Here is a 131,574-nt window from a genome sequence, read left to right on the forward strand (position 1 = left end):
GACTAATCATCCCAGGAGAATCATTTATGGCGTATTATCTCCCTCCGTTTCAAAATAAAAGATAATTTTTATTTCATTAGGATAAGAGTTTAACCAACAATTACTCTATTATGATGTAATTTTTGTGACAACTAAATTTGTTAAATTGGTGTTAAAAAATACTTAATTATGGTTATGCTTTTCTATCACATTAGTGAAACAAAATATGTCTTGTATTTTCAAATGGAGGGACATTATCCGAACAGATGATACTAAATGATAGTAGCAATTAACACCATGAAAGCATGCATGACAAATGATGAACTAATTAACCAGGACAATTAATTGTTTAAGCCATCTATCAAGCTAGCTATCTCCATCGTCTGAACAAACGCAGACGACACAGACGCAGGTAGAGGATTGCAGAAAAGCAAAGCCTAATGACAATCAAAATCAGGCGCTTTCCTAGCTTGTTTAGTGCTTATCTTGCTAGCTTTTGTCTCTGATAGCAGCTGGTTACTCTAATTTGCTTCGCTTTTCTGGGTGTTTTGCTCTCCGATGCTTTGCTTCGCTTTGCTTTTCTCCTCGTCAAGTCAGTGATGAACCCCGATGGCGAAATGGGCTACATGTGTTTTCACATTCGATGCATATGCATCCATCGCGGGCGTGTAGATTTTAGATTGGGTTATTTGCGGTGCCGAGTTTCCAATTTAAATGGTTGAAAAGGGGAAGTAGCTGGCATGAGGAAAAAAACATTCCATCGTTTTCTTCTTCTTTTTTTACCGTGAAAGTTTAGGTTTCTTGTATCGTGATTTGCAATTTACCACTTGAGTAAGTCTGTAAAAAAAAAAGAAGAGACTTGGGATTGCATTTCTGGGCATGCATGAATCCTGGGAAGCTGCCTGAATTCAGAGTGCGTTGTTCCAAATGGGAAGTTTCACTCCAAAGCTACTACTACTGAAGATAACTGAAATCTGAAGACAGAGAAAAGTACATGCACTGTAAAAAGGTAGCCATACTCATTGGATCGTTCTGCCAAGATCAGTACTGCATCACATCGATCAAACTATATCTATATGCAACTGATCTAAATCTGAATTTGTTAATTAACTAGAGTAGGGAGGTAGTATATATACAGTCCCTTGCATCTTCTGCAACCCATTCTTTAATCAACTCAAAAAAAGACAGGATGAAGTGAACAGCCGTGCGCATTATCTCAGTGATTAGAGTTAAAACGGTTAATTGCAACCATAACCATCCTCGTGTACACGTGGTGCTGAAAAATAATCGGACAACCTACTGTCCATGCAAAGCTTTTGAGAGAAATGTGATTCAACGACGTATCACCAGCAGCCTAAACCTCCAAATCGCAGTGTATATATTACAATTTCGTCATAGAAAATGAATTAAAGTTTCAAATTGCAGTACTGTTAACTTGTGTTACCAGCCTCGCTTTTGTGCTTTGTTTGTTGAAGGAAACATCGCACATTAGTCACATTCTACTTTTTACAAAGAGAGGACGAGGAAAAAAGAGCGAAGAGACGGTAGGGCTAAAGTGGTATTAATCCGGCGCTCCGAATTTCAAATGTGCCATCAGTGCACAAGTGGACTTTAAACTCGCTCTGCTCATAATCCTGTCGTGAAATACACTTCTAAAACCACTTACCAGAATATTTAAAACAACTTGATCTTAAAGACTTGAACTAATTTGAAACACGACAGCTTCTGCCAAATCGTTGCAAAAAGAAAAAGAAGAACATATTTGTGAAGAATTTGAGCTATTCGATCCCGTTCTTTTCTTACTCTCTCCGTCTCTAAATATTTGACGCCGTTGACTTTTTTAAACATATTTAACTGTTCGCCTTATTAAAAAAATTTAAGTAATTATTAATTCTTTTCCTATCATTTGATTCATTGTTAAATATACTTTTATGTATACGTATAGTTTTACATATTTCACAAAAGTTTTTAATAAGATAAATGATCAAACATGTTTAAAAAAATCAACGGCGTTAAATATTTAGGGACGGAGGGAGTAACTAATATACATATTTTATCTCGATTTTCATTGGCACATTTTCAAACTGCTAAATGATCCGTTTCATTAAAAAACTATATAAGTTTATTTTAAAATATCAAACAAATCTTTTTAAAATTATAATAATTAATCAATTCATTATGCACTAATGATTACCGCGTTAGTTGGTTGGAGATAGTAACTAATCCCTCGTACACTCAAAATAAAGCAGCTCATTAGCATACAATTAATTAAGTATTAGTCATATTTTTAAAAAAAATGAATTAATATGAAGAATTTTTTTAAGAGAAAAATACACTATTTAATAGTTTGGTAGGCGTGCCTATAAATAACGCAAGAGAGTAACAAGGCATGGTTTAGTTCCCAATTTTTTCTTCAAACTTTCACCTTTTACATTGCATCAAAATTTTCCTACACACACAACGTTCCAATTTCAATCAAACTTCTAATTTTAACGTAAGTTAAACACTCCCCAAGTTAAGAAAGGGGATGTTTAGCCCCTTTAGCCCCTCCCTCCCACACACCCCCAACCCCAAAGCCAACAAACGATCTCAGCCTTAATTTTGCCACAGCTCTGGTAAAAGCTTTGTTGGCGTTGCTGCGGACCGAAGCAGCCGGGTTGGCCACGTCACCGTGCCACGTGGCCGACGGCATTGCGCGCGCGGCAGCATAAAAGGCGACGCCGCGACGCGACGGCCCCAGCGAGTTGCCCCCACCCACCATGCCCTCCTCCTCCTCGCCGCCCCCGCCGCCGCCGCCGGCGACCACCGCAACTTCACGCCGGCGCCGCCGCCGGCGGCTCCTCCCGTCGTCGGCAGGCGGCGGAGGCTCCTCCTCCTCCTTCTCCTCCACCAATTCGTCGTCGTCGTCGCCATTCGTCTCCTTCCTCCCGCCGCCCACGTCGCCGTCGCCGTTCCACCGCTTCCTCCCCTCCCCGCTCCGCGCCTCCTCCGTCCCATTCTCGTGGGAGCACCGCCCCGGCATCCCCAAGACGCCGGCGAGGTCATCCCGCTCCTCCTCCAAGCAGCCGCCGCCCGGCGTCGTCGGCGGCGGGAAGCACTACCCCTCCGCGCCGCCGCTCCCGCTCCCGCCCTCGCTCCTCTCCAGGGCGGCCTCCGACCCCTACGCCTCCGCCGTCGTCCCCGCCGAGTACGCCGCCTCCGGCGCAATGCCGCCGCATCCGCCGCCGGGCTACTACTACCCCGCCGGGGCGAAGGCCGCCCGCCGTCTCCGGCTCCGGCGCCGCCGGCCGCGGCTCGCCGACGCCCTCGCCGAGTGGCTCTCCGTGCTCAGCCTCTACCGCTCCTGCAAGCGCGTCGCCGCCTGCTTCGCCGCCAAGGCCAAGCCGCCGCCGCCGCCGCCGGCGCCATGAGAGCTCGCGCGCGTGCCATCTCTCTCTACTACTCGTGTACGTTTTACTATTATTAGTTTATATGATTATTATTGTGGGTTTGGATCTGTGTTTTGGTGTAATTAATCAATTCGTGTGATTAACTAAGATGGGAGTATCATACATGAGCAACATGATTCTTAGTTTGATTAATTAGTGTGCTTAATAATTAATTGGTTAATAATCTCCAATAAATCGGCACCATTAGTTATAGTCAAATGTTTGTTGTTGTTGTTGCCGGTGAGGTAAGTTGGTGTGTGATAGCTTCAGTGAGGTTGGGCTTAGGTTTGAACTTGTGGTTGAGTTTCTCTGGGTGACCATTGCTGATCAAATTATCTTTAGCTAAAGTTTCTCTAAAGTTTCTCTGGGTGGTCATTGTTGATCAACTGTGTAAGCATGAAATTAATTTAAACTATCTTTAGGCTGAGTGTCGAAAAGGGGTTAGGATTGACTTTTTTTTTAAAAAAAAACAAGACAACTCATTAGCACACGAAATTAAATTAAGTATTAGCTATTGTAAACTTGGATTTATTTGTTTTTACAAAAACTTCAATATATATTTTTTTAAAAAATATATAATATTTAATAGTTTGAAAAGTGTGCTCATGAAAAATGATGATGTATCTTACCCTAATTTCTTCTTAGAACTTAACCTAGGTATAGCTAATGTTACATACAGACATGGCAGGCTGCCGAAATGAGCGTGCTTATAGTGTTTTTATACACATGGCAACATATGAGTAGAAGTATAGAACATACCTCAATGTATACTTGCACCACCCAAGTTCGAGTTATACATATCAAACTTGGTTTAAAATTTCTCTTAATAAATTGGAGCATATGACAATGTTTTTTTTCTTTTAAAAAAAAACTTGACTGGCGGGAATGACCGTTCCTCGGCTTTTCATTAAGAAGAATAAGTCTCAACCAATCTGTCCGAGAAAGATCGCGAACTCTGCCCCCCGACCCCTATACGGACTGGTTCTTTGATACCACTGTCCACTGCATGAGGATCTGTTCTCCATTGATTAATTCTTAATAAGTATTTATATAGGGTTAGCAAGTGATTTTTTTTAACCAAGTCTGAACTACTTGAGCACTGCAATCGCTAAGCTACAATCCCTTTCGTATATGCCAAATTCTTCGTAATAAAAGCGCACGATACCATGTTTATTGGCTATAACCAAAATTATATGGATGGATGATTGCTACATTGGGATCTACTAAAGACATGGTGCTCTATATTAAAATTGCTACATTATATATATATATATATATATATATATATATATATATATATATATATATCGCTGCTACATTGGGATCTAAAGATAGGGTGTTCTATATATATTAAAACTGTTCCTTTTATATAAATTGCAATGTGTCCTTTTCGACAAGATTGTGCGAGATTATCAGAGAAGCACCGCACTGTCAACTCGCACGGATTCTTAATTCCTGCCATTTCTTTTGCTATTTGCGAGTTGTGACCTTACTTGTTATAGCAACCTTGGGGATTTTTTTTTTGTCGGGGCTGTCATAAATCATTAACCAACAGTCGATGTTACTGCACACCAACTGGTTGATTATATTACGACATGCTGACCATATAATTCTTGTAGTAGGTTTCAGTCTCCAAAATACTATCACAAAAAATGTTTCAGTTTAAATTTGAACTAATGAGTATTCTTAAGACACCGGAGTGTCTGCCAAGTAAAGATGTTAGCCTTCATTCCTTTTTTGAAAAAAGAAGTTGCTCACTAGCTAGTGATGCAACAATTATTCACAGGCCATGATCCTGTTAATTAAGGATTTTTTTTAAAAAAAATTGATAGTGGTCAGCTCAAGCTCTTTTTCCTCCTGAGTCCTGACCATGCAAGCTAGCTAACCCCATGCTAAAGTCCACAATAATACATAGTCCATGGATTCCTCATGCATATATATAAAGTTAATTATAAACAAGGCATCCTAATTGTCCATTAATTGTAGATTCTTATTATCCATCTAGCAATAATTAAACTACTACATCAAGCAGCATCTTCATCCTGTAGAAAGAGTACACATTACTTTGCAGCCAAAGGGGAACCATAATACGAGTGAAAGAAGAGATTCTTTAATTAATTCCTTCATGCTAGCTACTGGAATACTAGCTAATAGCTGTTTGGTTCACTCCCTCGCTTTGTCAAACTTTACCACACTTTCTAGAATACTTGTTTGTTTCACTTCCAAAGTTGTGGCATGCCAAAGTTTTTCAATTCAAAGATCCACATGTCATACACCCATCTTTTAGCTAAAAGTTGCCTAAGGTATGGCCATCAATTTATAAGCCACAAATTTAGCTAGGTTTGGCAATGTTTAGGAGTGAACCAAACAACCGTGTGTGTGCAATATGCCACCGAACCCCATCAGCGATTGTTTCCTTGCCGAAAAGCGTGGAGCCTTTTCCTCTCGCTGGGTCTTGGCATGGCAGATAGATTGGCAATGGTGGTGTTTGTATGGTAGTACATGCTTCCTCCGTTTTTTAATAGATGATACTGTTGATTTTTAAAACATATATTTGATCATTTGTCTTATTTAAAATAATTTGTAGGAACAAATGTATAAGATATAAATCATGTTTAAAGTACTTTTAAGTGATAAAATAATTCATGACAAAATAAATTAGAATTAGAATAAGACGGCTGGTTAAACATGTGATAAAAAGTTAACATCGTTATCTATTAAAAATTGGAGGTACTATATGTATTATATGTATATGCATGTGGTGTGCATGACATGAGCCGTAAGGCAAGGCGACATTTCTGATGACAATCAAAGCTTTGCTTGCGTCTTGCGTCGTGTTGTGTTGAATTGTTTGCTGCTTCGTTCCAGATGAAAAACAAGCGGCAATGAGCAGAAGAATACAGCGATACGATCGAGTTCGTTCTTGGTTGCTAACTGGCAGGGGCGGAAAAACAGCTAGCTGGAAGGTCGTGGCTTGGAACGGCTCAAACTGGTGGTCATATAATGAGTCGAACGGGGCCATGTTTGGATTTTTTAGCTCATGAGCTTATGAGCAGTTCATCACGAGCTGCTTGTTATTTTACTCCCTTCATCCCTAAAATATTTGACGTCGTTGGTTTTTTAAAATATGTTTGACCGTTCGTCTCATTAAAAATTAAAATTTTAAGTAATTATTAATTCTCTTTTTTATCATTTGATTCATGGGTAAATATACTTTTATGTACACGGTCAATCATATTTTAAAAAACCAACGGAGAGGGAGTACACTAGTAAAAATAATCATTAATTGTGTATATATATGCTTTATTAACTAGTACGTAGTATTTTAATTGCATCCAAACCATTTGTATTTACTTTTTTTTTTACCGCAGTCAGTAAAGGTTTCATCGGTCGTTTTGCCATTCAATCCTATATATACTTATATAAGTTTATCCCCGCTAAATGTAGTTAATAATATTTCTCTCTTCTCTCATTAAACCACATCAACTCAATTATTTCTATCTTTTAGATGATAGATCTATGGTCTAAATTGTCTATTCTTTCTTCTCTCATTAAAAACATACAATCTCAATTATTTTTTAGGCTTAAAATTGTATCAAATTGTTTTAGTTTTGATAATCAAATTACATTTTATTTTTACATATTAAGCAATTTAATTTTCCGCAGCAACACGGCGGGGTATTCATCTAGTTTCATTGATGAGAAAGGCTTGAGGGCGATCTTCTGGCTAGCCAGTTCTAAAAAAAAGTTGTCTCACCCCTCTCTTAATAAATTTCGATATGGGCCCTTCCTCTCATATCCAATGCCTGATTTCCCAACCACTAACCACACAAGCGCAACGTCTATCTCCTGATGTAATTCACACCTACGTATGTGACACCATTCCATTTACCTCCGGTTGCTGAACCTAACCGGAGGCAAAAAAAATATACTCTCTCCATTTCAGGTTATAATATGTTTTTATTTTTGGTTAAAGTCAAACTACTTCAAGTTTGACTAAGTTTATAGACAAATATAGTAATATTTACATTACCAAATTAGTTTTAGTAAATTAGTAATTGAATCTATATTTATTAATAAATTTATCTTGAGTCGAAAATATTATTATTATTTCTATAAACTTGGTCAAACTTTAAGCATTGACTTTGACCAAAGTTAAAACATCTTATAACCTGAAATGGAGAGAGTATTAGGTTGTATCACATTTTTTCTTATATTAGTTTATTTTAGTATGGAAGGAGTACGCGAGATAGAGACCAACATAGTACACGTAGAGATCGGCACCACTTGTCCACTTCACTCCTCACCACCATGGTGGCATGGCGAATTATTGCGCCCCCATGAGCCCATGCGGCAGCCTTCCCCTTCCTCCTGCAGCTATACCTTGAGGTGCACCTGCATATGGATTGATCCACAGCTGTAGTAGCTGGAGAGTGGACTCCAGCCAGAGGATGGCACAAGGACAATGCGATCGTCCATGTTATCTTTCTTCTTTTCTGAACCTCTCTGATCATCTCCCTGTTTCTTCCTGAATCTTTGCTCCCTCTCCCTCATGGACCATGCATGGATTGATCCATCATCCATGACCCACACAGGGCGAGGAGAGGCTAGCAGATCTTTGCAAGGGTCCCCCCTCCAACAATCTCATGAACTTGGGTACATGCAAGCCCACATTGTACATGTAGTGCAGCACATGGAGTGAATGTACCTGCACAGAACAGTGCAGACAAACAGAAATGAAACTGTGCATTCCATTCCAAGACAAGAAGGGTTGAAATTCACAAGCAGGAGGGTTTTTGGTCACTATCTATATGTGCCTGCAGAGTCTGTTGATATATGCAGTAGTACTACTAGTCTTCAGGCATTGCACAGCTGGAGTACTATATAACATGTCCATCCATGATTGTCTCATGGTAGTACAGTACCTGACAGCTGCAATTCTTGGGCTATCTATCCATCTATTTTTCTTTCTTTCTCCTACAATATACAATGGCGATTAATTAATTAATTGATCATGTATCAATCACACCCTAATTAAGCATCCATCACCGATCTTGGTTTCTCATCATCTGGCCATCTCCATTTCTTTCTTGATTTTTTTTCTCTTATTTTTTCTCACGGTTTTCCGGCGTCGCTGCGTTTGAGCAGTGGACAGTTTGAGCAAAATTTGCGGCGGAGAAGAAGATGGTGGCTGTGACGTCACGGTCACTGCCGCTTCTGTGCATCCGCCAGCGCCTTGATGCCGTCGATGTCGAAGTCGACGGCGGGCGACACCACAGCGGAGGAGGGCCTCCTGCTCAGCGGGAAGAGCTTCCCGCCGCCGCCGCCGCCGCCGCCGCTCCGCGCCGGAGCATCGTTGCTGCTCTTGCTCAGCCTGTCGTTCTTGCTCAGCTGCGCCGCGGCCGCCACCGCCGACGAGCTGTCGCCGCCGGCGCCGCGAGCCGACGACAGCTCCTGGCTCCTGCTGTGACCGGGAGCGCGACGCCGGCGGCCCGCGTACACGTCCTGGAGCATCGCGCGGTCCTCCCTGGTGAGGCCACCGCCGGTGCCGCCGCTCGGCCTCGCCACCGCCGGCGGTGGCGGCGAGGACGACGACGTCGTCGTCGGCACCTGGTGCGGCGGCGTGAGGGGAGGGGAGCGCACCGGCGACCTGCTCGGCGACCTGGACCTGCCACCGTTGCTTGGGCGGCTGTAGCTGATGTGGTGGTGAAGCCACAGGACGAGGTCCAGGATGCACGCCTCCGTCTTGGCCTTGTCCGCATGGTAGAATGTCTCGATCTTGATCACGTCTGGCTGCCCAGCCGCCCTCCGCATCGCATCGTTCCTGTGTAAAAAAATTAGTTTGGAATTAAACATGATGAGAATTTCTTGCGTTCAGTAAGCTGGATGTACTGTACACACGCAATGCGGCTAGATAATGATATGGAATATATTATGTATAAAAGATAATATAACAATACAGCAATGCAACTCGTACGTACATGCTTCCAGATGAAAATGTGGTAATATTCCTGTGGAACAACTCTAACTGATTTGATGTATATTCAAGCATTCGACCAATCTACAGTTTTATACTCCCTTCAACCCTAAATATTTGACGCCGTTCACTTTTTTAAACATGTTTAACCCTTTTTTTTCAAAAACTTTTATGAAATATGTAAAACTATATATATAAATAAAAGTATATTTAACAATAAATCAAATGATAGGAAAAGAATTAATAATTACTTAAATTTTTTAAAATAAGACGAACGATCAAACATGTTTAAAAAAATCAACGGCATTAAATATTTAGGGACAGAGGGAGTAATTTATAGTTTGAACTTTGAACTTGTTAAAATCAACAGCGCGAAGTGTTTTTCTTGTTCAATAATTTTTGGTCCTGTTTTCTCATGTTTTGATAACACAATAATTGGACTGATTAATTGATGGAGTGCACGGATGAGCAATGATGAGCATCTAACCCTGTGTTCGCCCACTCGCCGACCCATCCGAATCCATGGTGAGCTCTGATGTAGCATACAAGCAATGATGAACAGAACGTCAGTATCTGGAGTAGAATCAAAGGCTGGCTGGATCTTTTCAGTGCTATACCTGGCTGTATTGTTGGCAATAGGGATAATCCATTGCAAGGTTCTCTCCATTGAAGATCTGATTTCAGTGATCGGAACCTACCACAGCAAGACACAAATTTAGGATGTGAATCACTAATGCAATTTATCGAGCGATTCTTTTATTAAGCATCAAAATACCTCTTGTGGTTGTGGGCAATTATGTAGTTTTTTCCGAAGAGCAGACTTAATAGTTGGGGGCAGTCCTTGATAGAGCGCATCTCTTGTGCTTTGTGGTGGAACGGTGCTTCGGGAAACCTTCGGTTAGCCAAAATCAAGTCAGTAAACAGATTCAGTAATTCAGTCAATGTTCAACAAATAATTGTACTTGATGTCAATTCAGTAGAAGTATAATTTGCATTATTTTCTTTACTAGAATCATAAGATCTCTAACCCTACAAATATATTTTTCAGCAAAAATTTGTGAGTTGTGACTGTAACATTTACAGAGGTTGACTGCCTGAACACAAAAGCAGCAGTTCTGAAAGAAACCATTGCAGTTTAAGAATCCCAATAACTTAAGTGGCTTTTCAAATTCTATCATTCTATCTTTGTCATGCCATTGTCCTGTATGGCCATAACTTGGGGGAATACAGACCATACTTTCGAGCGGATAATATCATAGTATGGAAAAATATCACCAGCTATTAAATCCTATGGGAAAACATTGACAGTTCACCTGATAAGCTTAAGATCATCTAAATTTTGTGTATTGACATGAACAGAAAAATATATAAATAACCTGAAGAAAAACTTACAATGTTGTCAATCTGTGAAATGATATTGGCATAGTGCAGCGAGAGGCCAGCTGATCCTAACGTCTGACGGCTCTCTGAAGGTTGATTCAATTGTAAAGCTCCATCTACAGAAAAAAGGGAGACCAAAAGCATGGAGAAGTCCAAAGTAATCAGTTGGTAACCATACTGAATTAGTGACTTGATGATTGAAAATTCTGAGCAACTAGGCATACCATAGGTCCCAAAAGATTCTTGAATCTCTACATGTAAAAAGTGGACAATATCCACAAGTTTATCCATGACCTACAAACAGAATGAAGATTACATGGTTCAGATTAACCATTAAACCCAGATGACAGGGTTATCTTTCTGTCATTATACAAACATTTCATCTCATGCAAATTTCAGTACAAACGCTTACGTCTTCGAGCATCTTATTCCAAAGGGACTTTTTCTTCAAGCTTTTCACATGCCTCCTTTGGCTCTTCAATTCTTGCCTTATAATCTGAACAGTGTCCCCTGCTCATTAATTGTACTCAAACAATCATTCTCAAAGGGAACGACTAATGGCTTCCTAATTCAATCTATAAGGGTGTGAGGTATTGATGATGATAGGTGTACCTCTTTCAAAAGCAACTGATTTTTTCTCTTCCTCCAATTTACGGCGATAATCTTGCTCAAATCTATCTAATGCATGCAACTCATGGTACAGATCCTATGAACAATATAAAAATGAAACAGAAACTGTATTAGGAAAAGCTAGCATGGAGCAGATGGACATGGGGTGAAATATGCATAGCAAACAGATTAATGATTGACGCAAACATGATATAGTAGCATAATAAATAACACTTGGAATCGATTCTCATTTCAGTATAACCACTAAATACATACTGCCTCCAAAATCAAAGCGTGACATTTCCTTTTCCTTTTCAAACTCAACTGTAGCAACTTTGATCACTGAATTCTACTATCATATATCCAGAAAAATATGTGTGTTATACCATAAATATTTCACTCGTATCATTTTCATTGAAACCATATATTCCAGAGAATGTTCTGTCAAAATTATCGTGGTTGCACACATTCTATGATCGCATTATTTCGTGACTAGGGGAGTATTTAAGGGTGTAATGTACTCACAGCCGTGTGCCGAACCAGTGTCAACAATTGCTGCATCTCTGCTTCTGCTATTTCTTTCAAGTTTGGTTGAGGCGTAATTTCTGATTCTAGCCTGGAAGCAAACAAGCACAAGATCAAAACCGAGTTCATCATACTCTGATATCAATCATCAGGACATGTAATCAGTGTGAAGCTGTGAACCTACTTGGAAAAATAGCGATCGAGGTTGTGCCACTGAGTATCCTTGCAACGATTGCCAAATCTGATCACCTCTCGCGAAAATAGCGCCAGCTCTTGCCTGCAAAGATGACCAGAATGTGAAGATCTCATTTACAGATCATGGAAGTTAGAACTAGAGCAACAAGATCACTCTCATCCATCACAAACCTCTTGTCGGCTGCAGCAATTCTCATCAACTCACTCATATCGCTAGAAACCAAACGCTTTACGCCCTCCGATCGGAGGACGGTCCCCTTCAAGTATCTGACGCTTTCTTTGGACAGAGACTGCATCAGGCTCATGCCCTTCACTATTGTGTTGGCAACCTCAAACGCAAGAATCTTTTGTGGGCTCCCCTTCATCTTCGCGCCGGCCACAAACCCACCTACAGGGCTCAAATTCGTCATGCTGCTGCTCAGTGTGTCCAAAACCTCCACTGCTTTCCCAATCCCAGATGTGCTGGCTCTACCAAACACCGAGCCTTTGTCTGAAGCCTGCAAAGAGTGCACCATTACACGGTGGAAACCGGTCAGCAGCCAGCAGGTCAGGAGAGCTTATTCAGAAATGCAAAGCTCATGCCTGAATATGCACAATCTGATACACATACACAGAAAAAAAATAAAAATAAAAGGCAACTAGATCATTATCTCATTGTTTATGCTACAAATTGCAGTGTAAGAAATGCCTAAATTACGTCAACAAAGTAAGACGGAGTCCACATCTTGCAGTCTCTCAACTTTGAAGCAAAAATGTTCATGATCGATGTTAACCATCTATTAATCCAAATGGCAATGCTAATCCTGTTGCTTGAAGAAATGGAGGGGGGAAAAGAATCGGGAGACTTGCCTTGCCGGAGGTGCTTGTCCTGGACTTGCCGGCCTTGAGCTTCTCCGACGAGGAGCGCACCAGCTGCGGCTCCTTGGAGACCGACCGGCGAGCCTTGCCGCCGCCGCCGCCGGTGGACAGCCGGGGGGCCTTCTCGGGGGAGAGGCGGCGCGGCGGATCAGGCTCCGGCGCCACCTCCACCGGCGCCGTCTTGTGCTTCCCCTGCACCTTGCCGGCGACGGCCGGGAACGCCTTGAGCTCCTGCTCCACCACGAGCCCCATCGCCCGGAACGACAGCTCCGCCGGCGACCTGTCCCCCGGGATTCCCGCCGAGCACACGCCGCCCATCTCGGCCCCCAACACCCAATGCGCCGCCGCCGCCGCCGACGAGCTCACAACCCAAACACCTCCACCACCGGAATCCACCGCCGGCGATCGACAACCAAACGAGCAAAACAGAATCCGCGCCAATCCCACCACCGCAATCCACTGCCACTGGACGCCGCAAAGATCGCGAACACCACCAAGAACGCTAAGTCTCCCGCGTTGCCGACGACGACGACGACCACCACCACCACCACCAAGAACGCAAAAATCCAACTAAACCAAGCGAAAAGAAATAGAGGAGAGACGAGGCGAGGCACCAAACAAGGGAAGAAGAGGAAGGAAGGCGCGGATCGCGTGCGAAGTCGTCGCCGCCGCCCGCCGCCCGCCCGGTTTTAGTCAACAAAGCCGGGCGTCCGAGACCAGATTTTTCTCGCCCCGCGGCTGCGCCACCGCCAACCCCCCCCCCCCCCGACAGCGAGAGAGCGCGCGCCGCCGGTGTGGCCGGACGGCGAGGTTTCTCCGGTGTGATTTGATCGGAGTCGGAGGAGGAGGAGGAGGAGGAGTGCTCGCGATCGTCGCTAGGCGAGGCGAGCTTTGGGTGGGCGACTTTTTGTGGGTTTTTTGTTTCTAAAAAAAGGGGGGGCGAAATGGTGCAAAGTCCACGGTCGGGGGTGGATTAAAAAAAATGTACGGGCTGTCAGCCCACCGCAGCGATGGAGCCAATGACTTTTGGTTGGGTTTGACTTTGGGCGCTTTGTCGACTACCCCCACCCCCACCACACCACCACTTCACTTCAGGGAGGGCCCCTCTCCCCTCTCATCCTCATATGCTCCTCATCAATATCACACTTTGGCTTGGTCACAATCAAATTTTTTTAATCACAAAAGAATATAGATAAATCTTGGTCATAGTCAAAATGGGTTTGAAATTTCGAATTTGTAGTATTTTTACGGTGTTTGAATTCGTAGTTTTTTTTTTGCCTTTGTTGTGACTATTTTTTTCCTAGCATGTAAGAAAACAGACAATGGCAATACGGTCTTCCTTGCAATGGGCCTTTGTGGAAAGGGAAAAAAAAAGCCAAAGTGTGGATAGAACGGTGCAGGGTACGATGACGCAAAGATATAACGCGTGGTGTTGAATACATGTGTAAGGTTTTCTTCATTTAGACGTCTTCAGTTTTTGTTGCGTGGCTAGCATCTACGTAGGTTTATATCAGCTATTTATTTTTATTCATTTATCACTCGTTCGTCACACCATAGCTGAACCGCTTATCTCTTCTTTCTAATATTTTATTATACTTTAGATATCATCATACTATGGACACTTATGTTTAGAGATGACAATGGGTCGGTCGAGTTTGGGCGGAGCAAGAACATGCTTGACCCGAGACCCGAAAACTCCTTGTCCGCCCATGTGCAATACTCTTCACTCGGTGGGAAAAAAACCATATCCATGCTCGTCGGGTACTAGGTACCCACTGGTACCATGAGTTTTTAACCAACATGACGGAACCTATCTATTAATAGGTATAGACTATCATAATTAAACATCTATTGTTAACTAGCAAGTATAAAAACCACAAGCAATCTATGTACAAGTTATAGTCATTCGCAAAGTATTAAGTATATATCAAAATTAATAATTCTACCACTACAAATTATAGTAGCCTAGGACTATGTGCAGTTGCCACCACTTCACTTGGTCACAGTCATTTTTTTAAGATAATGTGTGCTCACAGTCAAAACTGGTTTGAATTTTTGAATATGAAGCCTTTTTATGGTGTTTGGATTCGGTAGGTTTTTGCTTTTGTCATGATAGATTTTGGTGTAGCATCGTTCGCACGTAAGAAAAGGTTCCGAATGGGATGGTGTGAAAACAAACAATGGCAATAGGATCTTCCTTGCAATCTGCCTTGTAGGAAGGGAAAGAAAGGCAAGTGTGGGTGGAACGGTGCAGGGTGTGATGACACAAAGAAAATGTGGGTGGAACGGCGCAAGGTGTGAGATGACACGGGGATATCACGTGTAATATTGAATATAAGTATAAGGTTTCCTTCATTCGTACGTCTTCAATTTTGTTATGTGGCCAGCATCTACGTGTGTTTATATTAGCTATTTGTTTTTATTCATTCATCATTCTTTTCTCACACCATAGTTGAACCGCTTGTCACTTCCTTTTAATATTTTATTTTACTTTTAGAGGTTGTCATATCATGTATATTTATGTTAGATTTAGATCTACTACATCTTTTTTTTCACTCCTCCGTCACACTAAGATTGGATCACTTGCATCTTTTTCCCCATATATTATTTATTTATAGGAGTCGTCAAATCTTCAGGCACTTATATGTCCTCATATCATATGTTTTTTCATTCATTTATTGTTCTTTCATCACATCATGGTAAAAGAACCTACCTCTTCTTTCTTATATATCTTAAATTCTTAATCTTATAGGTTGTCGGACCATAACACATCAATGTCAATCAAAACAATGGCATCCCTGTCCATTTTTGAACCAACAGTGGATAATTGATGATGATGATAGTTCGAGGTACCACAACCGGGGTTTGAAACGACTACCATAAGTAGTATCATTGCCTATTCCTCACATGAATCGCTGGTGATACTGATTTTCAAAAAAAAAAAGAATGTAATCAATGCAAAAAAAAATGTGATACAATTTGCATTGGTTCATAGTAAATTGTGTTCATAGAATCATTCATACACACTGATAAACAATCCAACTAGAATCACACACTTACATTCGTACATATTTATCCAACAATAACAAATAAATTCATTGTGATAAATAAATGTTTTCCTACAAAGGCAAAAAAAAAAAATAGAGGGGGAAAGAGACGTGTACGCAGAACGGTGTGGGATGAGATGACGCGAAGATAAAATGTGTGATATTAAATATGAGTGTAAGATTTTCTTTATGAAAGTGCATCTAGGCCCCTAATGATTTGATGATTGATTACAATGCGATTAGAGAGGACTAACAATTTTATTCAAGCAAATGTGAAGGTTGTTATGTCCTCAACGTGTTGTAATACAATGCATATCACATGAATGCGACATAGCGATGCAACGCGGCAATGATCAAATGGTATATTGTATCTTTTTACTCGCATTGTGTCGTAGGAAAACCGTACTATTAAGGGGGATGATGCATAGACATATAAGGAGTGATGCATGTGCTCAAAATCAATTTTTCTTCGAAGCATTTCTCTTTTGCAGCGTTTGGAAATTTTCGGAAGTACCGAAAAGAATTTTTGGAAGTTCCGAAAATACACAGAACCGTGTTTGAGCGTTCTGGAAATTTTCGGAAGTTCCGAAAATACACAGAACCGTTTGAGAGCTCTCTGGAAATTTTCGGAAGTTCCGAAAATACAGAGAAGCGTTCTGGAAATTTTCGGAAGTTCCGAAAATCCCTTTTATTGCACTCCAACGGGCAGATTTGTGCTGTGGGTATAAATACCCACCTCCCCTCACTTGTGAGGCCTGCTGGTTTCATTCCAATTATTTGTGCCCTTGGCTTGGTCTCTCTCTCTCTAGTTCATTTGAGCCTTGCTTCCTCGATTCATCTCTCCAACCGTGTTTGATTTGGATTTGGTGTGTGTGTGTGAGAGTGTGGATTCGAGTTTGTGTGGGTGCTTCTTGTGGTCTTTGTGAAGATTTGTGAGCACTTGCATCATCTCCGGGAGTTCTTTGCATCATCTTTTACTCTTGGAGGTTGAGGACTCCTAGACGGCTAGGTGTCACTCCCGAGCCACCGATCTACTTGTGGTTGGCCGGGAGAAGTTTGTGAAGGTCGGATCTCGCCTCCGCAAGGGAAGAGATACCTCTTAGTGGAAGGAGGAGTGCTTAGTGCAACCTCTTGAGGAAAGGGTTAGCTAAGACCCGGCTCTTAGTGAGCTCCTCAACGGAGAGTAGAATCCCCTCAAGGATTTGAACTCCGGGAACAAGTTTGCGAGCTTCACCTTGGTGATATCTCTTCATCCCTCTCCTCTAACTTTGCTTGCTTATGCCGCTATTGGTCTAGTTGCTGTATGTGCCTTTGATTACATGTGGTAGACCTCTAGATCTAGATACTTCTTTTTGTGTGCGCTGCTCTGTGCATTTTCGGAAGTTCCGAAAATCCTTTCGGAAGTTCCGAAAATTCCCAGCCTAGTTCCGAAAATTACTGCTTCCGCTTTACTTAAGTTTTTAAATTAGCCTATTCACCCCCCCTCTAGGCCTAATTGACCTTTTCAATTGGTATCAGAGCCTAATCTCATAATTAGGCTTAACCGCTTGGAGAGATCATGTCGGGCCAAGCGGGGGATAGGATCGATGGTGATAAGGGAGCTAAGATCCCTTATAACTATCCCCCTACATCTACATCTTATGTGAGTACCTATAGCGGCAAAGCTCCATATTTCAATGGTTCGGACTATGCCGCTTGGAAGCATAAGATGAAGATGCATTTGAAGTCTATTAACCCATCTATTTGGAGAATAGTCGAAAAAGGCTATGTTTTGCAGAATCCCGAAGATCCCACCAAGGAGGACAACGAGAACGAGCACAAGAACGCTCAAGCCGCTAATGCAATACTTAGCGCCTTGAGTGGAAGTGAGTTCAACCGTGTGGATGGCATTGAGAGTGCCAAAGTGATTTGGGACACACTTCAGAACTTGCATGAAGGCACGGATAGTGTTCGTGAGTCCAAGGTGGAGATCCTCAAGGGGCAATTTGAGAGATTTGTGATGTTGGATGGTGAGAGCCCAAGCGACATGTATGACCAGTTGAGCAAGATCGTCAATGAAATCAAGGGACTTGGCTCCAAGGACATGACCGATGAGGTTGTGGTCAAAAAGATGGTTCGAGCAATCACTCCAAGGAACTCTACCTTGGTGACCATCATTCATGAGCGTCCGGACTACAAGACTCTCATACCTCATGATTTGCTCGGACGCATCCTTACCCATGACATGCTCGTGCAAGAGTCCAAGGATATCATCCAATACATCAACCAAAGCTCAACCGCAAGCATCAAGAAGGAAGACTTGGCTTTGAAGGCAAAGGAAGAAGAAGAAGAAGAGAACCGCAAGAGCAAGAGCAAGGCGGAGATCGATGATGAAGAGATGGCTCTCTTCGTCAAGAAGTTCGGCAAGTTCACGAGGCGAAGCGGCTTCTTCAAGGGAGGTTCTTCCAAGCACTACTCCAACAAGTCAAGTAGAAGACACTCCGCAAGAGTGTGCTATGTGTGCAAAGAGCCCGGGCACTTCATTGCGGATTGCCCCCACCTCAAGGATGGTTCCCACATCAAGGAAGATAAGAAGAAGGGTGAGAAGAAGGATGAGAAGAAGGAGAGGCACCAGCATAGCAAGCGGGAACATTATGGCCAAGCTCACCTTGGGATGATCTTCAGCTCCAACTCCAAGTCAAGCTCAAGTGATGAAGAAGGAGCCGCCACGTTCGCTGTCAAGCCTTCATCACCACCAAGACTCTTCGACAACTCAAGTGATGAGGATGCTCCCATTTGCCTCATGGCAAAGGAGCCTAAGGTACCTTCTCCTCTCAAGTCATTTAATGTTGATCTTGTTAGTGATGAGGAGGATGAGGTTGAGGATGAGGTTATGGATGACGAATTATTTAAATCCATAACTAAGGAATCCCTACCACACTTGAGTGAGTTGCTTGGGAGAATTGAGGACCAATATGCAACACTTGAGAGGCAAGAGGCTTTCCTCATTCGTGAGAAAGAGCGGTCTCATGAACTCAAGAGTGAGCTTGCTAAGGAGAGAGAGAAAAATGAGGCATTGGTACAGCTTTACAAGCAAACTAAAGAGTCTCATGCTAATCTTGAGGTGGCGAACGCTCAACTTCAAGAGAGAGTGGATGGCTTGGACAAAGCATACCTCTCTCTTGAAGAGAAGTTCGAAACCTTAAAGAATAGTGTCTCTCTCCCTAGCGAGCCATCTTGTTCCAAAATTGTCCCAAGCAATGAACCATGTATGAGATGCAAAGATATTAATATTGAAGCTTGTGCTACTAACTCTATTTCTTTGAGTGCTTTGCAAAAGCAAAATGAGAAGCTTATGGGACTCCTTCACAATGGCCTACTTAAGTGCCATATGGGTAGTAAGGCCCTAAAGGAGTACCTAGGCTATCAAAGGGACAACTTTAACCATGAGGGTCTTGGGTATGTTCCTCCACCAAAAGGAAAGGTGGACAAGAGTGTGATGATCAAGAGGCCCCAAGGTCTTAGCAATTTTGTTAAGGCCAAAAGTATCCTTACTAATGATTATGCTTCACATTGTTCTTTTGATGCATCTTATGTTCTTAGGAAGAATGCTAGTGGTCATGTTGTTGCTAAGTATGTAGGCCCAAGGGGCAAGAATATTTCTATCAAGAGAGTACTTTGGGTGCCTAAGGCACTTGTTACTAACATGAGAGGACCCAAGCAAGTATGGGTACCTAAAACTAGAAATTGATCTCTTGTAGGAATTGATGCGAACTCGCTAGGGTTTGTGGCCCGATCTTTCGATGAGAGGTAAGGGATAACTCGATTGGATGAAGACGACGTTCATGGCCTGATTACAACTGTCCAAAGACGCTGTGCCTTAGCAACCGGTACACCGTCTCCAATGGTCGCCGCGAACTTGTGGTGCGCGTCAACCCGGCCACAAGGGCACTCGTCCTGCAAGCTATCGAAGAACAAGCAAGAACAAGTAGAACAAGCACTGAAATTGCTAGATAAAGATGAAAGTTTCACTATCAAAACACAATATGGTGGGGTTCCGATTACAGGCAGACGGACGGTTTAGCCAACACGCGCGCTGCGAGCCGGTAGCAAGTAGCTATCTCTATCATCAAAACCCTAGTGTTCTTGGCGGTGACTAGAGGTATAAGAAGAGGGGAAGAACGACCATAGGGTCGTGCTCCAACCCTAGGACGCTTCCCTAATGGGCCCAACTTGGATACACAGCCCATTGGGCCAAAAGAGGTGACGCAGCACCATGGATAGAAAACAGTCGGGAGTAAAATGACAATTGCGGCCGCTCCAGAACAGATATGGACATGTGGCTGGATCCATTTGAAAGTAGACTTGATAAGCTTTCCATGAAGTACTTGCACGCCCAAATCGGAGTTCGCATGAAGTCGTGGCGGCCTAAAAAAGAAGTTGGCGCTGCCCTGCAGTCCGAATCCACCCCGCGCGAATTCTCTCCCCTTTGGATCCTCTCCATCGTTCCTGAGTAAAACACGAGTGCACGCGTCTCCGGGGTATAAAGAAGAGGAATATGAACTCAAGAAAGAACTCACCTGATAATTTAGTTGACGTGCACGAGCGCGGGTAATAGGACCATCATGCTGTACTTGGGGGGACGTGGATGTATCGATGGTGTTGATGTCCTCATCAGGAATATGTCTCCGGTGGAAGAAGTTGGGTGATTGATAGTGGATGCACCAATCACATGACCGGAGAAGAATCAATGTTTTCAACTCTTGATCCAAATGGTACTTCACAAGATAACATAGTCTTCGGGGACGATGGAAAGGGAAAGGTTATGGGATTGGGTAAGATTGCAATCTCTAATAATCTTTCCATTGCCAACGTTCTCTTGGTAAAATCTCTAAACTACAATCTTTTGTCCGTTTCTCAATTATGTTCTATGGGTTACAATTGTTTTTTTACCGATGTTGATGTGACTGTTTATAGAAGGAATGATTCCTCGGTAGTCTTTAAGGATGTTCTCAAGGGAAAGCTTTACCTTGTGGATTTTTCTTCAAGTAAAGCCAAACATGAGACATGCTTAGTGGCTAAGTCCAACACGGGGTGGCTTTGGCATCGGAGGCTAGCCCATGTTGGTATGAGGAATCTTCATAAGCTTCTAAAGCACGATCACATCCTTGGACTAACAAATGTTCAATTTGAGAAAGATAGGGTGTGTAGCGCGTGTCAAGCCGGCAAACAAATTGGAGCACATCACCCCGTCAAGAATGTGATGACCACTACAAGACCATTAGAGCTTCTCCACATGGACCTCTTCGGGCCAATTGCTTATCTAAGCATTGGAGGTAACAAATATGGTCTTGTTATTGTTGATGACTTTTCATGCTTCACGTGGGTGTTCTTTTTGCATGACAAGAGTGAGACACAAGCCATCTTCAAGAAGTTTGCAAGAAGAGCACAAAACGAGTTCGACCTCAAGATCAAGAACATTCAAAGCGACAACGGCAAGGAGTTCAAGAACACGTGCATCGAGAGTTTCCTTGATGAAGAAGGCATCAAGCACGAGTTCTCGGCTCCATATTCACCTCAACAAAATGGAGTAGCCGAGAGGAAGAATAGGACTCTCATTGAGATGGCGAGGACCATGTTGGATGAGTACAAGACATCGGACCGTTTTTGGGCCGAAGCCATCAACACCGCATGCCACGCCATCAACCGCCTTTATCTTCACCGCCTTCTTAAGAAGACTCCCTATGAGCTTCTTACTGGTAACAAACCAAATGTCTCTTACTTTCGTGTTTTCGGTAGTAAGTGTTACATTCTTAATAAAAAGGCTAGATCCTCTAAGTTCGCTCCTAAAGTAGATGAGGGATTCTTGCTTGGGTATGGGTCAAATGAATGCGCATACCGCGTTTTCAACAAAACCTCCAGTATTGTTGAGATCGCGCGTGATGTGACATTTGACGAAACTAATGGCTCTCAAGTAGAGCAAGTTGACTCACATGTGTTAGGTGAAGAGGAGGATCCGAGCGAAGCAATCAAAATATTGGCTCTTGGGGACGTACGTCCTAGGGAGCCATAACAAGGAGCCTCTTCCTCAACACAAGTGGAGCCACCTACATCAACCCAAGCCGACGATCCCTCTACCTCAAGCTTGAATCAAGGTGAAGAAGACGAGCAAGTGCCACCCTTACCGATCAACTTAGCTCGCCCAAGAATCCACCAAAGTATCCAAAGAGATCATCCCACCGACAACATCTTAGGAGACATCAACAAGGGAGTATCCACTCGTTCTCGTATTGCAAATTTTTGTGAGCATTACTCGTTTGTGTCTTCTCTTGAACCTCTAAGGGTGGAAGAAGCTCTTAATGATCCGGATTGGGTAATGGCGATGCAATTGGAGTTGAACAATTTCACCCGGAATAAAGTGTGGACTTTGGTGGAGCGACCTCGGCAAAATGTTATTGGCACAAAGTGGATCTTCCGCAACAAGCAAGACGAGGCCGGGGTCGTAATTAAGGAACAAGGCAAGATTAGTGGCGCAAGGGTTCACCCAAATCGAAGGGTTAGATTTGGTGAAACTTTTGCGCCGGTAGCTAGACTTGAGTCAATTCGCATATTGCTTGCTTTTGCTACTAACCTCAATTTTAAGCTATATCAAATGGATGTCAAAAGCGCCTTTCTCAATGGGCCTATCAACGAGTTGGTATACGTGGAGCAACCACCGGGCTTCGAGGATCCAAAATATCCCAACCACGTGTACAAGCTCCATAAGGCACTCTACGGGCTTAAGCAAGCCCCTAGAGCTTGGTATGAGTGTCTTCGCAATTTTCTTGTGAAAAACGGCTTTGAGATCGGGAAAGCCGATTCAACTCTTTTTACTAAAAGGCATAATAATGATATTTTTGTGTGCCAAATATATGTCGATGACATTATATTTGGTTCTACTAACAAGTCTTTTAGTGAAGAGTTTAGTAGAATGATGACCAAGAGTTTTGAGATGTCCATGATGGGTGAATTGAAGTTCTTCCTCGGCCTTCAAATCAAGCAACTCAAGGAAGAAACTTTCATTTGCCAAACAAAGTATTTGAAGGACATGCTCAAGAAGTTTGGAATGGAGAATGCGAAGCCAATCCACACTCCCATGCCATCAAATGGCCACCTCGACCTCAACGAGCAAGGTAAAGACGTCGACCAAAAGGTATACCGTTCCATCATTGGCTCACTTCTTTATCTTTGTGCATCTAGGCCCGATATTATGCTTAGTGTGTGCATGTGTGCAAGATTTCAAGCCGCTCCGAAGGAGTGTCACTTTGTGGCCGTGAAGAGAATTTTTAGATACTTAGTGCACACTCCTAACCTTGTTCTTTGGTATCCTAAGGGAGCGAGGTTTGATCTCATTGGCTACACTGATGCGGATTATGCCGGGTACAAAGTGGATAGGAAAAGCACATCGGGTACTTGCCAATTCTTAGGTAGGTCCCTTGTTTCGTGGTCTTCCAAGAAGCAAAACTCCGTCGCCTTATCTACCACCGAAGCGGAATATGTTTCGGCGGGGAGTTGTTGTGCTCAACTTCTTTGGATGAAGCAAACCTTGAGAGACTCTGGCCTAAATGTGTCCAAAATCCCACTCCTATGTGACAATGAAAGCGCCATTAAGATAGCCAATAACCCCGTCCAACATTCTCGAACCAAACACATAGATATTCGCCATCATTTCTTGAGAGACCATTCCACGAGAGGCGACATAGATATCCAACATGTGAGAACCGACAAACAATTGGCGGATATCTTCACCAAGCCTCTAGATGAAGCTAGGTTTTGTGAGTTGAGAAGTGAACTAAATATCTTGGATTCTCGAAACGTGGCTTGATCTTTTGCATGCATTTGTTTTTGGTTTCTAGTATAAGTTACTTTACTCCTTGTGATAAAATGAACATTCAATTCATGGATGGACACTAGTCACATTTTTGTGGATATTTTGAATCTATGTGTATGGGGATCTCATTTTTCAATGAATGTTGGTCCTAACACAATTTGCAATAGATTCGCACATTCCCTCTTTCGAGGGTGAATCATCTTGTCTCATGGTAATTCACTCTCATTTGATCTTTGGATCATTCATTTGTCTTGTGGCTATTGTTTTGTGTGGTTGATTGCGTGCTAGCCATAAGCTCAAATGGGGCCTAAATGTTCGACCATTCTTTTCACTCCATCTCCTATCAAAGGTTTGCAAATTGCTTTCATCAAAATTCCCGGTGCAAATTCCTTTGAAAAATGCATTTCAAAAAGTTTGCAAAATTGTTTTTCATCAAAATTCCGGCGCGAATCCTTTCAAAAAGGGGTTTTTGTTAGCTTTCCAGGTTTTTTTCGGAATTATTCCGAAAATTATCAGATAATTCCGAAAATTTCCAGAACCGTCGAAATGTTTCTGTAAATTTTCGGATCTATCCAAAAATTTTCAGAACTTCCGAAAATTCTCGGAGGGATACTTATACCCCCGACCGTGAACCTCTTTTCTCTCTCTCCTCTTTCTTCTCCATGGTTTCCTCCTCTCCTCCCTCCCCTCTCCGGTGACCCACTCCTCCCCGGTGATTCCTCGGCGATTCCCCGGCACTCCCCTCCACCCCAATCTTGTGGGAGCAAGGTAGGGGGTCTTCTTGGTGGCTACATTGTTGTTCTTCACCGAGTTCTTCGCGTTCTTCGTGTTCTTGAGGTATCCATCTTAAAATCGAATCCCTCGATTCCTCGAGTTTAATCTTGCGATTTCCTTCAGTGGAGTTGTTCCCCTAGTGCCCTAGACACTGTAGATTCAACTTCACAAGTTTTTGTTGGTGGAATTGTGCGGGATCTAAGTCGTAGGGCTCGGGCTGAAATTTTTGGAAGTTCTGAAAATTTTCGGAATTATTTTCGGAAGTTCCGAAAATTCTTGGCCGAGCCCTCCAACCTTGGTTTCGCATGATTCTTGCCTCCAATGACTTGTACATCTTCTCTTTGGCTTCCTTATACTCATTGTTATTCTTGTCTTGATTGAAGGATGCCTCCTCGCAAGCAAACTTCTCGCAAGTCCAAGCGCTCTAGGGATCGGTCTCCCACTCCTTCCCCATCCTCTCTGGAGGACTCGGACCGTGATTGGTCCGGGGGAGGAGAAGAGGAGACCGGCCCTCAGGTGGCCAATGTTCCCCGGGGCTTCTCTCTCCCACCTCGGCGCTCCACTCATGGGGATCAAGGGTCCTCGCGGCAGCCTCGTGCTTCCTCTGGCGAGGGCTCTTCTTGCCAAGCTCACACCACTACGCCTCCTCCGGCGGGGCTCATCGGCCCCCTCATGCTTCATGCTCCCTCGCGCAATCCTCGTCGAGCTGTTCGTGACTGGCGCCAAAAGTCTGACATTGTGGCTGTGGAGCGGAATCAGGATCCTCGCTCAATGCCGCGCACCACCTCTGATGACAGGTTCTGGACCTCTTTCCAGCAAGACTTTTATGAAACTGTCATTTTGCCTTGTTCCAATCCTACAATGCCCATGCAATGGATCGATTGGGAGGCTTTGGCGACCCTGGATGATCCTGACCTCAATGCCGTCATTGGCGCTTGTGAGGAGATGGGGGTTCGCAATTTCATGACCCTTCCGCAGGCTTGGTGCAAGGAGATCATTGCTCAATTCTATGCCACAGTCTATTTTAATGGTGACCGTGACATTCATTGGATGACTCAGGGCTCGTGGTATTCTATCTCTTATGCCCAGCTTGCAAATCTGTGGGGTTTTGATGAGAACTGGATGCGGTACATGACCCACTTGCATGACATTGTGATTCCTCACAATCATGACTTGCGCCCTCTGTATCCTTCTGGCGGCAAGTTGGGGACTACTGAAGGGCTCAAGCCTTATCATATCTATCTCAACCGCATCCTTAGGCGGACCTTGACTCCAAAGGATGGTGATGCTAGCAACATCAACCATTTCTCCCGCTCCATGCTCCTCAGGTTCAATCCCCCCTGCCGTCCCTTTCATGTCTTTCTATTTGTTTGGCAGGAAATCCGCATGGCTTCTCTTCAGTATAAGAGAGGGCTTCCCTATGCTCCTCATATAATGCGGATGATTGAACATGTCACTCATCTTCAATTTGTGTGCGAGGAGCCACATACCGCTCTTTCCTTGCGCTTGCCCAAGCGCGGGTCTGTGCCTCAGGACATCTCCTCCACATCCTCTCAGCCGCCTTCTGCTCCTGAGCGTCCTTCCTCTGTGGCTCGTCGTGAGCCGTCTCCGTTATTCCGCATTTTGCGGACTCTTTTTGGCCTTTGCTCCGCGGAGGCTAAAAAGAACCGCCGATTGCGGAATTCGGCGAAGAAAACGGCTCGTGACATCAAGTACCTCAAGGCGCGGTATCATGAGGACCACCACATTGATATCCCTTCTTCCCCTCCGGGTTTCGAGGCCGAGCCCGATGAGCCAGAGGAGGAAGAGCTAGAGGATCCATTTGCTGGGGTGCCTCCTGACTTTGATTTTTTTGGTTATGGCCATGGATATGGCTATCCCCCTCCGCCTCCTCCAGAGGATCCTCCTCAGACGCCCCTTGCTTGAGTCTTTCCTCTCTTTTTTGGTGTCTTGATGCCAAAGGGGGAGACTATCTATCATCTCTATCCTTTATGTTGGTTGAACATTAGTGGCTTGTTTATTTGTATGAGACATGTGTGTTTCTTAAGTTAGTTTAATGCTTTGTAAGACATTATTGTTTAATTATGGATGATGGGATGTAATGGATATTATTGTGTCTTATGTTTAATGTGATGCCATGTCTCATTTATTCTATATTGTGGTTGTGATGAGATGATGATGTATTTGTTGCAATGGTCTATTCTCTTTATGTGTGATGGTGTTGAGATGAAATGATTATTTTGTTTGAGATGCGATTGTGATATGATGAAATGATCCTTCATGCATATTATTGTGATGATACTTGTCGTTTTGTGAGCTTCAATGTGGATGCAAAGATTTAGGGGGAGCTCTCCACTTGCTTTTATGCACACTCTTAGGGGGGAGCTTTCACTAAACCTTTGCACCAAAATCATCTATTATTATCATTCTCTCTTGTGATCTAATCGAATTGTCATCAATCACCAAAAAGGGGGAGATTGAAAGTGCATCTAGGCCCCTAATGGTTTTGATGTTTGATTACAATGCGATTAGAGAAGACTAACATTTTTATTCAAGCAAATGTGAAGGTTGTTATGTCCTCAACGTGTTGTAATACAATGCATATCCCATGAATGCGACAAAGCGATGCAATGCGGCAATGATCAAATGGTATATTGTATCTTTTTCCTTGCATTGTGTCGTAGGAAAGCCGTACTATTAAGGGGGATGATGCATAGACATATAAGGAGTGATGCATGTGCTCAAAATCAATTTTTCTTCGAAGTATTTCTCTTTTGGAGCGTTCTGGAAATTTTCGGAAGTTCCGAAAATACACAGAACTGTTTGAGAGCTCTCTGGAAATTTTCGGAAGTCCCGAAAATACAAAGAAGTGTTCTAGAAATTTTTGGAAGTTCCGAAAATGTTTTTCGGAAGTTCCAAAAATTGCGTTGACTTCGACTATTTCTTAGATCTGGAATTTTCGGAAGTTCCTAAAATTGTTTCGGAAGTTCCGAAAATCTCTTTTATTGCATTCCAACGGGCAGATTTGTGATGTGGGTATAAATACCCACCTCCCCTCACTTGTGAGGCCTACTGGTTCCATTCCAATTATTTGTGCCCTTGGCTTGGTCTCTCTCTCTAGTTCATTTGAGCCTTGCTTCCTCGATTCGTCTCTCCACCCGTGTTTGATTTGGATTTGGTGTGTGTGAGAGAGTGTGGATTCGAGTTTGTGTGGGTGCTTCTTGTGGTCTTTGTGAAGATTTGTGAGCACTTGCATCATCTCCGGGAGTTCTTTGCATCATCTTTTACTCTTGGAGGTTGAGGACTCCTAGACGGCTAGGTGTCACTCCCGAGCCACCGATCTACTTGTGGTTGGCCGGGAGAAGTTTGTGAAGGTCGAATCTCGCCTCCGCAAGGGAAGAGATACCTCTTAGTGGAAGGATGAGTGCTTAGTGCAACCTTTTGAGGAAAGGGTTAGGTAAGACCCGGCTCTTAGTGAGCTCCTCAACGGAGAGTAGAATCCCCTCAAGGATTTGAACTCCAGAAACAAGTTTGCAAGCTTCACCATGGTGATATCTCTTCATCCCTCTCCTCTAACTTTGCTTGCTTTTGTCGCTATTGGTCTAGTTGCTGTATGTGCCTTTGATTACATGTGGTAGACTTCTAGATCTAGATACTTCTTTTTGTGTGCGCTGCTCTGTGCATTTTCGGAAGTTCCGAAAATTACTGCTTCTGCTTTACTTAAGTTTTTAAATTAGCCTATTCACCCCTCCCCCCTCTAGGCCTAATTGACCTTTTCACTTTATCCAGATATCTTTAGTTTTGTTTTGTAGCTAGCATATACGTGGGTTTATATCAGCTATTTCTTTTTTTATTTATCACTCTTGTGTCACACATCAATTTCTTTTCTTTCATTTATCACTCCTTTGTCACATCATAATAGAACCACCTATTTCTTCTTTTTTGTTTTCTATCTTGCTCTTAGAGATCGTCGGACCATAGCATACTTATGTTATATTTAAATATACCACATAGTTTTCATCCATCTAGTACTCATCCATTGCACCATGATTTGATCACTTCCATCATCTCTCCATGTTCTATTTATTCTCAAAGGTCATTAGTTGTTCGAGCTATTTATTCATATAATCTATTTCTTTCTATTTATTTATCACTTCTTCACCGCACCATAGTTGAACCACTTTTCTTTTCTTTTCAATATTTTATCTTATTATTACATATCATCGAGCCATACCAAACGTGTGTTAGATTTAGATTAGTATATCTTTTCATATTCATCACTCCTCCATGATTTGACCACTTGCATCCTCATTCCATATTTTATCCATTTTTAGATATTGTCAAACCTTCAGGCAATTACATGGCCTTATATCATCTATCCCTTTTGATTCATTTGTCACTCATTCATCATACTAGAGTTGAATCTCCTATATCTTCTTTTTAATATGTTATCTTATTCTTTCAGGTCATCAGATCATATCACACTTACATTAGATTTAGATCTACTATATCTTTTCGTTCAGTTATCACTCCTTCGTCACATTATGATATGATTTGAATACTTTTCTCTTATTCCATGTTTTATTTATTCTTAGAGGCCATCAAACCTTTGAGCACTTACATGAGCTTATTTCTTATATTTTTCTCTTATTCATTATCGCTCCCTCATCATACCATAGTTTGGTTATTTGGTTTTATCGTTCTATGTTCTATACTATTCTTAGAGGTCGTTAAATATCATGACATTTATGTCTGGGTGGTCAGACCGAGTAGCCCGACGGTCAGACTGGTAGACTTCGAGGGAGAGTCGGTTTCGGGTTATTTTCGTGGAATTTCTAGATTGCTTCATGTTTATGACTTTCAGATGGTTCCTATTCGTATATGATACTATTGTGTGCTAATGTGAGTCAAGTTGGTGCGAACTTGTACTCGAATATGGAGGAGTATAACGGATGATAGATCAGGACTAGGCTTGGGAGAAGTTGAGGTCCAGACGGTCAAAGATATCATGTGGGATGCTCGGACTAGAGAACAATGCATATGGAGGTTAAGGTTTCCATATGGCATACACATGGTGTTGTGCGTGTATGGGAAAATGAGTCAAATTTGATTGGAGTCCAAGTTTAGGAATATTGGAGTGTGGAGTTCTATGGGGATGTTGTTTCCCTGTTTTGGTATGTTTCCTATGTGATTAGAAGTCTTAGTTCTAGTTGGATTCGTGGCTAGAGACAACCACATTATGGGTATAAATAGAAGATGGCTTGAGGCTAGGAGAGATCATCTTTTGGAGAGAAAAATTAGGGTTTGCTTCGATGTTTCGATCCTAGTTTGTGAGTTAAGAGAGGAGTGATTTAGATGCACTTTGTAAACACATATTGATGCAATAAAGTTAATCTACTTTCAAGAGTTTCGTTGATACATTTTTTTTCTGGATTCCGACAATCAGACCGACATTTAACGAGCGGTTTAAACAGCGGGACCGACATTTAACAAGCGGTCTAACCAGCGGGTAGTCCAATAGGTGTCAAGGAGGTAGTCAGACTAGTGACGTGCAAAAGTGTAACAGCCCTCCCTCCAGAACAGCATAGCCATCCCATTCGACGGACGAGCCCACTTACACATACCACCCCACTTACACTTTCATCCTTATTTCGTGTAAAAGGTAAACCCAGGAGTGGCATGGTTGGAGGGAAGAGGATTTATAAGTTGGTTCCAACCTTGCTAACTAAACAAGCACACATCTCTCATGGGCAACACAGGCCAAATCCTAATTGGATCAGGATGTCACATACCCCCCCACCCCCTGCCACATAGGCCAAATCTTAATTGGGCCAGGATATCACATATACCCCCTTCAAAGGACCCGATGTCCCCATTGGCCCAACTTATCCAGGGACGGGCCCACTATAATTCATGGGTATTCAAATGAATACCCAAGATTTTTGAACAAAAGTTACATATATAAAATATATATTCCATATATGTATATATAGGAAAAAAGAAAAATACCTATACCCATTCAAAACTTAAAAGAGCCCAAACTGAACCCTCCCACCACCCACCATTTCAGGCCCATTGACCCAATAGCAAATAAAAGCCCACATTTCTAACCCTATCTCTTCTCCTCACCTCCCCTTCCCATCCCAACCGGCCAACCCTCCCCACCCTAGCCGCCGGTCGCCAGGCGCCCCGCCCAGGCCGACGTGCACGCGCCGGTGCCCGGCACCATCACCGTGCCAGCCCAGCCGCCTGCGTGCCTCGCGCACTCCCGTGCCACCGCCTGCCCTCCTCCCGACCTCCGGCCTGCAGCGGTGATAAAATAGGAATTGTCTCAATCTTTGATATTGTTGTTTGTAGGTTGATATTGTTGTTTGTAGGTTTGAAACATGAAGAGAAAAAGGGTCCCATCGTTAATTTAAAGAGTTTTGTATGCTCTATAAAATTTGATATGATTTTTTCTCTCTTCCATATCCATTTTCCATTTATGATAATTTTTTTCTATCTCTTAGCACATGTTTGTACGTCCAGTGTCAGCGCCATATGCCATGTCATGTGCCTCACACACGAGCCCATTTACACATACCACCCCACTTACACTTTCGTCCTCGCTCCATATAAAAGGTTTAACCCGGGAGTGGCATGGTCGGAGGGAAGAGGCTTTATAAGTTGGTTCCAACCTTGCTAATCTACCAAGGTGGTACTAAACATGCACATAGCTCTCATGGGCCACACATACCAAATCCTAATTGGGCTAGGATGTTACAGGAAGGTCAGACCGATGGGAAAGATGCGGTTAGATCGGTGTGCATACGTCGGTTTGACCGGCTACGTCTAGGACTTTATCTAGTTAGATAATAAATTTTTATTTCTGCTAAAAGTTTTGGTTTTTTTATGTTCCTACCATTCACTACTCTCTGATATGCTTGTTTTTTTATATTCAAGCGTATAACTCGGTGCTAAGCTCGAGGTTCAGTTTTGACTATAGTTTTAACACGGTTTAATTATAAAATAAATTTTGTGAGAGGATCAGAACGTCAGATTTTCAGTACTTCCCTCTGCTCCGCATTCCGTCTCGGCTCAACTGCTCTCGAGGCCAAGCAAAAGCCCCCGTCGCTCTTGACTCTCTCTCTCTCTCTCTCGCGACAAGCAGCATGTCCCCACACGCGCACAACAACCGCAACCGCAAGCCACCTTGCTCTGCTTGCTACTCTCGTTGTTGGCGCGGCGCGGCCCGGGCTTGGGGGGGATGGATGGGGATGTGGCTGGGGTGGGAGTGGGAGCAGCCATAGATTTCCTCCTCCTCCTCCTCCCTTAGCCGCCACCACCACCTCCCTCCACCACCATGCCGTCACCATCCCAGCCGTCCTCCTCCTCCTCCTCCCCCAAGCTTCTCAACCCTAGCTGCAACGCAAACCCTCCACTCCTCCTCTCCCCTTAGCCCCCCCTAACGCCGCCGCAAATTAACCGACGTCGACGATGATGCAGACTGCCGGGCGCCGCCGCCACCGATGGGTCAAGGAGTGGTTCGTTCCTCTTTCCTCCTCGAATTCTAATCCCTTCTTCTAATGGGAGAGAGCTTCTTGTTGGTTTGATTCGGATTCGGATCTGATCTCTCGTCCGCGCCACGCGCTTATACATGTTGTTAGGGTTCCGCAGGATCTGGTCGTCGCCGGTGGCCCATGCGCGCTCTACAAATGGGTGCGAGGTACGCCCCGCCCTCTTCAATTTTTTGCTTTGCCTCCCCGCCCTGTTACTACTTTGCTATGTGCGGTTTATCGTCCGTATGCTCGCGCGTGATGTTATCATGCGCGATGGGATCCCTTGCAGTTGCCGGCTGCTTGAATTCCATGGGAGGTTGGTTTATCAGAGAGGACCTGTTTAGGCATTTTTTTTTCTGAATTGGCCCCTCCCCTGGCTAGCTTTACCGCAGGGGAGCTATGCGATTTGCTTGGCCTGTGACTTTGTGACAGCTTTGACGGTAATTAGTAGCGTTCTAAACAGCTAATTTGTGCAACGCTCTTGGAAGTACGATTTCTTAAAAAAAAAAAAAGAAGCTCTTGGAAGTACAATTTCTTTTTTAAAAAAAGCTTTCTACATCAGCATTGTTTAGATAAGTTTTTCTAAGCTTTTTGCTAGCTTTATACTCTCTCCATCTACTTTTGATAGGCATATTTCCAAATCTGAAAATTTTATTTTTCATAAGCATATTTCAATCCAACAACCTATCCTCTTAATGACTTTCTCAGATTTAATGCGTGACTCTCCATTCTTCCACACAAGGTTGGCTACATGGGCATCGAGAAATGTAAATATTAATGAATCGCTTGTTTACGAGGAATAACTAGTAGCATGCTTAAATGGATGATAAGTAGAATTACTTATCCTTGGTCTGTGTGCCAAGATGAAATATGACCATAAAAAATAGATGGAGTGAGTAATATTTAATCCATCCATATGAGCAATTTTCCTCTGTCTGTCTATGATCTATCCAATCACCCAGTTAAAACGCACCCTTAGTTCGCTTTCGGTTTTCATGCTGTCCGTTCATTACTGTATGGCATAAGCATTGCAGTCCAAGTACCTGGGACTGTGAGGCACAGGTGTAGTCCTTTTGACTTTTGGAATAGTGAGATTTACTATGTTTTTTTTATCATTTCCAAATTTCAGACCCTATAAACCAATTTGTTCTAGTAAATAAATAACTTGATCTGAGATAAATGTAGCGAACAATTGAAATTTTGTCAAACGTTTTTTTAGCGAGTTACAAGTATATCTTTTGACCAATATCCCATGCCTTTGCAGTCTGCACTACATCTGAGCTTCACTTCGACATATTTATGAGCAGTGTAGAGTTCTCATTCGGCATGTCCAACCAATAAGGATACTAAACTAGTTGAATTCATTTGTTGGGCTTGGGCATGCCTTTTGTTCTGTGAACTACCCTTTCAGCTGTTAATATTTTCACCTTATTTCTTTACAGAGGATAGGTTGTCAGCTCTCAAATCCAGGGACAAGGAACAAGAAGCAGAACTGGCAAAACCTGAACCAACCACCGAGGTTCTCTTCCTGTGCAGCTATGAGGGCTGCGGGAAAACTTTTGTTGATGCAGGGGCTCTTAGGAAACATGCTCATGTTCACGGGGAGAGGCAGTATGTGTGTCACTATGCCGGTTGCGACAAGGTACTGCCTGTAATCTTTCTTGCCTGCGTTGGCCTTTCTGGATCACTATGGCATTGCTGCTTCTGGGTTGTTCGCTAATGTTATTTTCTTTTTGAATCTGACTTTGCAGAAATTTTTAGACAGCTCTAAGCTGAAGAGGCATTTTCTTATTCATACAGGAGAGAAGAACTTTGTCTGCCCTCATGAAGGCTGTGGAAAGGTAATTAATATGATCTCTCCATTGTAAACTTTGTCATTCATTTCTATTCCTTGACTGCATTTTCCGTACGATGCATAAATTTCAAATACATGTTAAATAGTCCATATGGAGTGGCATATCAACACTTATTCCCTTTCTCTAATAGTATTGAGTTTTTTTGGGCCATGCTTGGATATGGTCAAACATTCTAATTATGGAATAACCCCCCCCCCCCCCCTTTGGCATTATCGGTAATTGTTGCTGTTAATTTGTTAGGTTTTGGTATGTTTCTTGTTAACATATTTGGTCCTGGTTATTGCAGGCTTTCTCATTGGATTTTAATTTAAAGGCACACATGAAAACACATTCTGCGGATAACTATCATGTGTGCAAGTACCCAGAATGTGCTCGAAGGTTTACACAGGAATCAAAATTAAGGGCTCATATCAAGCAACAGCATGAAAAGGTAAGATCTAATTATACCTCCAGATTTGTGCTTAGGAAGGAACCAGTTCTGACCACTTACTTTCATAACACTGATATAGGGTGGTCTCCAGAATCCAGGTGGGTCTGCAACAAACCGCAGTGGTCTAGCAGACCACTCCCATAATAGTCACACACCGAAACCGTCAGCAGCTCCACCCGCTCCCTCAGCTGATCGCCCATACGTCTGTCCTTATGATGGCTGTGCCAAGGCATACATTCATGAGTACAAACTTAACCTCCATCTGAAGAAAGAGCACCCTAATCACTACCAGGATGCCGGTGCTCAAGCCGCCTCTTCGAAGATGTCGAAGCGAAGAAGCAAGCCCGCCCTGACGGCCAAGATGCCACTGCCCAAGGTCCCTAAGCGCAGGGGTTACACAGAGCCATACCAACCTCCTGTTAGTGTTGTCGAAGAGCACCAGTGGCCGAGGAATGTGCTGTACGAGGACGATAGCGAGGAGACTGAGGAAGAGGGAGATAATGTTGGGGACGGGGCGAGGTACAGAGCTGCTAGCAGCGACGACGATGAGGAGACTGAGGACGAAGAATGAGCTGCTCAGATCAGTCGTTTTTTCATCCAGTGCTTGTGCATATGATTTACAAAATCTTAGCTTTTGGGTTATAGTTTTGCATACATGTACAATATTCAAAATAAGGCTGGGTAGTTGGTCAGAATTGAGAATTACCCCCCTTCCTTCTGAATTATGCAGGTTGGTGATGTTGGGCTGCTCCCATTAATCAAATTCAAAAGGACAATCACAGAATACAATCATTGTTTGCAACCTTTTATGCTTTCACCTGCTTTTTTCAAGAGGTATTGGACCAAACTAACAATGCTTCGATGTGCTTACCAATGTTGAAGAATCACAGCTTTCTTCCACCTGACACGGCCGTGGTAATTCAACCTTTGCCGTACATACGTGCAATGCAATGCCGTTCGGACACGGTGGTTTCGGCCCACAGCTATTATTTATGTCTGTTTGTGCTGGCTTTGAGCCCACTATTTTAAATTGAGGATTGGACCCATTGAATCCAGTAGAAACTATACTTTCTATATAGTTCATACAATTATTATAAGCTAAAACTCAACATACAAGTATGTCAACTCATCATTATTAGCTATTACTTCCTCCGTTTCATAATGTAAGTAGCATTTCCCACATCCACATATGAATGTGGGAAATGCTAGAATGACTTACATTGTGAAACGGAAGAAGTACTTTCTCCGTCTAAAAATATAGCAACTTGGTATAGGATTTGACTCAACTTAAGACAATGAATCTTTATGGGTCAAATCTCATCCTAGATTACAAAATTTTAGAACGGATGTAGTAGCATCTTAAATTTTGTACAAGCATGACACGTTATCTCGCAACGTCATTTTCATAATGTTTCAATTTTCAATATCGTACAATATTTCACGTATACCCATCATAAATTCCAAAGGAAAGCAGGTGTATCACCTAATTTTAACATAAGGTTCAGCCTAACGAAAAGTTTTCTTCTGTTTCTCTTCTTGAGTTTATGTGTTTCTCAAATTTCTTTTTTTTTTCTGCAGTCTAATCAGGCACTAGTTATTTCTGTATTATTTACAATCCTTTGTTTTTTTTTTCTATTCCTTCATTTTCTTTCTCAAACTTGCATTTGAAAGCGGTTATCGGTCCGGGGCGGAGACACATAATTAGGGATTGAACATCAGGCTTGTTTCCTTTAATCCCTTGTAAATCCTTTAAAAAATCATGAAAAGTTTTGAGGATTCAACAAATTGCATTGGTTGAGGTCTTTATTGATTGATTCAGTCCTAGTATTTTTTGTAAATTCCTAGCTCCCGTCAATGTATCGGTCCAGTGCTTAATTATGCTTCTAACCTGTCGGCAGTGTGCCCGATTCGGTGCAAGTTCTTTGCCTTTGCTTATGTTGACTCCTACCGCGTCGTAAGGTCACTTTGATTCGTGCCAACTGCCAAAGTGTTGACCACGATGTACTAGAGAATAGTACTACTACAGTGGTATTTTATTGTACACAACCGAAGCTGGGGGCTGCAGCGTGCAGTCAAGTTGGGGAAATTCTTTTTGTTCGATTATCACATCGGATATACAGATATACATTTAAAGTATTAAACGTAGGCTAATAATAAAATAAATTACAGATTCCACTAGAAAACTGTGAGACGAATTTATTAAGTCTAATTAATCCGTCGTTAGTAAATATTTACTGTAGCACCACATTGTCAAATCATGGCGTAATTAGCTTAAAAGATTCGTCTCGTAATTTACACGCAATATGTGTAATTGTTTTTTTCCTACATTTAACACTCCATGCATATATCCAAACATTCGATGTGACAGCGTGAAAATTTTTGTTTGGGAACTAAACAGGGCCTGAGCCATTGATCAGCGCCGACCAGGAGGGTTCCCGAGTTCCGACGACTCGCATTAGGCCTTGTTTAGTGGGAAAAATTTTAGGTTTGGTTGTCACATCGGATTATACGTAGACACATTTAAAGTATTAAACGTAGTCTAATAACAAAACAAATTACATATTCTGCCAGAAAACTGCGAGACAAATATATTAAGCCTAATTAATCTATCATTAGCAAATGTTTACTGTAGCATCATATTATCAAATCATGGTTCAATTAGGCTTAAAAGATTTGTCTCGCAATTTACACGCAAATATGTGTAATTGATTTTTTTCTATGCGTTCAAATATTTGATGTGACAACGTAAAATTTTTGTTTTATGAACTATACAGGGCCTGGCATGATGATGATCGCGTCGTTAAGCTCACCGATCCCAAGATAGCGACGAAGACAAGGCGAAGGTTCCAACAGCGCGTTGGTTGGAAACGGTAATAAAGAAACCCACGTCGTTCCTGCAAAACCCTCACACTCTCCTTCCTTTTTCTTTAGGACTACTCATGGTCGGGGATGAATTGAGGAGTGATAGCGTATTATGACCAATGCAGTTAAAATAACAACTACAACTTTAGCAGTGATAGCATATTATAACCGTTGGATCGATGCAGCCAACAGCTTGGATCTGCTCTGCCACCCCCCGCATAGTATACGCTACAGTAGAAAATTGCTACAGTGATTCGTGAACAGTATTTTCTGATGATCTGAGCCGCTGTTTTTGATCCATCGGCTACCTTGCAACTGCTAAAGTTGCAGTGATAGTAACAACTGCACTGGATCTCAATCCATCGGGATGCCATGGTAGTTTTTTTTTCTTTATAAACACATAACATAGACAACGCACAACACGACACACTTATTTATATGAACATACACACGCACATCCAGATATATCCAGATTCATTATATTAAGAGGGGACACATTCTAAGTTGGCTTTTTTTTTACTGGATGGAGTACGTTCATCCTAATTCATAACTTAGTTGAAGGTCCCGTTTGGTAGGACTCCAAACTCCTACTCCAATAGAATCTAGCTCCTGTTGGAGGTTGGAGACCTATTGAAAAATGTTTGGCTAGCTTTTAGCTCTAGATCTAAAAAAAATTAAAAAAAAAATAGAATCCCCGCCAACGGCCGTGCGCTACTAGCGCGTCGTCCCCACTCGCGCCAGCTGCTCGCACCGCTCGCCTGCCCCCGTCAGAGCATCGCCGTTGGCTTGCCGTCTGTGTTCGCCCATGGGAGGTGAAGTTTCAAGAGGGATAGAGAGGGGTGAGGAGGTGAGTTTCGGGTAGTTCTGTGGCGTTTGTGTGTAAATATGCTAAAAAAATAAAGGCAGTGGGTCTTTTGGGTTGGAATGGAGCTATGGAGCAACAAAAACCCAGCTAAACCTCGTAGTCCATATTTAAGGAGTAGCTCTACTAACTTCACTCCCAAAAACATAGGATCTAAACCGTTTGGCACAACTCCAGCTTAAAGCTGGAGTTAAGAGCTAGAGTTGTGCCAAACATGCCGAAAATGTGCTCCCTCTCTCTCCTCTCATTAACCCATATCACTCAACTGTTTTGTCCTTATATGTTTATTTACGGTCCAAATTATCCACTTATTTTCTTCTTTTATTAAGTCATATCACCTCAATTATTTTTAGCTCTTAGATGATTAATCTATGATCCAAACTATCTCCCTCCTTTTCTTCTCTCATAAAACTACATCAACTTACTTTTACATTTGAATCATTATTTTATATACTATTTAAATTTAAATTATTATAAACCACATAAACTTACGCAAGATTATATTACCTAGCTATCTTACACAATATTTTTACTCGGTGTTATCATATTAAACTTTTGCAGCAACGCGCGAGGTTCACCTAGTTATACTTGTAGCAAAATCATCTTGATTAATGATCTATTGAGTAGTGTTTTATAGTTAAATGGAAAGAAATGCGAGAGGATGGTTTTATACTATTATGACATAAGAAGGCTTAATCCATCCTTTGGTGAAGAGAACAATATGAAAGACATATTATTCTCTTCAATACCAAACAGAAGTACATGACACACAATTGACTTTTTTTTTCTCAAACTATGATAAGCAATATTTATCAATCACTTAGGAGAATACCATTGGATCCACCGTCAAAAGTACTTTGGGCAATGCCCAGTATGTATATTCAATCGCTATTGGCCGACTATAATATAATCAACCACAACGAAAAAGGTTTTTATCCTCGCAAAAAAACGGTTTTATTTGATTATATTTATATTTGTGTTATTACCGCTATAATAAAATCAGTGAACAATTCACTACAAGAAGAATGATGAAGTACATGCTCTTTCTTTGCAAGTGCACTGTGCACATAAATAGCTAGGTGCCCAATAATCCTCCTATGGTCATGAATAATGTTGGTACCATTAAGATGACAAAAAAAAACATGGATCGGCCGTTATATATTGAGCAAAATGGCCAGAATGGAAAAGGACCTTTTATATATTGTCTTGCGTGATGAAATGGCACGAAGTATCGACAAGTATTCTATTAATATAATAATGAAGAACAAATCTTAAAAATCTAAAAGTGACATTTTTAACAAAAAGTGAAATACCATGTAGGGACACTGGAAAAAGAAAACTATACAAGTAGATACGAACAATCAACTGTACAATGAAAAAAGTTGAAAAATACTCTAGTACTATAACATCGAGTTTGATGAAAACACAAAATATCCACAATTCAAGAAATATTCAAAGGATAAAGTAAAAGGAAAAAAAGGAAAAATGCTATTTATCTGTAGTATAAGTTTACTACATGTAACCTTTGTCACACTATATCACATAGGCAGCTATTTAATTACCAATAGAAAATATACTATTCTATATTTTGTTAATCCATTTACATAAATACTACACGTCTAATGTTCTACTTAAATACCTACCACACTTGCACAAAACTTCTTATATAACTTATCAATATTCATTAATTACCCTGTCTCAAAATGTAGCTACCTAATATAGGATGTGACATTATCTACACTACTAGAAAACTGATCTTTACTCGGTCGCCCCAAAACCACAATAGTCCCGGTTACAAAAAGAACCGGGACTACAGATCCTCTGTAGTCCTGGTTTAAAATCCCATAGCCATTCTACGATCTTTAGTCCCAGTAACACCAACCGGGACTAAAGATGGTCCCGGTTCATCCCCTGTCAGTCCCTTGTCAGAGGGGCGGGGATCTTTAGTCCCGGTTGGTGTCACAAACCGGGACTAAAGATCATCACTTTAGTCCCGGTTGGGATCTTCTAGATCTTTACTCCAAATCACGCGTAGTATATAATCCATATTCCCTATCCTCTCACCAACAACCGGCCTCTTCTCTCCTCAGATGCATCTCCCTTTCCTCTTCCTCCTCCCATCCCGGCCTTCTCCCTCTCCTCCCTTCCCATCCGACTCCTCCCTTCCCATCCGATCTCTCCTCAGATCCATCTCCCTCTCCTCCTCCTCCCCTTCCTCCTCCCATCCCGGCCCTCTCCTCCCCCTCCTCCCCTTCTTCCTCCCATCCCGGCAAGGGCCGCCTCCTCCCTTCCCGTGCCCAGCAGGACCGCACGCGGCAGGCAGCCGGCGGGGCCGCACGCAGCAGGCGCCGCGCAAGGCCGAGTAGCGAGCGGCGGCAGGCGGCGCTACCAGCATCCATTATTTCTTTTCTATTTTTTTACAATTTGTGATTCACTGAGATGTATAATTTTGTAATTTGTTGTATGGATCTGAGATGTATAATATGTGATGTATTTGATTTGTGTGTAATTTTTTTTAAGATTTGTGATGTATTTGATTTGTGTGTACAAGTAACTTAAGATTTGTGATGTGAATGTTTTGGGATGTTATTTTGATTTGAGGTTTGATTTGGATATGCATCCCACTCGATTTGGGAGGAAATATAGGGATTAAACTCTGGCTAAAAAACAATGAAAAAAAAGAAAAGGAGACCTAATGGAACTACCGCTACCCTCTCTTTAGTCCTGTTTAGTCCCGGTTGGTAACACCAACCGGGATTAAAGATCCATCTTTAGTCCCGGTTATTTCAACCGGGACTAAAAGATGGGCCTAAAGATGGGCATCTTTAGTCCCGAATTGCTAGTCCTGGTTGGAAAACCGGGACTAAAGGGGGTTGCCAACCGGGAGTATAAATGGTTTCTCCACCAGTGCTACCACTACGAAGCTGTCCAGATTTGTCGTACTACCTCCTGTCCAGATTCGTATGACTAGATAATATCACATCCTGTACTAGGTAGTTACATTTTGGGACGGAGAAAGTAATATGTTTACTAATCGACTCCTCCGCAAGACATTGCACGTTTTATAAGGCTAAGTTCTTTCTCATAGGTTTCCAACTCCATTCTCTCATTTTCCGCGCGCACGCTTTTCAAACTACTAAACAGTGCGTTTTTGCAAAAAAAATTCTATATGAAAGTTACTTAAAAAAATCAAATTAATCTATTTTTTTAAAAAAAATACTAATACTTAATTAACCACGCGCTAATAGACCCCTCGTGCATAGGACATGTGTTCCTAACCGAAACTAGAGAACACAGCCTTAGGCCCTGTTTGGGGGAGCTTGTCCCAGCTGCAGCATTTTACAAAAGCTACTTCTGCTAGAAACTGCCCCAAATAGTCCATAGCTTCTGAGAATATATAGTTACAGATTCTGAAAAATGAACTAAGAAGCCAGAAGCTAGAGAAGCTGGGTTTCAGAGCTTTTCCAGATTCTTAGAAGCTGGCTGTCAAACAACTGCTTCTCAAAATCTAATCTCCACAGACAAACAGGCCCTTACCCTCAACCGGCGAGAGGTGCCTCTCCTCAAAACCTCCTCAACCTCGTCACCCATCTCGCTCCTCCATGCAGGAAGTCAGCAACACCAGTTGATGACACCAACACACAAGACATTTAATAATTTAATATTTTTTCCATTGTCCAATTTATTTTAATTAAAACTTATAGGATTGATATTCTATCTGTAAAAAAAAGAAAAACCTAAAACACGCTGTGACCAGGATGTAACCTCTCTTAATGTAACGAATTTGAATAAGTCATATCCCCTTTTAGATTATTTTTTTATGGAGGAAATACGTGAGACCATCTGAGTGAATGAAAGTGGGTTAAAATGTAAAACAATCAAAGCCCGTTTCAAGCAGTGTTAAATTATTAATAAATGTAAAAAAAAGAGAGACAAACAAAACGAACAGCCCGGGAGAGGATAAAAAAACAAAAAGAAAGAAAAAAAATACTAGTACTAGTAGTAGTAGTACTCTCGTAATAATAACACAATAGGAGGAGGAGCAGAGAGGAGAGAGCCACTGCACCGCGCGTCCGCCCGCGCTCCCTCCCTCTCCTCTCCTCGCACTCGCCGTCCCTCCCAATGGCCTCCGCTGCCGCCCACGCGGCCACCGCCACCGCCGCCGCCGTCCTCCTCGTCGTCTTCCTCGCCCCCCTCGCCGCCGCCTCCGACTCCGACCACAAGGTAAAAAACCAACCAGCTCCTCCTCCCACTTCATCGCCTCGCTGGGAACAACAGACGGGGGGGCGCGCGCTTCGGCGTCGGAACACTCGATCGCCACCCACCCGGCGGCGACGGGGTCTGTTCGGGCCGCCGTGGCGGGGACGTGTGCGCCGTGGTTCCGCTAGATCCGTGCTCGCCCTGGTGGGAGGGTCAGATCTGCGTGGCGCGGGCTCCGGCGGGGCGGGATCTCCGGGTAGCCAGTCCCTCCCTCGTGCTGGATCGGGGTCTCGTCGCGTGGTCTCTGCTAGAGATCTCGCCGCGCGAGTGTGGTGAGAAATGGAGGGGGTGCAATGCGAGAGTTCGTCTCTATCGGCATCCATGGTCCTTCTGAAAGTTTGACTCGTTTGATCTGTAACGTCTAGTGCAGTTAGTCTGACTGTAATGTTTGGTCTTGCGGTAATTAACTCAGGATTTAGGTGATATTTTGGCCTACTGTGTATTTTGGAGGAAGAATGTGTTTGTCTGGTGCTTTGGAACATTTACGATGTGTCGTGTTCTTCGCTTTGTGTAGTACCAATCGGAGGAGAAGGTTATGCTCTGGGTGAACAAGGTTGGCCCGTACAACAACCCACAGGAAACTTACAACTACTACAGCCTTCCGTTTTGCCATCCGTCCAATAACCCCGTGCATAAATGGGGAGGGCTTGGGGAGGTTCTCGGTGGAAATGAGCTGATTGACAGCCAGATCGACATAAAGTTTGGAAGTGAGCAATCACTTTTGTTGTGCATTGTTCTTTTTATGCTGCTTCAGTTTTGAACATTGAAACGGGAAGGTAAAATGCAGTGTTTAAGACTGATCATGGTTTGTCTCAGGGGATGTTGACAAGGGTACCATTTGTTCAATTGAACTTGATCCTGACAAGGCCAAACAGTTATCTGATGCGATTGAGAGTTCATATTGGTTTGAATTCTTCATTGGTAAGCTGTTCTGGTTTCCTTCTTGACTCCGCTGGTGTGTTTACTTGCCATTTTTCAGTACGCATAAACATTTTTACGCACTGTGACTTATTGATTTACTTATTATCCTTTTCTGCGCACTTCTGGGAAATTCTATGCCACTATCAAAGATGATTTGCCTCTATGGGGTATGTATCCTCTTTTATCATTACTATTTTCTCTCAAAGATCTTATATATAGTCTAATAACTTATAACTTAACAGGTTTTGTTGGAGAGGCAGACAGAAATAGCGATAACAAATATTTCCTTTTCACTCACAAGAACATCGTCATCAGATACAATGGCAATCAGGTTTGGGTTTCATGAACTTGCATTTATTCCTTCGCAGGACCTTCAAGAAACTGAGTATTACTACTGTTACATTCCTGTAGATTATTCATGTTAATCTTACTCAAGAAAGTCCAAAGCTTATTGATGCGGGTAAGGCATTGGATATGACATATTCTGTCAAGTGGGAACCAACCAATGTAACATTTGCTCACCGCTTTGATGTATACCTTGACTACCCTTTCTTTGAACACCAGGTAAGAACTCAGTTTCTGCAATTAAAGCCTGGTTCTGCACCTTGGTTCTTATGTATTTTGTTGCCAATTTTCCACATAAAAAATTATGCCTTGATTCTCAATTTCCCATGTATATCTTGCAGCATTTCCTCTGACCACAGATAATCCATTTTTATGGCAGATCCATTGGTTCTCAATCTTCAATTCTTTCATGATGGTTATCTTTCTCACTGGGCTAGTGTCAATGATTTTGATGCGCACTCTAAGAAATGACTATGCAAAGTATGCCCGCGACGATGATGATCTTGAAACTCTGGTGATTGACTATCTATATTCAAATAATGTACAAATTCTGCTATGCACTTCATACATCCTCTTGCTGACATTTTTATTCAATATCAGGAAAGAGATGTCAGTGAAGAATCTGGATGGAAGCTTGTCCATGGGGATGTTTTCCGGCCTCCTCGCAGTTTGGCTCTTCTTTCAGCCCTTGTTGGTATTGGCACACAGTTGTCTGCTCTTATTCTGCTAGTGATTTTGTTGGCAATCATCGGAATGCTGTATATTGGGTATGCACATCATTTATGATTTACCTCAAATCACTACAATTAACACCGATTTCTATAAAGGCAGCTTCTACTAAATGCCTTAGGCCCCTAAGTTTTCTCCATCCTGTCACTTGTTACTTTTGTCAAGCCAAACAGCATACACCACCTCCAGTTTAAAATACACAATTTGTTAACGTAGACAGGACTGCATTGGTTTTTGCAGTAAGGTTTTCCAGATTCTAGGTGTGCCTGAATGTGTGGTTATAACTACAATCACATTATGACATGTGAGGAATTGTCAAATCATAATTACCGCCTTCACATGAAACCCAGCCCCCTTTTCTAATTTTCGGCCTGTCAATGAACTGCTTAAAAGGTTCTTTGGAGTGCACATTTATCTTTATTTTTGATATTTTGCTTTTATTTCACAAGTAGCTGAACTACTTTATGAAGCATTTAAGTCTAATCGTACTTTCTGATTCTATGCAAAAGCGCATCTCTCACACCTTATATTCTTATTGTAGGCGAGGAGCTATTGTCACAACATTCATTGTTTGTTATGCCCTTACTTCATTCATCTCCGGATATGTCAGTGGTGCACTTTATTCACGGCATGGGGGTATGAACTCAGTTTACTTTACATCTTGAACAGGCACACACCTATTTTACTATAAGATGCTCACCTCATTTAAATCCTTGGTTTGCTGAGCAGGGAAAAACTGGATCAAGGCAATGATTATGACAGCATCACTATTTCCGTTTATGTGCTTTGGAATTGGCCTAGTGCTTAACACAATCGCTATATTCTATCGATCATTAGCTGCCATACCATTTGGTACTATGGTGGTTGTGTTCATCCTGTGGGCCTTCATATCTTTCCCTCTTGCTCTTTTGGGAACTGTTGTTGGTAGAAACTGGAGTGGTGCCCCAAATAATCCATGCAGAGTAAAGACTATTCCTCGCCCTATCCCTGAGAAGAAATGGTACCTCACGCCTTCTGTCATTGCCCTCATGGGAGGACTGCTTCCTTTTGGTAGCATCTTCATTGAGATGTACTTTGTCTTCACATCATTTTGGAACTACAAGGTAAAACAGGCAACACTAATTTTCCCATACAGGCTTCATTACTAAGGAGCCCTGAGAGTTGAGACTTATGCATCCTTCCTGATCATCTATTGACAGGTGTACTATGTATATGGGTTCATGTTGCTAGTCTTTTTGATCCTCATAATTGTCACCATCTGTGTAACAATCGTTGGTACATATTTCCTGCTGAATGCGGAGAACTACCACTGGCAGTGGACTTCATTCTTCTCTGCTGCTTCTACTGCCGTCTATGTTTACCTCTACTCCGTATATTATTACCATGTGAAGACCAAGATGTCAGGATTCTTTCAGACAAGTTTCTACTTCGGCTACACTCTTATGTTCTGCCTAGGTTTAGGAACACTCTGCGGTAAGCTCTTCTACACCGGTAGCATGCTTAAACCCAAGAATTTGATGGTTTCAACTGATACCGGTTCGAATTTTGGTCCAGGTGCTGTCGGGTATCTTGGATCGACACTGTTTGTGAGAAGGATCTACAGGAACATAAAGTGTGACTAAACATTGACCCCGGTTTAGACAGATGGGGCGAAAAACTTTGTATGTGTGGCTTGTTCCGTGAAGTGATCAGCCATGTTTTGGTGGCCAAGAAGCCAGGGCAGTTTATGGAGTACAAACGTTCTTCGGCGACATTGCTGGGATGCCATGGTTTTTGTTTTCTTGTCCCTTTTGTTCTCTTTGATCCCCCTCTCGGTGCCACAATTTTCATGTTCAACTAGCCATATATAGCTGCGATCATAGTTTAGATGTTAGTATATACCAGAGTTGTTATTCTTGAGCCTCATATCTGTGTTGCTTCACTTAAAGCTGTAAGATCCATGACATTTGTTGACGTTTAATGATGAAAACATCTCCGAAAGACATCATTTTCAGATTTTATGCTTGTGTTTTCCTGCACGCAGAGCTACAGAAAAAAGAAGCTTAGCAGATACACATCTATTATCATTGAAAAATAGCACAACATCTGAACATAAAATCTATTAGTACATACTAGACCATTGTGTAACAAAATTTCCTGATAAAAAGAGGGGAATATTTCATATGCTACTGTGATTTGCACAACTCAAGTATCTTGCAAAATATGGGATAAGTTGGAAAACCAGTGCCTGATTTCATACTAGTAGTAAAATAAACCTGGAGTTCATTATACTGATACCCCTTTTACCATGTGCCCAACTCCCGTGATAAATCTGGAATGCAAAAGATTCTACACCAAATTCGTACAGTAGTACTAGTAATCGTTTATTTTTCGTACAAAATCATGGTGAAATAAATCGAATTCAAGGACAAACGTCAGCTGAAGGATTCAAATTCGTTTGCGAGTCTCTTCGTTTTTACGTGGCGCGCCAAGGCTCAAACTTCTTTGCACCTCTGTTCTGAACGCAAGGTGTCCGCCATGGCGCCCGCGCTCCCCCGCCGCCTCCTCCCCTGGCTCCGGACCCCACCTTCCTCCTCCTCCGCCGCCGCCTTCTCGTCGGCGCCCTCCCGAGGCTGCCCGCTCCACGCCGCGCTCGCCCGCCGCGGCGCCCCGGCGGCCGCCTCCCTCGCCCTGTACGCCCGCATCCGCGAGGAGGCATCGCCGCCCACCCCGTTCACCTTCTCCCTCCTCCTCGCCGCCCTCGCGTCGTCTTCGTCGTCTTCCCCGTCCCCTTCTCCGTCCGCAGGCTGCGCGCGCCTCGCCGCCGCGTGCCTCGCCCACGCGCAGGCGTTCAAGTGCGGCGCGCTCGCGCACCCCGTCGTCACCAACTCCCTCCTCAAGCTCTACTGCTCGCTGGGCCTCCTCGACCGCGCGCGCAGGGTGCTCTACTCCGGTGGTGCCGCGCTGGACGTCGTCTCGTGGAACACGATGGTGTCCGGGTACGGCAAGGGCGGGGACCTGGGCGCTGCGCGGGAGGTGTTCGCCGGAATGCCCGAGCGGAACCTGGTTTCCTGGAGTGCCATGGTGGACGCGTGCGTGCGTGCCGGGGAGTTTGGGGAGGCTTTATGGGTGTTCGATCGGATGATGCGGGAGGAATTCAGGCCAGATGTGGTGGTGCTGGTGAGCGTGCTCAAGGCATGCGCGCATCTCGGCGCCGTTGAAAGGGGGCGTTGGGTTCATAGGTATCTGGAGACAGGGAGTTTTGGAGGTAGGCGTGGAAATCTCATGCTTGAGACAGCTCTTGTGGACATGTACTGCAAATGTGGGTGCATGGAGGATGCCTGGCAAGTTTTCGATGGAGTTCATCGTCGCGATGTGGTGTTGTGGAATGCGATGATCGGTGGGCTTGCGATGAATGGCTATGGTGAGCGTGCTCTCGAGTTATTCCGAAGGATGCTTCAGAAGGGTTTCATGCCAAATGAGTCGACGTTTATTGCTGTTTTATGTGCATGCACCCATACAGGGCGTGTGGATGAAGGGAAAAGGGTTTTCAAGTCCATGCAGGATTATGGCATTAAGCCACAAAGGGAGCACTATGGATGCTTAGCTGATCTCCTTGGCCGTGCAGGGAATGTAGAAGAAGCTGAAGCTCTGTTACTGGATATGCCAATGGAGCCACATGCTTCTCAATGGGGTGCACTCATGTCATCATGTCAAATGCACAATGACAACAATGTGGGTGAGCGTGTGGGTAAGCGGCTTATTGAGCTAGAGCCATATGATGGTGGCCGTTATGTTGTTCTATTCAACCTATATGCTGTCAATGGTCGATGGGAAGAAGCGAGGACCATTCGGCAGATGATGGAGGATAGGGGAGCCAAGAAAGAAACAGGTTTGAGCTTCATAGAGTGGAATGGTTTGGTCCATGAATTTATTTCCGGGGATACAAGACATCCTCTCACAAGGAAAATCTATGCACTATTGGAAGATATAGAGAGGAGATTGCAACTAATTGGCTATGTTAAGGATACAAGCCAGGTGATTATGGACATGGATGATGAGGAAGATAAGGGCATCGCCCTATGCTACCACAGCGAGAGGCTGGCATTAGCATTTGGTATCTTAAACATTCCCCAGGGCGTTCCTATTCGTATTGTCAAGAACCTTCGAGTGTGCCGTGATTGCCATGTGCATTCCAAGCTTGTGTCCAAGCTCTACGAGCGGGAGATCATTGTGCGTGACCGTCATCGTTTCCATGTGTTTCGTGATGGAGTATGCTCATGCAATGACTATTGGTGAAAAAGATTTTACATTATTGAGTATGATTGGAATCATGGACATCGTCAAAGGATGGCCAAAATACTGGCCAAGGTATTTATGGTCGATATATCAGTAACCAAGGTGAGTATGGAGGATACACTGAAACCATAATAGACTTCCTTTGCAGTTTGCACAGACTGTTCTTCAATACCACCTTTGCCACGATATAGTGCTTATTTTCTGTGAAATGATGAATACTGCAATTGATTTTATCTTTTAGTTTGCTTCAAATTGTTATTCCCTGTCTTATGAAGATTGTAAGCATATTAATCCTCTTTTAAAATGGTGGATGGAACTATGATGAACTTTCGTGCAGGTGGTGGTAACTAATGAACTCTCAGGTCTATCAATATTTATGTGTTTTGTTTTTAATTGCTAAACCATCTGAATTGATTTATTGTTAATTGTGAAATCCTCAAAACAAAATGGCTACTTTCCATTAGCACCATTACTGAATTTTACAAATTTGATGCAGTTCGTTATTGAGTCTCAACTGTTACTAGAATTCCTCTACTCACTCTATCTTGTTATTAGGTTTGCCAACGCCTCTTGGGTGGATCTGTTTGAAACTGTAAGAGAACAAGATCAGTAGATCACTGTACTTTCTGGAGTATCAGGATAATCAGTGTAGGCGGAGGCCGTTTCTTGCAGAGCTGATTAGTTTCTTTTCAAGCTTGTTTGCCTGAACTCCAAGGGATAGAAACGAGTGGATACGGTCGCCATCTTGGACGGATCACTGATTGCTTGCTGACGGTTGACATTTTCCATCGGTGATCACTATTCTCATCTTCTTAATCTGTCAATCAAGTTCAAATTCCCAAGCCACACCTCGTTTCTTCTTCAGGTAGGTGGATTGACTGGTTGTTGTTTTTTTTTTTTTTCAGACGATGGAACTCGCGCGCTTTCGGTGTCAGGGCAATGGCGGGAAGGCAGACGATGGAATCCAAGAGATGGAGGAGGAGCTTCCAGAACCCCTCGCTTCCACACTGAAGCTCTCCCCTTTGCTTTGCTTTCCTCACTCCATATGTGATTCCTTCCTTTTCCACCTCCACCCAAAAAATTCCCACCCACTCCACCTCTTCATCACACCTACTCTCTCTTTCTTTCTAATGGATTACTCGGGCGGCGGGCCGGCGCCGGCGCCGGCGACGGGGAGAGCGCGGGTGCGGGGGCGGTGGTGCTACTGCCGCTGCTTCCGGCGGTGGGGCCGCTGCTTCTGCTGCTGCTACTGCTGCAACTCCTTCCCCCCCACCCAGGACGACCTCCGTGGCCCCGCCACCGCCGCCACCTGAGCCCCACGCCCTACAGAGATTTCGCCCCCAACACTTCCTACCACCTACCGTACCAGGTGAGTCTACTCGCGGCACACGCTTCGTGATTTGTTTAGATAGCTAGCTATTCCGTGTGCTTGGTGTGGTCAGGGTGTGTGTCCATCTCTGTTCGATCGCTCCCCCAAACTAGGTTTAGCGTGTGGATATTCCGTAGCCCCCCTGATCGGGTGCTTGGATAATTGGGATGTAGCGTGCTGTCTCGTAACGTAAGGCTCATCGCGTGAGCCGTGATCATTGTGCTGGGTTTGTGCTGGGATCATGGGATTGATGAACAGTTTGGTTGTTCCGTGCACTCCGGATCTAGGTTTCAGTGCACTGCACGGGTGGGGACCGTCCAGAGGAGCTCCTCCGCGTTCCTGCGTGAGATGCTGAAATTGCTTGTGGCGAAACGCTGGATGGTGAATTGAGTTGTCTGGGGTTGTTCTTGTCGGGTTGGTAATTTTGTTGTCCTGTGATTTGAGTAGCGTCTTAGTGGTGCAGATTTTGTAGGCTGGTGAAACAGAATTAGCAAGCCTTGGGTTCATACCTGCGCTGTTTGGACGTTATTGCGATTAATTTAAAATTTTATATGCCTCATATTAGTTGATGCCAATGCATGCTTTTGATTTGGTTGCTGTCTAGGCACAAGACAACGTAGTACTTTGAACTAGTGCGTCTTGATTATGTGCCGGAGGCATACCATGTGTTCTGTTGAGTCTAAATTAGGTTCATCAAGAGAAAATGAGCAATTGATGCAGAATGTCAGGCACAATATTTTACCTGTTAGTATTTGTTAGCATTGGGTGCTGGTATTTGCCTCGTATTTACATCAGTACATGCTACACGATCATCTATTAGTTTAAGATTGTCACATTTTTAAGAGAATATTATGTCCGTTCTTGATTAGCTGGTATATACTATTAGTTATATTGGGATGTTGGATTTTGCTTTCGTGCATATGTATTCGTACAAACTCATCCACTTATATGTTCCATAAATTTGATTAATTATTGGTTTGACCTTACTATTCATGGCAGCAGACACGTTAATCATGTAATCAAATGGTCGCCATGAGGACTGCACCAACCTTTGTTGCTATATAAACTAGGCAAGACTACCTTTCTGTTCAGATGTGAGGGTATGCTAATATTCAGGAGTTATTTTGGACAATTACTGGACAAGAGATGTTCTTGGTAGCTGTTTAAAGTACTTGCTTGTAAGTTTAGTGAAAAGTCCATGGACATATTGCTTTACGGTAAATCTGTGAGGATGGATCAAGTGATCATTTCCATGGACAGCAGAGTGTTTCCTGTAATATATAACAACTATACATATATGAAAATTACTTGTACATAAAGTGAATTATATCTGCTGTTTCATTCTCAAGGTATTTACTATGAGCTTTCACATCCTGGTACAACCATAGTGAATTATATCTGCTGTTTCTGATCTGTCTTGTGATTACAAGTGTTTTACTTGTTCTGTTGCAGCTGAGAATGAACTTTCTTGATTCCACCATCATATATATCTGATGCGTGACATGCTCATACATAATAAGCATTCTGAGATCTGTACATATACAAGAGTACAAATGTAGCATGTGGTTGGTGCTGTGTGATGTGCAGTAACAGATACTTGCCATATAAATCGTTGATGCAATCTAATATGGTTTGTATTATTATGTCGGTGTCCATCTGAAACCCATGGGCTATGGCCCTCTCCTGGTGTTTGTTGTGCAGACATCTTTTCCTATTTGCACTTGGGACATTTCTGAACTGTCAGGTGCAGTTTCCCTGTTACATATTCGATGCATCCTCCGATGACTATTGAGAGGATTGTGTCAAATCTTTATAGTTGTTATTGTTTCCTACCAGGCACTAAATCTCCCTGTTTATGTGTTTGAGTCGGTTTGTCTTGCAGTGAGGGTTCATTTTCTGGCTAGTCTTTTCTGATGATCTCTAGTGCAGTTGAAACGTCAGTAGCAGATAGCAGATCTGCTAATCGCAACATCAGCAACAAACCAGCTTCAGCCTCTTCTTCCTCAACAGTGACCCTGAGGTGACATTTTACACTTTTGCATCACTTTGTTCAAACTGAAACCCTTGACATAGGTTTATCTGAAACTTTTTGCATTCCCCTCGGCCTCGCTGTTTACGGATTGATGCTACTATTTCTTTTTTTTTGCAGCTCCTACACATGGATACAAGATGTGTTGCATCCTGCCATGACCTCACACGAGCAAAGCACCAAATTAGCCAATATCATGGCACACGCAGGGCTGTCTGCCGGTTGCATGGATCAGGGCAAGAGAGAAACCAAGTGTGTGGGGGCATTGGATGCCTGCCTGCCTGCTTGCTTTGCTTGCTGCATCCCCCCTCACCTCACCTTCCCCTCTCTTGTTGACTGTGGTGTATGCACACCTTGTCTCGTGTAATTATGGTCTCTAAGCCCTGCCCGCAACTACTGGTCTTTACATCTCATTCTTGATCTCACACATACTCACATCTCATTCTTGCATCGCCATCTATCTTTACACTATTCTCTGACTGCATTCTCAGCACCCATCTATCTCAATATCTCATCATGTTTGTATTACAAAGTACTACTAACATTCTTGTATGTAACTGCAGTCATCAGTCTCCACAGCTTCTGTTTACAGTTCTGAACTTTTACAGTATCTCCATGGTGACTGTCACACCAGAGGAGCGTACAAGTAGTGGAGGTGGAGTACTCCCTTGGCTGCCTGAACTGATGAGATGAGCGGGGCCATGAAAGCTGGAAGCTAGCACTGGTGAGAGACCAACCAACCCTGCAACCATGCCCTCCTGCTTGCTCTGCAGCATCAAACTCTGCCCCTGCTTGCCTGAACAAAAGTGAGTTCTTTGCTCACCTTTGGGCACACACTCACACATGTGGTCAATAAGGCACAGAAAGTTCCTGCATTTCTTGTCTACTTCTGGTTACTGAGGAGTACCTCGCCTGCTCTCTGGGGTCAACTTGTTTTAGTGAAAGAGATAGAGAAGAGTGTGTGACTGTCAGTCAGTCAGGTTACGGGGCTTGTGATAGATGATGGATGGGGTGTTGTGGTCATGGCTGGCTGGCTGGGCTGTGGAGATCTTTCCATGGCAGCCTTGCCTGTGATCTTGGCTGCAGGGCAGGGTGGCTCAGTTCCTACCTGTACTGCTGTTGCTCCCAGCCCCAGAGTCAACAAGTGTGGATTGTCAGCCAAAAGGCTCAGCTGCTGCTCCTACACACACTTTCAGTTCTGATTCTGCCGTACTCTGCTCTCTGTGTGTGATAGGGGAGGGAAGAGGGGGGGGGGGGGGGTCCCTACCCTACTTTATCCCTCCATTTGTTCTATTCATCTCCTGTTCTAGTGTCCTAGAATCAAACTGTACCCAGACTTGGAGAGATCTCCCTCTACCTGCTCAAAAGCTGCTGCATCTTTTTCCTTGCAAATGCTTAAAGAAAGGAGTGGAAAATTGCACTTTGCTAGGATTGTACTACAGTGCTGGCTCATAACCTGTCTGGGAATTGACTTGTGCAAAGATTTTTTGGTGGTCCTGAAAAGGATTAGGAATGTGCAGTGACCAGTGAGAGGGTTGGTCAATCTCTGCAAAAGCAAAACAGACCTACATCTACATAGCTCCAGACGTTAGGATTTATGAACACTTCACAGTTACTATCTCCTCCTTTTCTTACATATATATACTAGTAGTAATAATAGTAGAATGCGTGCAATCAAATCTCAAAACTTTGAATGATTAACTAATGCAAAACCATGAGGGTTTGACATGAGAAAATGATATTGGTAGAGTTGTCATGAAAAACACTTCCATATAGTTTTATTTTTAATAGCTTGTGTAAATTAGAAAAAGTAGCGATGAAACATGTGCATTGAGGCTACGTTGTCCAAAACGAGAAGTAAAAAAAAAAAGAGAGAGAGAAGGGGGTAGTAATTGATCATTAATTAATATTTCATGGCTTGTCAACCCTTGGAAGTTAACCACTTAACCTTAATCATCCAGAAAATGGAGAAAATGGAGAGAGGTTATTAGGATAGCATCTTGTGTTGGACACTGTTTGCAACTGTTTTGAGTCCATTTCTGCTAATGCCATTTATGATCAGACATGTGCAAGACAAGAGTGTGCAACTAGTGTTAACAGCTCAAGAACCCAAGGAGCAGAAGCAAGCTGAAGAGTGAAGAGGAGGACAGCCAAGAAAGCAGCAGAGGCAAGCAAGCAAGCAGGTGGTGTGCCTGCCATGGCGGCCGCCGCGCTGCTAGCTAGCTGATGGTTAGTTGCCGCCGCCGCCGCTGCAGAGGTCGAGGAGCTTCTTCCTCCCTTCGGCGACCTCGTCGAACAGGTCGTCGATCAGGGCGATGACGTCCTCGCACCCGGACCTCAGCGCGTCGGCGCGCAGGGCGACCTCCGCCGCCGCCGCCGCGACGTCGCCGGCCCTGTCCACGGCGTCCCTGGCCTGCTCCACCGCCGCCCTGGCGCGCCGGAACTCGTGCATCATCGCGCCTCCCCCTGCGTCGACGACGGAGGGCGACACCGCCGCCGCCGCCGCCGCGGCGCGCTGCTGCGCGCGGGCGAGCGCCGACGCGAACGCGGCGCCGAAGTAGGCGCCGCAGTCGGTGGCTCCGCCGGCGCCGCCGGCGTCGGGCCAGTAGTGGAGCACGCCCCAGGAGAGGAGCGTGAGGAGGAAGGAGGTGAGCATCCTGGTCGCGCAGAGCACGCCGCGGAAGCCGTTGAACCCGGTGAACTTGGCGTCGGGCGGGACGGTCTCGGCGAGGCGGAGCGCCAGCGCCTCGGCGCGCGTCTCCACGAGCACCCTGTTCTCCTCCCTGATCGCCATGGCGTCCCTCCTGCACGCCGACATCGCCCTCGTTACCTGCACCCACAGATCGATCGTCACGACGACGGCGGCGGAGGCGGCGGCGGCGGCGTGTGAGTGACTGACCTCGAAGGAGAGGTGGGAGGAGCGGAGGGCGGAGGCGAGGCGGGAGGCGGAGTCGGAGTAGCCCTCGAGGGAGGCGGCGCCGAGGCGGAGGGCGCGGCAGGCGTCGCAGAGGCGGGAGGTCTCGTCCATGTACTCGTCGAGCCAGGCGGCGCCGCCGGGGAGGTGGAGCGAGCCGACGAGCCGGGCGAGCCCCGCGTGCGCCGCGCGGATCAGCGCCAGCGCCGCCCGCAGCGACGCCGCCGACACGAACTCCGCCGCCGACGACGACGCCGCCAGCGACCGCTCCAGCTCGTCCAGCCCCCTCGCCAGCGTCCCGTAGAACGCCGCCACCGTCGACGGCGACGGCTTCATGGCCAGAGATGATATCTCCGAGATCTCGAGAGAGGTTAGCTAGCTATAGCTATAGCTACAGCTTATGGTGGTAGCTAGCTAGCAATATGGAGGGAGAGCAATAATGGCGCGAGCGAACGAACGAACGAGTGCAACTGTGCAACCGTGCGGGATGGATATATGGAGTTGGGGTTGGATGGCGACCTTGTTCTTACTCCCAAGCCCAACAAGGCTCTACTAGCTAGTAGTAGGTATAGCTAGGCTAGCCTTCTTTGCAACTCTACTGCAAACAACAATGGCCTCTCTCTCTCTCTCTCTCTCTCTCTCTAGAGATCTCTCTCATGTGGCCATGGCTGCTGGTAGCTGGTGAGGAAGAGGCACTTGGATGGATGGATGGATGTATGGAAGGAAGAAGATGGGAGGGAGAGGGGGCTCCTTTGTGCTGTGTGTTATATAGGGCCAGGGCACTTCTCCAGGGGGGCTACATGCCTTTAGGCTTTAGCTATGTACTGCTCTTTCTGCCACACCTACTGCCAGTCAAAGCCTAGAGAATTTTCATTGATTTGGGGTGAATTTTTCAGGGACTGGCAAAAAAAAACTGTGGATATATATGGTAACCAGAAATTTGTTCAAATAAACTTTAAACAATAAGGACCATTTTGGTTTTGATTCCAAAATATATATATGTCCTACCAAATTGTTGGTACTTTGAATAGAATTTTAGCTAGTGTTCGGTTTGCTATCAAAATATGCCCAATAACACATATAAGTTGCTAAAAAAATGGCACTACTAAAATTTATCTATATTTTGGCATTGTCAACATTTTAACATGGCAGTAACTTAATTTCTTTTATCTTCTGTTGTCAAAGATGTCACGATGTATGGAAAAAAAACATGAAATTTTGAGAGATTTTAAGGGAAAGCTAGCATATTTACTCTTTTTCTTGATTTGATCCACTAGTAACTAGTACCAAATTAAAATACCTGAAACTCAAGAGAAATCGATTTGAAATTCCAAATCGTGCTACCACTGAGCAGACAACATGTCAATTACACCCAAAGTTGATAGTGCGAGCTATCATCAATAATAACAATCATCATCATCATCATCTCATGAGAGGTAGGGTGGACTTAATTCCCTACGAGATTGAGTGATTGATCGACCGGATATATATATTCATGGGTCACCTTTTTATTTCCCTTCCTTATAATTAGCTCGCTCGCTTTTCTGAAAGATACTTGTCAGTAGACTGTGTTTTTTTTTTGACACAGTGATGATGTGGAGTTGTGGATGCCCTAGCTAGAGAGAGACAGTTGATGGAGATCTACTGCATTTGGCACTAGTGTTCACTGGCCGGTCAGCTGATCCATGCAAGCAAGCTATCCCTTTTTCTTCTTTTCTTTTTTTTTCTTTTTGAAAAGGTTGTATGCAAGATACTTCGTCCGTTTCATATTATAAGACTTTCTAGCATTGCTCATATTCATACATATGTTAATGAATCTACACATTTACGTGTATCTAGATTCATTAACATCTATATGAATATGAGCAGTGTTAGAAAGTTTTATAACCTGAAACGGAGGTAGTACTTGTTAAGAGTATTTATTCTGGTATGGATATACCGAAGGGTGAGAAAGGAGACAACTTATATGTATGCACAAATCATTTGTATGCATGTTCTCATGTCATTCTACTCAATCTCCTTTTTTTTTGTTTTTTTTTTACCATCGTGTGTCATTCTACTCTTGACTGAAATTAGTTATCATCAAACAAAAACTCTAAACTATGAGCACACTTTTTTTTTTGACATGATGAGCACAATGTTTTAGGGGTATTGGATCCGAGTAGAGAAATCAATAGACAAATTAGGAAGGTAGGGAATTCCCTTTGTTTTGTGGGTTTTACCCATCACAAATACATTGGCACCGTGTTTAGTTCCAAAGTTTTTCTTCAAACTTTCAACTTTTCTATAACATCAAAACTTTTCTGCACACACAAACTTTCAACTTTTCCATCACATCGTTCCAATTTCAACTAAACTTCTAATTTTGGTAGGAACTAAACACAGCCTAGCTCTACTTATTCTTGTGATTGTGCATATTAATGCTCTACACCAATATCCAAAAAAGATATAGTTCCCAATTTTTCTTTTGGCAATTGGGCTTTTGTAAGGTTGTGGTCTATGTGGCCATGACAACCCCACCCTAGAAAGCGAGGATGCAACCAACTAAAGGATGGCGATGAGAGTCGGAGGATGAGTGGTGTGGTACGGATATCGGATGGAATCACTAGAGAGAAGTGAAAAGGACGGAGGGGAAACGAGCTAGCGATTGATGAGGAAAACCGACGAGCACCATAAGGGTTGAAGGTATCGAATTAGAGTGGAGAATACAAGAAATATATATACTTTGGAAGTTAGTTTTGTTTTTATTGGTGGGCTTGGGCAATGGTGGAGCATAATTGTCGACTATACACAATCACGATTTATGCCTTCTTGCTCTCTCTATCATAATATCCAATACAGAGGTAGTCATGATTCAATACATTTTCATGGCCAATAACATTTAACCAAAATACTCCATGTGCAAACCTTGTTCCCATAGTAACCTTTTTATCCCCTAGGATTCACCGTTAATGTTTGCAGTAGCTACCTTTTTTTTAGTTCTCTATAGAGATATACTTTGGTCCTCAAATTTGTGTTCTAATGCACTTATTAGGGTCTGATTTGTGATGCGATCAGATCCTCCACTTGTGTAGGGGTGACTAGCTAACTGCAGAAGATCCGATGTGAGCAAAGATTACAGGTGAGACTAATCCGAATCTGAAAATTTGACTGATGACTTGACCCGAATCTTTCCTCCAAAACGGTCATCACAGTGGGGTTTGGGCCCCCTCATTGCCATGAAAGTAAGAAAAAAAATCACCAAGGCTACTTAATTGCTACTAGTATTAGTTTCAAAAACTTAATAATTACTATTAGCTACTAATTAGTACTATAAACTAGTACCTTTCTCTACAAAAGTAAATCCTTCCATTCCTGAATATTAGTAGAGTAAGGTGATCGTATTTAGTTGGATATAATGTTCTTTATTTAGACGTCGCCGAACTAGTACTATACATTCGATTCCTCTCCTTTTTCCCCTTGGGATGGGGCATGGACATCTGCATAAAGTTGTTATTATATCTTTATTATGCTGTGCTAATTATTACCTCATATGTGACAATGCAAGATATGGCAAGAAGAAATAATATTTTTTTTCTTCTCCTTTTATCATGAGCTTTCCATCTTGGGTGGACACTTGGTGCCACTAGGAGTAGGAAGCTGTAATTGAGAGATCTCCTTGCCCTTGTGAATATATGTGGTACTAGTATTGCTACATTGAAGCTAGGTGAGCTTGCTTTTGTTTTGGGGGAAACTGGACCAAGATTTCTTAATCTTGTGAAGTGATGGTGATGGTGGTAGTAGTGGTGGTAGGCTAGAAAGGCCATTGATTGACTCATGTGCTTACAGGACCCCATTTCATAAGCAATATATGCAAATGATTACAATGTATCTATGCCCTCCTACTATTTTATATAGCACAGTTTTGTTTCACCGTGAAATATCGAATCAAATCAAACTTTGAGCATTAATTTCTCTTACAATAACATTTTATCTACCCAATATCGTATAATTGTACAACTTTTGTACCACTAAAACATAGTATATTTTTAAGATCACAATAATGTTCTCTGCCACTTGGCATACAATAAAAAGTGTTCTAATAATAAAAGTCTACTAAACATATGCTACCTCTGTATTTTCAATATATATGACACTATTATCTTTATTTGATCAAATTAAACTTTCAAACCTTTGACCATCGATAGCTCTCCTCAAAATATTTAGTTTGAAAACATATAAATCATATAGATTGGTTTTTCTTTATAAGTTCTTTTGTGATATTATAATTCCATTAGATATTATCCTTATATTCTAATAGTAAAATAATGCACATCAGAGACCGAATAAAGTCAATAGTGCTACACATTTAAATGTGACGGCAGTATGTTGGGCTAATATGTGATCGAAGTCGAGTGAGTACTGTACACGGTACCAGGGGCGGAGGCAAAGTATATTAGCGGTCAAGACAACTTTTTATTAAGCAAACTCAATATAAACTTAGGCACCCGCCCGCATCAGCTTAAACTCAATCCAAAGTAGAGTAAATTAAGCAAATGACACCCCTCCCCGTTTCGTTCTAGCTCCACCCCTGCACGGTGCGCAGCTCCATTCCACTCACTTGCATCCATGGCTTCACTTCACAATCCATTCTTGCCCATGCATTGCATATGCCACCATCATCGATGGCAATAATATGCTGAACCCGTCGTGCCATCGACGGTGGGTTTCCTAGCTCCCAGCCTCCCTCCTGTTACCGAGAAGAGGGCTAATCATCTCCTCCTTGTTCCAAGGCTCTCTGCATTGGAATGAATGATTCACCATGTGACTGACCTTGCTGCTGCCCTCTTCCTTTCCTCGAGCCATCTGTAGATATCAGAGAAATTCATCATGCTGCAGATGACCTCGAATCGAATCCATCGAGTAGCTTAGCTTGTAGCTAGGGTTCCTTTGGTTAATTTGCTCCAATGGCATTGCTTTGGTTGCTCAGAAAAGAAAAGAAAAACTCTAATTTCATGGGGTTTGGTTAATTCCTAGGGGAGGGGGGGGGGGGGGGGGGAATGGGGATGATGATGCATCATCCTGCATATATGTTTGCATCAAATCCATATCTCGAACCCCCACTATATGTCTATGTTGGTAATGCAGAGATCTTCTTTTCAGATTCTCTCACTTGGCCCAAGCTTTAATTCTCCCTTTTGTTTTTTCCTCGGCTGCATCTTGCTGGAATTAATCCTCCTCCTTTTTATATATATAGCGCCTTTTGCTTTGGGATTCGATTTTTCTTTTAATTTCAGAGTGTAATTAAAAGAATTGTAAAAAGTTTCCACTGAAAACATTATGTAACAAGATTCGTGAAACTATATTACCATAATTTCTAGGATTACGCGCTGCATGCCAAACTACTTGTGGTTTTGTGCAACATAGAGCATAATACCCGGGATTTTATGATATTCACTCCAAAAAAGATTGTAAAAATTCGCCACTGAAAACATGAGGTAAGCTTTTTTTTTCTTTTTCTTTGTAGGAAATAGAGCATGTTGTTAGTGAGAAATTCAGAGGAATTGATTTATTTGCTTTTGTACTTACTACTACTTATTTTATGATGTTTTTTTGTTTGTGCTGCACTAGTTCAGTGAAAATTTGTAGCCATGCTAATTGCAGAATTTATATATATTTATGGGTTGGTGTTCGTGGGTTGTTGGAGAATGTGATGCTCTTGGACTCGGAGGAAGGTATGTTGGTCCTGCTTCTCCATGCAGATCTCGTTGGCTAATTAAAAAGCCTTGCCTTCAGCTCACTTTCAGAACACTTTTCAGCTGGCTCAAGACTCGATTATCTTCTGTCTATGTTCTTCCAAGTGGAAATTAAAGAAAGAAAATATCTTTTGTATCAGAGGTTTTCTATGGTCGTTGAAGTTGCATATGTATTTTTAGCGTTAATTAGGAGGTATATGTACCTATCAAAACCTCTCGAAAGACCATTAAAAAAAAAACCTGTACCAGCAAGGAAAACTTTAACACTGAGAGTATTTTATTTCTGTGCTCTAGTTCTAGGTTTGCTTTTTCTCTGCTCTTCTCATGACTCTTGATTTGATTTCAAGTTACGCCATGTGACCACTTCTCATTTTATATGCCATCTTAATCAAAGTATCCTATTGTAAGGTGTTGGCTTGTCTTAACTATAGAAAAAAGAAGGGGGTTAAAGTCCCCATTCTTAGTTTCTCACCAATATGATTATGAATCTTGATCTCTTAATCTATACCTTAAACCTCAAGTCATGCACCCCGGACCACTTCCCTCTATTAAGTTCCAAATCCTATGGATAATAGATAATCAGTTATCTCAATGCTGTAATAATAGCAAATTAGCCATATGGTTGACGGCAATGAAAAGGTTTATAGGATAGGGTTGTCAACTATTCTTCTTTTTTCCTTTTCTTCATTCAGTGTTCATTTCCAATTGCATCAATTATTTGTCAACATTTAAGAGCAGACAATATGGCATGCCTTGCTTGGATTGTTTGTCTGGAAAGGCTCAAACAAGACCTACATATTCTGAGCTTTAACAAAATGGGGCCCAAACAATTCTATGTGGAGTTCCTGATGCAGATAGGTCATATTCCCTTTTACTTGGCATAAAAACATATTTTCTTTACGACTTCTGAAGCCACTGCCTTGGCCATTTTGGTTTTCAGTTTTCAGCCGAAATTGGTAGCTGGTCATCTTCATCAAACCTCATCTCATCTTCTTTTCGAGGAAAAAACAGTGATAGATAAATATAATGTTGATGATACATTTATGGCTCTTATTTTCTAGCTAATTGTAGATGAAAAGGGGGAATTCCAAATTTTACAGGATTTTCATTGGCATCAATTCTGATGGAGGCCTTAGCCTTTTATTAGCTTCCACATAAACACAGATGGTAATTTACTCCTTTTTGCAGATCCTGAAAATTGGTTTCTTTGGAAAAAAGAACATTGGTAACATTGTGCACACTGCAAAATATGGTATAATCACTTACGCGGAAAAATATGTATGACATTAGAGTATGTATCCAATTTCTTCCATGGGAATATGATATCTAAGATGAACCTTGCTCAGCAATACTGAGCAGGATTCTAGTCGTACTGCCGAAGCATCTCTCCCTGTTGAGTCCTACTTTTTTCTTGCATCAGATTACTCAAGAAAGATGAGGCGAGTGGCGATACGCGTGTGAGTGATTCCCATTGCAAATCTTCATAGATGAACTCGCATGAATAATATATCCCCCTGATCGGCACAGTTCATCGTGGCCCCGCTTGTCGGTGACTGTTCACGGGCATTTTCGTTTCGCAGAGAGAATTTTTCTAGCTTCTAATCCACAGAGTTGAAGAGGACTACCATGATGGTTATGGTTTTACATGTGCAAAATCTAGGACAGGAAAGGCCAACAAAATGCTTTTAGGAATTAATTCTTACTGAATACTTCCTAATCATACACAATTCCTTTTTTATGCATATGTAGCAGCCAACCCAAATGATGTGTTATATGTGATCTCAAGAGTGTTCCTTTTTTCTTTCCTTTCTTTCTTTTTTCTTCAATTGGCCACCTGAAGAAAAGATTGGCTCCACACATTTGAACTGTGCCCTTTTCTGATGCTTTTGCATGATTGGTCACTCTCATTGTTCACACCAAAGCTCAACTAAATTATTAGTTTAATGGAGATCAACTAAATTAAACTAGCTTTTCTCTTTGCTTTTGATCTTGCTTTGGACACGAGCCAGGAGATCTTACCGAAATCTAGAGCGGCCGAATCCACCACCATCACCACTGATTAGTTTGGAATCTGCAAGCTTAAGCTAGCATTGTACAATAATTCTCCAAAGCCCTAATCATGGCGTCCACACCCAGCATGAACCCCTCTACCCTTCTACCCTTAAGAGGGGCCCCTGAAAACGGCGTGAAGACGGGTTTTCAGTGACGGTGACCGGTACGGTCTCCGGACCACCATGGTCGTCATCGTCTTCGCACCCTTTTAATTTTTTCGGTTGGGTGATAAGGTGATGATCAGGGGGGAGATTGGAGAAGATTGTGCTACAAAAGTGGCAGCTTCACTTTGTGTCGCTGGAGGAGGCATGGCACCCTGGGGTCTAATCAGCCATCATTCCATCCTCAATTTTTCTTAAGTTGGGAGCATTTTGCATCACTCTTTTGAGCTTTTGGGTGGAAAAAGGAGGAGAAAGGAGAGGGGAGGAGGAAATTCACCTTTGTTTATGTCAACCCTCCTGTTGCGTAATCGCGCCTTCCTGCACTGTTTTAAGGATGGATGAATAGATCAGTTGTTTCTAAGAAAAGATAGAAGAAAACCGAGCGAAAGAAAAGGCGAAAAAGGGAGTCTCTTTGAGCAAATGGTTTGGTCATGGATTTTCAAAAGATGGATGTATGGTTTATTTCTTGCCAGGTGAGTGTAGATACTCACTCCTCCCCAAGGGGAATCACCCAATGATTGACAGAATGATCATTGATAGGCAAAGCAGAAAGAATGAGGGGCACAATCCCATCGGATTGGCATCATATAAAGCAATCTTGATCTTTTTTATGAATGCCATTATGAGCCCATGATTAGATCTCAACTTAACAAAGAAAACTTTGTAGAACAAATGGTACACTCATATTCCAAAGGACAAGTGGTTCTCTTTATTCCTGTACAGGTGTATGTATGTACAAACTAGAATTACATGATCAGCAGCTTTACAACGTGCAATGTACAGTGGATACATTAGGGTCTTTTTGTTGCAGAAGCTTGATGCACACACAGTTGCAAGGGGGCAGTTTCCATCAGATGCCAGCACCCATTATCTCCCAAAAATTCCTGCTATTTCTCTGCAATACTGAAACATCCGAATGCTAGATTCAAATGCTACAGTCCACATACTTCTTGCAAAGAAGGGCTGAAGATCTTGACTTAAGATGTCCCTTCTGATTTATTGTTCCTGTCAACCAGTAATAAACAGCCAGGTTAAGAGCTTCTTCACTTTGTTATTACCATTTTCGACCTTACCAACATTTGGTAGTACCAAATTTTGGCATATTTTAATGTTACTAAATTTTGGTAGTGTCCGAAGCGTTTAGTTTAAAGATTTACCAAATATGGGTAGTATTTTTAAGAGTGGAAGCTTCCAAATTTTCCAAAATGTGGTATGGTAGCAATGGCAAGAATTTGTTTGGTATGTTGCCCTACCAAAATTTGGTAGGGTTGAAAATGGTAATAAAGTGAACAAACCTTAAATTTGGTAACTGGTGTTACTATGTCTATGTGATATGCAGAAAAGTTCTGATGCACTAGTAATTATTCTCGTTGCATGAGAAACTTGAGCTGAATTCCATGTATAATATACAGATATCGCACAATAAGATGTAAACTTATTTGGGTACATATGAAAATCGAGTGTCATACACAGAACAAACTAAGGGTTTCTAAAAGCACCCAGAAAAACTCCATTTTAGCTATCTTGTCCGAATTAATTTAAATAAACAAAACTTTTGAATATACCAGAAAGAACACAGTAATAATGTCATTTTAATCAGGACATAGGATCTAACTTTCAAATGATAACAAAGTTTCAAAATGATACTGGTTTCCCAATCCTTAACCTGTCTAGAATGGTGCCTAAGGAAGTCCATAACACCTGCTTAGAGAACACATGAATTTGCACTTTCAGGTGCTAAAAACTTTGATTTTTTTCAAAGGATTGTAACACTCATTAGAATGACAGGAAAAATAACGAGGACTCAGAGACGCTTGCATAACTCTAATTTCTGCAAATAAAATAGTGGAAACATGACACAACACATTTATATTAGACAGTCCAACTTTCTGGTGATTCATTGCATTGGGGGTAGACAGACTTCACCATCCACATTGGGCTAAGCACGGAATGTTAGATGCAGGAATTTCGGAATCACAGTGCCATTGAATGCGATACATGAGGACACAAATAACCAGGAAACATTGTATTCTGCTCCCCTGCTCCCCCCTAGTGATTCCCAAGGTGTAAAGCAAATTTATTTTGGATGCACAAATATAACCTAGTGCTTCCTATTCACTTGTGAAGTTTGGGTAATAAACAAAAGTACATAGAAATTTTGTGCTTCTGTATTAGCAACACAAGTTTAGACTTCAGGCCACCCTAAGGAGCACTGCTTGAGCAGAGCATTCTGCAACTGACACACACAATTGACGGAAGTGGAAAGCAGATAGCTTAAGCTTAGTTAGTCCCATCACGATTCAACTACAACCAAAGCATAGATATTATCCCATTCCTCATAAAGAACAATGGGTAAATCAAGGTCACCATGCCAACTCGCTGCAGGGATAACAGAGGAGCCTGCAGTCTGGGTAAATCAAGGTCACCATGCCAACTCGCTGCAGCGATAACAGAGGAGTCTGCAGTCTGGAAGCTTTGCAGGAGCACAAATGGAGCTTTAAGTTCGAAACAATGTCTTGGTCATGAAATTTTGTACTGAGTAAAAGTCTTTATTGTTTCTTTTCTTCAATTTAATATTTTTGGCTTTGATATACATCTGCGTACTTTGAGCCTCGTTCATTGCCCTTAATTCAAATGCGCATTCTCTAAAAACAAAATAAATAAAATAGAACCACGAACATCAACAATCAACATACAACTAACCAAATCAGACAATCTGCTGGCCGTTCAGTAGCTTAATATCTACAATCAAGTGCACAAGCACACGTAAGAATTAATTCTTAACCGGATGAAATAATCAGGTAATTCTGGACATCCAGATGGAGGAGGAGATTTGTGGCAATGGAGGTTTCACCTCTCGCCCAGGGACCGGTAGAACCTGGCGAAGCGGCCGCGCTCCTTGGGCTTGGGCTTGACGGGCTTCTTCCGGCGGAGCCCGGCGATCTCCTGCACCAGCGGGACGTGCACCAGCACCGTCCTCCACGCCACGTACCAGCCTGCGAACCCGCCGCCGCCGCGAGCAGCGAACGAAAGAATCAGGGAAACCCCTCGAGCCAAAAGCCGAAGCGAGAGGAGGAGAGGGCGGCCGTACTGAGGGCGATGATGGAGAGGACGAAGGCGAAGGCGAGGAGGGGCCGGAGGACGAAGACGACGGCGATCTCCCACGCCGCCGCCGCCAGCGCGGCTCCTCCTCCTCCTCCTCCGGCCATGGCGCCGCGGCGGCGCTTCGTCGGCAGAAGGGGGAAGGTAAGGAGACGTGGGGAATCGGCGGGTTAGTCCATGACATGTGGGGCCCACGAAAGCTTAGAGGGGTTAGCAAAGCTAAATCGTTGCGTAGAAGTTTGTGTTACTAGCTTGTGCCTTGTGGCAGGGGTAGACGGATCTGGAATTCGAGAGGTGTTTCATAACTTGCCCTTTAATGCAAACGGATTTATTATGTTTCACCGATTGAAATTCGATGTTTCATCAGTGTGAATGAAATGTTTCAGTCGTGATTTGAATGTGTTTTAACATTTTAACAAGGTGAAATATTTTTTTAACGGTAAAACATTTTATCTGGTAGAGCGCCCGATTTGTAGGTTCCCTGCCTGAATTTGGCCCAGGTGTGCGCACAATTGGCCGAGTGCATGCAAATTTGGCCCACTTGCGCGTTTTATAATTTCATCCCATCTATGGTCAAATTCGGCCTGAATGTTTACGATCAGTTTTAAGGGTACAGAGACGATTGCCAATCAACACATACTAGCAATTAATCTTCAGAATCCCCAGGGTAACATAACATCTTCTACCTTATAATTCACCAACTACACTCATGCAAACCTCATTCATCAAATCCGACGGTCCAGAATCGTCGAATTCAACGGCTCGACTCCGCACCCATGCCTGCCCGCGTCCTCCTCTCCCGTTTCACCCGCCTATCGCGCCACCGCCGGCTTCCATTGCTCTCCTGGCCATCTCTCCCACGCCACCATCGTCGCCGTATCCCCGTCGCCGCTGCTACACCATCGCCGAGAATCCCCTTCGCCGCGCACAACTGAGATCGGATCCTCCTCCACCGCCGCGCCACCGTCTGCCGGGCCGCGAGCTCCTCCCCTCCCCCTCAGCCGCCGCCGATGCGACGGCCTCTGGCTTTCAACACGCCTCGAAGCCTCTGCTTCCGTCACCACGCGGCTTGCCCGTCCGCTGGCATGAATCAACCGCGATCTCAGCCCTAGAAGGGCGTGCAATGAAGCAGCCGCCGCTGCTTGGCGCACATATCGGCCCGTACGCTTGCACTACACCGGTGCCCGCACTAGGTAAGATCCTCTTTGAGATTTCCTTATGGTACGAATCCTGCTGAGGAGTTTAGAACCATTTTAAGCCTCTTAATCATTTTATCTGCTCAAATCCTCTCTTTTGTTTGGAAGATCAATGTGGTTTATTTTTGCTATGTTGGAACAGTTAAGCGAATGAAATCTACTTGTTGGTACTATGGTATTAACCTGCTGTTTGTACCGTTTTTATTTCTGGTTGAATCTTGTGATTTTGCTGAAATCTTATCACCTAACGTGAATGTATGCTTTCACGTTAGTCTTGTGATTCAGTTGAAAATCTATTTAATATCATTTTCTTTTTAGTCTTGGTAGCACGGTTGACAATAATTATCGGTCAGTCCTTGGTTTTGTGGTGATGAGTCGTGAGTCAAATAGCATCTATAAAAGGATTCTACCTAATAATTTTCAGAGTGATGCCCTGCTCTAATATTTACCCCCATTTTTTTTTATCTCAGGTTTGACCTCTGTATTTCAGTGCCGTCTATAATTCATTAAGCTACTTTTGCTTACCCTTGTCTGTCTCTTTTCATTGCTGAAAGTTGATGTCTTTTTTAAGGCTAAGAAAGAGCTCATTCTATCTTCTGTAAATTTTACAGGCTCACTGAATGATGCCAAGATATATGACAAGGTATGGTCTCTAAGTGGCTTCCTGAATTTACAACTGAACCCTGTCCACATCTCTCCATTAACTGAGTCAGTCTAATGGGATATAAGCACTACAATACTGTGTTGGTGATGGACGTCCTGCAGGCCCTGGTAAACAAGGCAATCTCAGCTGGCGCCATGTGCGGGATGGGAGGTAGGCTGCGGCCACCAGCGATTTCTTTGTATGCTGATGATGCGGTCCTCTTTTTCCGGCCGATGCAGCAAGATACGTGGGCAGTGAAAGCGATCCTTCAACTCTTTGGGGAGGCAACTGGTTTGAAGGCGAATTTTGCGAAGAGTGCAATCACAACAATCCGATGCTCAGAGGATCAGGCAATTTTGGTGCAGTCAATTCTGTGTTGTAGATTGGAGCCGTTCCCAATCACTTATCTGGGCCTGCCGCTTTCACTCCGGAAGCTCACGAAGCAAGATGTTCAGCCTTTGTTGGATCGGTTCTCTAAGAAGTTCGCCGGTTGGAAGCCTAAGTTCCTATCCGCTGGAGACCGTCTGACCTTGATCAAGTCGGTTCTGTTCACTCTACCTGTTCATTACTTGTCGGTGCTCGAATTACCGTAGTCTGCGATCAAGGAGATTGATAGGAAGTGTCGGGGATTTCTATGGAAGGGACAGGAGGAGGTGAGTGGCGGGCATTGTTTAGTGGCATGGAAATCGGCCTGTATGCCATATGAAAAGGGCGGTTTGGGGATCAAAAACCTAAACTTCTTCGGCATGGCGTTACGGCTTAAATGGTTGGCAAAGAGAGGAGAGCATCGCGACAGACCTTGGACAACCGTTGAGACTAAGCAGCCGAAGGAGTTACAGGACCTGTTCTTCTCAGCCACACGGCAAGTGTTGAGAGATGGGGGAAAACACAAAGTTTTGGCTTGCGGATTGGCTGCCAATTGGGAGCATAAAGGCGAGATTTCCGTTAATCTTCAGTCATGTGGAGCGCAAGGGTTTGACAGTGGCGAGAGGACTACAGAACCATAGGTGGGTGCGCGACATCAAAGGAACTCCATCCAACCGAGCCATTGGGGAGTACTTTCAAATTTGGGATGCGATCCAGAAGGTGCAGCTGCGAGGAGGGGAAGAGGATGAGACAATATGGAAGTGGGCCTCGAATGGAAGATTTACCCCTTCCTCTGCCTATAACATGTTTTTTATGGCAAACACAGAGGCGCGTTGTGGCAATCTAGTTTGGCACACGAGAACACCGACAAAGGTTAAGTTCTTTATGTGGTTGGTAGAAAAAGGCCGTTGCCTAACGGCCGACAACCTAAGCAAGCGCGGATGGCCACACCATCAAACATGCTCACTATGCACCAGCAGCGACGAGGACTGTGAGCATCTCTTTGTTTCCTGCCCATACACCACCAGAGTATGGAGGATGATCAAGGGTTGGGCTGGAATTGGCATCCAACTGCCGGCTGAAGCAGGGTTGGAACTAGGGGAATGGTGGCTCTTGGCGCGGCAAGGAGTTCAGACTAGTTGCAGGGGCGCTTTTGACACGCTAGTTTTGCTTGTCTGTTGGATGGTTTGGAAGGAGAGAAACGCACGTGTTTTCCAGAGTCAGAGCCGGACAGCGGGTAGCCTCTTTGCTTTGATTAAAGAGGAGGTTGTGGTCTAGAAAGAAGCCGGGGTTTTCAAAGTTTTAGGAGAGTAACAACAGCATGATGTAATTGTTTTTTCTTTCGGGAAGTTGCCCTTGTGACAACATCCTTTTACTTCGACAGCCTCTTGTCGAAGTTGGAACCTTGTAAATATGTACATACCCCTTTCTTAAGTAAATTTGGTCCGCCTATCTTAGGCCGGCCCGGCTAAAAAAATAATGTGTGGAGAGTGGAGACTATGAATCTTAAAAGTTTGAATTTTTTTTTCTATGGAGGGCATACTACCATTTGTGTAATGTGTAATGTGTAAAGAACTACTGATAATGCATTAGGGGATTTGGCTAGGATTTGGAGAAGCTGGTTCTTGCGAGTATTTGGTTTTTCCTTTGAATCTGGTGAAATGTGATAAGAGATTTGGCTTTCTATTTGAATCTATTGATATGTTATGGAGATTTTGCTAGGATTTACACTGATCTTCTCCTTTTGAAATGCCTCTGCTCAAATCCTCCCCCTGCTGACTAAAACCATGCAATCTTGGACATGCGCTTCTTCGTCGATATTAGGTAGTGCATATCAATCGTTGCTATATTTTAATAATAGGCTGTAATTTCACTATGAATTAAAATATACGTACTTGCCTAAATATTATTTATGATATTTCGTTACTTCTTTTCTTAGAAGGCTTAATTATTTTTTGTGCATCAAAGACATGAATATTCTATGCGGGAGTTCATAAACTCTCAAAATATGCTCTCAGATTATGTCATACTTATTGACCTTCACTGATGAAATGGGTACATCTTATCTGATTTGGGAACACAGTAACACACTATTTGATTGTCATTTGTATAAAGCTGATAGTATGCCCCGCATATACTAATTAACTTTATTGTGGATGGGAACATAACCGCAGTCTACAGGTCATCAGCCGATGTATCAACAAGGGGAGTCTGCCCTAATGTCTTAACGGGCACCTCAAGCTGCATTCAATGGCCTCTGAAAACCTTAAACCTTCAAGGACAGGAAGGTAACTGACCTTCCAAAATAAGAGGATGCTCCATGTTGTTACGCTGTGATGATGGGAATATTGCACAAGGGCTTTGAGTAATTCATGGTTTGTTTCTGACTGATGTGATGAGATTAAGCTATATGTATTGTCCTTTCTGATGGCTATTAACAACCCAACTACTTTTGCCATTGTGAGCTCTAGCATCAATCATTCATCTTTGTTCTTGTTGTTTTTGATGCACACTGCCTAAGGCCTTGATTAGCTGTATTTGTTATACTTAGATTATATGTCAGATAATGGGAACCTCTTCATTCCCTGTCTTGCCAATGAGGATCGTGGATTATTTTACTATAAAAGTATTCCCTGATTTCTCGATGTACTGTAAAATAGTATCACTTGTGTACTATTTTGTGAGGAAACATTTATCTATTTGTTACGCTGGTATTACTTAGACCCCTACTGAAAACAAGCAATCTGCTTTAGCATTCACTTTCGAATTGTATATATATGCAAATGTATGTATAACTCTCTGCACAAGTTTGAGGTCTTCAGACATAAACCGTAGCGTGTATTTATGTCATATAAGGCTGTGTTAGGGAACTAATCCCTCCAACCTGCAAAACAGAATGATTCGTTAGCGCTTGATTAATTAAGTATTAGCCTTTTTCGAAAATGGATTAATATGACTTTTTTTAAACAACTTTCGTATAAAATTTTTTTGAAAAAACTAATCGTTTAATAGCTTGGGAAGCGTGCGCACGAAAAACGAGAGAAGTGAGTTGAGAAAGAAGGGGGAAGAACACGGCCTAAGACCCTGTTTAGATGGGACTAAAACTTTTAAGTCCCTATCACATCGGATGTTTGGATATTAATTATAAATATTAAACATAGATTATTAATAAAACACATCCATAATCTTGGACTAATTCGCGAGACGAATCTATTAAGCCTAATTAATCCATGATTAGCCTATGTGATGCTACAGTAAACATTCTCTAATTATGGATTAATTAGGCTTAAAAAATTTGTCTCGCGAATTAGCTTTCATTTATGTAATTAGTCTATATTTAATACTCTAAATTAGTGTCTAAATACAGGGACTAAAGTTAAGTCCCTGGATCCAAACACCACCTACGTAATATAAGGTTTCATGGTCGTTTGGAACTTAAATTAAACACTAAACACTATAGAGAACTTGGATAAATTGATCACTCAGTATAAACACTATAGAGAATTTGGATAAATTAAACACTCCAAATCAAAATGAGAAAAAAACACGTACTTATCTTCCTCGCCACATATTAAAGTTTTCTAAAGTTTGTTGATTTTACATTATTCTATGCTTAGTTGTCAAAACATGTATTATCTTTTGACATCAATATAGTCGTAGCGTTAGCACGTGTATATTACTAGTTAAAATAACTTTAAAAACAACACGTACTTACCTTCCTCGCCACATATTAAAGTTTTCTAAAGTTTGTTGATTTTACATTATTCTATGCTTAGTTGTCAAAACATGTATTATCTTTTGACATCAATATAGTCATAGCGTTAGCACGTGTATATTACGAGTTAAAATAACTTTAAAAACAACACGTACTTACCTTCCTCGCCACATATTAAAGTTTTCTAAAGTTTGTTGATTTTACATTATTCTATGCTTAGTTGTCAAAACATGTATTATCTTTTGACATCAATATAGTCGTAGCGTTAGCACGTGTATATTACTAGTTAAAATAACTTTAAAAACAACACGTACTTACCTTCCTCGCCACATATTAAAGTTTTCTAAAGTTTGTTGATTTTACATTATTCTATGCTTAGTTGTCAAAACATGTATTATCTTTTGACATCAATATAGTCGTAGCGTTAGCACGTGCATATTACTAGTTAAAATAACTTTAAAAACAAGAGAGAAATGGTGCTGGTAGAAAAGGGATGAACTCATAGGGGATTCCTGCTATTTCCCTTTGATATAAGCAGATGGTTAATTCAAATAAACAGCGCACAAATTAATAGCTTAGGGATGAGTTCTAACAATGGTAAGACATCCTGCAATGTTCAGGTGACTCATTTACCATAATAATCTTCCAATGCAAAACAACCTAGAGACCAGAAAGTCTGTCGGCAAGAATTAAATTTGGGCACTTCTCAAAACCATGGTAGGTAGCTGGTACAGGATAGAATACGAAATCACAGCCTGCAAACCACAAAAAAATGAAACAGATATGAGCGCTAAAGAACAACTTGAACTTTTTTTTTTTTATCAGCTTCTCAACAAAATACCAGTTTTCTGAATGTGCTCCTCTATCGTGGATGTGCCCACAGCAGTCCGTACCTACTCGGCATTTGAACGCCTCGTGGTAAGGTACTAACCACCAAAGCATCATAAAGGTATGGAACACCAAGCTACATGATGTTAAAAAGAAGTTAAGAAAAAAGAACTGTTGTGTTGTAGATGCTAGGAAGAAAATAAACTGAAATTGATAAATTCTTGATTATTATAAAAGAATCCAGTGAAATTGAAAAATTATTCAGATCCTATCACTGCTTTTCAAAATCCTTCATTTGAATTTACATTGCTCTCAACTCTTGAGTAGTGTTACCTAAATTGTTTCAGAAACTTATTTTCATTTGCATCAATAACCAATCTTTGGTTTATAATCGCTTTGTAAACAGGCCATGCAAGCCGTTTTATATAAATGAAGACAGTAAGCGCAATGCAAAATACTACTCCCTCCTTCCCAAATTGATCATCATATAATGAAAACTAAAATTTCAAAATTGATCATATAACCGCACGGGCACGAATTTCATTGGAGTACAATTATTACGGCAAGGGAGAATGTGTGCATGCTAAAGGGTGTAATTGTGCATTGTGTTTTAATTGATACATTCATTGTGGGAGAATATGTGCATATTGTGCATGGCGTTTTGATCGATACGGTTTAAATTACCCTTGGTCTTGGTGCACAAACATTATAGGATGATCAATTTGGGATGGAGGAAGTAATATTTAGTGTGAGACTAAAATAATAAAGAAAATATTTACTGCATTCAACAGATGTGCCCTTGAGACTCTTAACATCAAGCCCACAAAAGAGGCAACTTCTATAAGTTTATAAAAAAAAAATGAAAACAATTCCAATCCACACCACACAGGGCCAGTGTGATTTATTCTCATGCCAACAGCCTTAGCTACACGACAGCACCATTATAGGGATACAACATCTACCAAGCATGTCTCGTGCAACATAACAATATCTATTTATTGGCAATTATACAGATGAGATCACTAATTTGTTGCCAACAACTTTAAACTTTGCTATGTCAAAATCAGTGAGCATTCATGCATATAACAAGACAAAATTAAAATTGAAGATTTTGAACAATATCTTTGACAAGCAGGCCAAGTCAACAAAGTCTCAGGAAAAAAGCTATCAATGTTTCAAAAAAGTCAGAATAAATGACTCGACATTCCTATGTCACTAGGCCATAACCCAGAAGTTGCTAAGGCTATAACCCAGAAGTTGCTAACAAGCATTTTTAATGTAATCAATATTCAATATACCTTGAATTGGATCCTACTACCACGAGAGTTGCCATTGTGTTCTAAGAACAATTCTGAAATGTGGAAACATTTATCAGAACTTTGTGCCACTGAGATTATAGAAATCCCAGGACCATATATGTTAATGATCCATCGTCAAATCAAATATTTTACTCGATGTAACGTAGAGCAGAATGTAGTGCAAACTGGTTAAATAATTTGATATCCCTGCAATAAATAACACAACTTTAGTTAGTGAATGTCAAACATGTTATGGTTACTGAAACAAAACCGCGTGTAAAGTCAACCTTGGCATTTTCTCTACATGTGATATTTCTTGTCATGTTTTGACATTGTTTCCACTACGCTTCCTTTTAGTAGGTTTCGTGGAAGTGTTTGTAGTTTCAGCAACCATGAGTTTTTGAGCAGACAGCTGGCCAATAAAGAGAACATTCTGTGCCCAACCAGCATAGTTCCCAAATTTAGCAACAAATGCATCGGCAACAGCAACACTAAGTTTTGGGGTTAAGCTCTTGCCAGCTAGCTCCGGCATCAGATATTGTGTAGCAACCTGCATTAAATCCATATAGGCAGGGCTTAAAAACAAAATACAATTGTTTGTAGGTCATATAAAACTCATGTGAAAAAACCTCCTTCACAAGACTTCCCATCAACTTTAATTGTTTTTATGTCTAGAGAGTGAAGTCAATTGTGAATACATTGAATACTATTTCCCATTCAAATGATGAAAGTCCCACCCTCACCCAACTAAAAAAAAAGGAAAAAGGGCAAACCTTGTTATGCAGAGCTTATGGTTCAACAAAAATTGGAAGTAAATATGATCAGGGTAGAATGTGCAAAACAGGTCCCCATTCAAATAGTAAGAATGTGTAAAATGATAGTGAGGGAACTGATATGGATGTGAATTAATTAATTTTATCAACAATTTTTCATGGAAAAGTCTATGCATACTAAAATTTTCTTACAAAATTCTTACAAACTCTAATGTGGTAAGCCGTGAGTAAATCTAGATTTGTTGCAACTTCCATCTAGTTAAATCAAACGGTTGAGACATTTGTTAGTATAAGAGTTTTGTAAGAAAATTTTATTATGTGTAGCAGTACTCATTTTCATACCTTCCAGACATGTGTGTCAACAGGAATAGCATGGTTCTGATCGAGTGAGAACAAAGCAACACAGGCTGCAACTTTTGGCCCAACACCTGGAAGGGTGCAAAGAGCCTCAATCACCTCCGGGAGTTCCCTTGTACGCAATGAGGCAAGCCATTTCTCGCCTCCACCAGGCTTGGCCTGTAATATTTTAGCAGTGCCGACGATGTACTTTGCCCTGTTCATTTATTAGAACACAGCATTTGCTCAAATCAGTGTGCTATTGACTAGTATCTCAAATCAAATGTAGTATACACAATATGATAGAACTGAGTTATGATTCAAGCAATCCAAACAAGTGTTACGCCTGATTCAAAATGTTATTTTCCCAAAGCTGAAACCTCACCACACAAATGTGAAGTTGAGATTCTCTACATATTCATCGTATAAACAGTAGCGGTAGGATCATCGTTTTATCGTCTACGAGCTCTGCTATTATCAGCACATTGATATAGCACGCGAATTTAGTCACCCATTATGTCTGAATTATAATTAACACAAGTTCTAGATCCTACCAATGCCAAATGGGTTAATTGGAAAATACAAAGTAAGCATTAAAATGAACCTATAGATGCTTCAACCAATACTACTCCAACATAAGTAACAATGACTATAGATGAAAATCCTTTGTGAACTGACCTGTACCCGAACCCGGCATCCCGGAGCTCTTGCTCCGACACGCGCGTGAGCCGCTCGATCGTGGGGAATTGGTGGAATTGGTATCCTCCAACCTCGCCGAGCCGCTCCCCGTAGCCGGCCAGCGCCCACACCATCTTCTCGATCCGCGCGATGTTGTTGTTGGAGGAGCAGAGGAACTGGAACACGCACTCGACGGGGTCCTGCCTGAGCACCCGGGCGCCGCCGCCCCCGAGCCGCGCGGCGACCTCCGCGAACCGCGCGTCCGCGGCGGCGAACCGGCGCCAGAGGTCGGCGAGCGGCACGGCGGCGTTGAGGTAGTCGGAGAGCGCGGCGCGGGCCGCCGCGGGGACGGAGGAGGAGGAGGAGCCGCCGTTGTTGTGGAGGAGGAAGGCGAGGCGGCCGTCGGAGGACGGGAGGTGGGAGAGGGAGACGAGGTGAGGCCCCACGGCGCCGGTGAAGCGGAGCGGGGAGAGAGACGTGCGGCGCCACAGGAAGGTCTGCCCCGTGGGGAGGGTGAGCGGGAGGGACAGGTCGGCGGCGGAGAGCGGCAGGGGGTGCCACTCTCCGTCCTCCTCCTCGACGGCGGCGGTGGAGACGAGGGGGAGGCGGCGGCGGGCGGGAGGAGCGCGGCGGTCGGCGGCCTCGGATTTGGGGGTGCCCACGGGCGGGGTTGGCGGTGGTGTTGCGGTGGTGGAAGAGAGGAGGGGAGGGGAGGGTGGGAGCGGCGGCCGGACGCGGCGGCGGCGAGGTGGCATCCCGCCGGCGGCGGCGGCGGCGGCAACGGTCGGAAGTGGAGGTGAGCGTGGGAGAAGCGGGACACTCATCGCACGAGGCGCGGAGGCGGAAACGGGAGATTACGCTTTCGCTCAACTGAAGCTCTGAGATACCTGAAAATTCTGAAATTTATCAGTCTCCGTTCTGTTCATCCAGTTTCAAATTATCTCATGAACAAATTCAAAAATGGTACAACTCAAACCGTTTCAAACTGAAACATACTGATCACCAGGATAGTAATGACAAAAGATGCATATGAAATCTTTGAAACTAAACAGACAACTATAGTGCAATAAAATTGGAGAACAAGAACCCTCCACTTTCAGTAGCTGGAAATTGCCATGTGGTCAGAGAAGAAGATGGCCATGTATACCATCCATCATAAATCTTAGAGATTCATATTACAATTTATAACCAAGCAGAATGATCAAACAGAGAAACATGGTAGCGTAGTAACTACAAGAATATCACTAGCAATACGTACTAGGATCGTGTACAAAATGCAAATATGTTTGACAACCACGCAAGTAACACGAACAAAGTAGAGAGAACACAAATCATCATACAGGTGATGCTTTATAGTACTTGACAAGTTGACATTCTACAGGTGAAGATCAACAGGTGCAATAGAATGCCCCAATTATGGCCTACCTATGGTGTGAATTGCCACATTCTTTTGGGGGAAAAAACTCTGAGCAACAGGAGGAAAATCAATTTTCTGACAACATTCACTGGTAGAACACAGGGATGATTATATCAGCATGTAGATGGTCACGATTGCCATGTACTTCAGCTGTAGAGAACATCCTAGTTACATGCAGCATTGTTGGACGATGTAATGGGTTGGGGTCCAAGCACTGGACAGCAGCCATGATCACTCTGAATATTTCACTTGTTGTCTCAGTTTCAGGAAGTGGGAGCCGGGCGTCCAACAAATCCTTCAGGGCTCCTTTGGCAGCCCGGGATCCCACCGGGATCCCGACCCATTCCCTGGGAGAAAGGCCCGCGGGGGAAATTGCCACGGGGTTTATTTCATGTCCATTTGGAAGCCCATGAGGCAGGGATTTTTCGGCCCAATCCACGGGGAAACCCCAGGGAAAGGACCCCGACCTCCGGAGGTCGGGAATATTTCCTCTCGCGTGATCCTCCGCCGCTTCTCTCTCACGCAAGAGCGGGCGATGCCACCGCGGGACTCCTCCTCCGGCGAGAAGGGTAAGCCCTTCTCCTCTCCCCCCTCCTCCTACTAGGGTTCCTGCTCTCCTCCTCGTCTAGGGTTTCCGCCTCCTCTAGCTCTCTAGTCTCAGCACTCGCATCGCAGGCACCGAAGGGCAGGTGGTGCAGCGGCAGCCTGGGCAACGACGGCGAGGCGACGCGCCGGCAGCGCGGGCGCATAGCTGGGGACAGGGGGAAGATCCAAGGCGGCACGACGCACCGGCTTGGTGTATATATGGTTGTTTCTTGATTTGGTTTGTTTCTTAATTTTCTAACCATATTGAGCCCGATCTGTTCGGGCGCAAAGAATTCTTGCTCCGGTAGTTTCTTCTCTGCTGTAAGCTTGGTTCCGTGTTGTCCCGGTAGATTTATGTTGTTCTTGAGCGTTGAATCGGTGGAGGGATGGATATACGCAGGTGCTAGGGTTCAAGATGCTGTTCTTGGTTTTAGTTTTTAGTCATGTGTTCACATGATCTCCACTCCCCAAATCCCAGATCCAGTTTTTAGTCTGTCACTAGTTGTATGTCTGATGGCCCTGCAATTTAATTTGAAAGCTTTGCTTCATGTATACTTGATTGCTTTGGCCCATTGCAATGTAAATACCTAGCTGCAGTGTTGTGTTTTATAACGCTCCTTGAGTTTTTATGAAACTGTAGTAGCATGAGGCTTTAATCTATCTGATCAGTTTGCACCTAAACAGCAGTTGTGTTCTATGATATCTCCTGCTAGGCTGTGTTCTGTATCTCTCCTTGAGTTTTTATGTTGTGGTCTGAAGACTGACCAACCACTGAAAATATAATTTTTATTCTTGCCCAAATGACAGGGTTGATGTCTAGTAACGCATCCTCCTGTTAACTTTTCCATACTTGGCATTTTTATTTGCATATTATGTGAAACTTGCATACTCGTGGATTTACTTTGCACTTGTACAGCTGCAGCAAGAGAGCCTAGGAGAAAGCCAGGAAAAATATATACCATGAAACACATTATGATTTTAAAATAGGATCATGCCTTCATTAGTTTAACTAAGGAAGAGATTTTCAGTTTTCCTCTGCCATGCTAATTAAGATTGTTTGATGTTGCAAAACCGACATGCTATGATTTTGTTGTGTTCAAGAATATGACTCTGTTATGTCTTCTTGCTGACATTAATGTTATAACCTAGAGCAACCATGAGCATCTTTTCATCTTGATGCATTTACTTTGCAGTTTCTTGTGCAGGGCACTCGTCTAGATTGATTTGGACTCTAGAAATTCCTAGCAATAACAATTTTGGTTGTTCAGATGAACTCTGAAGTCTGATCTGTTATGTGCAAATTTCCTGTGGTCATTGTTGTACTCATCAAAACCTTTTTTTTTCCAGAAAGAACAAAGGAATGTTCTAAAACATGTTTATTTTGATAATATAGAGTGGGTAGATGTATGCTTAAATTGTTATATTTCTGCAGCTTTCTGCACCAAAGGAAGCAGCAGTTAAGTTTCATGGATCCTGTAAAAGCGTCACCAGTCACAAGGATACAATTTTCTGTTGGGTTGTTTTGGGGGCCAGTCTGATTGTAGTGCAGTTGTGTAATGGAAATGAATTTTTTTCACGATATACCACTTTGCAGATTGAAGAGTTGTAGTTCTAAGAATTCTTGTATTTTCATAAGAAGCATTGTCATTTGAATTATCTATGTGGATTGTATTGGTTGAGATAAACTTGGTCGAATGTTGTCGATGTTTAACACCAATTTGACTTTTGCTGAATTTACTACATTCTTCAATTAAATGTACCATCATGATGCTAGTATATTGGTTTATATTATTTTTAATGATATTTTCCATATTTTTAATGACATTTTTATATTTTTTGCAATTTTTATGGACTTCCCGTAGGCCTTTTTCAATTTATCTGTCATTTTTCGTAATTTTCTCTTTTTTTCCTGATTTTTTTAGTTTTCTATGATTTTTTTTAGTTTTGTTGTTGAACACTGTTTAGCACTTTGCCTCTCTAAATCCCCTTCCCCCATCAACCCCCTCCCCCTACTCCCAAATGGTAGCAGAAAAAATTCCCCTAACAAAAGTGATTCCCCTGGAGGTGGAGGGGGATCGGTTGGTGCCAGGGAAAATCCCTGTACGGGACTTTTTGCCGGGGGTTTCCTCCCCCTGCATCCAAAGGAGCCCTCAGGGTTGTACTTTCCTTGGCCATGGAGAGGGACAACAGGAAATCACCAGGATGACACCCCATGAACAGCTCAAAGACGAGCACTCCGAAGCTGTAAACATCGCACTTCTCCGTCACCCTTGTTGTATATGCTAGCTCTGCCACATCAATATTAAGACCTTGTTTCAATAAATTTGTATAGAAGGAATTCTATTCTATTTTGTACAATCTAAGATGCATCTTTGCGAGGTTGACTATAATAACTATTATCAGAAAATACTAATGAGATGAATGCCTAAGCTGTTAGCTCAAATACTTGTTAAAATGTTAACAAAAAATACGAGAGGATAAAGTAACTGATACATTATAAAATTTTACCTGGAGCAAGATAACCTTTTGTCCCAGCAAGCTTTGTGCAGTTCGATGCCTCTACATCTAGAATTTTGGCGATACCAAAATCAGATATGCAAGCTCTGAATTCCAGATCAAGCAAAATGTTGTTGCTTGTTATATCTCGATGGACTATGGGTGCAAAGCAATCATGATGTATGTAAGACAAAGCATTATCAACATCCTTTACAATATTTATCCTTCGCATCCAATCCAACTCAATTGCAGTGTTATGGTTCTCCAAATATCTTGACAAGCTTCCTCTATCCATGTATTCATAGACAAGAAATTTGACGTGAACTGCAGAACAGTACCCAAAGAGTTTCACAATATTTCGATGCCGAATACTCATCAAAGCATCTACTTCCCGCTTAAATATTAGCTCGTCATCTTCCGTCATATGAATTTTCTTTACTGCAAATATCTCGCCTGTTGGCAATTGAGCTCTGTAGACAGATCCGTTTCCTCCCATACCAATGCAATGAGTTCCATTGAAATTCTCTGTGGCTTCAAAAATCTGCTTGTACACATCTCCTCCATCAAAGTTCCAGACTGAAAACACTTTTGTGTTTCCAGCTCCATTTTCACTTTGCTCCTCAGATTTCATCTTTCTGCGTTGCCATGTCACAAGTGCTGTGATGAACAGAACAGATATGCCAGCAGCAGCAGCAACACCAAGTAAAATGGGTCCGAATTTCTTTCCTTTGCCACCTTTCTGAATAAGGTTGCAAGGTGGTAAAGCTTTGACTGTACCACACAAGTGTTTATTATGCACGAACCACTCAACTGGAGCTTCTTCCAAGAACTTAATGTGTGGCACTGGCCCTTCCAAATTATTGTAAGACACATCCATGGATGAGAGGCTGATCATACCCTTAAATGATGGTGGTATGCTTCCATTTAATGTGTTGTGTGAAAGATTGAGGGCTTCAAGCATGTTCAAACCACTCAGCTGACTTGGTATGATCCCGGCAAATGAATTGTCACTTAAATCCAACAATTCTTGAAGGTATGTCAGCATCCCTAGTTTAATAGGTATGCTTCCTCCGAGGTGATTATGTCCCAGCCTTAGTGATTGAAGTTTCAAACAGTTCTCAATTGATCCCTGTATTGGTCCGCTTAGGTTGTTCAATGATAAATCCAAATACTCGAGATTCTGTAGAGAACCTAGTTCCTCTGGTATGTTTCCATGGAGCAAGTTGTTCGCGAGGCTCAAATTGAATAGAGACACCATACTACCAATTTCTGGTGGAATGTGCCCTTCAATTTTATTTGATGAAATATCAAAACTCCCTAACCAAGACAATTTCCCCAAGCTTGACGGTAGGACTCCGGTTATGCGATTGTTTGATACATGTAGAGAGGTAAGTTTGGTGCACTCACCCCACCGAGGAGATAATTGTCCAAACAGTTTATTTGAGCTCATGTCAATATAGACAAGGTTTGGATGAAGGCCCAACTCGGAGATATCTCCTTCAAGTTGATTTCGCTCAAGACGAACTCTAACTAGGGTTTTGCAGTTTAGTAAGCTTGTTGGCAATGGTCCAACAAGGCTGTTGTGATCAGCAGTGAAATTTTGTAGCCGACTTGCTGCGCATAGTCCTGATGGTAACTCACCAGAGAGATTATTAAGACTGATTTCCAAAAACTCTAGATTCACTAAGTTGCCAAGTTCTTGAGGAATAAATCCAGAAAGTTGGTTAGATACAAGATTTATGGAATAGAGTTTATTCAAATTCCCTAAACTGTTCGGGATGGAACCTGTGAGATTGTTATCAGCAAGTGATAAGTTATTTAGGTTCACCAGGTTACCTAGTTCTTTAGGAATGTGTCCAGAAAGTTTATTGCTCCAAAGCAACAAGTTGGAGAGTTTAGTCAAATTCCCTAAGCTGTTTGGAATGGAACCAATGAGCATGTTTTTGGAAAGATCTAAATTCTCTAAATTCACAAGCTTACCTAGTTCTTGAGAAATATGCCCAGAAAGTTGATTGTGCCAAAGAAACAAGTGGGAGAGTTTAGACAGATTCCCTAAGCTACTCGGGATCAAACCTATGAGGTTGTTTGAATAAAGCGATAAGTTCTTTAAGTTCACAAGGTAACCTAGTTCTTGAGGAATGTGTCCAGAAAGTTGGTTTTTATAAAGTGATAAGACAGTGAGTTTAGTCAAATTCTCTAAGTTGTTTGGAATGGAACCTGAGAGCATGTTGTCACAAAGCCTTAGGCCCTTTAAGTTCACCAGGTAACCTAGTTCTTGAGGAATGTGCCCAGAAAGTTGGTTGTGACAAAGATCCAAGAGCGAGAGTTTAGTCAAATTCCCTAAGTTGTTTGGAATGTGCCCGGAAAGTTGATTGCCCCAAAGAATCAACACAGAGAGCTTAGCCAAGTTCCCAATACTGTTTGAAATGGAACTTGAAAGTTTGTTTATGCCAAGCCTCAAGTCTTCTAAGATCGCTAAGTTCCCAACTTCTTGAGGAATGCATCCAGAAAGTGTATTATATAGAGGTATAAGGTAGTGAATTTAGTCAGGTTCCCTAAATTATTTGGAATGGTACCTAATAATCTATTGGAATTAAGTTTCATGGACCTCAACTTCACCAAATTTCCAATCTGCTCAGGAATATATCCAGAGAGGTTATTATCTGAAAGATTCAAGGACTTGAGCTCTGTTAACATATTGATATTGATCGTTCTGCAGGAGCAGGGATCTGAGCTCTTTGAGGGACGCACCACTCCAAGGGATCCTCCCCGTAAGCTTATTGTGTGAGAGATCGACGCTTGTCAGCATCGTCAGTGCAGAGAAGTTGAGGACCTCAAGTGAGCCTCTCAGCCTCATTCCACGCAGAGAAATCTTGGTGATCACCAATTTCCCTTGTCGAGCACCGCACCCAATGCCACGCCAGCTGTGGCATGGCCATGCCTTGCGATCCCAGGACTGCAGGGGTTCATGGGTTTGCAGGGTGGCCTTCCAGGCGATCAGCGCTCCAGCTTGCTCTTCGATGGATGGCATGGCAATGGCAGGAGGGGCAAGGAGTGAGGACAGTAGTATAGCTAATGGCAGGACCAAATTTAGGGGAGATAAGGGATCCATGGCTTGGGTAGAGTAGAGGGCTTTGCACAAGCTAAGGTTGGTCTGTGTTGTTCTTATACTGGACAGTGTTGACTGCTACTGTCCATGATCAGCTTGTAAGTCTATATGGTACAGTGCTTACTACCGTACCACATTTAGTTGCACATTGGACTTGGAAAAAAAAAAAATTCAACGATCGTAAGATAAGTGAAAGCAACATGGATGGAACACTTACATGATTAGTTCTCTGGTCTAATCCAAACAAGGTTGGAGTCGAGACTCGAAACATGAGATTCTCAAGTCAATTAAGCAAATATGGAAGTCATCACCTTTCTAAATCAACGTACCCAGGGGGCAAGTAGATATGGAAGAATGGAGCCTTGTTCAGATTCTCAAGTCAAGTAGCCTTCCTCCCTTAGTGGTTGAGTAGTTGTTGGAGAAAAAAATTGAAAATATATTATTTATTTTTCTTTTTCTCAGGAATATCGGGGATTTAATCTTATTTGTGTAAATAGCTGGGAGACCGAGCGGTCAGTCTAGCTTGCTCAACCAGCGAGACCGACAGCATGCACACCTTGCCACTAATAAGTGATTAATTATCTTGATTAGGTTAATTAATTATTTTCTAATTAGTTAATTAATCAATAATTATTAATTAGCGGTAGCGCTATTCCGCGCTCTTACACGCGGAATATTGTTCCGAGCACCGCACGTCACGCCTCCTATGTCCGTTCCTTTTCCGCGTTTTTCGTTCCTCTTCCCTTCTTCACATATTTCTATTGGGCCCTCCTGTTCCCACGACAATTCTCATTTTTTCTGTTGGCCCTCTCTCGTATCTCTCTCCAAACCGTTCCCATTACTAGTAGGAAACCAGTACCTATTAGAAAAAAAGAGTAAACCATTTACTATTGTCAGACTGCTGCTTCATGAAGAAATTACTTCTGAACATGTAGTAAAGGAATTACTCTTTGTATTAGTGTACTTCGATTAGATCAAAAACTATTTTTGAACAGGTAGTAAAGGAATTACTCCCTCGTGATAATCTGTATTGGTGTACTTCGGTTAGCTTATCTTTTAACATGTGGTAAAGGAATTATTCCCACATGAAATATGTATTGATGTACTTCGTTTTGCTTCTGAATTGGCATTTACTCTGTACTTGGGTTTCCTAGGGCCAAAACTAGGTAGTAATTTTTTTACAACAAAATAATACATAGATAATAATCTTTTTATATACTCCGGATCGATGCTACATTGAATCATATGTACCACGTGAATAAAAGTTTTACAAAAAAAAAAAACAAGCAAAGCAGGGCAGTTGGCTAGTAGTCAGGAGGAAATAGAAGAGGAGGCCGATGGAGCAGCGTGGTTGCTGGTGCTTCTGGGCCCGTCGGAGAGGCCACAGCGGTGGAAGATCGAAACCACCAGGAGATGCGTGAGGTGAGTCACCAGATTCACCTCGGCATCACCGGACACGCTAGGCGGCCACCGCCGGGACGAGGAACGCACTCGGCCAACGTTGCCGCAGGGAAGAGGAACTCGATGTCGCTGCCGATAACGCCTGGTCCTCCTTCAATGCCGCCGCCGCCGCTGTCACCTCTAGCGCCGGTCTACCGTGGCCGTCGCCTCACCGTCGTCCGGCTGGCCCAAGCCTCGCTGACCGGCACCTCCACAGCCGTGTGTCGCGCAGTCTCCACAGCCGCACACCACCACACCATCTCCCTAGCCTTGCTCCTCTTCGTCGCACGTGCCGCCGTCTGCTCCCCTTCTCAACCATGGCAGAAGAGCCGCCAGGGCGCCGGATTTGGCCGGGAGAGGGTGGATCCGGCCGTCGCTAGGTCCCCACGACCCACCCCGCTCTGTGGTCGTCGCTCATCGCTGGCTACTCTGTGCCCTCGCCGGCCTCCTGCTGCAGCCCACCACACCGCGCCCGTGCCGCCGCCGCGTCACCTCCCGCGCCACAGGCCGCCGATCTGGGAGCTGGGATGGTGGATCGATTCAGATTCGTAAAAAAGGGAAAAAGATGAAGTGGGAGCGAGAATGGTTGGTTGGGTACGGGAAAAAGAGAATATATACCAAAATGTTTTTATCGAAGTAAATTATTTACTCCGATAATGGTGGGAGCATGATGCAGGACGTGGCGTGGGATTTAAAGCAGGGATGTTGTTTTTGTTGTCGAAGTAAATAGTTTACTCGAATAAAGGTGGGTGGTAGAGGAGTGTGATTGGAGTAAATCGTTTACTCCGACAACGGTTGGAGTGGGATGACGGGACGTGGGTTGGGTGGGCCTGGGCTGATGCATGTTTGACGCTTAATTAATTAGCTAATAATGTAATTTCCAAAACACTCTCGCACGCTCACCATGCGAGACCGCTCCTCGCGCTTTCGTCTTGCGAGACCGCCCACGTCATAACGCCACGTCAGTTTCGCGCAACGTTTCAATGATACCGGTGGTATATTTGTGCCAAAACAAATTGCATTAAGAATATTTCTAAGAAAAAAATAAATAGTATATTTTCAAATTTAATTTTTACTTAAACTCATGTTGCTCATTGCTCAAATCGATCACAAATGTACTTCTTATAGGGAAAAAGGATTCATCATCTCAAGTCTGTCTATCTATCTATCTATTATATACTAAAAGACCATTAAAATTTCTATAAACGCTCTTAAACCGCCACGTGTGACTCCTACAAATACTCTTATGTCGCTACGTGGCGCTCCAATAAATTAGAGGAATTTCTAATAATTCTAAAAGAACTAACCATCTATTTACTTTAAATATTGTGGACCCACTATTTTCCACTATTGGATTTACCTTAATAAGAAAAAGCTAACAAAAAAAAGCCCACAGGGTACGTGCACCAGTGCACTTACGGTGCACGTATGTATGCCATACCTCCTCCCCTCCTTCTCTTCATGAAAATATATTTTGTGATAAATTAAATTCCAAACAATTATACGATCTAAATGGTATAGCTAATACTTTATCCATGTTAATCATTAGATTATTTACAACAAAATTTATAATTCAAAACCCAAACTAGCTATATTTGATAAGTAAAAGAACTAAAACACATATATATGAAAAATATTATAGATACTTTAACGATCTATTTAACAACATATAGCTTTTAATAGAACAATATGCAACACATAAGTACTACCCAAATGGTTCGTTAACCGATACTTCCTTCCCACATATTTCGTCCCCATCATGGAAAGGGATTGTTCATGGATTGGAGCTGCTAAAAAAGGGGTTAATTTGGAGGATAGGGGACGGACGGACAACTAAGATATGGCGACATCATTGGATAGCGCATGGCAACAGACTTGAGCCCTTGAAAAAGAAATCCTAGAACAGGCTAACGTATGTACGTGAGCTGATGATCCCAGGAACAAAGGAGTGGAATGAGCAGTTAATCAGGCTAGTAGTGAAGGAGGAGGATGCCTCGGAAATTTTAAAAACCAGGATCCCAACGAATGAAACTTCCGACTACCCTGCTTGGCACTTTGAAAAAACAGGGTTATTCTCGGTGAGGAGTGCTTACAAGCTATCTTGGAGTATGAACAATGTTGTGAACACTTCTTCCAGTACTGCTACAGATGGGGAGAGGAAGTTATGGCAAAACATATGAAAGGCAGATGTACAACCGAAGGTGAAAGCTTTTGCATGGAAACTTGCACAGGATAGATTACCAACTTGGGAGAATAAAAGAAAGAGTTAGATTGAAGCAAGAGGTACATGCCCTGTCTATGGCCAAGTAGAAGAGAGTGGATTTCATGCAACGGTGGAATGTACCAAATCAAAAGCTCTGAGAGATACTTTGAGGGAATACTGGTCATTGCCAGATGAAAAGCAGTTTGTTATGTCTAGGCCTGATTGGTTGATTGTGCTGTTAGAATCCCTAAATAGCACTGACAAAGCACATGTCATGTATCTACTTTGGAGAGCTTGGTTTTTGCGGAATGATTTGATTCACGGGGCGGGATCAGCCAAAGTGTATGACTCAGCGCTTTTCCTTGTCAATTATGAGAATACAATGTTACCAGTTTGGCAAATTTTTGACGATGCCAAATGAAAAAGGAAGATGTTTGTAGACAGCCGGGCAGAAGAACAGAGTATGGAGAAACAAATTTGCAAAAGGCAATGCCCACCGGAAGGGTTTGCGAAAATGAATGTGGATGCTGCATTCTTAGAGGAGTTAGGGCTATCAAGTGTAGGGATCATCGTCAGAGATTGTCGGGGGCTTGTTCCGCTGTCTGCGCACAAAACTCTGCATCTCTGTAATTCGGCTGTGCAGGCAGAGGCACTAGCCTGCTTGGAGGGATTCAAAACGGCGATGGAATGGATATATATGCCCCTGATTTTGGAAACTGACAATATTGAAGTCGCTAAGGCGCTGAAGGAGAGGATCCCTCTTAGATCGTCATGGGCGGCGACGGCTGATGAAGTTAGGAATGCAATGCAATGCTTCCAATCTGTGCATGTGCACAAGATAAAGAGAGAGGCTAATAGGGTTTCTCATTTACTTGCTAATATGGCTATGAGTTCAAGATCTTGTATGGAATGGAGATTGCGTGCTCCTGCAAGAATCCTAGACTTGTTGAGCCAAGAATGTGACCCCTTATTCCATCATTAATAAAGCTCTATATTTTATGTCAAAAAAAATGCAACACATAAGGTTAATCAATAATATTATAATAATAAGTAATTTAATTAGAAAATAGATATTTAACAAGTACATTACTTTGGGTCATTATTATGTTTATAAATATAGATAACTCAAATTGGTGAAACCATTGGATCTATCTCAAAGGAAACAAAACTCCTCCCCTCCTCATATCGTATGTACATGTGCACGTCTTCTGGAAGCAAGATCAGAATATGTATATCTACTCTACCTTTATTGATCCATATGTAAATATATATAACAAATTGCGTTAATATGAACCAATTAAAAGGAGTGCTAGCTTGATGGTACATTATTAACTAATAGTTTTTCGAGATTTGTAAAAAAAAACATTCATTTTAAAAAGAAAAAACACCTTACTTTTAATTTGAACTTAATTTGTTAGACATGTTTTCTAAACAAAATAAGTCTACCTCCATTTTAAATTATGAAGCAGAAAATATAATTGATTATACAGATGAATTAAATATTATGTGGTATAAAGGTAACAAATACCAAAGAAAACTTATAAGCAAAGACGACAAATAAATTTATGAAATAAAACGTACTTCTGAAGCTTGGCAGGTGCAGCATGTTTAATATTCAATCCTTATAAGTTTCTCAAATACAGCGTATGATATACCTACCTACGTGAATACACGAGCTACCATCCTAGTTGATCTAATTTATCCTACGTGCTACAAAACAAGTTAAACTATCCCCTCTACTTCCGACACCACATTCATTCTCTAAATTATTTGAGAATTTAGAGAATATAGCACTCAATTCGCACACCTTCTAGATTTTACCATCCAATCTGCATGTCTTGATTAATATACCATTAGGACTGCTAATTGTTATATTTGGTACCATTTTCACTATTTTCACCACTTTTTATGGTTTCTTACATGTTCATGGACATTTTTGCCCTTAGCCCACCTGTCAGATCCAACCCCACAGCCGCCGAGCACTGCTGACACCGGGCGCCGCCCCAGCTCGATGCCCCCAAGGCCAAAATTTGGCCAGAATCTGTTTGAGATTGGTGAAACCATGCTAGCCTGCACACAGGATAGGAGGGAAAAGAGAAAAGGTACGAGGGAGAGAGGAGGTTAGACCCAATTTATAGTAAACTATTTTTATAGTCAAGAGATTAGAGCTATCTATTATAGAAATTACCTCTAAAACTATCTATAGATGATATGTATAAACTATCCATAGATTACAGCTTACAACTTTCTATACTATTAAACTTGCTCTAATGGCGCCAATCAGAGCTGCTCCAGTCATCGGGTGTGATGGACGACTCTCTAGCAGAAGGCATGACGTCGTCGTCTAATAAACAGAAGAAGCACTCCTTCATCGTGCGTCATGGAGGTGCCAGTGCTCGCTGATTTTGGAGTTCTAATAAGCAGAAGAATTTCTTTCTACGAAGCACAATTAATGGACGATCTGACCGAACAACTCATCAATGTTGAAACTGATGCAACTCAGATCGTCCATCTCGATGAAGTTGATGTTGTAAACTGCAAAGGTCATCCATGGATATCCTAGTCCTATGACTTCATAAGACAAGGATATTTGACACCTATTCTAACACTATAAGTGGAGAGGGTGTGAGTGACGGCAAAATGTGGCGGCGGCGATGGCAATGGTTGGAAGGGGAGGTGATCGTGGGAGAAGCGTGACATTCCACATGAGGCACGGAGGCGGAAAAAGCGATATTACACATTCTCTCAACTGACGTTCCGAGTCTACTGAAGCTCTGAGAACTGAGATGACTTGAAAATTCTGCAATTTATCAGCCTCCGTTTTGTATGTTAGGAAGACAGTACACAATTCTCAACTTATCTCATGAACAGATTCACAAATGATAAAACCAAACCGTTTTAAGTAGCTACTACTAATCAACGTACACTGAAACATACCAAACATAAGGAGACCAGAGACAAAAGATGCATCTGACAACTTCGATATTAAACATACAATTATACAGTATTTCCTAGAATACGAGAACAAGAAGCCTCCAAGTTCAAGAGATGGAAATAGCCATGTAGTCAGAAAAATATGGTAGCCATATATACCATCCATTATAAATCTTAGAGATTCGTATTACAATTTACAACAAAGCAGATTGATCAAACAAGGTAGCATAGTAAGCACAAGAATATCACTAGCAATACGTACTAGGGTCGTGTACAAAATGCAGATATGTTTGACAACCACACAATTAACACCAACGAAGTAGAGAGAACACAAATCATCATACAAGTGATGCTTTATAGTACTTGACAAGTTGACATTAACAGGTGCAATAGACTGACATACCTATGGTGTGAATTGCCACATTCTTGTGGGGAAAAAACTCTGAGCAACATGAGAAACAGCAATTTTCTGACAACATTCACTGGTAGTACGCAGGGATGGTTATGTCAACATGTAGATGGTCAGCATTGTGAGGTCCTTCAGCTAAGAACATCCGAGTCACATGCCGCATCGTTGGGCGACATGATGGGTTGGGGTTTAAGCACTGCACACCAGCCATGATCACTCTAAATATTTCACTTGCTGTCTCAGATTTAGGAAGTGGGAGCCGGGTGTCCAGCAAATCCTTCAGCAATGTACATTCGTTGGCCATGGAGAGGGATGAGAGGAAATCACCAGGATGATGCCCTATAAAAACCTCAAAGACGAGCACTCCGAAGCTATAAACATCACACTTTTCTGTCACCCTTGTTATATATGCAAGCTCTGCCACATCAATATTTAAGATTTTGTTAGCTCAAATAATTGTCAAAAGATAAGCAAAAATACAAAATGATGTAAGTGATATGTTATAAAATTTACCTGGAGCAAGATAACCCTTAGTTCCAGCAAGCTTTGTGCAGTTTGATGCCTCCACATCTAGAATTTTGGCTATACCAAAATCAGATATGCAAGCTCTGAATTCTTGATCGAGCAAAATGTTTTTGCTTGTTATATCTCGATGGACTATGGGTGCAAAGCAATCATGATGTATGTAAGACAAAGCATTAGCAACATCCTTTACAATATTTATTCTTCGCATCCAATCCAATTTAATTACGCTGTTATGGTTCCCCAAATATCTTGATATGCTTCCTCTATCCATGTATTCGTAGACAAGAAATTTGCCATGAACTGCAGAACAGTACCCAAAGAGTTTCACAATATTTCGATGTCGAATATTCATCAAAGCATCTACTTCCCGCTTAAATATTAGCTCTTCATCATCCGACATATGAATTTTCTTTACTGCAAATATCTCACCAGTTGATAATTTAGCTCTGTAGACAGATCCGTTGCCTCCTGTACCAATGCAATGAGTTTCATCAAAATTTTCTGTGGCTTCAAAAATCTGCTTGCACATGTTTCCTCCATCAAAGTTCTAGACTGAAAACACTTTCGGGTCTCCAACTCCATTTTTACTTTGCTCCTCAGGTTTCTTGTTTCTGCATTGCCATGTCATTAGTATTGTGATGAACACAACAGATATGCCAGCAGCAGCAGCTATACAAGGTAAAATGGGTTTGAATTTCTTTCCTTGGCCGCCTTTTTGAGTAAAATCGCAAGGAGGTAAAGCTTTGACTGTACCGCACAAGTGTTTATTGTGTGTGAACCACTCAACCGGAGCTTCTTCCAAGAACTTAATATGTGGAACTGGCCCTTCCAAATTATTGTAAGACACATCCATGGATGAGAGGCTGATCATACCCTTAAATGATGGTGGTATGCTGCCGTTTAATGTGTTGTGTGAAAGATTCAGAGCTTCAAGCATGCTCAAACCACCCAGCTGACTTGGTATGATCCCAACAAATGAATTGTCACTTAGATCCAACAATTCTTAAAGGTTTATCAGCATCCCTAGTTTAATAGGAAAGCTTCTATCGAGGTGATTATGCCCCAGCTTTAGTAAACTAAGTTTTAAATAGTTTTCAACTGATCCTTGTATTGGCCCACTTAAATTGTTTGCTGATAAATCCAAATATTCGAGATTTTGTAGAGAACCTACTTCCACCGATATTGCTTCCCTGGAGCAAGTTGTTTGCAAGGCTCAAATTGAATAGAGACACTAGGTTACCAATTTCAGGTGGAATATGTCCTTCGATTTTATTTGATGAAACATCAAGTCTCTCTCACTTAGACAGTTTCCCCATGCTTGATGGTATGACTCCAGTGATGCGATTATTTGACGCAAGTAGAGTGGTAAGTTTCGCGCACTCACCCCAGTGATGAGATAATTGTCCAAATAGTTTATTTGAGCTCATATCAATATACACAAGGTTTGGATGAAGGCCCAACTTGGAGATATCTCCTTCAAGTTGGTTTCGCTCAAGACGAACCCTAACTAGGGATTTGCAGTTTAGCAAGCTTGTTGGCAATGGTCCAACTAGGTTGTTGTCAGCAGCCGTAAAATTTTGTAGCTGGCCTCCCGCGCACAGACCCGATGGTAACTCACCAGAGAGATTGTTAAGGTCGATTTCCAAAACATTTAGATTCATTAAGCTGCCAATTTCTTGAGGAATGGATCCAGAAAGTTGGTTAGAACGAAGATATAAGAGAGTGAGTTTAGTCAAATTTCCTAGGTTGTTCGGGATGGAACCTGTGAGCATGTTTTCACTAATATCCAAATCCTCTAAATTCACTAGTTTACCTAGTCCTCGAGGAATGTACCTAGAAAGTTGGTTTCCCCAAAGAGATAAGGTGGAGAGTCTAGTCAAATTCCCTATGTTGTTCATGATGGAACTCTGTAAGCTATTTGGAATGTCACCTGTGAGCATGTTGTCGGAAAGATCTAATTTCTCTAAATTCACCAGGTTACCTACTTCTTGAAAAATGTGTCCAGAAAGTTGATTGTCCCAAAGAAGCAACAAGGAGAGTTTACTCAAATTACAAATATTATTTGGGATATGACATGTGAGTGTATTGTTACTAAGGTCCAAGATATTGAGTTTAGTCAAATTCCCTAAGTTGTTTGGGATGAAACCTATGAGATTGTTGTCACTCAGCCATAGGACCTTCAGGTTCAACAGGTAACCCAATTCTTGGGGGATGTACCCAGAAAGTTGATTTGTACTATGATATAAGCTGGATAGTCTCGCCAAATTCCCTAAGCTATTTGGAATAGAACCTATGAGCTTGTTGTCATGAAGCCATAGGTCCTTTAGGTTCAACAGGCTACCTAGATCTTGAGAAATGCACCCAGAAAGTTGGTTTGTCCAAAGAGATAAGGTGGAGAGTTTAACCAAATTCCTTAAGCTGTTCGGGATGGAACCTGTGAGCATGTTGTCAGAAAGATCTAAATCCTCTAAATTCACCAGGTTACCTAGTTCTTGAAAAACATGCCCAGAAAGTGCATTGCTATAGAGGTATAAGGTAGTGATTTTAGTCAGGTTCCCTAAATTATTTGGAATAGCACCTAAGAATTTGTTAGAATTAAGTTTTAAGGACCTTAACTTCACCAAATTTCCAATTTGCTCAGGAATATGTCCAGAAAGGTTATTATCTGAAAGATCCAATGACTTGAGTTTTGTTAAGTTGTTGATCTTGGTTGGAATGGGATTAACAAGACTGTTTTGACTAAGATCAAGGTATGCCAGGCTCACTAAGTCTCCAAACTCTTGGGGAATTAAACCAGTTAAGTGGTTTTCGGATAGTGATAAAACCTTTAGATTTGACAGAAATGATTTATTATTATATCTTCCTGGCTTGTTTGTTACAAACAAGTTGTCTAAACTACCAATAAGGTTGTTATTGGACAAATCCAATCTAATCAACTTCTTGAGGCACCCAATTGTAGAAGGTATTTTACCACCCAATTGATTGTTCGACAACTTTAGGCTCTCAAGTCTTTCTAGCTGACCTATTTCCTTTGGTATTGAACTCGAAAGCAAATTATTGCTTAGCACTAAGACCCTCAGCTTTGTTAAAGTAGTTAAGGCTGGGAATAAGGAGCCCCTTATCTGATTTTTGTGTAGGATCAAGGCTCTGAGCTCTTTCAGGGACATGATACTCTGAGGGATCATCCCTGTAAGCCTGTTGTGTGAGAGGTCGATGCTTGTCAGGGTCGTCAGGGCAGAAAAATTGAGGGCCTCGAGAGAGCCCCTCAGCCTCATTCCATGCAGAGAAATCTTGGTGATCACCATTTGCCCTTGTCCTGCGCCGCACCCGATGCCACGCCAATTGCTGCATGGCAGTGCCTTGCTATCCCAAGACTACAGGGGTTGCTGGGTTTGCAGGGTTGCCTTCCAGGCAATCAGAGCTCCAGCTTGCTCTTCAATGGATGGCATGGCAATGGCAGGAGGGAGAAGTGGTGGAAATAGTAGTATAGCTAATGGCAGGACCAATTTTAGGAGAGATAAGGGTTCCATGGCTTGGCTAGAGTAGAGCACTTGGCTAGAGGTTGGTTTGTAATGTTCTTTACCTTCCAGTAACTTATATAGAGTATCACATGATTCTTTCGGCATCAACTCTAGGGGACAGACTCCATTAAAAAAAAAAACTCTAGGGGACAGACAAATGTGGAAGAATTGAGACATCAGATTCTCAAGTCCAGTATCTTTGTTCGCTTGCTGGTTATTGATTGGAACAGTATTCCAAACTCACTTTGCTTATTGCTTCGAACCACAAATGTACTCCTACTTGTTACTGAATACTACCTCCATCCCAAAATATTTGACGCCGTTAGCTTTTTTAAAAATGTTTGACCGTTCGTCTTATTCAAAAAATTTAAGTAATTGTTAATTCTTTTTCTATCATTTGATTTATTGTTAAATATACTTTTATGTATACATATAGTTTTACATATATCACAAAAGTTTTTCAATAAAACGAACAGTCAAACATATTTAAAGGTGTCAAACATTTAGGGAAGGAGGGAGTATATAGTAGGACAAAGGTGCTAGTTTATACTGTGTGTGTACAAAGACCAATTAAACTATATATCCCCTCTACTTCCCACACCGCATCTCCACACATCATAATCAAATCATTGATGCTGGAACATAATTTAAGGGAGAAAAAGAAGCAGGTTCCACCAAACCCGATTGGATCGAAGGCAGAGCCGCCTGTACACTGCCAGTGACATGGCGTAATTAAAATTTAATCCCCATTGGATACTAGCGGAGAGGAAGAGGAACTGACCTTTAATCCGTTCTTCCTGCACTGGCCCATGCCACTGGATTTGGGGTCGATTTCCATGGGTAGGGGAGGGGGTCGCCGGCGGGGAGAATGATGGCGGCGGGCGCAGACGAGAGACCAACCGTAGCAGCACGTCCGTCGCAGTGGGGTGGGGGTCGGGGTGGCCAGCGTCCATCGACGCGCCCGCCGAGGAGGCAACGGTGGACTGGTGGTCTTCAATTCGGCATCCTCATCTCGACGGAGGTGGAAGAAGGGTAGCGACTAGCGATAGGAGTATTTTTGTGGTATTATGGCCTGTATTTTTCGGTTAAGAGTGATATCTTAACGAAACTTCTTAAATACCCTCTCCATCTCATCTAGCGGCGGCAGCGGCGACGCCTCCCCCACCGCGAGCGGCGGCGGTGGCACAAGAGCCGCTCCGGACTGCTCCGGTCAGCCACCCGCTCCACCCCGTCCTCCTCTCCATGTTGTGGCAGTCCTCTTCGCTGGCAGCGGCGACGGCCTCCTCCTCCATCCCCCTCTTTCGGTGTTGGACGTAGTAGCAGGCGGCGGTTTGAGCTGGCGTGGCGGCAGACATGATGGGGACGAGTGCGGTTGCGGGTGGCGGTGGTGGCCACGCTGGGTTCCTCCATCCCCCTCGTAAATTTCTTTTTGTGATGAATGTTTGAAAGAGAGTTTTTGTTTTTTGCACGTTTTGTTTCTCTTTTTTATTCGATTTTCGCCTTCCTTATGATTGAATCTTGTGATGAATCGGTTGCCCGACGAGGTGAACATGTGATGAATCGGATGTGAATCCGTGGATGGTTTCTCTCTTCTTTTTTTTTTGCAATTTTTTCCATCACTATTGCTAACCAAATCGGATTGTCGATGGATTGTTTTTTTACTTCGCCCTTTATTTTATCACGGACGGACGATGGAAACATCTTCAACTTTTTAAGTAGTAGAGATAGAGATAAATCGTATTATCATGACCATTCTATGGTGTTAAAATATACTACCTCCATATTTTAATGTATGACGCCGTTGACTTTTTATCCAACGTTTGACCATTTGTCTTATTCAAAAAATTTATGTAATTATCATTTATTTTATTATGACTCATCATCAAATGTTCTTTAAGCATGACATAAATATTTTCATATTTGCACAAAAATTTTGAATAAAACGAATAGTCAAACTTTGATAAAAAGTCAACGGTGTCATACATTAAAATGTGGAGGGAGTATTAAATTAAACAAAACATACAATTAAACAATTATGGGCCCATTAGTGTAATCTCATCGTGAATACGATCGAACCCATCTAATCTATTGCCCACCATACGTACTTAGAATTTTCAGCCATACCTGCGTATTGTTTTGGCTAACTGTTTTCTCTATCAATCGGAACTCATACCGGCCGGTAATGCAAGTTTCAATGGCTGAGATTTATAATTTCTGTACGTACTGCTCAAGTCCAACTCCTAATTGGGTGCTAATTGTGAAATCCATGGATGATGCACCGGGAGAACTCGCAAAGTCACATCAGTAATTATCTTTTCCTTTTTTGCAATTTTCTAGGTATAAATAATCAGTTCTGGGGTATGTGTAAAGTAGGTATATAAATAACCATTTAGAACATGCATGTCTTAGGAGTATTTAAACACGCATATTGGGTAGATTCTATTCGGTATATACCTACGCAAACACGCATACTAGGTATATTTTAGGTGAATATACCCACTAAAATACATATTTTGGGTAAATATCATTTCTTATATATTAGTTGTATACCTATTTAAACACGCATACTAGGTAGTATGTATACCTTAGAACACGTACATATTATATACTTAGGAGTATTTAAACACATATATTGGGTTCGTGTGATGTTCCACGATTATAATTCGGAATATACCTATTTACAAAAGAACATCTCTAGGCATATATATGTACATCAGAAATGGAAAGTGCACACCGGTGTTGATGGAAATAAATCAATCACACCGAAATTTGGGTGCCTGATTTTTTTTTGTACGATCTTAAAATAGGAAACTCAATCACGTTCATGCTCTTTTGGAAACTAATTGCATGCAAAATTATATGGAAATGAATACATGCAAATCATGCAAGGATAAACAAATGGAAAGGTGACTCAAACCAGATTTTGAACACCCTGTTATGAGTAGCACAGATCTTAAAGCAGCTGATCGGTGGATAATGTTGGAGTATGGGCACCATGGAGCACTAAACAATTTTACTCTCTCTCTCTCTCTCTATATATATATATATGTAGCTTTTTCTTTATATATGCTGATCTCACTTTGCATAACTTACTGCTAATTTTATTGATTTAACGATCCTGTTTTTACCATTGATAATTCCATGTTCTCAATGAGAACGTAATCATCCCTGTTTGTGTAGATAAGCAGAACTTAATGACAAGGTGATTATGGATTGATGGAAGGGTCAATGCATTAAGGTAAGCAAATCAAGTTTGAACACATCTCTATCTAGTAGTATTTTAATATATTTTTATTTGGTTATGTACACACATGTGTTAAGGGCACACCTTGATTGTGTAACGTTGTGTGGGTGACTGCGTTTGTGCATTTCCATATTCTATGTGATGAAAAAGTATATACTCCTTCCGTTTCATATTATAAGACTTTCTAGCATTGCCCATATTAATATAGATGTTAATGAATCTAGACACAACCATTGTGTGTGCGTGGCTGCGTTTGTGTGTTTCCATGTTCTATGTGATGAAAAAGTATATACTCCCTTCGTTACATATGTGTTTAAATTCATTAACATCTATATATTAATGTGAGCAATGCTAGAAAGTATTATAATATGGAACGAAGGAAGTAAATATTGAAAAAATCATATGAACAATATATTGATAACACGTGCAAATATGTGCCCAAAGCCATCAATAAGAAATTTTCATCGTCGAATTTTTTATTAGAATATATAAAAAATCTATATTTAATTGTGACTCCATGCCAATTGTCAAACACAACTCATTATTCTCACTATTGATGTGTTGTCGAAATCAAAATTATTAAATGGTGAAAAAAATAATTAAGACTCTCTCTTGATACTTAGTAATTCATAATTTCTAAACTATATTAATATAAAAAACTCCAAAAAATATACTATAATAAGGCTTTAGCGTGAATTAAAATCAGAATACAAAGAAAAGTGTATTGCTTATAAAATTAATAACAATAGCCCGTGCAACGCATGGGTTGTCGGCTTGTATAATTAGCAATAGATTGGGAGCCTGTACTGCATTCCGGATTACTCGTTGTTCTTCTTGCATCGGTGGTGGACCTTCCCAATTACTCGAAGAGCAGGTACAATAGAACTGTTTAGTTAGATAAAAAATACCATGTTAGATTGTTTGGTGCGTTGAAAGAGAGAGGAAGAGAGAAGGGATGCGGGCCACAAAATAAGCACCAACTACAACACATTCCTCCACACCTGGTGGGCCTCATTCCATGCTCAGCTCTTTGTGATCGGTGAAACCATGCTAGCCTACGCACAAGATAGGAGGGAAAAGAGAAATGGTAGGAGGGAGAGAGGAGGTTAGACCCACTTTATAGTAAACTATTTTTATAGTCAAGAGATTAGAGCTATCTATTACAGAAATTACGTTTGTTTGGTACAGCTCCAGCTCCTAGATTCACTTTACCTGGAGCTGGAGCTCAACCAAACGGTCCAGATTCGCCAAAAACTAGATCGGAGCGGGGTGGATCGCTCCAAAATATTGTATTGCCGAGGTGGAGTGGCGAAAACGTAGCTCCACGGCTCCTCTCCGAAAATAATTATAGCGCTACCCATTCCTTTTCACCGAAATTATAGGAAAATGCCACCGCCCTACCCCCTTCGATCCCCTCCTGCATCGGGCGAGCAACACATTCCCAACCCCTTCCTCACCCATCTCTCGCGACGACGGAAGAAAGCGCAGAGAAATCGTCGCACGGCAGTAGTGGCGGCGCTAGGCCGCGGCTCCCTTCCTCACCCTTCTCTTGCAACAGCGGCGGCAGAGGCGACTCCCTCCCTCTCTCGGCTGGGGCGGCGCGCGGTGATTGAGGCGGCGCACGACGGTTGGGATGGCTCCGTGGTTGCGCGATGCACGGCGGCGGGCGTGGCACACTGGAGCGACGGCGCTCACAGCGGGGTTGAAGCACCTCTAAAACTATCTATAGATGACATGTATAAACTATCTATAGATTACAACTTACAGCTGTCTATACTATTAAACTTGCTCTAATGGCGCCGATCAAAGCTGCTTCCTCGGCGATCGCGCCAAAAATGTGAGTTCCTTTTGATTTCCTTTTTGACCAATGATAATCGCTGCATTGTCATCCCTTAGAGGGTATTGTTAAAAGATCCTCGATTCCTAATGAAATCGATGTAGTAGTGGCTTGATGGAAGCCCAATGTTTTTCTTTGATCTAGTATATGGGTGGTGGTGAACCTCTCATTCGTCTTTGAGTGCTCTCTGAATAGTGCGGGAAGGTTTCCCATCACATGGCTCACAACCACCACAAGTAGAGAATCCCAATGCGCTTTTCACTAGGAAGACGAGGATGCTATTCTTTAAAGAACCAGCTTGACAAGCATTTCCCATCCATCTTTCCCCTTCTTGATGAGCGCACCATGACTCATTCAAAAGAGAGAGTAAAAGGAAGGATTTCCCATGCCAAAGGATCGGAACAGATCGGGTCTCAATCCATCAGTACTTGCAATTTCATCATGATCCTTATCAACAGAGCTAATCGATACATTCATAAGAAATGAACTGTGGCGAACCCTCAGACGACCCGGCTCGCCAAATCAATTACTGGTCCTAAAGAATTTGTGCTTTCCGCAGTTCTTTGTACAGCCTAAGGTATGATATTTGTCTTGAGTTTATGGTGATGAGAGGTGTAATTGGTGTGGTTCGATCATTTCTCAGTTCACCGATTCATCCATCCGGTATGATGGACGACTCTCCAGCAAAAGGCGTGACATCATCGCCTGATAAGCAAAAGAAGCACTCCTTCATCAGGCGTCATGGAGGTGCCAATTCTCACGGATTTTGGAGTTCTAGAGAGCATGGATGACCTTTGCAGTTTGCAACATCAACTTCATCGAGATGGACGATCTGAGTTGCATCAGTTTCAACATCGATGAGTTGTTCAGTCAGATTGTCCATTAATTTTGCTTTGTAGAAAGAAATTATTCTGTCTGTTGGATATCCTAGTCCTATGACTTCATAAGACAAGGATATATTCAACACCTATTCTAACACTAAGTGGAGAAGGTGGGAGTGATGGCCAAACGCAGCGGTGGTGACGGCGACGGTTGGAAGGGGAGGTGATCGTGGGAGAAGCGTGACATGCCGCATGAGGCACAGAGGCGGAAAAAACAATATTACACATTCTCTCAACTTACGTTCCGAGTCTACTGAAGCTCTGAGAACTAAGATGACCTGAAAATTCTGCAATTTATCAGGTTCCGTTTTGTATGTCAGGCAAACAGTACGCAATTCTCAGCTTATCTCGTGAACAATTTCAAAAATGATAAAACCAAACTGTTTTAAGCAGCTACTACTAATCATCACTGAAAGCAGATATGCAAGCTCTAAATTCCTGATCGAGCAAAATGTTGTTGCTTGTTATATCTCAATGGACTATGGGTGCAGAGCAATCATGATGTATGTAAGACAAAGCATTAGCAACATCCTTTGCAATATTTATTCTGTGCATCTAATCCAATTCAATTACGTTGTTATGGTTCTCCAAATATCTTGACAAGCTTCCTCTATCCATGTATTCGTAGACAAGAAATTTTCCATGAACCGCAGAACAGTACCCAAAGAGCTTCACAATATTTCGATGCCGAATTCTCGTCAAAGCATCTATTTCTCACTTAAAATATTATTTCGTCATATTCCATCATATGAATTTTCTTTACTGCAAATATCTCACCTGTTGGTAACAGAGTTCTGTAGACGGATCCATTTCCTCCTGTTACAATGCAGTGAGTTTCATTAAAATACTTTGTTGCTTCAAAAATTTGCTTGCACGCATCTCCTCCCTCAAAGTTCCAGACTGAAAACACTTTTGTGTCTGTAACTCCATTTTCCCTTTGCTCCCCATATCTCTTCTTTTTGCATTGCCGTGCCACTAGTGCTACGGTAAAAACAATAGAAATGCCAGCAGCACTAGCTATACCAAGTAAAATGGTTTTGAATTTCTTTCCTTGGCCACCTTTCTGAGTAAGGTCGCAAGGGGGTAAAGCTCTGACTGTACCACACAACTTTTTATTGTGCACGAACCACTCAATCGGGGCTTCTTCCAAGAAGTTAATATGTGGCACTGGCCCTTCCAATTTATTATATGATACATCCAGTAATGAGAGACTGATCATACCCTGAAATGATGGCGGTATGCTGCCGTTCAGTGTGTTGTGTGAAAGATTCAGACCTTCGAGCATGCTCAAAGCACCCAGCTGACTTGGTATGATCCCGGCAAATGAATTGTCACTTAGATCCAACAATTCTTGGAGGTTTACCAACATCCCTAGTTTAATGGGAATGCTTCCGTCAAGGTGATTAAGTCCTAGTCAGTGATCTAAGTTTCAAACAGTTCTCAATCGATCCTTGTATCCGTCCACTTAGGTTGTTCGATGACAAGTCTAAATACTCCAAATTTTGTAGAGAGCCTACTTCCTTTGGTATGTTTCCCTGGAGCATGTTGTTTGCAAGGCGCAAATTGAATAGAGACACTATGTTACCAATTTCTGGTGGAATGTGTTCTTCAATTTTATTCGATGAAACATCAAGTCTCCCTAACTGAGACAATTTCCCCATGCTCGATGGTATGGCTCCAGTGATGCGATTATTTGATGCACGTAGAGCGGTAAGTTTGGTGCACTCACCCCAGTGATGAGATAATAGTCCAAACAGTTTATTTGAGCTCATGTCAATATAGACAAGGTTTGGATGAAGGCCCAGCTCGGAGATATCTCCTTCAAGTTGATTTTGCTCAAGACGTACTCTAACTAGGGTTTTGCAGTTTAGCAAGCTTGTTGGAAAGGGTCCAACCAGTCCGTTGTCGTGAACTGGTAAAAATTCTCACTACCCCCCCCCCCCCCCCCCCCCTAAGCACAGACCCGGTGGTAACTCACCAGAGATATTGTTAAGACCAATTTCCAAAACATTTAGATTCATGAAGAGGCCAATGTTTTGAGGAATGGGTCCAGAAAGTTGGTTTTCAAACATTGATAAGAAAGTGAGTTTAGTCAAAGGCCCAAAGCAGTTTGGAATGGAACCTGTGAGCATGTTTAAGGAAAGATCTCATTTCTCTAAATTCACCAGCTTATATAGTTCTTAAGAAATAAGCCAGAAAGTTGATTATGCCAAAGAGATAAGTGGGAGAGTTTAGATAGATTCCATAAGCTATCTGGGATCAAACCTATGAGGTTGTTTGAAGAAAGCGATAAGTTCTTTAAGTTCACCAGGTAACCTAGTTCTTGAGGAATGTGTCTAGAAAGGTTGTTTTCAAAAAGTGATAAGTCAGTGAGTTTAGTCAAATTCCCTAAGTTGTTTGGAATGGAACCTGTGAGCTTGTTTTCGAAAAGTCCTAAATTCTCTAAATTCATCAGCTTACCTAATTCTTGAGAAATAAGCCCAGAAAGGTTGTTTACAGAAAGCGACAAATTAGTGAGTTTAGTCAAATTCCCTAAGCAGTTTGGAATGGAGCCTGTGAGCATGTTTTCGGAAAGATCTTAGTTCTCTAAATTCACAAGCTTACCTAGTTCTTGAGAAATATTCCCAGAAAATTGATTGTGCCAAAGAAACAAGTGGGAGAGTTTAGACAAATTCCCTAAGCTACTCAGGATCAAACCTGTCAGGTTGTTTGAGAAAAGCAATAAGTTCTTTAAGTTCACCAGGTATAACCTAGTTCTTGAGGAATGTGTCCAGAAAGTTGGTTTCCAAAAATTTGCAAGTCAGTGAGTTTAGTCAAATTCCCTAAGGTGTTTGGAATGGAACCTGTGAGCATGTTTTCGGAAAGATCAAAATTCTCTAAATTCACTAGCTTACCTAGTTCTTGAGAAATATGCCCAGAAAGTGTATTACTATAGAGGTTCAAGGTAGTGATTTTAGTCAGATTCCCTATATTATTTGGAATGGTACCTAATAATTTATTGGAATTAAGTTTTATGAACCTCAACTCCACCAAATTTCCAATCTGCTCAGGAATATGACCAGAGAGGTTATTATTTGAAAGATCCAAGGACTTGAGCTCTATTAACTTATTGATCTTGGTTGGGATGGAATCAACAAGATTGTTTCGACTAAGATTTAGGTATTCTAGGGTCATTGTTTCCCAACTGATGGGAATTGGACCAATTAAGTGGTTTCTAGATAGTTCTAAAAACTTTAGATTTGACTGAGATGATAGATTGCCGCATTTACCTGGTTTGTTTGGTATGAACAAGTTGTCTAGAAGACCAATAAGGTTGTTATTGGACAAATCCAGTATAACCACTCGGTTGATTGCTTGACAAGTTTAGGCTCACAAGTCTTTCTAGCTCACCTATTTCCTTTGGTACAGAACTCGAAAGTAAATTATTGCTTAGCACTAAGAACCTCAGTTTTGTTAAAGCTCCTAAGGCCAATTGGAATAAGGATCCCCTTATCTGATTGTTGTGCAGGAGCAGTGATCTGAGCTCTCTGAGGGACGTGATACTCCGAGGGATCCTCCCAGTAAGCATGTTGTACGAGAGATCAATGCTTGTTAGGGTCATGATCAATGCTTGTTAGGGTCATCAGGGCCGAGAAGTTGAGGGCCTCGAGTGAACCCCTCAGCCTCATTCCCCGCAGAGCAATCTTGGTGATAACCATGCGCCCTTGTCGTGCGCCACACCCGATGCCACGCCAGTTGCTGCATGGCAGTGCCTTGCTATCCCAAGACTGCAGGGGTTGCTGGGTTTGCAGGGTGGCCTTCCAGGCAATCAGAGCTCCAGCTTGCTCTTCAATGGATGACATGGCAATGGTAGGAGGGAGAAGTGGTGGAAATAGTAGCATAGCTAATGGCAGGACCAATTTTAGGAGAGATAAGGGTTCCATTGCTTTGCTAGAGTAGAGAGGGCTTGGCTAGAGCCTAGAGGTTGGTTTTAATGTTCTTTCCCAGGCACTAGCTGTAGCTTGTATAGTACTATTCCTTCGTTAATTATCTCTCAGATTTAGGTAGCTACAGTATGCAGAGACTGTGATTACCATTACCCGCCGAGTAACCAGTTAAAACCTACTCTATACGTCTTCTGAACAGAATTAATTTCTACTGTCATCAATCGCCTCATAAAGCATTACAAGGTACAGTTGCACGCTTGCTGTTTGTAGATCACCATCAAAATTCAAAAGAAATTAATAAGCAACAGGCTTGGAACACTTGATGGCATCTAGTCCACTTCAAAACAAGGTACTCCCTGCGTTCCAAATAAAAACTCAACCGAAGTGAGGATGTGACCCCTTCTACTACAATGAATCTGGATAGAGGATTATCCAAATTCATTGTATTAAAAGTGATTATCCACATTCGTTGTATTAAGAGGGGTTACATCTTCGCTTAGGTTAAGTTTATTTTGGGACGGAGAGAGTAGGAATATATATAGCAATCAAATTCAATGTTGTATCACATCACCCCTCTGTATAAACGTATTAATGTGGAAGACTCAAGACTTCATATTAGGGTGTGTTTAGTTGAGGAAATGAAAATTTTTGGGTGTCACATCGGACGTTTGACCGGATGTCGGAAGGGGTTTTTGGACACGAATGAAAAAACTAATTTCATAACTCGCATGGAAACCGCGAGACGAATCTTTTGAGCCTAATTAACCCGTCATTAGCATATGTGGGTTACTGCAGCACTTATAGCTAATCATGGACTAATTAGACTCAAAAGATTCGTCTCGCGATTTCCTTCCTAACTGTGTAATTAGTTTTTTCATTTATCTACATCTAATACTTCATGCATGTGTCCAAAGATTCGATGTGATGTTTTTGAGAAAAAATTTTGGGGAACTAAACGGGGCCTTATTCAGTCAAGTAGCTATCATCTTTCTGAATCAACATACTATTAATTAACTAACGTGAATGTGAAAGGCTCGAAGACTTCAAGTTCTCTAGTCAAGTAGCCTTCCTCCCTTCTGGTTATTGGTACTAAACCCATGTTGCTTATTTCTCAAAATACAACTTTACTTCTTAACTGAAAAGGTTCATACTTTCGAATTGTTCTAATTTAACATTTTAACCCCATGAGCTATAGTACCAGTTAAACAAACCCCTATTCAACGTAACCCTGACTGCACCCAAGGTGATTTCACTCACATCTATATGGTGGTCATCTCATCCTTTGTAGCAGTATATAGCACAATACCATTGCCACATGGATATAAAAATAAGTTCTCAAAATAAAACATACATGGATATAAAGTTAAAAATTTTACTGGCAGAAAATAAATTCTCTTGCTTGAATTCTCCGCGTGTTGCACCAAAAACTGGAACATGTTTTCCCCCCTTGTCAGAGATCATATGAGAGAGTTGGTGAGGTCGTCGGGATTCTCCTAGGAGAGATCGGGAGAAGATCATGGTAGTAGCAGTAGCAGCAGCAGCAGCAAGAGGGGCTGTACGGGGCACTCCTTGCCCCATGTTTGAGTTTTCCTTTTTTTTATTAGTTTGAATAATAATCATGATTGCTTTCAATCAAAAGCAGGACAAAAGCCTTTTTTTCTAAAAATATAAATAATCATGTAATTTCTTTTTTATTGCTTTGAATAATAATAAATGTATTTTTTACATATAATCATCTAATTAATTTGGAAATTAACCTAACAATATAGTGTATTAAGCCTCCCCCAAAACTATTAGGTTTTTCCCATAATCCTGGTTCCGTTAATGTACCACTAGATTCAGGGTCGATTTCCAAGGGGACAAAAGAGATTATCGGTCCTCTCTCTCTCTCTCTCTTCCCGGAGGGGCACAACACACGAAATTGTATGGGCCCGGTGCTGTAGTTTTGATAAAGAAAGTGTAGTATATTTTGACTCCCCGTTCTTGGTGAGGCAACGAAATATGCTGAGGTGGAGAGCAGTCTCTGAGCTAACCAGCTGAAGCTTAATGACACCTCAGTGCACTGTGAACATAGTAAGAAAACCCGAACCGGTCCTTGACCCGGTGGAGTGCTTGGTTCACCGGTTTACAGGTTCAACCGTTGGGTCACCGGTTGAACCGCTGTTTATACATTATGTATACTTAGTATTTCCTCTTAGTCACAATAGCTAGTTTGGTCCAGTGGTTAGAAGCGTTAGCCTCAATCTTGGCAGTCCTAGCAGTGAGGGATCTAATCCCACTGCCTGCAATATTTTTTCTCATATAAATGTCAAGTTGGGCCTTAACTCCTACAAGGCCCATACAGAAAAATGCCATGAAGTGGCCCAGCTAGCTTGAGCCGGCCGGTTCATCGGTTCGCAGGGAAAACCGCCCGGTTCAACCGGTTCATCCCGGGTCGGTTGCTTGAACGATCTTTGGAGGAAACCTTTCCGGTTGAACCGCCGGCCCGGTCCGGTTTTTTCTACTATGACTGTGAATGGTCTAACCCTGCAGATGAGAGACCAACCGTGCCATGCCCGTCGTGGTGGGGCGGGGTCCCGTGGCGGGGCGGTGAGCCAGCGAGCGTTGATCTACGGTTGCGTCGAGAAGTTGTCTCCTAGCAGATCTTGGATACAGCAGAATCGATGACAAGTAGTGCTCCGGCCATGAAAGAGAGGTGAGGTCGGCCATTCTTCCGATCCTCCTTGATCCATCCATGAGAGGGTCTGATTTGTGTTTTTCTTTGATTTTTTTTCTTTTTTGAAACAAGCCCATTCTTGAGGCAAATTGCTAGTCTACCCGCTGTGAGAGGATTGAAGAAATAAAAATAAGCATATTTCATGACTTTCAAGAGGATCAAATGACGGAGCTGCACAATGCAATGGCATAATTTCTTATGAATACCAGTTGAGGAACTGACCTTTATTTAACCAGTGTTCTCTGCGTGCTCAGCGTCGCAGCAGCACCTACACCCGGTTCATGCCATGGATCTTGGCCGATTTCCAAGGGTAGGGGACGTCGGTGGCGGCGCAGACGAGGTGACAAAGGCCAAGTGCACGTCTACCGTACGTGGTGGGATGGGGCCGAGTGGCGGCACGGCAAGTATTCATTGATGGCCACGCCGCTGAGGAGGCGATGTTGGCCACAGAGCTTCCAAACGCGAGAATGGCATATCTATCATCACATAAGATTGGATTTGTTGGAATACCATCACTTAAATGAGTTTCGCTAGAATACTACTCTCAACTAGGACGTCTTCGCTAATTCCATCTTGGTTGAAAATGCCCCTTATTCTTCTTCTTCCTCCTTCCAATGCTGGGAGAGCTGCCGGCAGCCACTGCTAGCTCCACCGATGTGCCACTGGTGCCAGCTTGCGTGGCAGTGATGGGGGCGCTACCCTCCCGATCATTCCCACCTTTCACCCTGCCCATCGACAAGGACGAACTCACCGGCGACAGGGGTAGTGCGTCGAGGCAAGCAGACGAACTCGCTGGCGGTGAGGGCAGCACATTGAGGCGAGCGCAGAAGGCATCGACTTCGGATGCCATGGTGAAGTAGGAGACGGAGGAGACTGCTGCTGTCCGCTCCTCTTCTCACGCACCGTTGCCGTGCCCCGCACCATTGCTGTTTCCTCATGCCAGAGGTGGAAGAGGTAGAGCAAGGGGCATTTTCTTCCGGGATGATATTTTAGCGAAGACGTCCTAGTTGAGAGTGATATTCTAGCAAATCTCATTTAAGTGATGGTATTCCAACAAATCCAATCTTATGCGATGTTAGATATGCAATTTGCTTGCGAGACGCAAACTCAATGGCGGCTACTCCCTCTGTCCCGTCTGTCTCGAAATAATTTTCGTTTTACACACATCCTACACGTATCAATATAAAACAAAAGGATTAAATATTTTTACTTTATCAAATCCTAATACAATTATTTCTCTATTTACGTACTCCCGATACATGTATCCTATAATTTAACAAACTCCAATATGATTATTACTTAACTCAAAAGGGAAGGGACTAGAAATATTTTTTTATTTTGAGCAGAGGGAGTAGTTGAACTAGGGCTTTAGTTGCATGTGATTTCAGCCCATAGGTGGATGTGAATTTGGGAAGTAAGCGACTGAATTCGCCCGTCAGTCCACATAATTTCATCCCATTCGTGTGTTAATTCAGCCCCTGAATACACTTGAATTGAGCTTAGGTGCACAGAAATTCCCCCAATGAAAAGAGTACAGACGAGAGTAGAGGCAACGCAAAACATCATCATACCAGTGACGCTTAACAGTCTACAGGTAAAGGCCAAAAGGTGCAATAGAGTGCCTCCAAAGAAACAACAATTTTCTTCAGGGGAAAAACTCTGAGCAACAGGAGTAACAGCAATTTTCTGACAACATTCACTGGTATTAGGCAGATATGACTATGTCAGCATGTAGATGTTCAGTATTGCTAGGTCCTTCAACCGTAGAGAACATCCGAGTTACATGCCGCATTGTTGGACGACATGTTGGATTGGGATCTAAGCACAGCACAGCAGCCGTGATCATTCTGAAGATCTCAGTTGTTGTCTCAGCTTTAGGAAGTGGGAGCCGGGTGTCCAACAAATCCTCCAGTGATGTACATTTGCTGGCCATGGAGAGGGATGAAAGTAAGTCACCTGGATGATGTCCCATAAACAACTCAAAGATGAGCACTCCGAAGCTATAAACATCGCACTTTTCTGTCACCCTTGTTGTATATGCAAGCTCTGCCACATCAATATTTAAGATTGTGTTAGCTCAAATAATTGTATAAATAAATATGAGCAAAAATACAAAAGGATGTAACAGATATATTATAAAATTTACCAGGAGCAAGATAACCTTTAGTTCCAGCAAGCTTTGTGCAGTTTGATGCCTCCACATCTAGAATTTTGGCTATACCAAAATCAGATATGCAAGCTCTGAATTCCTGATCGAGTAAAATGTTTTTGCTTGTTATATCTCGATGGACTATGGGTGCAAAGCAATCATGATGTATGTAAGACAAAGCATTAGTAACATCCTTGACAATACTTATCCTTCGCATCCAATCCAATTCAATTGCAGTATTATGGTTCTCCAAATATCTTGACAAGCTTCCTCTATCCATGTATTCGTATACAAGGAATTTGCCGTGAACTGCAGAACAGTACCCAAAGAGTTTCACAATATTCCGATGCCGAACACTCATCAAAGCATCTACTTCCCGCTTAAATATTAGCGCGTCATCATCCATCATATGAATTTTCTTTACTGCAAATATCTCATCTGTTGATAATTTAGCTCTGTAGACAGATCCGTTTCCTCCCGTACCAATGCAGTGAGTTTCATCAAAATTTTCTGTGGCTTCAAAAATCTGCTTGCATATGTCTCCTCCATCAAAGTTCCAGACGGAAAACACATTCGGATCTCCAACTCCATTTTCACTTTGATCCTCAGATTTCTTTTGTCTGCATTGCCATGTCATTAGTGTAGTTATGAACATAACAGATATGCCAGCAACAGCCGCAATAATACCAAGTAAAATGGGTTTGAATTTCCTTCCTCGGCTACCTGTCTGAGCAAGATTACAAGGGGGTAAAGTTTTGATTGTACCACACAAGTGTTTATTGTGCATGAACCACTCAATTGGAGCTTCTTCCAAGAACTTAATATGTGGCACTGGCCCTTCCAAATTATTATAAGATACATCCATGGTTGAGAGGCTGATCATACCCTGAAATGATGGTGGTATGCTGCCGCTCAGTGCATTGTGAGAAAGATTCAGAGCTTCAAGCATGCTCAAACTACCCAGCTGACTTGGTATGATTCCAGCAAATGAATTGTCACTTAGATCCAAAATTTCTCGGAGGTTTATCAGCATACCAAGTTTGATAGGAATGCTTCCGTCGAGGTGATTATGCCCCAGGTTTAGAAAACTAAGTTTCAAACAGTTTTCAACTGATCCTTGTATCGGTCCACTTAGGTTGTTTGATGATAAATCCAGATATTCCAGATTTTGTAGATAGCCTACTTCCTCCGGTATGCGCCCCTGGAGCAAGTTGCTTGCAAGACTCAAATTGAATAGAGATAATAGGTTACCAATTTCTGGTGGAATGTGTCCTTCAATTTTATTTGATGAAACATCAAATCTCCGTAACTGAGACATTTTCCCCATGCTTGATGGTATAGTTCCGGTGATGCAATTATTCGATGCACATAAAAGGGTAAGTTTGGTGCACTCACCCCAGTGATGAGATAATTGTCCAAACAGTTTATTTGAGCTCATGTCAATATAGACAAGGTTTGGATGAAGGCCCAGCTCAGAGATATCTCCTTCAAGTTGATTTTGCTCAAGACGTACTCTAACTAGGGTTTTGCAGTTTAGCAAGCTTGTTGGCAAGGGTCCAACCAGTTTGTTGTCGTAAGCAGTTAAATATTCTAGCCGCCCCCCCGAGCATAGACCCGATGGTAACACACCGGAGAGATTGTTAACACCAATTTCCAAAATATTTAGATTCATTAAGCTGCCAATGTTTTGAGGAATGGATCCAGAAATTTGATTGAATGCAAGATACAAGGTAATGAGTTTAGTCAAATTCCCTAAGCTATCTGGGATCAAACCTATGAGGTTGTTTGAAGAAAGCGATAAGTTCTTTAAGTTCACCAGGTAACCTAGTTCTTGAGGAATGTGTCCAGAAAATTGGTTTTCAAAAAGTGATAAGTCTGTGAGTTTAGTCAAATTCCCTAAGCTGTTTGGAATGGAACCTGTGAGCTTGTTTTCTGAAAGATCTAAATTCTCTAAATCCACCAGCTTACCTAGTACTTGAGAAATATGCCCAGAAAGTTGATTCTGCCATAGAAACAAGTGGGAGAGTTTAGACAGATTACCTAAGCTATCTGGAATCAAACCCGTGAGGTTATTTGAAGAAAGCGATAAGTTCTTTAAGTTCACCAAGTAACCTAGTTCTTGAGGAATGTGTCCAGAAAGTTGGTTTTTATAAAGTGATAAGACAGTGAGTTTAGTCAAATTCCCTAAGCTGTTTGGAATGGAACCTGTGAGCTTGTTTTCTGAAAGATCTAAATTCTCTAAATTCACTAGCTTACCTAGTTCTTGAGAAATATGCCCAAAAAGTTGATTCTGCAAAAGAAACAAGTGGGACAGTTTAGACAGATTCCCTAAGCTATCTGGGATCAAACCTGTGAGATTGTTTGAAAAAAGCGATAAGTAAGTGAGTTTAGTCAAATTTCCTAAGCAGTTTGGAATGGAACCTGTGAGCATGTTTTCGAAAAGATCTATATTCTCTAAATTCACCAGCTTACCTAGTACTTGAGAAATATGCCCAGAAAGTTGATTCTGCCACAAAAACAAGTGGGAAAGTTTAGATAGATTCCCTAAGCTATCTGGAATCAAACCCGTGAGGTTATTTGAAGAAAGCGATAAGTTCTTTATGTTCACCAGGTAACCTAGTTCTTGAGGAATGTGTCCAGAAAGGTTGTTTTCAAAGAGTGATAAGTCAATGAGTTTAGTCAAATTCCCTAAGCTGTTTGGAATGGAACCTGTGAGCATGTTTTCAGAAAGATCAAAATTCTCTAAATTCACTAGCTTACCTAGTTCTTGAGAAATATGCCCAGAAAGTGTATTATTATAGAGGCATAATGTAGTGATTTTAGTCAGATTCCCTATATTATTTGAAATGGTACCTAATAATTTATTGGAATTAAGTTTTATGGACCTCAACTTCACCAAATTTCCAATCTGCTTAGGAATATTTCCAAATAGGTTATTATTTGAAAGATCCAAGGACTTGAGCTCTGTTAACTTACTGATCTTGGTTGGGATGGAATCAACAAGATTGTTTCGACTAAGATGTAGGTATTCTAGGCTCACTAAGTTTCCCAACTCATGGGGAATTGGACCTGTTAAGTGGTTTCTGGATAGTTCTAAAAGCTTTAGATTTGACAGAGATGATTGATTGCTATATTCACCTGGTTTGTTTCGTATGAACAAGTTGTCTAGAAGACCAATAAGGTTGTTATTGGACAAATCCAGTATAACCAACTTACCAAGGGACCGAATTTCAGAAGGTATATAACCACTCAGTTGATTGCTTGACAAGTTTAGGCTCACTAGTCTTTCCAGCTCACCTATTTCCTTTGGTACTGAACTCGAAAGTAAATTATTGCTTAGCACTAAGAATCTCAGTTTTGCTAAAGCTCCTAAGGCCAATTGGAATAAGGATCCCCTTATCTGATTGTTGTGCAGGAACAGGTATCTGAGCTCCTTGAGGGACGCGATACTCCGAGGGATCCTCCCAGTAAGCATGTTGTATGAGAGATCAATGCTCGTCAGGGTCGTCAGGGCCGAGAAGTTGAGGGCCTCGAGTGAGCCCCTCAGCCTCATTCCGCGCAGAGCAATCTTGGTGATAACCATCTGCCCTTGTCGTGCGCCACACCCGATGCCATGCCAGTTGCTGCATGGCAGTGCCTTGCTATCCCAAGACTGCAAGGGTTGCTGGGTTTGCAGGGTTGCCTTCCAGGCAATCAGAGCTCCAGCTTGCTCTTCAATGGATGGCACGGCAATGGCAGGAGGGAGAAGTGGTGGAAATATTAGTATAGCTAATGGCAGAACCAATTTTAGGAGAGATAGGGGTTCCATGGCTTTGCTAGAGTAGAAAGGGCTTGGCTAGAGGTTGGTTTTAATGTTCTTTCCCAGGCACTAGCAGTAGCTTATATAGTACTATTCCTTCATTATTATCTCTCAGATTTAGGTAGCTACAGTATGCAGAGACTGTGATTATCATCACCCGCCGAGTAACCAGTTATATCATTCTTCAAGGGGCAAAACCTACTCTATACGTCTTCTGAACAGAATTAATTTCTACTGTCATCAATCGCCTCATAAAGCATTATAAGGTACAGGTGCACACTTGTTTGTAGTCTTGTAGATCACCATCAAAATTCAAAAGAAATTAATAAGCAACATGCTTGGAACACATGATGGCATCTGGTGTACTTCAAATCAAGGTAGTCCATCCGTTCCAAAAATAAAACTCAACCTAAGTGACGTGACCCCTTTCAGTACAACGAATCTGGACAGAGGATTGTCTAAGTTCATTGTAATAGAAGGGTCAGGGTCACATCTTCGCTTAGGTTAAGATTTTTGGGACAGAGGGAGTAGGAATATAGCAATCAAATTCAATGTTGTATCACATCACCCCTCTGTATCAACGTATTAATGTGGAAGACTCAAGACTTCAGATTATCCAGTCAAGTAGCTATCATCTTTCTGAGTCAACATATTAGTTAACTAACGTGAATGTGAAAGGCTCGAAGACTTCAGGTTCTCAAGTCCAGTAGCCTTCCTCCCTTCTGGTTATTGGTATTGCTAAACCCATGTTGCTTATTGCTCAAAACACAACTTTACTTCTTAATTGAAAATGTTCATACTTTCGAATTGTTCTAATTTAAATTTTAACCCCATGAGCAATAGTACCGGTTAAACATACCCCTATTCTTACGATACTATACCAGATCAACGTAATCCTGAGTTCCTGACTGCACCCAAGGTGATTTCACTCACATCTATATGGCGGTCAAGTCATCCTTTGTACCGGTATATAGCACTAGCACAATACCATTGACACATGGATATAAAATTAGAAATTTTACTGGCAGAAAAGAAATTCTCTTGCTTGAATTCTCCGCGTGTTGCACCAAAAACTGGAACATGTTTTTCCCCCTTGTTAGAGATCATGTGACAGAGTTGGTGAGGTCGTCGGGATTCTCCTAGGAGTGTTCGAGAGAAGATCATGGTAGCAGCAGTAGCAGCAGCAGCAGCAGCAGCAGCAAGAGGGGCTGCACGGGCCACTCCTTGTCCCATGTTTGAGTTTTCCTTTTTTTTTTAGTTTGAATAATAATCATGATTGCTTTCAATCAAAAGCAGGACAAAAGCCTTTTTTCTAAAAATATAAATAATCATGTAATTTCTTTTTTTATTGCTTTAAATAATAATAAATGTATTTTTTTACATATAATCATCTAATTAATTTGGAAATTAACCTAACAAATATAGTGTATTAAGTCTCCTCCAAAACTGTTAGGTTTTTCCCATATCTAAATCCTGGTTCCGTTAATGTGCCACTAGATTCAGGGTCGATTTCCAAGGGGACAAGGGAGATTATCGGTCCTCTCTCTCTTCCTGGAGGGGCACGGCACACGAAATTGTATAGGCCTAGAGCTGTAGTTTTGATAAGGAAAGTGCAATATATTTTAATTCTTGGTGAGGCAACAAAATATGCTGAGGTGGAGGGCAGTCTCTAAGCTAGCCAGTTGAGGCTTAATGACACCTCAGTGCACTGTGAATGGTCTAACCGTGCAGATGAGAGACCAACCGCGCAACGCCCGTCGTGGTGGGGTGGGGTCCCGTGGCGGGGCGGTGAGCCAGCGAGCATTGATCTACAGCTGCGTCGAGGAGTGGTCTCCTAGCGGATCTTGGATACAGCAGAATCGATGACAAGTAGTGCTCCGGCCATGAAAGAGAGGTGAGGTCGGCCATTCTTCCGATCCTCCTAGCCCCGTTGGGCAAGCCGTACCCACATGATGCATGTGGTCCCCTATTTCCTGAGCCACTCCTCGCACGGAGCTCAAAGCAGTGGAACCCAGATCTACTAGACTTGAGGAAAGACGACAATGCCGTGAACGGGATTGGGGAATGACATGGATGCTGGGAGGAGAAGAAGGGCCTTTTACCGTCGCTACAGATTTGATCCCATCACCGTAGAGCTCGTTGGTCCAACCTCGAGTTGTGCCACCATGAACCTCATGTGGCCTCATCAACTAGATTTGCGCCGCCTAGCAATACGCCAGCTTCTTAGATGTACCTCCTCGCCACGAGCCTTGATGGCGTCAGCCTAAGAAGGGAGAGATGGCGGTGGCGGCCAAAGAGGGAGGAGCTTGTCCCGGCCTTGATCTTGCGTTGCATGCTATCGCTGACTGGCGCTGACCCATCTGCTTGTTGCCACCCCGATCAGCTGCCGCCAAATCCTCTAGGAAAGAGGAGAGGAGAGGACTGCCACCACAGTCGGAGAACTGTAGAATTCGAATTTGAACTTATAGAGTGATATATCTCATGATGATCTATGTCTTAAAAAAAATCATTTTTTTCTAACTATTTAGATGGCATAAAAAATACAAGAGAATATCCCCTCCAGGGATAAAAATCCATCTCCCTATTTTTAAGAAGTAAATATATATACAATGTTCTTGGAGAGGAAAATGCACTTTCCTTTTATACTGAACATGCCATAAGAAAGAGTGATATATGGGGTGTCCTCATTATTTCCCTCCTTAGTTTAGAGAATGTCATAATTTCCCTCAGTATAGAGAATGTAGTCATGAGCCATGACAACTAGATAATGTGACATTTCTCTCCGACAAATATTTCTCTAGAGGAATTACTCAAGAAGTTCAGAAAGTACTGGAATCCATTCACATGCCCATCCTTTTACCTCAATTTATTTACGGAATAACGACTCAAAACATGGAAAGAGAAACACGCAAATCTTAGCACAGGCAGAACAACACAAAACACTCATCAGAGGAGGTCATCAGACCATCGCTCTCAGCTCCCGAGCAGAGACGTCAAGAAGGCCAGCCCTCCGATCAAGAGCATGATGTTGAGGAAGTAGTTGGACTGCAGAGGCTTGTCCGGGCTGCCTCCGAATCCCTCGTACTCCGCCCTGATCTTCTGCTTCATCGAGTCCGACAGCTCCTTCTGCAAAAGCCATTGCAAGATACCATGCATTGTCCATCAAATCTAGGGCTAGAAGCTAGGCTTCGTGGAGAGTGCATACCTTTCCGTAGGAGTATTTCGCAGCGACGAAGGGCTCTGGTTGCGGTGCTGCACCGTTGTTGTCATCTGCTGGCGATGATGCCACTGCTGCTCCTACCGTTACTGGTTCTGGAGTTGGTTCAGCTTCCTTCTTCTCCTCGACTGGTGGAGGTGGTGGTGCTGCTGCTGGCGCTGGTGCTGGTTCAGGATCCTTCTCTTCGACGGCTGGTTCATCGTCCAGTGAAAATCCCTGCAGGAAAATCACATCCATCACTTCCTGATCGAAGGCTGGTAAAGTTGGACTCTGTAAATATCCAACCTACAATTGCACTGGTTTTTACATGAAGAACAGCTAAGAAAAGCTGCCATAGTAAACCCCATTTCGTTGCATTGCAGAAGAAAGATTGATATGATGGACTACCTCAAACTCCCAGTGTTTGGATTACATTCGGTAAAAAGAAAAACTATCTGAACTATATTTCTGTCCTGAAGGTCCAGTACTCCATCTTACTGTCACATAAGTACATTACTGAATTCTCTAGAAAAAAAATACATTACAAAAGATATCTACTCGATGTGGACGAGGAATCAGGGAGTCATGTTTTGAACTTGCAAACAAGAGGAAGAAAATCTGGCATGTTCTAATAAAAGAACTTAAGAGCTTAAGTGTCTTTCGTATTGTTTATGATTGTTTAGGCACAATTGGTTGCCAGGAGATCAAAATGAAAAAAAAGATGGTAGTCCTCACCTCAGGTGGATCGAACTTTGCACCAAGGTCGCTCAGTTTAGCATGAGCTTCAGCGTAGTCTTTAAAGAATGCCTCCTGATCCTCTGCATATTTTTCGGCATATACCTGCATATGTTGCAGATATTTCAGACAGTGACCTGTGAGCTATTCAAGCCACAAATTGAGCACAACCAAATAACCTTGAAGGACGGATCCTCAAATAATGCAGCATCTGTGGGTAGCACTAGAAGATCCTGGTCCCTTTGCTCTTTTATGTCCTGAAACATTATCATCAGCTGAATCATCACATATTCAAATGAAAAAAATAATTTTGTAAACCATGACAAAATGCTAACACACCTTGAAGTAACTGTTATCAAACTTCAACCATTCAACTGTCCATGATTGCCCTCCAGGTTCACCAGGCCCATCCTTCTGTAGACCACAATAATAGGAGCCACCTTTAAATGTCAGTCTGAAAACTGAAACTAATCTGATTTGCTATTGTGCTGGTGTGATTAAGGTAAGATTGCATCGAAAAGTTAATCTTCATTTCCCCACAGAGAAGTATCAGGGCTTAGAGAATGACAAAGTTGTTAGCTATGAAGTTCTTAGCATCCTAATTCTATTTTACCATATGCATACAAAAGAAACGTAAGGATAACCCATTTTGTAAAATCCTGAATTAAAACATTATTTATTTACAGCATAAGGAAAAGTATTCACGGATTTTAAAAGCATAATATGGTGCTTACTTACAAGATAACACAAAAAAGTACATGCATTGTTTTCACCTCTGCCTGAATGTCTCAAAAAATGTAGGGGCAATTGCAAATTTACCACTACTTTGAATCGTTATTGCAAAACTGCCACTAGAAAATTACAAAAATATCACTAGAACTGTCATTCGAGTAGCATCCTTGCAATATTGAAAAAACCGGTGGCAAATTTGCAAATGCCCCAAAAATGTAATATTCTATACCCAGAGTGTAGAACATTGAAGGTCTGGCCATGCCTAGAACTTCCTACTGCTGAAAATAACTTATTTTTCCTGTTGAGTTTCCAAAGTGGACAAGAAAACATACAGTATATTTTGTTTCTGGCTTTCCCCAGCCACTCCTGTCAGGTCTTGATCTTCCAAGTGTGTGTGCTCCAGATAATGCAACAATTTCCTGCATAAATAGTCCAAAAGAAATGGTTATACAACATACATGAAGAACAAATAGCAGATAGGCAACTAATTTCTTTTTTGCATCATCCACACCTTGTCATCAAGGCCCATCCTGTAGAATACCTCCCTAAGATGATCAGCGGGCACACGTGGACCGGCATCTGGGGGGCATTTATCAACACCAGAAGGTCACTCTTTGATAAGTTCCTCTCACAATTCATAAATGCAAACGTTGATCAGAAACAGAATGAAGAACTTAATGGAAACACTGACCAGGAAGCCTTCCCTCTGGTGGGCACTGCTCAGCTGCTGTGACATCAACTCGTCCATATTTCATTGGAATTTTCGGCCCACCAGCTTCCTGCAAGAAATTTTTCTCAAAAGATTCAAGCACATAGACTACCGATCATCCAAAAAATATCTAGCAAAGTCACTAGAGCAGAGAGAAGAAGTCTGAGACCTCAATTGCTGTAGCACTTGCCAACTGGAACAAATCAGCATAAGTTATACCCGGGTATTTGTCCTTGATTGGTTGGATAAGCTTCAAAGCATTAATCAGACCTATCAAAATTCCAACCAAAACCATACGATTATGAAGGAAATCAGCACGATTACTCCACGAATTTCCTGAATTCGAAATTGCACTGCCGAGACACGAGAAATTAAGTACCAGCATTGGCTCCGTGGCTCAATTCGGCGTCAAATCTCAAGCTCCCGTCGGCTCCGCCCCTCTGCGGCCACTCCTCGATGTTCTTGTCGTACGTGCCAGAATCGTGCCACCCAAGACGGACCTGTACATGGTAGCAGGATCGCAGGATTTCATCATCTCTGACTCTTCTCTGTTCATATGGATGTGAGAGCTGAGATGGCGCGGGCGTTCCGTACCATGATGGGGTGGCAGTAGGTGGTCTTGAGGATCTCCCTGATGTCCTCCCGGGCGCTCTTGAGCTGCGCCGCGTCGGACGCCGCCACCGCCGCCGCCGCCATGCACCGGACCACCGCCCGCGCCCCCGCGCCGGCGCGCCCGCTCCTCGTCGTCGCAGCCTTCTGCAGGTGCCACGCATCAGTCAACTCAGAACACCTCGATTCAACCCCCCCCCCCCCCCCACCCCCAAAAAAAAAAAAACACGAGCCGAGCTAAAACTATTGCGAACCTGCGGGAAGCGAGACGGGCGGGAGCGGAGGCGGAGGCCGCCGGCGCTGGTGGAGCAGCATGGGAAGGAGGCGGCGGCCGCGGCGGAGACGCGGGGGCGCGGGGGGGAAGGGGACGGAGCAGGCGAGGGCGAGGCAGCCGGGAGGAGGGAGGCGGCGATGCGCTCCGCCATGGCGCGCGCGCTCGAGTCGAGTGAGTTTTTTCTTCTTTTCTTTTTTTTTTTTTGCCTACTTTTTTGGAATTTGATTTGGCACGGCCGAGTCGGCGGCGAGGGGTGCGATGCGATGCGACGCGATGGGTTGCCGTTGGTGGGGAGAGGCGTGTGTGGCGCGGCGGGAGCGGAGTCTAATCTGCGGGGGCCAATAGTGGGTGGACGCGTGGGAGGGTGAGTTCGAGATGATTGTCTTTCTTTTTCTCTACCTTCGAGATGTCGCTTGAATATCGGCTCGATTCAAGTTTGGATAGAAACAATTTACTGTATTTTGGGTTTTCTCTCCCTCGTATTTTTCATGGTTGTAGCGGTAGAATGGTTCTAGTATCCAAAGTGTCCTGGTTTCAAAAATGTCGTGCTTGGATATATATTTCGTGGGGTTACATCTTAATACGCGGAAGACACGTGGTGATGAAAAAAAAATAATTTTACAATAAAATTTTTATATATGGACTATATCCTAAAATATAGCAACTTAAAATTAGATGAGATTAAAGTTAGATGAGACTAGTACGACGAATTTGGTTGGAGATATGGCTCATCTAATTAGGTGTTATATTTTGGAATAGAGGGATTTATAGTAGATCAAAAGCTAAGAAATAAAAACTTCTAAATTGATTCTCAAAATTAAAATTAAGTTCTAAAATTTAAAAATAGCAACCCAAGAAAGTACGACATAAATTAAGTTTTCACATAGAATGCCACTATTTTATCATTAATTAATGCTATAATTATAGAATACAATGTCGAAAATAAGTGTATGTAACTGTTACACAAGATTAGCCATGCACATAAAAGCTATGAATTAATTAAAGGCAAAAGTAACACAAAACTCATGTTAGAAATTTGGGTTCATACGGCTTTTCTCGTAGGAATTGCTATTTTTCTTTTTCTTTGCAACTCCTGTAGATCGGCATCGAATAAACTTAAATTTGATTATTTTTTTTAATGACTCACACTGACAGTGCATATTGATAAAACAGAAAAAAAAAATGCAAGATTACTACACTGGGAGGTCATAACCAGAAAAACGAAAAAAATATATCACCACCCACCCACCGACAACTCCAACACTAAAACCCTGGAGAAGGCTAGCACTGGACTGACCGCCGCTAGACTAACAAAGGAACTACAACCAAGATCGCCCGAAACCCAGCCCTTACAACCAACACGAAATCCCGGTCTATCCACATCTTTGGGGTTGAGGGAGATAGGGTGAGAGAGAGAATGGAACCGCTCTCCCCCTAGACCCTCCGATGTGGACAACTTGCAGAAGCTAGAGCGCCAACACAAGAAGACGTTAATCTAGAGCGAGCTTGCGCCGGCTATTTTGAAGGTTTCGGCAAGGGGATGCCAAAGACAATGTCTCCAAGGAGAGAAGCGATGGAAGCTCCGCGGCCGCCGCCGTCCGTCAAGGTCGCAAAGAGAACTGAGACTAGGCTTTCACCTGGCTGCGCCGCTAGAGGGGTTGAGACGGCATAACAACACCCTCAAGAGGGGGAGTGATGCTCGAAACGCTGACCCGACCAAGGCCAGGCTGGGTTTTCACCCGTCGTCCGTCGCCTGCATATCCACAGCTGACACACCATTGTTCCACCACCATCTAAACCTCTGCTGGCGTGTGGGCACCACTACACCGGCGCCCCCGCTAGCCAGCCTCCCCGTGCCGCCACCGGCCGTGCCTCATCGTGTCGCACCAGCATGCACATCGCCGGCCTCTGCCTCCACCAGCCTCGCCTCCCGCTATGCCGGCCACATCTCCTTGCGACACGCCGGCCTCCGCCACCGACACCCGAGCCTCCCTGCACCTCCTTGCGTCGTGGCCACGAGCCAGACGCGCCTTGCCAGCCTCCATACCGACTGCGCCTCCTAGCGCCTCACCAGTCTCCTCTGCCATCAGCCGCCCCTCCGCACGTGCACCGTGCCACCCCATCACCGTCGATGTCGCGCCCGACGCGCCGCTGCGAGCCTTGGCCGGGCCGCACTAAAAGGTCGCGTAGCCACCCCACCGCCCTGACAGGCTCTCCCACTGCGTGCTTGCCCTCTCCCGATCTGATCGCTGGGGGAGGGCAGATCCTCCTCCGGGGACGCCAGATCCGCCTTCAGCGTGACCGGATCCACCCCATCGTCGCCATCCCCGCCGCCATCGCCATCCCGGCCGCCGTCAGCCACTGCTGCCCAGCGCAGCTCGCCCCTCCTGTCGCCTTCGCCATACCCGCCATCGTCGCCGTCCCCGCCGCCAGCTGCCACCCCATCAAATCTGGCCACTGCGGTGCGGATCTGGCGGTCACCGCCACCACTGCCCTAGGCGGCTCCCCTGGCCGCCCGAGCGCGAGAAGCCCCGCCACCGCCATCCTTGCGGCGGCGCGGCTTTGCCGGCGGCCGCTCAGGCGGCGGCGAGGCGGAGGACGAAGGTGGGGGAGAGGGGGCAGCCAGGTCGTCGCCTCCCGAGCCGCCCATGGGGGAGGGCAATGCGAGAGTTGTCTGTTCTATGTAACTAGCAATGCACTTTACCAAATTTGATATGAATTATAGTCAGTTAGTTAGTTAGTTACATCTATGTCCTTTTCCCTATGCATAGAGAAGAAATGTGATGTCTAAATGATCGCCACCGTGCTATACTATGCCATGTCCACCACTTTGCTAACAATGTCTCTAGCATAGTAAACCCAAGATGAGAAAACCATCACAACGGACAAAAGGAGCAAAGATCTTCCTGCCTATATAGAAGTTTTAGTCCGGTCATCTGTATAAATAGTGATTTGGAATGATTTCTTCTATTAGGCCATATTCGGTTAATCCTCATGAGAGAGGAATTAGAGATAATTTATTTCACAACTACTGTTATGGAATTATTCATTCTCAATCCCTCTAATCACCTTTAATCCTCTCCAAATTGAATAAGACCGTAGGTAAAAAGTAGAAAACATCTACATTACAACATATCTGTCGATAACTTTTCTCCCAGATTTTTTCCAAATATAAATAGGATATAATTGTAGTATAATTACATTGTAATTTGCACATGGCTATAATATACGGTTGTATGCAACTTTTAAAAACTATTCACGAGAGGTTATGGGATCGAATCCCTTACCTATGTGCATGTTGTAATTTTCTCCTTCCCCATTTGCACAAATCTCAGAGTAAATTGACGGTCTAAAATTATGTAAAATTTACATACAAGTTATATTATACTACCTCCGTCACACTACGTGGGCAAAATCCTTTATATTTGGGAATGGATGTAGTAGTTAAATTTAGGTTACACTACAATTATATCATATTTTACATTTGACTAGTAAGGTGCCCGTGTGTTGCAACGGGAAATGCTATATATCAATTTCAAATTATATTAAGTGAAAAGATAATAAATAATCATTGAGTGAAAATTTGTTGAACACAGGAAAAAAAATCTGGCAATCCAAAGAAACTACAAATCATAATTGTTCTGTAGATTAATTTCAAAGCAGAAATATGTTTTCATTACATAAGCATAATGAAAGCTTTCTGCCGCATGAAACAATCCCATGGTGTTTATTAAATTATAAAAAGACAACATAGATAGAAGACTGCTATGAAAATTTAATGATACCATACAAATTAAAGCACAAACAAAAAATCTAGAACATCAAGCATTTACAGATATTGTATTTTTCATGGATGATCACCTTAAATTAAGTTACTCCATATAGGCAAATAATTACCTAATGTTGTGTATTTGTGATACACTTAATAAAATCTCGTGCGCCGCTAGGGATGTTGCTTTCACACTCATTTTGTTGGTACATCAATAGATTTAGCAAAAAAAAAATGCCTTAGCTCGTCACCATCTGCACATGTATTTATTTATAAGTTAAATATTTGTAATTATATAATATAATATTTGAATGATCAATGCCAGTCAGGACATACATTAATAGCCGGCAAATGTAGTTCTTCATTTTTCCATGTACACATGAAGAGATGAACAAGAAAGCCTGATAAACTCCTAAGGAAATTGAATAGTTAGCTACCCTTGCATTACACAATTAAAATTATTGGTTTGAACGAGTTTTTAGAAGAGAACTTACCTATCAAGAACTAGATTGTTGACGATTATTTGGCTCCACAAGTTGATGTATTCATTCGACCTAGAGCTAGGGCATGCCTTCCGCATGGCTTTGTTGAAGTGCTCAACAATAGCTAACATTTTTCTAACATATCTTATGTTTGGGTTATTTTTATATTCTGGACTAGTATCTTATGTTTGGGTTATTTGTCAAATATAAGTGGTTCCGGTTTGACAAAAAGACAGGTCAGTTGTGTATTCAAGTCCAAAATATAAAAAATAACCCAAACATGATACATATCAGAAAATTGTTAGCTATTGCTGAGCACTTCAACAAAGCCATGCGGAAGAGCCATGCGGAAGGCAAGCCCTAGCTCTAGGTCGAATGAAGACATCAACTTGTGGAGCCAAATAATTGTCAATAATCCAGTTCTTGACATGTAAGTTCTCTTCTAAAAACTCGTTCAAACCAATAAATTTAATTGTGTAATGCAAGCGTAGCTAACTATTCAATTTCTTTAGGAGTTTATCGGGTTTTCTTGTTCATCTCTTCATGTGTACATGGAAAAATGAAGAACTACATTTGCCTGCTATTAATGTACATCCTAACTGGCATTGATCATTCGAATATTATATTATATAATTACAGATATTTAACTTATAAAGAAATACATGTGCAGGATGGTGACAAGCTAAGGCAATTTTTTTTGCTAAATCTACTGATGTACCAACAAAATGAGTGTGAAAACAACATCCCTAGCGGCGCACGAGATTTTATTAAGTGTATTGCAAATGCACAACATTAGGGTAGTTATTTACCTATATGGAGTGATTTAATTTGAGGTGATCATCCATGAGAAATAACATATCTGGAAATGCTTGATGTTCTAGATTTTTTTTTTATTTGTGCTTTAATTTGTATGACATCATCAAATTTTTTCATAGGAGTCTTCTATCAATGTTTCCTTTTTATAATTTAATAAACGCCATGAGATTGTTTTATGCGACAGAAAGCTTGCATTATGCTTATGTAACGAAAACAGGTTTCTTGCTTTGAAATTAATCTACAGAACAATTATGATTTGTAGTTTCTTTAGATTGCTAGATTTTTTTTCCTGTGTTCAACAAATTTTCACTCAATGAATATTTAATATCTATTCACTTAACATAATTTGAAATTGATATATAGCATTTCCCGTTTCAACGCATGGGCACCTTACTAGCATATGTAAATAGTGATAAATGAAAAGCTGAATTCTCAGTACTGGTTTCTGACCAGCTCAAGTTTGCGAGCTTGGGGGAAATTAAGATAGCCTTCGCCCTTCGTCCTTTCCCATTTGATTTGATCTTGCCAGGCTTCCTTTTACCTACATCTTCTTGATATTCATCAGACAACTTACATATGATTGCAAACATCACATATTTTAGTTGTGACAAGAACTGCATTTAGTAAACAAATGTATGTATTAAGGACAATCTAATACTCCCTCCGTTTTGAAATGTTTGACGCCATTGACTTTTTATCGTATGTTTGACCATTCCTCTTATTCAAAAAATTTAAGTAATTATTAATTCTTTTCCTATCATTTGATTCATTGTTAAATATATTTTTATGTAGACATATAATTTTACATATCTCACAAAAGTTTTTAAATAAGACGAATGGTCAAACATGTGCTAAAAAATCAACGGTGTCAAACATTTCGAAACGAAGGGAGTATGCAAGTAAACTGACTGTTGACATTGTAACCTCGCAAACAGGCCTACCACATTCCATTCGTAACACACGATGATCAAATTCAGCCTAGATATTAATAGCGTATCTTATTATTTTATTATTTTAGATTGAGAAGGCAGAACTAAATAGAGACAATATCTGAAAAATGTTACTCCCTCCGTATTTTAATATACGATGTCGTTGACTTTTCGACTAACGTTTGACCATTTGTTTTATTTAAAATTTTTGTGCAAATATAAAAATATTGATGTCATGCTTAAAGAATATTTGATGACGAATCAAATCATAATAAAATAAATGATAATTACATAAATTATTTGAATAAGACGAATGGTCAAACACAAAAAGTCAACGGCGTCATATATTAAAAATATGGAATGGAGGGAGTACTAAATAAGCATAGCAGTACAAACAGAGAGCTACATCATATAATAACTGATACTGCAGTGCCTCCTTCTCCTTACTAACTTCGTAAAAAAGATAGAGAGATATAGAAAGATATTTTTTTTTTTTGAGAACCGAAAGATAAATAATTGGAGCTGACCAACTTCGTCGCAATGAAAATAGCTCCACTATTTACCAGATCCTCATCCACTCCTTTAATCTATGAGAGTGCACACGAGATGGGAGGGCGGCGCGAGGTTGGATGCTGAGAAGGGGGCGCAACGATGGAGACCGGGAGCGGGGAGGAGACGGCGACGATAGGGGCGCCGGCGGTGGAGGCATGGTGCGGCGAGGAGGATGGGGCGCGGCGATGTGGGGCAGCGCGAGATTGGATGCGGAGGAAGGTGACGCAACGATGGGGGATCGGGATCGCGATCCGGAGGAGTCACGGGATTGTGGTGCGGAGGAGGAGGCATCACCACTACGGATTGTTTAAGCAGTAGAGATAATATTTTTAGCGAAAGGGCCTGTAGCCTAGTGGTTACAAGAGTCTCAGTAGCACCTGAGTGAGAGTCGAATTTTCCAGGATTTAACGGCGTTGTGCTTTCAGTGGTAGGCGCATGTGGTGACTTCGTCAATCTCTCCAGGATTTGCCGGCCCAGTTTTCGAAGATGCTCATAGTGGTAGGGTTTGCGTGTGCGCGTGCGTTGTGAGTGTCTGTGTTGTACTGCGTAATTCTCAAAAAATATTTTTGAGAAATTTGTCAAGGGAATATGCATAGCAAAAAAATATCGAAAAAAAGGTAAACCCTCTTGTGCTTATCTTGGATGGGCCGCAGTGATGCCCTGGTGGCCCAATATCTGGGCCCGAATACTTCTTCAAAACAGGTCCATTGGAGAGAGGTCAGCCCAGCCACTCCGCCGGAATCTCCTCAACTTCTACCGGAGCAGCGGAAACCACCCCGCCGCCGCCGTCGTCTCTCCGCTCGCCGCTTGCCTCCTCCTCCTACTCCTCACCGGAAGCTCCAGCCCTCCTCCTCCTGCAGCAGCGAGCAGCGCTTCCGGGCCTGATCGGTGAGTCCTCCGCCAGCCACCCGCGGCGTCCTCTCCCAACCCCACGCTGATGTTACAGCCGCCGCGAAGCCCGGTCTATCTCTCGGCCGGCGAGTGGATTCTTGTTCCTCCTTCTTGTTGTTCCAGGCGTGCGCGCAGCTTGTCCCGCTGTTTTTCCTAGCGATCTTTGTTCAGTGCAGTGGTGCACTGGACCACTGGTGCTCGCCTCTATAGGCTTGAGTGAGTCGGTGGCCGCACCGCGCACAACTTGTTTGATGATATGCTTGCATGCACAAGAACATCTCCAACCAACAGATTCCCAAAAAGAAAACCATTCCCTATGTCCTCATTGGTCGTGCTTGCCTCTATAACCCGTTCTTTTTCTAATTAGGGCATTCCCAACCCAATGACTAGGATGGTGTCCATAGCATTAAATAAGTTGTCACCTAAAATAAAAAATGATATGGCAAGTGAATAAATGAGGAAAGAGAAGGAAACCATGTCTTACATGGGATATGGTTTCTACACAACATCCAAGACATCATGTGAGATAAATAGCATTAAATTGAAGTATGGAATAGTGGTGTTTGCATTGGAAGAGTAGTGTCTAGGACTAGTTTCTTGATGATGTGGAGTTTATGGAAACTATGTCTAGTGTTATGGGACTGCCCTTAAGATGCAGTTTCAAGTTGCTCTAAAATATTAAATATATATTTCTCAAGTTTGTAATAATTAAAACTTAATTAATTATACACTAATGGTTTTCTTGTTTTGTGTGCCCTTAAGTTCATCTTGGTTCGAACGGGGCCTATGTGTGTTTGGTTTAATTCTTCACTCCTTTCAATATAATTGTTTCAGATATGCTAATGGAGTAGTAATTGTGATTTGAATAAATTTGGGTTTTTCATGAAACCTTTGTACCATTAAAAAAAATCCGTGGTTGTGTGCAAGTATGTGCGGTTTTCCGGAACTTTAACCACAAAAAATGGGGTTCTCTGCAATCTGCTCTTCAAATTATTTATTCCGAGTGGCTATTTTTCTTATCTCTACATATTTGCTCTTCATGATGGTTTTCTTCCTCTAGCACATCACAATGAGAGGCTTTCTTATGCATCAACTCTTGGATTCGTCGTCATCAGATGATGATGATGAACTCATTCTGGCAGCAGTACTCATAGCACAACATCAATATGACCTTGACAATGCACCACGGTGCCGTGGTGGTTCTGTACACAGGTTTGTGTTCAGGACATTTGTTTTATTCGCATTTGTTGTTGCTCATATCCATCGGTTCATTCTTCTTCTATTGGCAAGTTTAGAATGACTTGTTCTCTGTATAGATACCTTACAACATAGTACCAAAAATCACTGGTTCCACAAGCCTTTACAATTGGCACACAACATAGCAACTTCCAATCACTTCTCTTGAATACATTTCACAGAAAATTGCAGGTTCTTAAACTTATCCCCTTTTTTAAAGCAAAATTACATTCTCCAACAAAAGCTAACAGCTCATGCGAAAATCACATTACGTATGACTGTATCCCAGAGCTAACAGATGCAGGCTTTTTTTTTTCACACCTATCAGCTAACGGCAAAAATCACATTTTTCCTTCTGTGCTTCATGTGTTTTTCTACAAAGATTAGCCATTGCTGCCAATATTTTTCCACAAAGATCAAATGCATATATTTCTTTTTCACGACGTATGAGAACAAATATATAGCAATCTGAAAGAATTGATCACTTGCCAATCTAAATGAATTCCCAAAAAATTAACTATAGGGAATTTGGTTTGGGTACCTGTTGGAGATGCTCTAAGAGGCTAACACTGGTGCAGCTTCTGACTTTAGAAGTTAGTAGTTTGAAGTTGCCTTCATGAATGGAGGACAATGCGATATCCACACGTAAATGGGACGAATTTTATAATCAACTTGACTGCTTGAGCTTGTCTCAGGTCTTTAGCAGTCCTTTTTTGGTTGTGCTGCAGCCTACAGATAAGACAGTGTTCTATTCAAACTTGTTTTCTACTAATATCAAGAACCTAAGTCCAATGCTTCAACAGATGCCCACTGGTTGGAGATGTTGAAAGTATTGATGCGTATATTATTTATAGATCAGTATGGTAGTGTGTCACTTTAGTATGAGCACTACATGGAATCTGTAGGGCTGTTTTTTCTGGTGTTTTTATGTTTCCCTACTCAGTTTGCTATGTTTTCGTAGATATATGGGTGCCTTTCTTTTCCCTTTAATGGTTGAGTATGTGAAAGGAATGTTGCTTTTCTAGTTAAAGAAACTGACTCCTGTCAGCCCATCTCATGTAACAGTTCCAAGATGAAAATAACTTGGGGTAAGAATGCCAAGACGAATAGGCAGCCCTCAGTGGCACCATCTAAGCCAGGCCTACCTTTTGGGGTGGACAGTGACAATGATGAGACAGAAAAGGAGGAAACAAGAGAGGTTACCACGGACTGTCCTGGAACAAAGCCATCTGATAATGCTGAGTCCCTCCAGCACCAGGGGAACAGGCTAGCTGAGGTATCTTTCTTTTCTTTTCTTTTTGATAATCAGCCGAGGTATCCTCTATTCTCCTTATCTATGTTACATGACAAATTTATGTATTTATTTATTATTGAAGGACTCGAGTGTTCATTGTTTTCACTGTCCCTACAACCAAACCAAGCTCTCTAGGTCATTAGTCACTATGTCATAGACGCATAGTTCATGAATATTATATTGTCAGTTATTGATGCCCTTTCATTTTAGAAACACATAGTAAAGCAAAAAAATGAACTCGACCGTCCCAGGTATACACAAGATAGTCCTTGAAGCCTCATACCTTTTTCAATCCATATACTTTGGTTACTACTATTCTATGATGCAATACTCCTTTTCCTTTTAGAGAAATATGAAGAATAATGGATTTCCATTGTCCATACTTCTATTCTTATAGAATATGCAATCAATTATCTTGGATGCACAATTTACACTTGAAAGGGACAGCTGGCTGGATTTCATTTTTCACATCAAATTTCTTTAACAGTATGTACTAGATTTTATTTGTAGTTGGGGCCTGCACCTGCAGGGTTACTTAACATTCAGCACACCATACATGTGCTTTTGCTAAATGATAATTTAAAAAGCAGATGACGATTATCTTATTGTTATTGTTTTAGGAAGGGAAGTACCATGAAGCACTTGGTAAGTGGGAGGCTGCACTTACCTTGATGCCCGATAATGCTATACTGCATGAACAGAAAGCTCAGATTCTACTTGAGCTGGGAGATGCATGGCGTGCACTGACAGCAGCAACCAGTATGTATGCTCTTGTTCAGTTTATTTGCCCTTAATGATTCTAATGATAACGACCTACTAGGAGGCCATGAGTTGGGAACAATACCATACTTCCAAATTGAATTATCATTTTAGCACTGATATGCAGTGTCTAGGATTTACTCAATCCATGTTCTTTTTTCCTGTCAAAAGTGTGTTTTGGTGGTACTTTTAACAGGACGTTGCAAAATGCATAAAACATCTATAAATAGTAGGGCCCATTGTGAACCCTTTCAATCAAGAACAAAGAATAATTACTGCATTCCATACATAAAAATGAAGAATAATTTTAATTTGTGAATGAATTACTGTGCAGTTGCCTATTTTGGCCACATGTGAAGTCTATATTAATATATGATCCCAGCAGCATATTTGTGTCATTTCCATTTCTCCACTTCTGATAAATTAATTGCTCTATGTTGGGTATGCAGGGGCAACAGAATTGGATCCATTATGGCATGAGGTTAGTAGGCATCCCCAGGGCAAAAACACTACTCTACTCTTGGAGTATTACTTAATGCGTGAATCCTATCAGTTCTCAGTCCTTATATTTATCAGCGGCATGAATGAAATATGGTCATATATATTGACTTGCAGGGTTGGATTACACTTGGCAGAGCACAGTTAAATTTTGGGGAGCCAGATTCAGCTATATTATCTTTTGACAAGGCGTTAGCAATCAAGGTATCCATTTTGCTTTGCAACCAACTGCCTGTTCTGATTACCATCCGTGCATCCGTTAGCTGCCTTATATATTTCTAAAACAACAGGCTATCATATATAAGTATCTTATTTCCATAAAAAAAATTATATAAGTATCTTACTTTTCATATTTGTTTCCACAGCCTGACAACAATGAAGCAAAGTCTGATCGTGAAACTGCAGCACGTCTTGTTAAGAAACGAGGGCAGCTACATTCATCAGGTCTGAGTGCCAACAAAAGACGATTCACAGTTGGAGAGGGTAGCGAAAAGGAGAAAGACGATTCACAGATGAGGATGTAGAGAAGTTTAAAGAGGATGAAGAAAAGGAGAGAGATGATTTACAGCTGGAGAATGTAGAGAAGTGACTGAAGTCAGATCGGGGTTCTCGGCCTAATTTGTTAGATCAAGGCATTGTCTGAAGTAGAAATTTCGTAGGAAAACTTTCAATTCTTACGGTTTATGTATATATATGTAGACGGACAGAAACAATGAAAATGTGCTGATCCTCCAGTTTAATCCAGTTCTTTGGGTTTTGGGATAAAGATGTCATATGCATTGAGATAAGGATGGAGACCCGATGTTTGCGTTTTATTGTGCTAATGACTAAATAGCTATATGTTACTCCTTCTGTCTCAAAATTTATCATTTCTAGTTATGAATATGAAAATGTGCTTAACTAGATTTATAGCTAAAAGTTATTATATTTTAAAACGGAGGTAGTACTAATTTGTAAGAATTCTTTGAGAGTACAAATGAATGAACTAACCATTATAAAGTTGGA

At 42.3% G+C, this 131,574-nt stretch overlaps 12 protein-coding genes and 2 pseudogenes across 23 annotated transcripts; 5 read left to right on the forward strand and 9 right to left on the reverse strand.

The window, feature by feature from the left end:
• The first annotated feature begins 2,738 nt into the window (after positions 1 to 2,738).
• On the forward strand, positions 2,739 to 3,648 carry LOC127764371 (formin-like protein 20). The gene has a single exon (XM_052289248.1). It carries the CDS (start codon positions 2,739 to 2,741, stop codon positions 3,387 to 3,389), a length of 651 nt encoding a protein of 216 aa, XP_052145208.1. The 3' UTR covers positions 3,390 to 3,648.
• A 4,492-nt stretch (positions 3,649 to 8,140) lies between these two features.
• Positions 8,141 to 13,862, reverse strand: LOC127761014 (protein PSK SIMULATOR 1-like). Its single transcript, XM_052285220.1, has 12 exons — positions 12,943 to 13,862; positions 12,265 to 12,590; positions 12,083 to 12,175; positions 11,899 to 11,989; positions 11,377 to 11,470; positions 11,177 to 11,274; positions 10,989 to 11,058; positions 10,777 to 10,880; positions 10,160 to 10,276; positions 10,002 to 10,078; positions 9,872 to 9,916; positions 8,141 to 9,231 (listed from the first exon to the last, which is right to left on the reverse strand). The coding sequence occupies exons 1-12, from the start codon at positions 13,267 to 13,269 to the stop codon at positions 8,613 to 8,615; spliced, it is 2,061 nt and encodes a 686-aa protein (XP_052141180.1). The 5' UTR covers positions 13,270 to 13,862; the 3' UTR covers positions 8,141 to 8,612.
• Positions 13,863 to 31,781: 17,919 nt separating this feature from the next.
• LOC127764600 (zinc finger transcription factor YY1) lies at positions 31,782 to 35,247 on the forward strand. 3 transcript variants are annotated; one of them, XM_052289497.1, is made up of 6 exons: positions 31,782 to 32,144; positions 32,268 to 32,326; positions 33,602 to 33,801; positions 33,911 to 34,000; positions 34,302 to 34,445; positions 34,537 to 35,247. In XM_052289497.1, exons 1-6 carry the CDS (start codon positions 32,098 to 32,100, stop codon positions 35,014 to 35,016), a joined length of 1,020 nt encoding a protein of 339 aa, XP_052145457.1. In that variant the 5' UTR covers positions 31,782 to 32,097; the 3' UTR covers positions 35,017 to 35,247. The 3 variants fall into 3 exon arrangements, with proteins under 3 accessions (XP_052145457.1, XP_052145458.1, XP_052145456.1); XM_052289498.1 differs by having other exon boundaries at positions 31,787 to 32,144; positions 32,278 to 32,326; positions 34,525 to 35,247; XM_052289496.1 differs by having other exon boundaries at positions 31,789 to 32,144; positions 34,525 to 35,247.
• Positions 35,248 to 42,193: 6,946 nt separating this feature from the next.
• On the forward strand, positions 42,194 to 46,422 carry LOC127762137 (transmembrane 9 superfamily member 1-like). The gene is made up of 12 exons (XM_052286514.1): positions 42,194 to 42,393; positions 42,944 to 43,136; positions 43,246 to 43,350; positions 43,500 to 43,517; positions 43,593 to 43,681; positions 43,762 to 43,914; positions 44,075 to 44,209; positions 44,296 to 44,462; positions 44,966 to 45,060; positions 45,154 to 45,527; positions 45,624 to 45,897; positions 45,979 to 46,422. Exons 1-12 carry the CDS (start codon positions 42,292 to 42,294, stop codon positions 46,044 to 46,046), a joined length of 1,773 nt encoding a protein of 590 aa, XP_052142474.1. The 5' UTR covers positions 42,194 to 42,291; the 3' UTR covers positions 46,047 to 46,422.
• A 481-nt stretch (positions 46,423 to 46,903) lies between these two features.
• On the forward strand, positions 46,904 to 56,962 carry LOC127762138 (putative pentatricopeptide repeat-containing protein At5g40405). Of its 5 annotated transcripts, none has more exons than XM_052286520.1 (7): positions 46,904 to 48,804; positions 49,258 to 49,493; positions 49,608 to 50,071; positions 51,074 to 51,815; positions 51,954 to 52,091; positions 52,221 to 52,824; positions 56,603 to 56,962. In XM_052286520.1, the coding sequence occupies exon 1, from the start codon at positions 46,942 to 46,944 to the stop codon at positions 48,700 to 48,702; it is 1,761 nt and encodes a 586-aa protein (XP_052142480.1). In that variant the 5' UTR covers positions 46,904 to 46,941; the 3' UTR covers positions 48,703 to 48,804; positions 49,258 to 49,493; positions 49,608 to 50,071; positions 51,074 to 51,815; positions 51,954 to 52,091; positions 52,221 to 52,824; positions 56,603 to 56,962. The 5 variants fall into 5 exon arrangements, with proteins under 5 accessions (XP_052142480.1, XP_052142478.1, XP_052142479.1 ...); XM_052286518.1 differs by lacking the exon at positions 56,603 to 56,962 and adding an exon at positions 54,163 to 54,260 and having other exon boundaries at positions 52,221 to 52,906; XM_052286519.1 differs by lacking the exon at positions 56,603 to 56,962 and adding an exon at positions 54,163 to 54,246.
• Positions 54,327 to 55,881, reverse strand: LOC127762139 (uncharacterized). Its single transcript, XM_052286521.1, has 2 exons — positions 55,000 to 55,881; positions 54,327 to 54,930 (listed from the first exon to the last, which is right to left on the reverse strand). The coding sequence occupies exons 1-2, from the start codon at positions 55,348 to 55,350 to the stop codon at positions 54,331 to 54,333; spliced, it is 951 nt and encodes a 316-aa protein (XP_052142481.1). The 5' UTR covers positions 55,351 to 55,881; the 3' UTR covers positions 54,327 to 54,330.
• Positions 56,963 to 63,587: 6,625 nt separating the features above from the next.
• On the reverse strand, positions 63,588 to 66,310 carry LOC127761533 (uncharacterized). The gene is made up of 3 exons (XM_052285840.1): positions 66,054 to 66,310; positions 65,817 to 65,958; positions 63,588 to 63,967 (listed from the first exon to the last, which is right to left on the reverse strand). The coding sequence occupies exons 1-3, from the start codon at positions 66,169 to 66,171 to the stop codon at positions 63,940 to 63,942; spliced, it is 288 nt and encodes a 95-aa protein (XP_052141800.1). The 5' UTR covers positions 66,172 to 66,310; the 3' UTR covers positions 63,588 to 63,939.
• A 6,220-nt stretch (positions 66,311 to 72,530) lies between these two features.
• On the reverse strand, positions 72,531 to 76,756 carry LOC127761498 (N-glycosylase/DNA lyase OGG1). 3 transcript variants are annotated; one of them, XM_052285800.1, is made up of 7 exons: positions 75,898 to 76,756; positions 75,226 to 75,436; positions 74,398 to 74,660; positions 74,264 to 74,317; positions 74,111 to 74,163; positions 72,826 to 72,948; positions 72,531 to 72,739 (listed from the first exon to the last, which is right to left on the reverse strand). In XM_052285800.1, exons 1-3 carry the CDS (start codon positions 76,719 to 76,721, stop codon positions 74,430 to 74,432), a joined length of 1,266 nt encoding a protein of 421 aa, XP_052141760.1. In that variant the 5' UTR covers positions 76,722 to 76,756; the 3' UTR covers positions 72,531 to 72,739; positions 72,826 to 72,948; positions 74,111 to 74,163; positions 74,264 to 74,317; positions 74,398 to 74,429. The 3 variants fall into 3 exon arrangements, with proteins under 3 accessions (XP_052141760.1, XP_052141761.1, XP_052141759.1); XM_052285801.1 differs by having other exon boundaries at positions 72,878 to 72,948; positions 74,111 to 74,317; XM_052285799.1 differs by having other exon boundaries at positions 74,111 to 74,317.
• A 643-nt stretch (positions 76,757 to 77,399) lies between these two features.
• On the reverse strand, positions 77,400 to 83,507 carry LOC127762579 (probable leucine-rich repeat receptor-like protein kinase At1g35710). The gene is made up of 6 exons (XM_052287072.1): positions 83,108 to 83,507; positions 82,980 to 83,058; positions 81,927 to 82,908; positions 80,408 to 81,371; positions 80,062 to 80,187; positions 77,400 to 77,617 (listed from the first exon to the last, which is right to left on the reverse strand). The coding sequence occupies exons 1-6, from the start codon at positions 83,505 to 83,507 to the stop codon at positions 77,400 to 77,402; spliced, it is 2,769 nt and encodes a 922-aa protein (XP_052143032.1).
• A 7,053-nt stretch (positions 83,508 to 90,560) lies between these two features.
• Positions 90,561 to 94,320, reverse strand: LOC127762580 (LRR receptor-like serine/threonine-protein kinase RGI1; annotated as a pseudogene).
• Positions 94,321 to 101,053: 6,733 nt separating this feature from the next.
• LOC127762581 (MDIS1-interacting receptor like kinase 2-like) lies at positions 101,054 to 103,672 on the reverse strand (annotated as a pseudogene).
• A 5,173-nt stretch (positions 103,673 to 108,845) lies between these two features.
• Positions 108,846 to 113,097, reverse strand: LOC127762582 (probable leucine-rich repeat receptor-like protein kinase At1g35710). Its single transcript, XM_052287074.1, has 5 exons — positions 112,464 to 113,097; positions 111,906 to 111,998; positions 111,330 to 111,545; positions 109,287 to 111,257; positions 108,846 to 109,186 (listed from the first exon to the last, which is right to left on the reverse strand). Exons 1-5 carry the CDS (start codon positions 113,095 to 113,097, stop codon positions 108,846 to 108,848), a joined length of 3,255 nt encoding a protein of 1,084 aa, XP_052143034.1.
• Positions 113,098 to 115,745: 2,648 nt separating this feature from the next.
• On the reverse strand, positions 115,746 to 119,565 carry LOC127764204 (probable L-ascorbate peroxidase 8, chloroplastic). Of its 2 annotated transcripts, none has more exons than XM_052289052.1 (12): positions 119,324 to 119,565; positions 119,055 to 119,213; positions 118,840 to 118,960; positions 118,630 to 118,730; positions 118,443 to 118,530; positions 118,263 to 118,330; positions 118,084 to 118,170; positions 117,359 to 117,433; positions 117,199 to 117,276; positions 117,020 to 117,124; positions 116,294 to 116,521; positions 115,746 to 116,214 (listed from the first exon to the last, which is right to left on the reverse strand). In XM_052289052.1, exons 1-12 carry the CDS (start codon positions 119,492 to 119,494, stop codon positions 116,062 to 116,064), a joined length of 1,434 nt encoding a protein of 477 aa, XP_052145012.1. In that variant the 5' UTR covers positions 119,495 to 119,565; the 3' UTR covers positions 115,746 to 116,061. The 2 variants fall into 2 exon arrangements, with proteins under 2 accessions (XP_052145012.1, XP_052145011.1); XM_052289051.1 differs by having other exon boundaries at positions 119,055 to 119,216.
• A 6,981-nt stretch (positions 119,566 to 126,546) lies between these two features.
• Positions 126,547 to 131,404, forward strand: LOC127761423 (uncharacterized). 3 transcript variants are annotated; one of them, XM_052285716.1, is made up of 7 exons: positions 126,647 to 126,779; positions 127,843 to 127,994; positions 129,084 to 129,294; positions 129,933 to 130,071; positions 130,521 to 130,552; positions 130,687 to 130,773; positions 130,935 to 131,402. In XM_052285716.1, exons 2-7 carry the CDS (start codon positions 127,852 to 127,854, stop codon positions 131,091 to 131,093), a joined length of 771 nt encoding a protein of 256 aa, XP_052141676.1. In that variant the 5' UTR covers positions 126,647 to 126,779; positions 127,843 to 127,851; the 3' UTR covers positions 131,094 to 131,402. The 3 variants fall into 3 exon arrangements, with proteins under 3 accessions (XP_052141675.1, XP_052141676.1, XP_052141677.1); XM_052285717.1 differs by having other exon boundaries at positions 126,662 to 126,779; positions 127,898 to 127,994; positions 130,935 to 131,400; XM_052285715.1 differs by lacking the exon at positions 127,843 to 127,994 and having other exon boundaries at positions 126,547 to 126,779; positions 130,935 to 131,404.
• The last annotated feature ends 170 nt before the right edge of the window (positions 131,405 to 131,574 follow it).

Source organism: Oryza glaberrima, chromosome 2, assembly GCF_000147395.1.
Source record: "Oryza glaberrima chromosome 2, OglaRS2, whole genome shotgun sequence".
NCBI lineage: Eukaryota > Viridiplantae > Streptophyta > Magnoliopsida > Poales > Poaceae > Oryza > Oryza glaberrima.

Coding starts and splice junctions, on each gene's coding strand:
- LOC127764600 (XM_052289496.1), top strand. CDS start 32,098: ATGATGCAGACTGCCGGGCGCCGCCGCCACCGATGGGTCAAGGAGTG. Junction 32,327..33,601: donor GCTCTACAAATGGGTGCGAG/GTACGCCCCGCC, acceptor ATTTCTTTACAG/AGGATAGGTTGTCAGCTCTC. Junction 33,802..33,910: donor ACTATGCCGGTTGCGACAAG/GTACTGCCTGTA, acceptor CTGACTTTGCAG/AAATTTTTAGACAGCTCTAA.
- LOC127761423 (XM_052285715.1), top strand. CDS start 126,547: ATGCCCTGGTGGCCCAATATCTGGGCCCGAATACTTCTTCAAAACAGG. Junction 126,780..129,083: donor AGCGCTTCCGGGCCTGATCG/GTGAGTCCTCCG, acceptor CTCATGTAACAG/TTCCAAGATGAAAATAACTT. Junction 130,072..130,520: donor TGCACTGACAGCAGCAACCA/GTATGTATGCTC, acceptor TTGGGTATGCAG/GGGCAACAGAATTGGATCCA.
- LOC127764371 (XM_052289248.1), top strand. CDS start 2,739: ATGCCCTCCTCCTCCTCGCCGCCCCCGCCGCCGCCGCCGGCGACCACC.
- LOC127764204 (XM_052289051.1), bottom strand. CDS start 119,494: ATGGCGGAGCGCATCGCCGCCTCCCTCCTCCCGGCTGCCTCGCCCTCG. Junction 119,217..119,323: donor GCCCGTCTCGCTTCCCGCAG/GTTCGCAATAGT, acceptor TGGCACCTGCAG/AAGGCTGCGACGACGAGGAG. Junction 116,522..117,019: donor CAAAGTTCGATCCACCTGAG/GTGAGGACTACC, acceptor ATTTTCCTGCAG/GGATTTTCACTGGACGATGA.
- LOC127762579 (XM_052287072.1), bottom strand. CDS start 83,507: ATGGATCCCTTATCTCCCCTAAATTTGGTCCTGCCATTAGCTATACTA. Junction 81,372..81,926: donor TACTAAACTGCAAAACCCTA/GTTAGAGTTCGT, acceptor ATACCAAGTCAG/CTGAGTGGTTTGAACATGCT. Junction 80,188..80,407: donor AAAAGGTTATCTTGCTCCAG/GTAAAATTTTAT, acceptor TTGATGTGGCAG/AGCTAGCATATACAACAAGG.
- LOC127762138 (XM_052286520.1), top strand. CDS start 46,942: ATGGCGCCCGCGCTCCCCCGCCGCCTCCTCCCCTGGCTCCGGACCCCA.
- LOC127762582 (XM_052287074.1), bottom strand. CDS start 113,097: ATGGAACCCCTATCTCTCCTAAAATTGGTTCTGCCATTAGCTATACTA. Junction 111,999..112,463: donor GTCCAATAACAACCTTATTG/GTCTTCTAGACA, acceptor ACATGCTCACAG/GTTCCATTCCAAACAGCTTA. Junction 111,258..111,329: donor TTTGATTCCAGATAGCTTAG/GTAATCTGTCTA, acceptor CTCAAGTACTAG/GTAAGCTGGTGGATTTAGAG.
- LOC127761014 (XM_052285220.1), bottom strand. CDS start 13,269: ATGGGCGGCGTGTGCTCGGCGGGAATCCCGGGGGACAGGTCGCCGGCG. Junction 12,591..12,942: donor GGACAAGCACCTCCGGCAAG/GCAAGTCTCCCG, acceptor CACTCTTTGCAG/GCTTCAGACAAAGGCTCGGT. Junction 10,881..10,988: donor AGAATCTTTTGGGACCTATG/GTATGCCTAGTT, acceptor TTTTTTCTGTAG/ATGGAGCTTTACAATTGAAT.
- LOC127761533 (XM_052285840.1), bottom strand. CDS start 66,171: ATGGCCGGAGGAGGAGGAGGAGGAGCCGCGCTGGCGGCGGCGGCGTGG. Junction 65,959..66,053: donor CCTCTCCATCATCGCCCTCA/GTACGGCCGCCC, acceptor GCGGGTTCGCAG/GCTGGTACGTGGCGTGGAGG. Junction 63,968..65,816: donor TACCGGTCCCTGGGCGAGAG/GTGAAACCTCCA, acceptor ACTGGTTGACAG/GAACAATAAATCAGAAGGGA.
- LOC127762137 (XM_052286514.1), top strand. CDS start 42,292: ATGGCCTCCGCTGCCGCCCACGCGGCCACCGCCACCGCCGCCGCCGTC. Junction 42,394..42,943: donor CCTCCGACTCCGACCACAAG/GTAAAAAACCAA, acceptor CGCTTTGTGTAG/TACCAATCGGAGGAGAAGGT. Junction 43,682..43,761: donor TCAGATACAATGGCAATCAG/GTTTGGGTTTCA, acceptor ACATTCCTGTAG/ATTATTCATGTTAATCTTAC.
- LOC127761498 (XM_052285800.1), bottom strand. CDS start 76,721: ATGAGTGTCCCGCTTCTCCCACGCTCACCTCCACTTCCGACCGTTGCC. Junction 75,437..75,897: donor GATGCCGGGTTCGGGTACAG/GTCAGTTCACAA, acceptor ATAAATGAACAG/GGCAAAGTACATCGTCGGCA. Junction 74,661..75,225: donor TTGACACACATGTCTGGAAG/GTATGAAAATGA, acceptor GATTTAATGCAG/GTTGCTACACAATATCTGAT.
- LOC127762139 (XM_052286521.1), bottom strand. CDS start 55,350: ATGAAGCCGTCGCCGTCGACGGTGGCGGCGTTCTACGGGACGCTGGCG. Junction 54,931..54,999: donor CCTCCCACCTCTCCTTCGAG/GTCAGTCACTCA, acceptor CTGTGGGTGCAG/GTAACGAGGGCGATGTCGGC.